This window comes from Antechinus flavipes, chromosome 2, assembly GCF_016432865.1.
Source record: "Antechinus flavipes isolate AdamAnt ecotype Samford, QLD, Australia chromosome 2, AdamAnt_v2, whole genome shotgun sequence".
Taxonomy (NCBI): domain Eukaryota; kingdom Metazoa; phylum Chordata; class Mammalia; order Dasyuromorphia; family Dasyuridae; genus Antechinus; species Antechinus flavipes.
The window spans coordinates 231,742,746-231,886,924 of NC_067399.1; the positions used below are offsets into that span (position 1 = coordinate 231,742,746).

The 144,179-nt window shown below is 38.1% G+C and overlaps 3 protein-coding genes across 5 annotated transcripts; 1 reads left to right on the forward strand and 2 right to left on the reverse strand.

Annotated features, from left to right (window-relative positions):
- Positions 1-1,471: 1,471 nt before the first annotated feature.
- On the forward strand, positions 1,472-18,641 carry TOMM34 (translocase of outer mitochondrial membrane 34). The gene is made up of 7 exons (XM_051976493.1): positions 1,472-1,675; positions 9,286-9,385; positions 10,823-10,975; positions 13,593-13,762; positions 15,909-16,056; positions 17,857-17,983; positions 18,224-18,641. Exons 1-7 carry the CDS (start codon positions 1,549-1,551, stop codon positions 18,326-18,328), a joined length of 930 nt encoding a protein of 309 aa, XP_051832453.1. The 5' UTR covers positions 1,472-1,548; the 3' UTR covers positions 18,329-18,641.
- Positions 18,642-18,736: 95 nt separating this feature from the next.
- On the reverse strand, positions 18,737-55,724 carry PABPC1L (poly(A) binding protein cytoplasmic 1 like). 3 transcript variants are annotated; one of them, XM_051976492.1, is made up of 14 exons: positions 49,331-55,724; positions 46,741-46,934; positions 41,111-41,226; positions 38,642-38,781; positions 38,462-38,556; positions 36,628-36,765; positions 32,774-32,869; positions 30,190-30,465; positions 28,902-28,992; positions 28,597-28,686; positions 27,869-27,969; positions 26,943-27,036; positions 21,716-21,846; positions 18,737-21,224 (listed from the first exon to the last, which is right to left on the reverse strand). In XM_051976492.1, the coding sequence occupies exons 1-14, from the start codon at positions 49,521-49,523 to the stop codon at positions 21,156-21,158; spliced, it is 1,824 nt and encodes a 607-aa protein (XP_051832452.1). In that variant the 5' UTR covers positions 49,524-55,724; the 3' UTR covers positions 18,737-21,155. The 3 variants fall into 3 exon arrangements, with proteins under 3 accessions (XP_051832452.1, XP_051832450.1, XP_051832451.1); XM_051976490.1 differs by lacking the exon at positions 49,331-55,724 and having other exon boundaries at positions 18,737-20,466; positions 21,150-21,224; positions 46,741-47,773; XM_051976491.1 differs by lacking the exons at positions 18,737-21,224; positions 21,716-21,846; positions 49,331-55,724 and adding an exon at positions 23,141-26,291 and having other exon boundaries at positions 46,741-47,768.
- An 87-nt stretch (positions 55,725-55,811) lies between these two features.
- On the reverse strand, positions 55,812-81,222 carry YWHAB (tyrosine 3-monooxygenase/tryptophan 5-monooxygenase activation protein beta). The gene is made up of 6 exons (XM_051976494.1): positions 81,054-81,222; positions 66,164-66,466; positions 62,777-62,900; positions 59,660-59,823; positions 58,622-58,717; positions 55,812-57,753 (listed from the first exon to the last, which is right to left on the reverse strand). Exons 2-6 carry the CDS (start codon positions 66,461-66,463, stop codon positions 57,697-57,699), a joined length of 741 nt encoding a protein of 246 aa, XP_051832454.1. The 5' UTR covers positions 66,464-66,466; positions 81,054-81,222; the 3' UTR covers positions 55,812-57,696.
- Positions 81,223-144,179: the final 62,957 nt, after the last annotated feature.

The window sequence follows — 144,179 nt, forward strand, 5'->3', positions numbered from 1 at the left end:
ATCCCATTAAGCTAGTAAATGCCAGAGATGTAATTTGAGCCCTTGTATCTCCTAACTCCTGGTCCAAGACTGGGTGAATGAATAAATCATAGGATATAGTTTTAAGAATTTGAAAAACTTAGATCGAGTTGGAATTCGCCTAACCCAATTCTCTTGTTCGATAGATGAAGGCACAAGATCTAGAGAGGTACTCATACTCACACAGGCAATAATATAAGATTTGAATACATGTCCTCAAACTCCAAATGCAGCTCTCTCTTCCCTATAGTACTGCTTCTCACTAATAAATTCCATCTGTTCCATGAAGCTTTTCCCTGTATTCACTCTGAGCTTTAGACTCCTACAGCATTTTACTTATGTCACCCAAGTGATTTATCACTTATCTTTTTTTCTAAGTTTACAAGTTCTTTTTAATCCCTCCCCCCAAGTTGGGTGAGTTCAGTGACCTCTCTAAAGAAATTTTTTCTTTGGTTTCTCCTAGCACAGGGTACTGCACATAAATATAGGAAACATTTCCTGAATAATTGCCCAATTTGTATTTTTATCTAGTGTCATAAGAGGTACTTTTCCCCCCAAGAATTTTATGCCTGTACTTGTGGGACAGTATGGACCACAAAAAGAGACTCTTAGAGTAAGACAAAGCAAAAAGAGATTTATAACCATCTGGTGAGAAAGACATCTCCCCTTTGACAAGATGTTAGTAAAAGAAGTGCAAAGTAAAAACTATAAAACATAAAATTAAATAGCATGAACGAAGAAGCCGGGCTTTTCTCCCATTGTTTGGGGGAGTCCAGGCTTACATTCTAATTGCGGGAATCTATCTCAGAAATAATTTTAAAAATACATTTCCTTTAAAAGAGGTACCTAAATGCTAATTAAGATATAGTTTAAGGCTATATTCCCATGAGAGTGTCTTCACTCAGTTTGTCCCACATATGTATCATTTCACAGAAAAGCAGACTGAGGCTCAGAGAGATGATGGGATTTCCAATAGATCTCACGGATAGCTACAAAGTATGGGAGGCAAGAATTAGTTCCTTGCCTTTCAAATTGAAGTTTTGGGGAGGGAGAGAAGGAGGGAAGGGAGGAACTAATGATCATAAATAAGTACAAGAGAAAGGATTTTAGACCTCAAAAAGCATATATTTATTATGTGAACCTTATCATCCCTAGCCCTGATTAAAGCTCGAGGCCGACCATCAGACCCTGAGGCAACGGAACTCTCGAAAGGCAGCCCTAGCAAGGACCCCCGGACTCTGTGGCTCCCGGGCTGCTGGGGTGCCCGGACGCTGTTATGCGAGGACCTCATTGTAAGGTGGCGCGCCCCCCCACCCTCCTGCAACCCCTTGTGCGCGCTCCTGCCCGCTCGCACCGCATGCGCGCCCCCGTCCCTCTCGCGCGCCCCCCGCCAGCGCCCACCGGAGGTTCGAGGCGTCGGCGTCGCTTCCGGTCCGGAGGTGGGGGGAAGGGGCGGAGTCGGAGCCGGCGCCACAGCAACCGCGGAACGCGGACCCCGGCCTCCAGCCTCTGGTCGGCTCCGGTCCCGGGATGGCGCCCAAGCCCCCCGGCTCCGTCCTCGAGCTCCGCGCCGCCGGCAACGAAAGCTTCCGCAGCGGCCAGTACGCGGAGGCCGCCGAACTCTACGGCCGGGCCCTCGACGCGCTGCAGGAGACAGGTACGAGCAGCCCCGAGGACTCCGAGACACCTCGGTCCCCCAAAGACCCTACCAAGGCCCCAGAAACATTCCCGGGGTCACTTAGGCACTCCCAGAGACCCATTCCCAGGGACCCCAGTCTCACCAGGGCCGCATAGATACCCCTGCGGACCCCAAAGCCTCCTTTAAGTCACATAGATACCCCCGGGGACCCCAGAAACCCGCGCCTTGAAGACCCCAGAAACTCCCTAGGATCACATAGATGCCCTCGGGGACCTCAGAGACTCCCCAGGGTCACATTGACACCCCCCCAGACCTATCAGGGGTCCTGAGACAACTGAGGAGCTCATATTCCCCTCCAGGATCACATGGACATGCGAGCCCAGAGACCCTCGAGGACTCCACCGATCCTCCGAGGATCCAGGAGACACCTCCCCCACTGCAGAACCCAGAGTCCCCTGCAGTATTCCAAAGATCCCTCGAAGGACCTCATAGATCCCACTCCCCCTTGGGACCACAGACACCCCTCACACAGAGAGCCCATAGCCATAGATGCCCCAGGACCCAGCAGACACCCCAAATTCCCTGTTGAGTCTATAAACCACCCCCAGGATCTCAGAGACCTCCCATTCCTCATCTGGAACATAAGGGTTTTGGAAAGATTCACTGAAATGAGGAGAGGGAACAAGCATTTATATAGTGCCTGCTATATGTGCCAGACATGGTGCTAAGCACTTATTCCCATTTTACAGTTGAGAAAACTGAGGCAGACAGGTTAAGTGACTTACTCAGGGTTCCCCCAGCTCGTAAGCATCATAGACCAGATCTGAACACTGTTCTTTGTGACTCCAGGCTCAGCACTCTATCCACTGCACTACTAGTTGAAAGGTACCTTCCAGTTCAAGAGGTATGGTTAATGATTTCAGAGAGCTCCTAAAGCCCCAGATCCCATATTTCCATCTCTTCCACTCTCTCCTCAGTCTCATTAAGGGCCGTTGGGGCTACAGCAGCTCATCAGACATCCCACAGCCCCTGATTTCCTTCTGACCCACAGACTTTACCCCTGAATCCCACCAACTCCACAAACTTCATTCTACCACTCCCCAGGACTCAGCTCCTTAGATTGGTGTCACAGCCTGACCAATCATTATCCTACAGTCGGGACTCCCAAAAGCTCTTAGCTCATGATCCCAACAGCTCTTATGTCCACATAATTTATCCTGCCTATGTTCTAACTCTGTAAATTTGAGTTACATACACCTCAAGCAGCCTCAGAAACCACAACTTACAGGACTCCAAAGACTACATTCACACATTTCTTTTTCCAGTTCCATCAAGTTACATCCTTATAGGCCCAAAGCCACATGGATTATAATTAGCTATGATCCCTAAAAACTACCCTAATTCCAGATTGCCACAGTCCTCACCCAACTCTGACCCCCACAGAACATCTTTACCAGACTAATCTCACAGCCTATCTTTATTATTGCATAATGTCTCTGGCCAAAAGACTCCCAGCCTATCTAAATTACTCCTTTTCCCAAAAATGTCTTCCCTGACCTCAGAGATTGTACCTGTCCCACTAATGACCTCCATCAGTTCTTACAAACCTTGTTCTTTGGGTCTCCACTAATGTCAGAGCTAGAAGCAGTGTTCAAGGTTATCTAGTCCCTTACTATAGCCTTTTCTCATTTCTCTTCTAGTCTATATTTATTTTGGTCTTTGCTTTAACAAGTCTATGGTTTGATTGTACATAGGTACTTTCAAAGCTGATTCCTCAATGAATAATGAGTCATTTCCTGTCTGTTAAAATATAATATAATCATTTTTGTCCATCCTGCCTCCTGAATCCTTTTAGATGAGGAATTTTTCACTTGAATGGACTCAGTAAATCTGCCCTTATCTCTTACCCTTTTGGGGAAAGCCTGCCCTTGTTTATTCTTCTTAAAAATATATCATTAGTTCCATTTGTTATTAACAAATAATTTCCTTCCCCTCCACTTGTTTGAACCTTCCCTTCTGACCACCCCATCCAAATATGCAAAAACACTCACTTAACTAAATTGTCTTACAGCATCTGTGATATTCTATCCTTGTAGTGCACAACCCTGTCTGTAAAAGAGAAAGTATATTTTTTCATGATTTCTGGGACCTTTCTTGATTTTTTTCCCCTCCATTACTCACTTCAACTTCCTTTTAGTGATGTGTTCATTTACATATTTGTACTCATCATGTTTATTATTCTTTTGGTTCAACTTATTTGCTCCCTATCTTTTGATAAAAATCTTCCCACATTTGCCTCAATTTCTCTTCTATAATGTGTAATATTTTCATTGCACAAAATTCCATTACGTACGTCTAAGCATATAACAAAAAAGTAGAAGATAGTTAAAGAGGGCAGACACTAGCAGTTTAGGGGGATCAGTAAGTATGCACATGGTGATCATGCTTGAGGTGTCCATCCTGAAGAAAGAGAAATTCTGTAATGAGGAAGTGCATTCTGGGCATGGAGAATTAGGATAAAAGACTCAATGCTAATTATAAGGAACACAGAGAGGATCACTTTGGCTAGATAATAGAGTGAGTAAAAGGGAGTGATAGAATAAGGAAGCATAGGTTGGGTCCACACACTCAGACAAGGCCCCAACCTATCATTTTATCCACACATTCTCTGACCTTTCTCCACTAACCCTGTCTATTGAGCCTTGGTTTTTGACTTTATTAAACTACACTAGACTTCTTCATCTGTCCTTTTGGCAACCTGGGCTTTTTCAGTTCCCTTCAGTCTTCCCAGCTTCTAGTTTTCTTTCAACTACACGTGTGACTTCACTATGTCTACTGTGAACCTAAGAACCTTCCACTAACTTAAGCGATACCTGAATATCAGGAAGAAGCTGGGACACTGACCTTGTACACAACCAGCCAAAGACAGAGAGAAATTGTGAGCATTAAGTGGTGACACCAGGAAGGGAGCAGGCACACTAATCCTAAAGGATTGCAAGCTGGCCTGGAAATCAAATGCATCCCTTGGGGGTTTATACTAGCTGGAGGCCTTGTACCTTGACAAAGGGAAGGCTAATGGTCTCAGATTCCTACCTGTACCTTCCCTAATGTTAAATAAGAGACCTGTGTTTCATTAACATCTCAGAAGAAACAAACGTAAGCAAGCTATGAGGGGAAACTCCTGAAGATATTTGAGCAGTTTATGAACTACCAAATGGATTAAAGTGTGATAGAGAAAAGGAAGGAAGGGAAGAAGGGAAGGAAGAAAGGAGAGTGGGAAGAAAAGAAGAAGGGAAGAGGGAACAAAAAGGAAGGAGGGAAGAAAGGAAGGAAAGGGGGAAAGGAAGGAAAAGAAGAAAAAAGAAAGGAGAACGGTAGGAAAGTAAGAAGGGAGGGAGGGAAAAAAGGAAGGAAAGAAGAAATGGCCTGGTATCCTGGGGAATTTATCTTGTCAGCTTTGTGGAAATTAGTCTGACCCAGTGCCCAAATATTAAGCCAAGATTTGACAGTTGGACCACACAGTGGGCCCCTGAGCCTTAGAGTTAAGAAGATCTGAGTTCAGATCTAACCTTTCTAGGTATTTGACCCTGGATAAATCATTAATTTCTGTCTATCTCAGTTTCCTCAACTATAAAAATGGCAATAATAACAGCACTTACTTTCCAGAGCTATGGTAAAGATCAAATGAGATAATAAATGTCAAGCACTTAGCACAGTAGCTGGCATATAGTTGACATTTAAATAGATGCTTCCTTCCTTCCCTTACTGTTCATTAGTTGGGGAAGCATTCTATTGACCTTAGTTTTTTCCAGTATAAAATTAGGAGTTTGGACTTTATGCACTTTGGCAATCTGTTGTAAAGACCTTTCCAGTTTGATCTCTAATTTTAAGTTATGGTTATTTTTTCCATTCTTTTCTCATTTGTTATTTTAGTTGTTCAGTCTTTGTTAGTCATGTCTGACACTTTATAACCCTATTTAGGTTTTCTTGGCAGAGATAGTAGAGTGATTTGCCATTCCTTTTTCCAGCTCATTTTACAGATGAGGAAACTGAGGTAAACAGGGTTAAGTGACTTGTGCAGGGTCACAAAGTCAGTAAGTGTCTGAGGCCAGATTTGAACTCAGGAAGAAGTCTTCCAGACTCCAGAGCTGGGCTTTATCACTGGGCCACCCAGCTGCTTCCTCATGTTATTATGCTGATCTTCCTGGCTCCTGTCAGAATAAAGTTCCAGGTACAAGCTGTCCAGCTAATCAAAAGCTTATTAATGTTGTCTTTAGAGCTGGGCTGCCAGGTGGTCCTATGAGCATTCTTGAAGTGGTGAGTGCTCTCAGGAAAAAGCCAAATATTTATCAAGCAGAACATCTCCTTAGCCACTTCTGCCTACTATAGGTCTCCCTGGTACTGTTTTTGACAAAGGACTGGACATATAGTTGAAAAAATTACATTTGAATTCTGGCTCTGCTGTATAACTTTGAGCAAATTGCCACTTTCATGGCCTGCTGTTTCCTCTGACATAATCACCCTGGCCCTGCCTCCTTCACAGAGCGATTCTGGCAGTCAAAAGAGATTATGAACATTATTGTTTTTCATTCTCAAAGAGGACCATGACATCAGGGAGGTGATACAAGTGAATTGGATTTAAATGAGGCAAAAGTCTCCAGCCTCATTTTCTCCTCTAGAGCCATCTAGGTTCAGTGGCAAGATACAGATCTAGGCAAGTGGTGATGGAGATAATGTACATAAAGCACTTTGAAAGCTTTTATGGAATATAATCAACAAACATTAAGCACCTCCTATATTGTAAGAACTATGCTAGGTGCTGGAGATTCAAAAACTTTTATCCCTGTCCTCAAGAGTGTGTACTGTCAATTTCTTAAATTTTCAACTAAGATCCCAGAGCTAGAATCTAAGAGATCTGGGTCCTTGCCCTAGCTCTGACATTGAATAGTTGTATAACCTGACATAACTTACTTCATTTCCAAGGATCTCATTTTCCATCTTTCAAATGGAGGTGATAATTCTTTTTCTTTTTAAATTTTTTTTGTTTTATTTAAAAAAAATTAATAACAGATTTTTATTTTCAAAATACATGGAAAAATAGTTTTCAACATTTCTTTGCAAAAGCTTGTGTTCCAAATTTTTCTCTCCCTTCCCCTTCCCTTCTTCCCCGAGATAGAAAGAATCCAATATAGGTTAATATGTGCAATTCTTCTAAACAGTTATCCACATCTATCATAGAGCACAAGAAAAATCCGATCAAAAAGAGAAAAATGAGGCGGGGAAAAGCAAGCGAGCAAACAAAAAAGTTGAAAATCTATATTGTAACTCACCCCCAGTCTCCATAGTCTCCTCTCTGGGTGCAGGTGGCTCTTTTCTTCACAAGAAATGGCCTGAATCACCTCATTGTTGAAAAAAGCCACATCCATCAGAATTGATCCTCACATAATCTTGTTGTTGTTATGTACAATGTTTTCTCAGTTCTACTCGCTTCACTCAGTATTAATTCATGTATATCTCTCCAGGCCTTTAAGAAATCATCTTGCTGTTCGTTTCTTATAGAACAATAATATTTCATTACATTCATATACCATAACCTATTAAGCCATCCCCCAACTGATGGCGCATTTACTCAGTTTTTAGTTCCTTGCCACTACTTAAAAAGAGCTGTTACAAACATTTTTGTATATGTGGGTTCTTTCCCCTTTTTTATGAGCTCTTTGGGATACAGACCCAGTAGAGACATTGTGGGATCAAAGAGTATGCACAGTTTTATAACCCTTTGGGCATAGTTCCAAATGCTCTCTCGATTGGTTGGATCAGGTCACAACTCCACCAACAATATATTAGTGTCCTAGTTTTCCCGCATTCCCTCCAATATTTATCATTATTTTTTCCTGTCATCTTAGTCAATGTGAGAGGTGTGTAGTGATACCTCAGAAGTATCTTAATTTGAATTTCTCTAATCAATAGTGATTTAGAACCATTTTTTTCATATGACTAGAAATGGCTTTAATTTCTTTGTCTGAAAATTGTTCATATTCTTTGACTGTCAATTGGAAAATGGCTTGTATTCTTATACATTTGATTAATTTTCTATATATTTTGAAAATGAAGTCTTTATCAGAGCCTTTGGATGTAAATTTCTCCCCTCTCCTCCTCCCCACCCCCTCGTTTTCTGCTTCCCTTTTAATCTTGGTTGCAGTGGTTTTGTTTGTGCAAAACTTTTAATTTAATCTAATCAAAATTATCCATTTTGCATTTCATAATGTGGAGAGATGCTAATTCTTACGCTATAGCCTCACAGAATTGAGGATAAAATCAAATCATGGGCATGAAAGTTAAAAGATAAAGTACTCTACAATAGAATGGGGCATCATTGTTATGAATAGAACTTCCTGACTAAAGAGTTGTTATGAAGTTACTTTCTTTGTGTCTGATTCAATGTATGTATCTCCTGAATATGTTAAAAAAAAAATTGGATCCATAGTAAATATGGGCTTCTGAGATTGTAGCTCTTAGAAAGAAGGCCATCCCCAAGATGTACTTTTTCAGCAGTATTTGTTGCCTTTTTCCTAGCTCAATAGCCAGTGAGAAAATGTGCAGTAATAATAAGCTGTAATGATAATTATTTTTCCACTAACTTTCCTTCAGTGTCTTATGGAAAGGACTTTAGATTCTTATCAGTGAAGCGCAAACTCTTAACAGATCCTATCAGCTTGGAAAATTGTAGGCTTAGGGATGAGCTACAAGTGTCTTTATAAAATTCAACAAATACTGATTTTATACCTCCTTTTTGCAAAATACTTTCCCCTGGAGATGCAGAGTCAAAAAGAGGACAAGATTCTTGCCCTCAAGAAACTTATATTCTGCTGTGGCATACTAATATATACACAGATTAGCAGAAGGAAAAAAAAAAAGATGATTTGTGGAGGGAAAAAGTTAACTAACAAGCATCACTAACAGGTGATGGCACCTTAGCTATGTTCTTAAAGAAGCTAAGGATTACAAGAGGAAGAAGAAGTCCATTCTGGGGACAAGATTGTGCTATGTATGGCTGTTTTCTGACTACTAGTATCCCAGAAAGTCAGAGTAAGTTATCAGCTTGAAAAATGAACTTTTTGACCATACCATTCAGGACTTTACTAGCTCAAGAAGGGGTCTTGGTTTGCATTAGACCAAGTTACAGATTTTTGCCATCATTACATTGTTGTAGTGCCGGCAGGATTACAAAATGCTTTCCTCATAATAATCCTGTATGCTAGATAGTACAAGTACCATTTTTCTTTTATGGAAGAATAAACAGCTTAGTAGTTGTGTGATTCATCCAAAATCATATGATTAGTGAGTGGTAGAGATGGGGCCCAAAAGGAGGGCTTTGGATTCTAAGTCCAGTGTTTTTTTATTATACTACCTATACTCTGAAGGGTGTGGAATCGAGTTCATGGATGGCAGAAGATGTGTACATGTATGCAACATGAGAGATTGACTAGCCTGTGGAGCCAACTCACATTCATATTTCTTTTGCCCTGGGCCATGTTCTGAAAAGTCCTGGATGTAGAAGGTTTTGTGTGGGTAGTCTCAGGCTTTTGTTGCTCAGCTTTTTGTATTTCATTTCCCTTTCTTAACAGGTCCGGCCAACCCTGAAGAAGAGAGTGTCCTCTATTCCAACCGAGCAGCTTGCCACTTGAAGGATGGAAACTGTACTCATTGCATTAAAGACTGCTCTGTGTAAGCAGTATCCCTTAAAGTTAAATGCAGTTTTGAATATCTTTTAAGAGGGCCCCCAGGGTGATTCAGACCTGTGGGTGGTGGCCAGAAGTCATTTCCTGTCCTGGGCTAACCCTGCTGAGTATATTGTGACTAATCTCAAGAAACCTTTTCTGCCTAAGTCTGGAATAGGAAAGAGACCTAGAGGTCCTTTTCCTCTTTGTCCTTAGTGGCCAGGTGCTCTACTTTCTGTAACCAACTTGTAAAAAAGCAGGGGTTGAGAGGTTTGAGCTGGATGGGGGATCTTTGGGAAGAGCTGTAGAGGAAAGGAGGAAACTCTAGCCAGAATTGCTAGAACAGCCCCTGTCTTTCTGATTGGGGGATTACTGTGACCTCTAGTTGGAAGCCCCTTGTCCTCAGAAGTTTGGATTGTTCCGAAAAGCCATTTAGGGTAGTGTGGTGAAGAACATGCTGGGCCCAGAGTCTGTTGGCTTGCATTCCTGTTTTTGTTCCACCCCTTAATAGCTGTGTTATCTTCAGCTGATCATTTAGTTACTCTGTACCTAATTTCTTCATTCTTAAAGTTGTGAGACCATAGATAAAAATTGGAGGAAGCTATTCAACCCACTCCCATTTTACAAATGAGTCAACTGACTTATAAAATCAGACAGTAGTAGATTTTAATCTGACTCCTCTGATTGCATTGCCAACATCCTTGCTCCTCTACCAAGCTAATGTCCTGAAATGCTCAATATATCTTCTGTCTCATAGTAATGTTTTGGGGCAGGTGCTTATAAAGCTAAAGTATGATAGAAATGAGATAGTAGACATCTTTATTCATTGCCATATGACATCCTCTGGTGTTTTCCTTAATTTCTTCTTTCTCTTGACCTCCCATCTAGTTAAACCCTATTTTGTCTTTTATTTTAATTAACAGTATGTTGTATTGGATAGAGAGCTGGTCTTGAAACTAGGAAGACTTGGGTAAAGTCATGCCTCTAACAGATTGATCCTGGCAAGGCTATGTCTTTCATTGCAGAGGTTATCTATCTACACTAAGCCAGTGAATTCAGAGATTCTGATCCAGGCCCTTTAAGATTTAAGAAGCACTTGCCTCACCATAGCTCTGTGAGTTAGGTACTATAAACATCATTATCTCCCTTTTACAAAGGAGGAAATTAAAGTTAGGTGAAATGATTTGTACAGCCCTAAAAAGTAAGTGTCAAATCTATTTTGTGATACTACATTAGAAAATTCTGTTTTTGACACCAAACAAGAGAAAGGTAATATGAAGCAGAGGAGTTTTGTTTTTTTTTTTTTCCCAGAATATTCTCCTAATGTTCCATTTTGACTATGTTTTGTCACAGTGGTCCCTGGGTTGAAACAGCCAAAGAGTGATGGGTAGGATGGTGTTCCATTGACTTGGGAGGTCACACACCTTTTTCTTCTCTCTCTTAGTGCATTGTCTTTGGTTCCTTTTGGCATAAAACCCTTGTTAAGGCGGGCAGCGGCTTATGAAGCATTGGAAAAATACCAGCTAGCCTATGTGGATTACAAGACAGTGTTGCAGATAGACTGTACTCTGCCAGCTGCACATGATGGAGTCAACAGGTAAGTCTGCTTTGCTACCTGTTCTATCCATGGAAACCAGGCGTCCAATCAAGTTGGCTAGTATTGAACACTTTCCTTGCTTATCTTCTGGCACAAAACTGCCAGTTTAAGACTAGTTTAGGAAAGGGACAAGGCAGCATTATTTGTAGCTTTTGCTTCTTAAAAATGAACTCAAAAAGTAAAGCAAGGATAGCATCTTTTTCCCAGGTTCACAGACATTTGCATGGTATCTCCATCACAAGGAAACTTCTGTTTGGAGGAAAAGTCTACAATCACATCATCCTTAATGGAGATTAGTGTGACATTATATAGTTCTTTCCAGGTCTATACCCTGAATGTCTTAAGTTGTGCTGAGGCACAAACTAGTCTTCCTAATACATTAGTGCATGAGTTTAACTAAGTTACAACTGCCTGTCCTCACTGCCAGACTTCTCACCACTCTGTTCAACATCTGGTCCCAGCCTACATTTTAGATTTTTCTCTCACTGCTTTTCTTAGAATTCTTTAAACTTTGGCCAAACTGGACCACTTGCTGTCCCTTGTTCACACCCAAGAGCTTCCTGGCCTCTTTCCCTTCTTTCACATGATCCTTGTTCCTAGAATTCCCCACTCTTTTAAAATCCTTTCTGTTATTTGGGGCCCAACTGAATTAACACCCCTTTTGTGAAAATTTCCCAACTAAAAGTAATGCCTACCTATATCATAGAGGGTATATAGTAAGATAGTGACTACCTACCTTCCCACTATGTCCCAGTCTTCTATTCTCCAGGGTAATCATTTCCATTTCCTTTAATTAAGTCTCATGACAAACTTGAGGCACTTCATCATCCTGGTTACTCTCTGCAGAACACACTTCAGCTTACAGTGTCATTCCTAAAATGTGGCAGTCAGAATTCTGTGCTGCACTTCAGATGTGGGCTGACCACATATTGATCCTTTAGTATTTCGTTTTAGAATTTTTCAGTTTTATACAGGATATACATCTAACGCTATAGTTCTATGTTATTTTATAAGCTATAGTTTATAGAATACATTTTTCTTGACTTTTTGGGAAATTGATAAATTTGTCCTTTTACAATTCTGTAGTAGCTCACCTGTACAGACCTTTTCAGAGATCAGTGATGGTAAATAACTCAGTCATCACATCTGCCAGTATTTTGTTTTATTGTTTTTTAAGTACAAGAGAATGTCATTCATCTGAATCAGGTGACTTGAATTCATCAAGAGAAGTTGGGTATTCTCTTTCAATTGCTTCACTTATCTTGGGTTTCAGTTTCCTGTTACTTTCATTTTTGTTCTGTCCTTTTTAGTCCAAAGATCATTTTGCTTGGCAGAGAAAAGATAAGCACCATGAGTTGAGCAGCTTTGCTTTTTCTTCCCTTGATTATTATTGTCTCATCTGTCTTCAGGCATGATCTAATCTCATCTTTGATTTTTCTTCCTCTCTCTCCCAAGACAATATAGTTAAAAAAATCTTTTTGTTATCCTTAGCCTAACTTTGACAGACTTAGATGTTTTTGAGTCGTAGTAGTGTTCATGCCATTCCTTAGGGACCATATTTTGCTTTTATAGACAACCTCTATTCCCTGTCTTCTCTTCCATTTTTTGTACCTGTCTTTAAAAAACTTAGGTTGATTGATAAGACCCCTGTGTATTTGCATCAGCTCTTTAGTGATTCTCCTTTTTATCTTGTCAAAATTGTTTTTCTTTGTGCCTTTAGAATTTCATTCTCTACCTCTCCTGGGAATGCTTACAGAATTTCAGGCAATAGGATCCTTCCTATCTTTTCCCTGAACACTTAGAAATTGAGGATGCATATCAATCGTTCCAGCTTGCCTCTCCTTTTTACTCTCAGATTCAAAGATGGAATTGTTACTTTGCTATGAAGATTCACATTATTTCCACTATAGTAATCAGCCTCTCATTGTTGGGGAGAATCAGATCAGAAGAGAATTCTCTGTTGTTGATCCCTTCACTTTTTAAATGCTGAAATTATCACTAAAACAAATCAAGAAATTACCAGTCTCTCCAATTTTGCAAGAGAGAAAGCATCTGCAGATGTCTGAATAATATGAAGTCTCTCATTACTTACTATGTTATGGCTCATCAGCAATGTGATCTGTTTCTTGAATTCTTCATCAATTTTTTTTTCTAGATGCTCTAACATATTCTGCTGACTATTATCACTTTTCTTTCTGCTCCTTTTGATCATCTGAATATTCTTTACCATGCTTCCCCCGTCTGGTTCATATGTCTTGCAAGTATAGATTTTTTAAAACAAAATATTATATTTATAATGCCTTTTCCCCTCACTCCTTCCCCTTTCAGAGCCATATTTCAGGTGTGGATATTTTCCTACTAGAGTTCAGTGATACCCATTAGGTCAAATTTGTCTCTTTACTCTGTAGTGTACCTTGCAGGTTATCCAGATGCTCCACATTTGTATATAGACATCTAAAATCAAGAATTTTTATTATTGGCTCCTCCTCGCATTTTAGTCTTTGGTGAGCACTGACAGAGATGTTAACTGTGCCTTATGCCCTGCATACTGGATGATGAAAATGTTTGAGTAGCTCAGCTAGAAAACCTCTTTCTACTACCTTGTCCTTTGTTGTAGGATGACCAAAGCTCTCATGGACACAGATGGGCTTGAGTGGCGTCTTAAGCTGCCTCCCATCCCCTCAGTGCCAGTTGCAGCTCAAAAGAGGTGGGAAGCAGCTCCAGGGGGTGACCATGAGAAGGCAGCCAAAAGCAAACTCAAAGAAGCCGACACCTTAAAGAACAAAGGTGAGCCTCATCCCATCTTTTCCCTATGGATAGTGGTTTAAAATAAGTCATACATGAATCATAGTGCATTTAATTATCATAAACCAAGGAAAATACATCTTTCTTTTTCTCTCTTTTAAAATTTGTTTTTATTAAAACTTTTTATTTTCAAAACACATGCATGGATAATTTTTTAACATTGACCCTTGCATAGCCTTGTGTTCCAAATTTTCCCCTCATTCTCCTTACTCCCTCCTTTAAATGGCAAACAATCCAATATATGTTATACATGTTAAAATATATGTTAAATCAAATATATGCAAACATATTTATACAATTATCTTGCACAAAAAAAAATCAGATCAAAAAGGAAAGAAAATGAATAAGAAAACAAAGCAAGCAAACAACAACAGAAAGAGTGAGAATGTTGTATTGTGATCCACACTCAGTTCCCACAGTCCTCTCTCTGGATATAGATGGTTCTCTTCATCACAAGATGAAAATACATCTTTCTTACTAGCTTTCAGCACCCCAGATACTATAAATACAAGTCTAGAAGAGATTAGGGCCAGAGTCCTCCTGGACTGGTACAGCCAAAGACAAGAAAGAAAATGCCACTTTTAACCCCCTTGTATGTTTTCCACCTTGAGGACTTATGTTTCTATGTGTTTTTATATGTATTATCTCATTTTATTTTCATAAAAACACTATAAACTTGGCAGGTTAGGAAATATAAATTCCCAATATAATGGTGAAGAAACCCACCAAGAAAGGTCCACTGACTTGCTCAAGAATCCCTCAACAGGACAGTGGCAGAGCTTACAGGTTAATCTGGTCCTACTACCGGAGTGGGGATGAAACAGAAACAGCTTCACATAATATCAGTTCTTCCTTCTTGGTACAGATGAGCAAGGATCTTGAGTTTCAGAGACAGTGGGAGATTGCTCAGTGCCCTGGGTTTCTGTCTGTTGTCTCCCTCTTCTTTTTTTCCTAAAAGCAGAGATGAAAGGCTTTTCTGTATTGGGCATCTGTCATCCTTTTTAATAACAATGCTTCCTGACTGATAGAAAAGGATGTAACAAACATCAAATAAAATGGGCATTTTCATTGACGTCGAACAGAAAAAGAGAGTTGTTACATGGAACTGCAGGGCTCTGGTGGGAACACTTAACCTCCTTAGGGGTATAAGTTCAGACTGTCTTTGAGAGTTACTTTGCTTGTCTATCTTTTCTGGCCTTCTCTACATTTTAAAAAAGGTGCTGTAATGACCCTCTTTTTTCCCACTTATCTCCACCCTAACCCTCCCATTGGGAGGGTTAGGGTGGAGCCTTTGTAACATATGCCTGGTCTAGCAAAAAAAATCCCCCTGTGGACTGTGTCTGTCTTGTGCATCTGGAAATCATCTTCTTGGGAGGGTTAGGGTGGAGCCTTTGTAACATATGCCTGGTCTAGCAAAAAAAATCCCCCTGTGGACTGTGTCTGTCTTGTGCATCTGGAAATCATCTTCTCTGTGCCAAGAGGTGAGTAGCTTGATTCATCCTCAGTTGTCTAGTCTCATAGTTGAGCATTGCTTTAGTAAACATTTTCAAGTCATTCGAAGTATTTTGTTTTTATAATGATGTTATATGAATTTTTCTTTTTCTGCTTACTTTGCTCTGCATCAATTCATACCAATCTCTCCATGTTTCACAAAAACTATCCTATTTCAATCTATCTTATGATGTAAAAATATTCCATTACAGCCATACATCATAATTTACTTAGCTATTCCCCAATAGTGGGGTGTCCTCTTAATTCCCAGTTCTTGATAGTATAATTTTCAAAACATTTTCATGACCATTATTTCATTTCAGCTTTACAACACTGCGGTGAGATAGGTGAGGCAATGGTCATAACTCTAGTTTGAAAGATAAGGAACTAAGGCTCAAGATGAACAACGGTTTGTATAAGATCACATGATTGTTAGGCACAGAACCAGGACTAGAGCTCCAGATAAAACCTATCAGTCTGAATAGAAGCCAAATTTTTTCTTGCCAAATCCACGTCTACATGACTTGTTAAGAAGTGGCATTTTTCTGTCTATATCTTTAAACCTCTTTTTTCCTTTCTAAGAGATGTCATTTTAGGGGTTCAACTTATATTAGGTATGCTGATGCTCTTTTTCTAGTGCCTACTGTTGGAGACAAAGAACGAGCCCGGGCCCTAAAGGAAGAAGGCAATGAGCTGGTGAAAAAAGGGAAACATAAGGAGGCTGCAGAGAAGTACAGTGAGAGTCTTATGTTCAATAGCATGGAATCTGCAACCTATACTAACAGGTACCTGGAATGGGTAGGGTCAGGACTAACTTTATTCAACACTGGAGGCTTCTTAAGTGCTTTGAAGTGGTGAGGGCTCACTATGTCTCCTTCCTATTAGAATACTTGATTCATTCTTTCTCTGCCCTCAGAACAGTGTAAATTGGGTCTTCTGTTAGGAAAGGCAGAGACCCAGTAGGAATATCTACCAAGGGAATACTTTAAATCCTTGATTGAATTTAAGAGAAGGGCACTCATACACATACATACATCCATTTTGAGAATAATAATCTGATTTGTTATGCCATTGTTACAAAGGGCTTGACATTTTCTCATGTGATCCCCACAAAAAACCTCTGAGATAGATCCCAAATTCAAACTTGGGACTCCCAATCCCATGTTCTTTCCATGAGTAGAACAAATATTCAGGTTTCCATGAAAATAATAGCTGTTTCTACTTTTGTAGTACTTTAATGTTTACAATGGATTTCCTTGATAATGTCTCTTCCTTTGTAAGTGAGGAAACTGAGACCCATAGAGGATGGACTGCTAATGTTATGTAGCTAGTCATACATTTGGCAGAGCTGAGATTGAGCTGATAGGATCATTGAATCTGAAGTCAGAAGAACTGGGTTCTCATACTAGCTCTGCTATTGAGTCGCTGTATTATGTTGGTCAGGTCCAGTCCCTTCTCTCTATTTTCAACTCTGTCGATAAAGGGGATTAGGCTACGTGACTTCTGAAGTCACTGAGCCTATCAGTCAAACTCCAGCACTCTATTTTACCTTATTTGCTTCTCAGCCTGCAATTTTCTTAACAAACCCTAATCCTTACATCCCCTTGTGCTCTCTGTACCAGATGCTAGTATTGTTGAAAGGATGAAAATTATTGAAAACCTGGGGGGGGGATGGGGCGGGAAGAAGGAGGTTCATTTTCATTGGCCACATAGGAAGCTCATGGTCTTAGCTTCAATTCCAAAAATTTTTTATCAAGTACCTCCCCTGTAGTATGCTTAGAAGTGAGTTCTGTGAAGATTGATAAATTGTGTTTGCCCTAAGAGATCTCACAGTCTAGTGGAGAGAATGAAACAGTGAGAATACATGCATAGGATAGACCCAGAGAGAAAATCCCTTCTGCTGTGGGATGTTATGTGTGCTCTCCCTGTATGCACTCATGTGTGGAGTGAGGAAGAGAAGGTCAAGGGGACTTTTCTAGCTTAGAAGATAAGGCCATTAGCCATTTCTTTCCCTAAAGTCTCTCTAGGTCTGAGGGCTTAGAAGGGATTGTGACAGGAGAATTCTTTCTGTGAGCAGGAACCTAGAGTTGTATTTCTTCTTCACCCTTGTAACAGTACAGTACAGTAGTGAGAAAGCAAGCTTAAGGCAGGAAAGCTTGATTGCTATCTATATAGTCTAGGTAACTTTCTTCTCTGAGTCTGTTTCCTCACTTGTAAAATAAGCTCTTAATTAGCAAGTATTTATTAAACTTCTACTATGTACCAGTCACTGAGCTAACCACTGGGAATGTAATTCCAACTCTGGCAAAAGTCCCCAAGGTCCTACTAGCTCTATTTCAGGAAATCCTGACTTGCAAAGCCAAGTCTTGAACAACTATAGTGAATCCAGAGAGAAAGGGAAGTCCAGATTCTTCTTGATCATATCACTAGCAACTTCTGGTTCCATAGTAGCTTCTGAACTCTTTGAATGGGACTCATCCCCTAAGTCCATTTTCTGGGACATCATGCTGCTTTCCAGGGGTATGCCCCCTGGGCCTGGGGCTCAGCTTCCTTCTCTTTTCTCATACTCATTTGTCTGCCTTCAGAGCCCTCTGCTATTTGTCACTGAAGAAATACAAAGAGGCTGTAAAGGACTGCACCGAGGCTCTCAAATTAGACTCAAAGAACGTCAAGGCATTTTACAGGCGTGCCCAGGCATTCAAAGAACTCAAGGTAAGTGGGAGCCCCTTCCACACCCTGACCAGGGCTCTATCAAGCCCAGGGGTTGCCCCTGCTACTGACCCAATTCCCAAGGCTGGCCCACCTGGCCCAGCTGGCCCAGCTGGGAGGTGCCTGCATCTTCTTGCCCCTTCTCAGCCCCTGTAGCAGGTGTGCCAGGTAAGTACTGACTGCAGGCCCTAGCCTCCTGCTTTCCATTTTCCCTTATCCTCGCCCCCCACCCCCATCCCCCAGGACTATCAATCCAGCCTTGAAGACGTCAACAGCCTCCTGAGTATTGAGCCAGAGAACAGCGCCGCCGCCAAGCTGAGGCAGGAAGTCAACCGGAGCTTAAAATAAATAAAGTCCAGGAAGGGGCAGCAAACCTGCCTGATTTCACTCGGAGAAGCTAAGGGCCTCTTTGTCTGCTCCAGGGCTGAGAGAAAGAGAGAGCGAGTGAGCCCTTTGACTCAGGCCAAATAAGGCCCCAGGCCCAGCACCCCAGCTTCTCTCCTTGCACCCATCTACACTCGGCTTTCTCCTCCTTCAGAATCTTTGCTCACGCCAGATCAGCCCAGCTTAGGGAGCCTGGCCTCCCCTTTTTGGCTTGCAAGGATTCCATCCTCTGTGCTACTCTTTCCTAATGGTAAACTCAGTCTTCTTTACCCACTAAGCACGTCCCAACTCTAGTTCCTGGCGCCAGACAGCTCAATCCATGTTAAATGGGTTCAGGTATCAGTACACAAACCAGGCCCCCAGCCCTGCCTACCTAGTGTTGCTTGTGGCACAGTACAGAGCATTCCTCCAGATCTTTTGGGGCCCAGGTTATGTGGCAGCCTCATTGTGGATGGAACCTTAGGCAGTCTTTGGTCACAATTTGTGTCCCTGTGCAGCCAGCGCTTGCATCGGACTGTTATTTTAGGTACTGGTTTGACTACGTGACCCCTCCTAAACCTTTGTATCTTGTTTCAAATTGCTTAAGTGTCTGCATGGCAGCAGCCACATTCCCTGCTTCCTAGGACTGGAGCCACCAACCCTAGTTTGGAAGTTGGCTTGTTGCATGTTTTGAGTGGGGGAAGCCATCTCAGCTCTAGTTTAAGAAGTGGCAGCTTTAGGGCACCTTTCAAAGAGTCCTCCTTCCTCTGTCCCTTTTGGAGTGATTCTGAATGGCGGCCTGGTTTCGGTCCCCCCATATTTAAGCCACTGCATAAAAAGTACGTCTTCTATTGGACTTCAGTCGTACCTTCATTTAAAAAGGGACCATGAGACCTTGTTTAGACACTACCTCTTGTAGTGCAGGCCAGGGTCTTTTATAATACCTTTGCCACATAATGGGGCTGTTCCTTCTTCCCCTCCCCAACAAGGAAAAGGATTTCACTTTGGAGGTAGAAGGTAATTTTGCCTGGTCATGGTAGTATAAGCCAGGCTTGGGTGTGTCTCCTTCCACATTAGCACCGATTCTGTTTGGGGACATAAATGATGACTTATTCTAGCAGCTGCTGTCAAGTGTGCATAGGCTCAATGCAACTTCTTCCATTACTGGAAGATTAACAAAACACTTAAGTGGCTACTATGTGTCAGACACTAGGGTTAATGAAATTCCTTAAGACAGGCACATGTAAGTGTATACAAAACAAATTCTAAGCTTGTTTGGGAAAGAGGGGCACTAGCAATTGTGAAATCAGAAAAGGTTTCTCACATATGGAAATCACTGAGCTCATTCCTGAAATGAAGGATGAAGGCCCACAGAGCGTAGCTGGAGTACTGATTGGTCAAATAAGAAAACATCGATTTTTATTCACTTAAGTGATCAGACTAGGTTTAGGGTATTTGAGGAACAGTGAGCCTGTAAATTACCCTGATGGCCTCAGCTCTGTCTCAATCCTGTAGCTCACAAAGGCCAAGCTAATTTTTTTTTGGAGAGGGAAATGCCACAGCTCTACATGACTTGACGACAAGGACACAGAACCCTTCCTGATATCAATAATGCCCAACCTCTCTAAATGTTTGTTTATGAATGGGACCATGGTCAAGACAGATTATTATAAGAGAAAAGCCACAAAATTAAATAGTAGGGGAGGAGAGCATGAGCACAGGTAATCTTACAGCAGCATAGGTTCTGAATTCCAGAAACAAATTCTCTATATTCTCCCTCATGTATCCTATATCCGTGTTGGTAATTTTTATCATCTTGGGTTCTGAGAACGAAGGTACCCTTCTGCTTCCCAGGATTCCCTTTTATCCCTAGGCTTTACTTAGGTGTGCTCATATTCATGCTCAGCTTGTACACAAATAGCCCCAAGATGATTCAAGAGTCTGTGAAACTCTTTAATGCACACAAAAAAGCAAAGGATGCTTGATCAGCTTGTTGACTGGCTTGCTCTGTCCACTTATCATATTGTGCAGGTACACAGACAAGTAAATAAGTTATAGTTCAGAGTGTCTCAGAGAACTGTAAAGGCTGGGGTCTCTTCAGAACCATGAGATTTCAGAGTTTACTGGGAAGAAAAAGAGTGTACAGTGATGATAAATATAAAATACTCTGGGATCCAGTAAAGTTCCAGTTATTAGAAATCATTTCTTGAGCAAAAAGTACAAAGTGTCTCTCCCAAGAACAGTATAAACTTTCAAAGGACCGTGGGGCTGTGCTTATTTGAGGGACGTAAGGTATGAAGTAGCCAAGACTCAAAAGCCCAAAACTTCTGGGCAGGAAAAAGACCCACAACCTATATGAAAATAATATGATCCAAGTCAGATAATTCACTTTCCTCCAAAGGTGGGTTCTACAGAAACAAGACCAGATAGGCTTTCACTAAATACCTAGGTGATAGAGCCAGTCCTTGCAGTACATATACAGGTTTTTTGGCCCTCAGAGGCTAGTTCAGCAAAATGGGGTCTGGTATATTATTCCAAGCTGGAAAGTACTCGGGACAGGCTCAGAGACAAGACTGTCTTTGAAGGACCAACCTGGTTACAAACAGTCCCTTTACCAGAGGATACGTATGTGAAATCTAACGGCCATGGTAGTCATTTGGAGTCTCTTCCTAAGTTTGAGAGTAAGGTCATAAAACTTGCAGTGCTAACAATTGAAGCTACAGGGATGGACAAACTGTACACGCCACCCAGACCCACACATTTTGGGTTCCATCTCTGGCCACTGTATGTTTTGGCCTAGACTCACAGGGCCTCAGTGTACATATGTCTTGGGCAGCTCCATAACTTCTTGTGCTTGGAGTGCAGCTACTGCTTCTTCAATCTAAAGGGAAATTTAAGGGAGAGGAAATTTAAGATTACTCAGGTTTGGCCTACCTCAATCCTTTATTAGGAAAGATGCTGCTACCCTCCCCCTGCCTTTGGCTAACCCCTTAGGACAGGTTTCCATGGCATGTTTTAATCATATACTTTAGGCATCTGGTGGTGCATTGGGCCTGGAGTCAGACCTGGATCTAAATACAGACTCGGATACTAGCTATGGAGTCCCAGGGGAATTAGTTTACTCAACTGCAAACTGAGATAACCACCCAACCCACAGAATTGTTTTTGTGAGGATTTGTAAATCTAGCACATAGTAGATGCTATATGTTTATTTCCCTCCCTATTACAAAGAGGCCTGAGTGCTAACCTGAGGGCCCCTAAAATCCTTGAACAAGACTCCTTCCCAATAGCACCAGGCATCACTTCGAGCACAACATACTGGTTCACACACAAGATGGTCATGGGCACCCACTCAGAAACCCAAATACCAACCTTGGAATGGAGCGATTCTGGAGATTCCAGCATCAGCAGCAGCTCTGAATTGTCAATTTCCAGCAGCATGCCAGTGATCTTGCCAGCCAGCTGAGCATGTACCCCATAAATGAGTGGATAGAGTCTGTCACCTGCTCAAAACAGCAGGGGGAATAATACATAGACCTGGACTGGCTGATATCCCAATGCAAGTTACACAACCATCAGCCCCGTCTCCCTTTGTTCATGTGTAAAATGGGAACAGTAGTACCATCTCAAAAAATACTATGTAAAACTTAGTGCATAAGAATCAGCTATTATTCCCATTCCCTTCCCCAATCCCATAGTCTTTTTTTTTTTTTAATGGAGCCAGGTTAGAACTGAAGCTTGTGATCTTCAGCTGAGAAGGATTGGGGGAAGGAGGGAGGTACACTTTGGAACTTTCACCACAACAGTCTCTAAAGTAGTTACTGAGGACTTCCAGCATCAGTCTGTGTGCATCCAAGAAGGCAGTCTAAGATGGAAGAAATTAACTTGACCTAAACAGGGTACTGACTGAAAAAATTGCAAACATAACTAAGGCATCAACTCTCAATAATCACTTTTAGACATTTAAACTCAATTTAAAACAGCCACTGCAATAAGGAAGCTAAGTGTTCAGAAACTTTAGTTTGAAGACACTTGATTTCCAAACACAGCTACAGGACATGGGATTAGACTGCAAACTTTTTTGAAAAACATTAGAAGAGGAAGCTAGCAGATGAATAGAAGCAGAAAATTTGCAAAAGTGAAAAAATATGTTTACAGAAAGCTTGGCTTGTCCTAGTCCAGGCTAAAAAAACTGAATAAAACAAGTGGATGTGAAATATCTGCCAATATTAGTAAAATCATAATTGACAAAAATGAAAGCACAACCACCTTAGGACCTGAAAGAGCAACTAAAAGCTGGAAGGAATGTAGAATTTCACTTGAGAGATGAAAATTGTATACACCAATTGGTTTGAGTCAGCTTCAGAGGAAACGATTTCCTACAGTGTAGATCATAGAATTCTGTCACCAGAAAGCAAATCAGTATCCATACCAGGATATAAGCTTGTTAACTCATTCATTCTCCCAGGATAATAGTTGATAAAAAGGAGGTGGGAACAAGCAAGCTTTTGCAGAAGTCTATTCAACAGAAGTCAAGCAGTTAATTGTGAAGTGTAAAGATTACGTAATATGGCTGTGTCTTATTTGGCAGAACAAAGCACAGTTCTCCTTAAGCATTGTAACCTCTTTGACAAGCTCATACAAGAATCATTGAGTCTTGAGTACATAAAGGAACTTCAGAGGCCATCTAACATGAAAATGTCAACTTTTAAATATAGATAGCTATTTTCCCAAATACATGTAAAGATAATTTTCAACATTCACTTTTGCTAAAATTTGTGTTTCAGATTTTTCTCCCTTCCCATCTCCCATCTCCCCTAGACAGCAATCAAATGTAGGTTAAACATGTGCAATTCTTCTAAACATTTACATATTTGTCATGCTATACAAGCAAAAATACATCAGAAGGTGGGGGAGAAGGTAAAAATACTGTACTTTGATCCACATTCAGTCTCCATGGTTTTCTCTGGATATGGATGGCTCTTTCCATTAGAAGTCAATTGGAATTGATACCTCATTGTTAACAAGAGCCAAGTCTAAGGTGCCAACTTTTTTGACTCTAGCTACTTAATAAGTCTTGAGTCCACTATCATCTACCTCCCTTATATTCAATAAAAATAGCAGTGGCTCAGTAATATCTGCCATTTTTTTCAGGCTATCCCTCTTCTTCCCAGTATATATAGTTTATGTGTGGTAGCTAGGTAATTCAAGCAGGTCTTGGAATCAATAAGAAAGACCCAAGTTCAAATCCTGCCTCAAATATACCTGGTTGAATAATGCTATTGCTCAGTCTCTGTTTCCCCATTTTACAAATGGGGATAAGTTGCTATTTTACATAACTCATTTGGTCCAATAACTAACACATGAAAAAGACTTTGCAAACCAAATTTGAAGTGCCATATAAATGTCAGGTGCTGTTATTCATCTAATACTTGTTATTTGAACTAATCCAGGGCAGCTAGACATTCTCTTACTATCTGCTTATTTGGGGTTTCAAGTTCCTTTAGCTTTGTTTTGAGGCCAAAGATCTCTGTACTTAGAAAACAAAAGGAAAAAAGAAAGGGATTGACCCTATTTTCTATGTTGTCAGTTATCCCAAGTGTATATTTTCTCCAATATAAGCTTTAAAAAATCTTTTATCCTTAGTTTTCTTCAACAGCCTCAGCTCATTCCAAGCTAAGCATTCTTGACACTGGTGGAGCCACACCATGGTATCTTCTACTATACGTTGTTGCTTCCATTATCTTTGGTGCATGCTTTTAAATATTTTGATTTGGTTGATGTGTATCTTTCCCTGTCTGTCCACTTTTAATAGTTCTTTCCCTTCTAATGTTCATTCCTGATAGCACTCCATTGCTTTCTAAGCTGTCTTTCCCTTTGGAATTTTGGGCCTGGGAGTTAACCAACCAGGATTTATGTCAAGACTATCTGGCTTTCTACTTCTGCTAAAAGGAATTTTCCCTGAAGCCTTCCATTGCTGTGGCTACAGTATACAATTCTACACTCAACTCATATTTTAGAGTCTATGACCTACAAGTGAAAATAACTAAAGCTGTGAATAGCAAATGAGAGAACCAGGAGATACATGCTTGTGAAAAGTGTGCACTATTATTCGGATGTGCTATGTCAAGTCCAAAGGAAAAAAGTATTTTTCTATAGATGGCAAGGTTCTTCAGATACTCATTTTTGGATAGCATTGAGCTAGTTACACTGGACTCAAGAATACCAGTGATTTTGTAGCGAAATTCACAGTTATGCAAGAGAATGGTCTAACTATGCATTGGAAAAAGCAAATAGATTTTTAAATACAATCCCACTGCCCAGATTATGACATGCATTTAGATGGGTGGCCAATGAGCTAATCATAGATCTTAGGTCCCCTTTATGGATAGTGATCTGGGCTTAAAGTTCAATAAATGGGAGAAATTGGGCCAGATCACATTAGCATTTTCCATGATTCCAAGCTACTCACTGCTGCAGAAGCTCATCTTTATAATAGTAATAAGTTGTCTCCTAGTAATGCCATAAAACAATCATGGAATGCCACGATCTCAAAAGCATCAAAATTACAAGTGACCTGAAATGTAATAGAAAAGCACATGGTGGTGACAGAGGGATAGCATATTACCAACGGTGACAAGTTTGAATAGTAGTGGAAAGGACCAAGGAAGATAAAGTGAGCCAGTTGTGTAGTAACAATGAGATTGGAACAGCCGTACTATTGTTATCCCTGAACTATTGGGACCAGAGAGGGTAAGGTCCGGATTCTTCAGGAAGCTCCAGGGGAAAAGCAAGATGGGGAAGAAGGTGTAGTCAGGTTACAGCCTGCTCCAGTGGAGGGAATACCTGTTCATGAGGTCATGGATTCATTGAACTGATAATTAACATTTCTAGAACTTTTTTTTTAAGGTGGATAAAGGCATCTTCCTCGACAACCTTGTAGAGTTTTTTTTTTTTTTTTTTTGGTCTGATCCTGTGATTTCATCACTAATGCAGGGAAGGAGCTTCCCTAACTACCGATGACCAATTGCTATGCATCTTAGACTTACGTGTCCAGAGGTCCCAACAGGTCAGAGTAACTCGGCCCAAGTAACCCAGACAATGTATGAGTTTGGGGGATATGAGCCCAAGGCAGCTCTCCAGCCATTGTGCCATACTTGCTCCTCTGTATTGAGTTAATCCCACTTTATACATGTGAGAACAGATGAAAATACATGCCTAGTTACTTTGGCTAATAAGTGTCTAAAACAGGACTCCTGGTTGGATGTTCTGAGGACCAGATCAGCACTTTTCCCACTGTATGATATGACCTATGATCCTAGAGGAGACAGGGTTGTCCTCACAAACCCAAAGGGAGTCTCTAGGGGAAAGCTAAGGAAGTTCCCATCCACTCCCGAATCCATCGGGATAGAGGCAAAACACTTTAAAGAGAAGGGAAGGACAAAAATGAAGGCCTTTAGTGATCAACAAGAAAAAGTTCCCATTTCCATAGTACTTTCCTCACATCAGTCCTAAGAGGAAAGCAGTATCCAGTCATTCAGTCAATAAACATTTATTAAGCATGTACTGTGTGCCAGACACCACACTAAGTGCTGAGAATACAAGAAAAAGCCAGACAATCCCTGCCCTCGGGGAGCTCACAATCTGCTAAGGGAATGGGGATAACAAGCAAATATGTACAAAGGATATATAAGATAAGCAGGAGATAACAGAGGGAAGGTACTAGAATGAAGGAAGCCTGGGAGAGACTCCTTATAGAAGGTGAAATCTTAGTTGTGGCTGAAGGGAAGCCAGGAGGTGGAGACGAGGAGGGAGAACATTCCAGGCATGGGGGACAGCCAGAGAAAACGCCCAGAGCCAACAGTTGGAGTGTTTCGTTGGTGGAACAGCAAGGAGGTCAGCATCACAGGATTCAAGATTACCAGTCGGGGAGCAAGGTGTAAGAAGACTGAAGGAGAGAAGGGAGTAGGACGGGAAGGAGAAAGGTTATAAAGGACTTTGCCAAAGAAAGGAGTTTTCTTTTTGATCCTAGAGTCTCTGAAGGATTGGGAGGTGAGATGACATGGTCAGACCTGAGTTTTAGGAAAATCACTTTGCCAGCTGAATGGAGGAGAAACTGGATTAGGGAGAGAATTGGAACAGCCAGACCAAACAGCTTAAATGATATCCCCCCATTACAAATGAAAAAACAGATGATCCACCTAGGATCACAATGCCCAGTGTTCTTTCCATCACACCAAATTGCCTCTAAAGCAGCTAAGATTGTGACAGGGTGCAAGGAAAACCATTTACTGCTGGTCAAAATGCAAGCAGAATATGGGAGGTATGGGACATTGAGCTAGAAGGGCCTCTAGAAATAATATTCGACTGCCTTGTTTTATAGTGGAGGCATCAGGGTGTGGAGAAAAAACCTACCCAAAGTTACCCAACCCAGGTAATAAGTAGCAAAGTTGGGATCCAAATCCAAGCATTTGGTTCCCAAGTCCCCTGGTACTAACTGGAATCCAGGAGCTAAAGGTTTTTACACCAATATCAAGGCAAGTTTCCCACTCAGGCCCAAACTGCCCCCAATACTACCAGGCAAGAGCTGTACACATACCAAGCATTTGCTTCTGTTCCTGAGGTGGGGCTGAGGCCAACATAGAAGCGGTTAAAGGCTCCTGCCCTTGGATGTGCACAGCTCTCTCCATTACCTGGGGAGAATGAGGGGAGGAGAGAGAGAAAAAAAGCTCAGACAGACACATCAATAACTGCAGACAACAACAGAACTACCTGCCTACAAAGCCTTGTCTACTATCAGGAATAAGGAATAAAGCTCAGTGTGTGTAATATGAAATGACTCATGAAAGCTTTAGAAAGTATTTCATATTGTGACCTCATTTTAAGAAAAAAGAAAAGGGCTTATTAAAGTAGAAAATATACTATATAACTATAAAGGCTGCATGGGGTTGAGAAAAGAGGTTCTACACCTAGACCTCTAACATTATTTGACTTTGAGTAAATCTATTGAATTTTACAGCTTCAATTTCTTCATAAGAAAAGTGAGATGAGACTTACAAATTCACTCAACCCAAGAACCATGATCTCCCCCCACCCCCGGAGGCAAGTGGGGTGAAGTGACTTGCCCAGGGTCACATAGCTAAGAAGTGTTAAGTGTCTAAGCTCATATTTTAACTAGGGTCCTCCTGACTTCAGGGCTGGTGCTCTTTCCACTGTGCCACCTAGCTGTCCCCCTGAAATTTTTTTTTAAGAGTTAAGAACCTCTGTTGTAAAGGGTCCTCCTCAGATCTAACATTTATAATTACTGGGGACATAAAGCAACAATCAATTAGCTTAGTTTCAACAGGAAAGAATACCTAGAAGAGGTGAATTTTGAATAAAAGGAGAAATAGGCTTTGAGAGAGAAAAAAACATACAAAAATATAATAGCAAAATTAGAGGTGAAAACTGAATTACTAAGCAAGTAAACAACCCAGCATGTCCTCGGGCTCAGATCAGTCTGAGGAGCCTGGACAAACCCTTTACCTGATGTGCATTAGGCATAGCTGAGGAGTACTTGTATTGTGGGATGGCTTGACCTGGGGAGCCTGGACACCCAGTTCCCATGGTCTGAGTCCCAATATTGACTGCAATACATAAAGAGAAATATTAAAAATCAAAGTATCTCAGAGTTGGAAAGAACCTTGAAGCCAGCTAGTCTAGTACCTGAACAGAAATCCTTTTACAAGTTAGATCAACAAGCATTTATTAAAAGCAACACTGGAAGCCCTGGTGATACAGGGATCAAATGAGGCAGCTCCTATCTTCTTGCCTCAAGTACCTTACATTGTATAGCTTCCTGAGAAGTGGTCAGTGAACCTGATCTGAAGCCATCCAAAGTGACAGGAAGTGTTCTACTTCCCAAGACAGCCTATTCCACTTTTAGCTCCAGTTAAGGTTTTCCTTACATGAACCTGGCATCTTGTGGTAGATATGGAGAAGAAGGAATAGATTGAAGGAAAGGAGCATTAAGTGAGAAAACTAACTCAAGAACCACTCCATCTACTGGGAATGCCAAGGAAAACCAAGCTCCTTCCATCCTTATGGAGGAAGAACAGGTACATTCTTGTTCCCAGACAAATATGAAGCATAGATGATGCGGCCCTCCAAAGAGCACTACATTCACCTTTGGGGGAAAGTGAACCCTCTTGTTGGCCTCCCTACCCTCCAGAGCAGTCTATACAAGAAGGGAAGAAGTAACAGTCCCAACTTACCCACTCTCTGCATGTGCGGCCCTGCCCGGGGCACCTGAGTAGAGGCCTGCCGGACAGTACTGATGTTGGAGGCGGAGCGCCGGGGGGTGGCTGGCAAGAAGACAACAAATGATATAATCAAGACTGGTACTTTGTACCTGACCAGAAGCTCCTCATAGAAGTCGATGATGGCAAAGGGGAGAAGTGAAATAACAGAACCACCAGCCCATGGCTATACAAGGGATACAAGTAAAAGAGAATAAAAAAAGACAAAAGGTGGGAGGGAAAAGGTCCAGATGGAAGAAAGGAGAGAAGGAAACACTTACGCAGAGACCTAGGAGAATAGCTGGTCCACCTTGGGGCAGGCCGAATGGGGGCCATGGTGCTGGGACTATAGAAGGATGCTCTAGTAGGTGACTGTGGAGACAGTGAGCACACAGGACTTAGAACTGTTACACTTTGGTTAATTTACCTCCACCTTCCACTTCTGCATTTATTCTGTAGGAGAGGAAACAGACTGAGGGAGTTAAATAATTTGACCAAGATCACATAAGTAGTAAGTGGCAGACCTGGAATTTGAACCCCAGGTCGTCGTCATCTTTTTTCCCTAAACTTTTTTTTTTATAATAGTTTTTTTTTTTTACTTTTTAAAATATATGCAAATATAGTTTTCAATATTCATTCTTGCAAAACCTTGTGTTCCAGAAGTTTTTTCCCTCCCTCCCCACCTTTCCCCTCTTTTAGAGAGCAAGCAATCCAATATAGGTTAAACGTGCAATTCTTCTAAACATTTCCACATTTATCATATTACACAAGAAAAATGAGATCAAAAAGGAAAAGAAAGAGACAAAAATCAAGCAAGCAAACAACTGCAGAGGTGAAGATATTATGTCATGATCCACATTCAGTCCCCACAGTCCTCTTTCTTGGATGCAGATGGATCTCTCCATCATAAGTCTACTGAAATTGGCCTGAATCACCACATTTGATTCTAGATTCTGATTCCAAACCAAGTGCTCTTTCTACGGTATTCTTTTGCCTCTTATAGTCCAGGGGCCACAGAGTAGAATGGGAGATAGGGTGAAGTACAAATTATATGAACATCCATCTCTCTTCACTTTTCATAACTATTTCCTAAACAATTTGGTTAAATACATAGGTGACTCAGTTTATTTATGCCATCTATCACAGGGAGAAGCCTGTGCCCATTTGCTTCCTATTTCAGAGGCTGTTAGAATGAGACAGATGGCTTAGCTGCCCATTTATCCCATGTGTCGTTCTAAAGCCAGAGACAATAAAAAACAAATGGACCACAGGGCATTATAATTTTAACAGTGGGCCAGAAAAGAAATAACACCAGACCAAAAAGAAACTTGGCTTTTCATCCTGACCTGGCTCTGCCAAGAAACTGCATGACCCTAACATTTTTTTTTTAAATTCTGGACCTTAGTTGCCTTGTTTGTTTAACTCACAAGATTATTTTAAGGTCTTTTCCAGTCCCAGTGTTTTATGTTTTAGGGTTCCTTGAATTTCTAGAAGTAGACAGCAACATGTCCCCAGATCCCAGGGACAAAAAGAATATATTACCACTGTTCCTGAGGAAAGGATAAATACCTGGAAGATCGCAGTGACTTGGGGGATAGCAGGCAGGAAATAATTGGTGGGTTGGGGAAAGATGGGGCCATTTATGTTCCTTAGGACAGAAATGCGTTGCATGTACTGGTTAGTGAGAATGGCCTTCCGCTCCTCCTTGCGTTGGGCCAGGGCCACATAGAGGGGCTTGGTACTAACAATCCGGCCATTCATCTCTGTCACGGCCTTTGTAGCCTCTTCTGGGGAGGAAAAACACACAAAGCCAAACCCCTTGCTGTGGCCACCCTCTGTCATCACCTAGAAGCAAGACAAGACAAGGTCCACTGGGGGGGAGCCGAAGGAATACCAGGTCCCCAGGTCACACTTCCCTCCTCCCTCAGTATCAGCCTTTGAGGTTTTCCTAAAAAGCTACAATGAGCAAGGCCTTGGGCTGGGCACAGGGAGGCAGGCAGGGAGAGACCCAAGGAGCTCCTGATCTAGCCAAGGAGACAGGTGCAAAATGAGCTCACCATCCCAGGCTGACTGCTCAGTGTGCCCCAATTGGCCCGAGAATCGGGCCTGGAGGAGCTTAGGCTAAAGAGAAAAGATGAGGCTGGGGTAATGCTCAGGGAATGTGGTTCTCCCTCCTGTGACTCAGCCCACCCCTGGCTTGAATAACCCCCATAGTTCCTCAGGGACTCAGGCCTTCTCTTCACAAGTGTGGAATCAGATAAGCTAATATTTACCTACATCTTAGCACTCCTTGGTCTGTAGGTCTTGCCCCAGACTCAAGAGTTGGCAATGGTCTTAAAATGTGACCATTGAGGTCAACACTCTCATTTTACAGGGGGAAAGTGAGGCATTGAGAATCTAAGTGATTTGCACATTTAAATAGCAGACCTCAGGTTTCCTAATTCCCACTCTAGGGACTCAGAATAAAGTGTTTATTTTAAAAATAGCATCAGCCTTCCTTATCAAAAATACTGGAAATCACTATTCTAGAATTATGTGAATAAACATTTAATTTGGTTTCTGCTTCTAACGTTTATGTCAATACCACAGTGTCAAAATCAGATAAAAAAGGAGACCATTAATCTGCACAGAAGGATTTCTGTGGGTCTCAAACCAACCCTGTTTTAAAATATAATGTTTTCTATGTTTTATTGCATTTTTATTTATTTTTTAAAATATCTCCCAAATCCAATTCCAAAGACTTTGTGATGGGAGCCATCTATACCCAGAGAGAGGACTGTGGGAACTGAGGATGGATCACAATATAACATTTTCTCCCTTTTTGTTGTGGTTTGCTTGAATTTTATTTTTGCATTTTTTTTCCATTTTGATCTGATTTTTCTTGTGCAGCAAGATAATTTTATAAATATATATGCTTATATTGGATTTAACATATTTTTTATCATGTTTAACATATATTGGATTACTTGCTATCTGGGGGTGGGGGAAGAGGGGAATTGGAACACAAGGTTTTGCAAGGGTCAATGTTGGAAAATTATCCTTGCAGCATGTTTTGGAAAAAAAAAACTTCCATTAAAAAGTGATTCAAATTCCATAACTTTTGATTCAAAGGTTCTACTTTTAATTATATGTCCCAAAGAAGTCAATGATGAAAAAAAAAACCTCCCTCATATACCAAAATATTAACAGGAACATTTTTATAGTAATAAAGAAATAAATGTAAAATAGATAAATGCACATCAATTGGGAAATGGTTGTCTCCCAATTACATCTTAATCTGATTCAGAGTATTGAAAACTGTGCTTTTACACTATTATCTCATCCGATCTTCACAACAGTCCTGAGAGGTTGGTAGGGATCATTCACCATCTGAACAAGCGAGTTCTTACCTGCCTTAGGTGACAAAACTAGTGAAAACCAGGAATAGAACCCCAGACAGATCTCAATTGGATAGCCTTTCCAGTTACATCATACTGCTTAAGTGAATTCGTATCATTTTGGTTTGAAAATTTATGCTAATTTTATTTTGGTGACAGCTACAATGAAAGGCAGTATGGAATACACAAGAAACCCAGGACTGGGAGTTAAAAGATCTGGGTTCTAGTCTTGGCATTCTCACTGACTAACAAGCCATTTACCTGATCTGGCCCTCAATTTCCTCAATGATCATTAGATCACCAAACTCAGGGACATTTTGGCTCTAACAGTCTGTGAATTCACTGAGCTCTTTGAAGGCAAAGTCCTTGTCCTTTCCTTCTCTTAGATTCCCTACAATGGCTAACTCAGGGCTTACCACAGAGGAGGCACTGGTTACTTGGCTGGTCACAGGTTTGAGGGGCCAGGACTTTGGGGCCTGAAGCCACATGAGATAAGACCCACCTTAGATTAGCCAAATAAATAATTATTGATTGACTAGGAATCAAACTACATTGTGATGTAGCTTATTATCTCTTTCTAGTAAGTTTCCCTTCTACTATATCTAGGATATGGTTCATGAAGAGATGTGATCTTTGTGGGGTATAAACCACATCCCAGAACCAGGCCATTTCTGCCTGAAATCCCCATGCTGTCCCCACCCTCAATCTGGAAGTAGAGGAAATGGTGACCTCATTTTCCCCTGTACCTCTATCCCAAGGCCTAAGGTGGTCCTTACTTTAGCACTGGTGATCACTCCATATGGAGAGAACTCCTTCCGTAGCTTCTCATCATCAATGACATCATCCAAATTCTTCACATAAAGGTTCACACCCTGGAAAAATGAAGACAGGGATTTTAAGGAAAAGAGCCCAACAGTCTCCAGCTCTCTTTCCTCTACCTCTATCCCTCAGCTTTCTAAAGAAAGTAACATTTAGCTACATATTTTTTTACCCTTCCAATTCTATATTTTCTTCCTTGTAGAAGCCTAGGCATGAACCCATTAATTCCTCCCTCCTTGGCTTGTCTAACAATGAATATGTTCAAGTTCAGAATTAAGGCATTATGTCTAGAAGGCACCTGCTAAAAATCTTGTTGGGGACTCGTCAGCCAAGAAGCTTTGACTTTTCCCTAGTTGAGTTGGATAGAAAGAAGAGTGGATTTGCTGCTAGAAAACCAGGATTCAAATTCTGCTTCTACAACTTCTGAGTGGGAGGATAATAATCACATCATCATCTAACTCACATCATTATAAAGGAAAATCCTTTATAAACTGTTAAAATTCCCAGAACTTTTCCGCTACAATGAGGCAGATGAGGGCCCAGGACATATGGGAGGAGGAGCAGCAGCTGCAAAGACATTGTCAAGATTCCACAATTTTGCTTCCTGTTGCACCCCAAATCCACTCCCCAATGCCCAACATTGCTGAGAGAAAAGGACAGATCTCAGCTCATCCTTTTTCAGCTGGACCAATTCATTCTATATCCCAATCTGAAGAGATAAGTTAAAGTGGGTGTAGAGTAGGCAGGTTTTGGGAGCTGAAGAATAAAGTGGTTGGGATTTCTGAGCATTTGGATATGAAAGAAAATACAATCCTGTTAGGTATATTTCTATCTATCAGAATCAGATCTGCCATAGAAAGATGCCCTGCTTGGGCCTTTGGATCCCTGTATCCCCAGGAAAAAGATGGATGTCTCTCTCAGAATCAGCTGGAAGTAATCTTGGAAATCATCCAATCCAAATTCCCTCATTTTGCAGAGCAGAACACTGACACCCAGAGATAATGGTTTGTCCAGATCCAGAGCCTGACTCCTTATCTAGAGTTCTCCTGCCCACTCCCCCTACAGACCACATGCTGGGTGGTTTGGAGAATTGGCAAAAGGCAGGTATAACTCAATTGATCTGTGGCCTCCTCAGAACAGCAAGAGTGTTCTCCCCAATGGTACAAACTGTGACCTATCCATCTCATGCCATATGGTCTCACAAAGGAAACAGCTGACATGCTGGATGATGGCTTTCTCTGAGTATTTATTTTAAAATGACATTTGCACAGTTTAGCTCCTGAGCAGGCCAGCAGGTAATTTCAGTTTCACTATGTGACTGCTTCTCTCAGATTTCTTAGAGGAAATATCTAATGCCACTTCTCATGTCCAAGTTATTGCTAAAAACATGTCATAGGCTATTTGTATCCACTATGCATTTCTCTGTGCACTCAGGATTATCCAAAATTTTGATTTTGGGGAGAGCAAGACTGGTGGTCCATGATTTACAGCCATACAGCATCCATCACTGAGAATATTTGTGTTTTAAAAAAATTTTATTTGCGGTAACTTGAGATTTTTAGAAGCATTATACAATTCCCAAAATAAAATACTCCATTTTTACTATTACTCTCTTAATCCAACTCGCCATCCAACTAAGGGCCCATATCTATAATGTAAAATGACAGGACCAATTCAATATTTTTCCTTCAATTAGTAGGCTTTCTACATCCATTTGGTTTTTCCTACGTAGATGAGGGGCTCACAGAACTTATTAAGGAGGCCCTGTGATATTCTCTAAGGTTTGAGGCAATGAGATCAATGTCACCTGCAAACAGGAGTATCTGAGGGTCTCGCCATTTCCATGGAAGCCTCTTTCCATTTGGCCAGTGCCCTGGACAGTCTCCATGATCATGGTTCACGTTTGTTTTATGCTTTGCTGGCTAATGGACACAAGCCTTCTCCCTCGTTCTCTCAGAGATTATGGAATCTTATCCTCTCTTCTTCTACACATCAGGGCTGAGGAGTTGGAATGTATTGGTTCCATTGTTACTGACCAAAACAGTCATATGTTGGCAGAGCTGTATCTGGTTTCATATATTTGTCATCTTCCTTTCAGTTTTCACAGGAATGCTTTAGGGATAGCTTGACTCAGCTTTAGATATGCACCTCCTTTCTCCATTGCTCTTGGCTAATTTGTGAGGAAATTATCTTTCACCAAACTACTCTTACCAAATTTTGTGGATGAGTTCCTAAATTTTTTTTGTTCTCAGTTAATCCTTTTTTTCTGTGGGCAAATAGATTTTGTTGTTGTTGACCAAGATCTGACTTTCTGGGTGCTTCTTAGTAACACTGGGGGCACTGTTGATACTCTATAACATGTCGGTTTTATAAGAAACTGTGATCATTAGAGTCCAAGTTTTTTCTTCCATCCAATTCCTATTTCAAAAAAAAAAATCAATAGGCCAGACTAAAGTTGTTATAATTTTATGATGCCATTTTTTCCTATTAGGTATTGATTTTACATTTATTGCTAATGACATGATTGCATTAAAGTAACACTGTAAAATGATTCCCATATAAGCTAACCAGTTACTTCCTTTTTAGATAGTTTTTTTTTTTAATTAATACTATCTGGTGCTCATCAATTCATTTTCTTAAATAAATTATATGAGATATATAAGTACAAGATTTTAGATTAAAACTCATCCATCTTTTTTTGTTTATTTGTTTTTTTGTTATTCATAGTGCTACCACTTTAGTTCAGGCTCCAATTATTTAGACCTTTACAATAATCTCCTAAATAGCCTCCCTGCACTCATTCAGTCCCTCACCTCTCCAATCCTCAGAGCTGATATTTCTAAAGCACAGGTCTGAACATGTCATTCACCTCAAAAGGCTATAGTAGTTCCCCACTGCCATTATACATGTAACATACATAGCAAACACAAATTGCTGTTTGGCTATTAAACCTCTTCATAATATGGCCTCAGTATATCTTTCTAGGCTAATTGCACATTATTCACCCTCACACACTCGACACTCCTACCAGACTGGCTTTGCTATTCCTTGACTCATGACACTGCTCCTATCTTTATGGTCTCCCTACTTAATGCCCCTTTTTGAAACTCTGGACTCCCTTCAAGGCTCAGCCCATTCTCCCTTCTCCAAGGATGCCTTTCCTCATTCCTCTCCCCCCTTTCTGTACAATTATTTATTTTATATTTATTTTCTTATCTGTGAATGTGTTCCTTCCAAGTAGAACTGTAAGCCCCTTGAGGGCAAGAATTGTTTTTGTGTCTGTATTTCCAGTGCATATAAATGGTGTCTAATAAACTGTTTGTGAATGGGTTATAAGCTTCTGGCTCCTCTCATTTTTTAATCCCAGACCACATTTTCCAACATGTCTTTGTGGGCAGTCTTTTTACTTATTCTCATCAAGAGGTGCAGCGGATAAAGGGCTGAAAGTGGGTGTCAAAAAGACCTGAATTCAAATCTGAACTCAGATACTTATTAGCTGCACAATGCTGGGCAATTCCTTTAACTTCTGTCTCAACTCTGTCACCTGTGAAGCGGGAATGATAGTTGTGCCTACCTCGGAAAGTTGTTGTGAAGCGAGATGTTCTTTGTGAAACTTTTCACAGATCTTAAAATGCCACCTTATAAAATATGCGTTATCACCATCATGAGTAGTGGAAGGTGCCTGGAAGTCCCAGCACGCCAACTGACCTCAGTCTTCCAACTGTCTTAGCTGGAAAGACGCTGGCTTTCCTGGTCGGGCTCCCGGGCCCCCCCATTCCTGGCCACAGCCTCTCCTTGGGGCAGCCCTTACCTGGTAGCGGTTCACTCTCTCCTGCTTCATCTGCTCGAATCTACGCTTCAGCTCCCCCTGCCTCTCTGTCCTTTTCTGGGCCCGTCCAACGTACAGGACTCGACCCCCGAGCGCCTTCCCATTCATGCCGCTCACAGCCTGGGAGAGAGAGTGGTCAGAGCTAGGAACGGCAGGGCCGCAGCGACACCTCTCCACGTCCTGCGTGAGTCCCTCCTAGAAAGCAGGCCATTGACCCCTGCCTCGGTCTCCCTACCACTGGGGAAGGAGACAGGAAGGCAGCAAACCGAGTCCTAGCCCGTCGAGTCACCAACTCAGTCATGTTTTAATTTCCAAGTGATCCTTCCCTCTTTTTAAAAATCTTTCTGGCAGAGGAGAAGGGGAGTGAGTGAACCTTACTCTCATCAGAATTGGCTCAAATAAAAAATAATATATATATTCAATAGGGATACAGAAATCTATCTTAGCCTGTATAAAAATAGGAGGGGAATGGGATATGGGAGATAAAAGAGAGGACATACTGGGGGAGGGATTGGTCAGTAGCAAAACACTTTTGAGGGAAAAAGTGAAAGGAGAGAGAGAATAAATAGGGGGAATACAATTAGCAATAGTAATTGTAAAAAAAATTTGAAGCAAGTTTCTCTGATGGAATATTATTATTTTCTGGGAAATAATGAGCAGGATGCTTTGAGGAAAAAAAAAACCTGGAAAGTCTTTCATGAACAAAGTGAAATATACATATAAAAATAATAGTAATGTTCTGGGATGAGCAGCAGTAAATGACTGTTATTCTTAGTAGTACAATCTACTCTGCTCTGAAGGACTTATGATGAAAAATCCTGTCCATACCCAAAGAAGGAACTGATTGAGTCTGAGTACAGATTGAAGCATTCTTTATTTCTTTCTCTCTCTCTAACTTCAATTTTTCTTGAAGATTTTAATTTTCATTAGGGTAGGAGATCCACATTTTCTTAAATAACTTGACTTTTATGGAAATATTATGTATAATTTTATATGTGGTTTCTTAATTGTGGATGGGGATAAGGGAGAGAACTTAAAACTCAAAAATCTTAAATATAAAAAATTTATTTTCAATGTAACTAGGGGAAAACATTAAATAAATAAATTTATGTATGCAAGAATAAAAATAAAAATAAAAATAAAAATCCCTTTGAGAATCAACACAACACTGAAGATAGGAGAAGCAGGTCTATAATTCAGGAAAACCTGGGTAGTCAAGTTACTTGATTTCAAGGCCCTCAGACAACTTTCTAGGACCCCAGATTGCAGATAAATTTGTAAACTCAGAGTGACAGATAAAGGAACACTTCAGACGCCTTCCTTCTAGTTTAACCCCTTCATTTTATAGAAGGGGAAACTGAAGTATACAGAAGTACAAGAGTGCCACTTAAGCTCACACTACTGAGTAAACATCAGAAGTAGGATCTGAACTCAGATCTTGGGACTTCAGTGTTCTTTCCATTTTACTATACTTAGAAGACATTTTCACCTTGAGAGTTCCCTACAGTGAGAATGGCAGCACTAGAATACCTCTAAAAACAAAATAGTATATTTCAAGCTCTGTCATTCAAGACTTTACCATCTGATATTCCAGGAGTCAATGGAAACCAAGAGGTTATGGAATATGGGAAGAGGCAAACCTTTATTCTGTATCATCAGTAGTCATCGAGGAACAAATGCCAAATCTAACATTTCCTAAAGGAAATGCAGGGTCAGCATCTAATACTTGGATATTCCAGACCTCATCAGCAAGAGGCCTGGGAACTCTCTTGTCTCCTCCTCCCCAACCCAAGACAAGGAAGGGAAAACTCCTCACCTTCTGAGCTTCCTCATGCTTCTCAAAGTTAACAAAACCGAAACCTCGGGAATGGCCATTTTCATCTACCATCACTTTCACACTCAGAGTCTTTCCTGAGAATAGGTAACAGGGAGTCAGGCTTCATGGACAGCGAGGGCCCATGACCTCCCATCTGTCCAGCCAGTCCCAGATTCTTACCAAACTGGGAGAATAGTTCCTCCAAGCACTGATCATCCACGTCTTCCTCAAAGTTCTTGACATAGATGTTGGTGAATTCTAGCGCTCGTGCCCCCAGCTCTGCCTCCCGTTCCTGCCGAGACTTGAAGTGGCCCACAAAACTGCCAAGAGGGAGCCCTCAAAGTCAGCATCACCTCCCCCGAAGACCGGACCCACGTAATTCTTCCACATCTTTCGAGGCTCCTTCCTACTTCAGAACACCTTCTCTGATTCTCCCTCCCCGTGCTTCACACTCCCATAGCTTTTAAAGTTGCAGGAGGCTAGCCTTGCTTTCCGTAACATTTCTTACTGCTCTTCTGACAATCTCCTGCTCAAAGGTCCTCTGACCTACTAGACAAAAGCATACATACAGGCCTCCTCTGCATAGAATCCACAGGGGTTAGAGGCAAATACACGAACTCTTAAAGTACCTAGTATGACCTTCCCCATTCCCCCCACTACTCAACTCCCATTATTCCCTATCTTTTAAGGCTCAGCTAAAATATCTTTTCTTCTATAAAGCCTTGTCTAATATGTCTTAGCCAGAAGGGTCCAGGGTGGGCTGGAGTCCACTTAACCCAATTCTCAAGTACTATTAAAATTTTCAGTTTACATCTTAGAAATCAGCAAACACCACAAATCATGGCTTAGTTTATTGTTCATTGTCTAGACTTAAGAAAGCAAAGGAAAAATTGGCAAATGCAGAGTCAGGTTAAAAGTGTATTAGGTATACATTTTTCTTCCTTTTTTCTTTTCTGGAGAGTTGGATGTTGAACTTTTACCAGAATACTCCCTATCCACTACCTTCCTCCTTCTTCCCTCCCATCCCCCACATTTTACTATCACTAACCTTTCACATCATTTATTTTTTATATCGTTTCCCTCCCCATTAGGTTAGGCTGCTTAGGCCTAGACAATGAGAGGCAATGTGATACAATTAAAAAGAGCCTTGGTTCTAGAGTCAGGATACATGGGTTCAAAACTAGCTCTGATACTTTCTAACATTTAGTTTTCTCATATGTAATATGGGACCAACATAGCTATTCTCACAGTCTAGTTTTGGAAAAACTCTATAAACTAAATCTTAAAATCTTTTTTAAGGGCTTTTAAAGGGCTTGCTATGTACCAGGCAGCATAATGGGACAGCAGCTAGAGGGCCAGATCTAGAGTCTGGCTGCAGCTACTTAGTGGCTATGTGACCCTGGACAAGTCACTTAATCCTGTCTGCCTTGGTTTCTCCATCTGTAAAATGAGCTGGAAAAAGAAATGGCAAACCATTCCAGTATCTTTGCCAAGAAAACCCCAAATGGGATAAACAACAAAAAAGATTCTTCTAAACACTGTGGATTAAAAAAAACAAACAATCCCAACCCTCAGAAAGTTTATAGTCTAAGGAGGAAAATAGCATGCAAATGTTGTACTAACAAGATTGAGGGTAAACTGAATATGATCATAGAGGGAAAGCATTAAGATTAAGGTTGTTGGAGAAAGGTTTCTTTCTCTTTCCATCTTTACTCCTCTACCCTATCCAGTTCAATAGCAAGAAGTCACTCCTGAATCAGAAGTCCAACTCATATTCTCATCCTGATTTTACCAATGCCTTGTAGAATTCTGATTAAAGTCTACTTCTTCATCAAACTGAATAACAAGAGGGTCGCAGGAATCAAGGAAACTAAGAAAGTCAGGAGGTGGAAATGAGGAGGGAGAACATTCCAGAAATGGGGGAGAGCCTGTGAAAATGCCTCAAGTTGGAAAATCGACTTTTGTCTGAAAAACCGGACCAGGCTATAAAGGGCTTTTAAAAAGCAGAGGATTTAATAACTGAGTCTGGAGGTAAGAGGGAGTCCCTGAAAAAATCTGAAAAGGAGATGAGGCCTGCAGTGTAGAGATCACTTTGACAGCCGAGTAGAAGACAGACTGCAGGAAGAAAAGATCTGAGGCAGGGACACTAACCAGGAGTTTGTTGCAATAGTCCAGGTGTGGAGCTTCTAAGGGCCTGGACCAGCATTGTGTCAGTGTCCAAGAAGAGAGGGAACATAAAAGGAAAGATGGTGTGAAGTAGAAACTTCAGAACCGACTGGATAAGGGCAGGGAAGCAGGAATCCGACAAGTTTAGGGCAATGGCTAGATTCGCTGAGGTAATTGGGAGGAGGCTGTACCCTTGATACTAACAGGGAATTTGGGAAGGAGAAGGTCTGAGCAGAAATAATACTCTGGAATTATGAGCTCTGAATCCCTCAGATGGCCTCGTCCAAAAGCCAGAGGAAGACCCCATGCTAGGCTCACTCTTAATCCCTCGTGAGGCTCCGTGTTTCACAGGCAGTGGTGCAGAGGACCCTCTGTAACTGGAGACTCCATGCCATGGCTACCGGGTGCCCAGCTCCCTGAGCATCCAAGTTTGGCTTCCCAACCAGAAATCCAGAGATGCATCTGCCACCAAAGGCTACTCACACTTTGCGGTCATTAAGTAGCATCCCATTCATAGTGTTGATTGCTTGGTTTGCAGCCTCTTGTGTCTCAAAGTGGACAAAGCCAAATCCCCGGGAGCCATTTTCATCACATACCACCTGTCACAGGGAGGGGGCCGAGTAAAGGGGGAAAACACAGAGAATTAAACTCACTCCAGAACATTACTACCACCCATGGGCCACCCACAGTATAACCTCACTCAGCCATCCCTTTCTCTTTCCATCTTTACTCCCCTATCTTAAACCAGTTTGATAGGAAGAAGCCAGTCCTGAATCAGGAGTCCAAACCATATTCTCATTCTGTTTTTTTAAAAATATTTTTCTATATCTTTATTTTGCTGTTCAATCATTTTGAGAGTTTCCAACTCTTCATTTAAGTTTTCTTTTTCTTTTTTTTTAAAGTTTTTTATTTTCAAAATATATACGAGTATCATTGTCAACATTCACCCTTACAAAACCTTGTGTTCTAAGTTTTTTTCTTTTCCTTCCCTCCCTTCACCCCCTCCTTAATCTAATATATGTTAAACATGTGCAATTCTTCTATACATTTCCACAATTATCATGCTGCACAAGAAAAATCAGACCAAAAAGGAAAAAAAATTAGAAGAAAACAAAAAGCAAGCAAACAACAACAAAAAGAATGAAAGTACTATGTTGTAACCTATATTCAGTCCCCCCAGTCTTCTCCTTGGGTGCAGAAGGCTCTCTCCATCACAAGACTATTGGAACTGGCCTGAATCACCTCACTGTTGAGCCAGTCTCAGAAATGATAATTGTATAATCTTGCTGTTGCTGTGTATACCTCATCATCCTGGTTTTACTACAGAATTCTGATTAAAGGTGAGTTTCTTCATCTAACTGTGTAATGAGAGTGTTGCAGAAATCAAGTGAAATGATGGATACGAGAGTATTTGTAAAGAGTAAGAGTAATTTATAAAAGTAAAAGCTTTGGAATGCTAAAAAAAATCCTTTCTACAATAGTCATCCATACAATTCCCTCATCCCCTAGCCAGTAAAACATTATTAAACCCTCACTAAGTCCCAGGCACTGTACAAAATACAAAAAAAAAAAGCAAAAATGGTCCCTTTTCAACAGGGAATTTTTTGGGGGGAGGGAAGGAGAAAGGGAAGAGACAGAATTATTTTTATCTTCTAGCAATGGGAATACCACAGATTTTAGAGCAGTATAAGCAAGATATTAAAGCCATACTTCAGGAAAATCAAGTGCCTCCTTATGGGCTTGACCCCACTGCTGATCCATAGAGAAATTTTGACCCCTTCTTTTCTGACCTCGGCCAATTTGTCCTTCCTCAGTCTGCTTGGACTTCCTTAGCCAAATAAAGACACCTGGAAGATGCTGATCCCATTGCAAATTAGAATTCCCACACTCAAGTGATACACTAATCTCAGCGTCTCCTTAGAGATTACAGGTGTGAGGCACCACACCTGAAATCATTTATACTAATGAGGGAGACCCTATGTAAATAGGTGAGTAGAAGATAAGACCCAGCTAAGATAAAAAGTGATCTCATAGGGAATGCACTAGGAGATAAAGGGGCCTGGGAAAGATTTTCTGCAGAAGGTAGGATGCAGATATCATGCAAATTAATTTTCAAGGCACCACTTTTATTCCATGACTACCCTGTTCTGAAATCTGCAGTGACTTCCCTTAGCCTAAAAGATGAAGACCAAAATTCTTCAACATTCCTGCTCACATGGCCCTTAATACAATTCATATTACTCCTTAAATTTTAACCTGTGTAATCTCTTTCTCCATATTGAGCATGAGCTTCCAGGGACAAGGAAAGTGCTTTACTCGGTGCACAACACAGAGAGCTGAACACAGCTGAAAGACTTTTTCGATGAGTCTTTGATTTCTTCAAAGAGCAAGGATTACTCCTTTAATGGATCCCTTATTTCTGTGACGTCTGAATCCTTCCACCTGAGCAAGCTCAAATTCATCTAAGCTTTTTTTTTTAATCCCATTTAGTTCTGACTGCAAATCCTTCAAAGATCCACCCAGAACGTAGAAGGCTTTCTTTGAGGTGTTTTACCATTACATGGATCCTAATGTGATACTTGGGCCATCATCCCATCCATTAACCCTCACTTTCAGAAAATGACGATCCACATTCTTTTCTGATTACATATTTCCTAAATCTTTCTGTCCCTCAGGAATCTAATATTCTACCAACTAAGCTATCCAGGTACTCGGGGGAAACTGAATATAAGGAGACAGTAGAGATGCTGACGAAGATGGGAGGAATGGGCTCACTTGTGTATGTAGAGGGGTCACTCAGTATCTAATGCAGGAATAGAACTTCCCGACTCCAAGCCTAGCACTTTATATTGTACCACTTATATGCTAAGTAGAGAAATTATATGAAGCACCTAATGAGCTCCAGGTTTTCTTTTTTCTTTTTTATTTTAGGGAGAACAGTGATAATTGCTGTAAAACATGGTTTGGGATTAAGAAATAAGATCTGCCTAACATCTTACTTTAGAAGCTTTTTCATTTACCTATAGCTTAATTCAGAGTTTATCTTACCTAGATAAGAAGTTTTCACTTATTTATCACAGAATTTTTCCCAGAAGAATTAGAAGGGATTGAACAGGGCATATACCAAACATTACATGGAATCGATCAGTATCTTGACAGGGTGACCCACGTGAAGGCCTTTTCTACATTAATTTTTTGAAAGAGAAACCAGAATCTATGACAAAAATAAATGAAAGGAAAATACATTTAGCTAATTGCAGTAGTTCCAACCTGACCTATTTAGCTACTGATATTAAAATATGGAAAAAGAAATAGTCCACATTGATCTCCAGAAGACTGACCAAAATATAGTAAAGAAGGCCAAGACAGGGCAGAAATGACTTCAGTCAATACCTGATCTCCTTATTAAGCAGAGGGAGATGACAACCAAGAATAGCACTGGCTTGGAAATAAACTCATTTACAAAATTTTATGGAGGAAAACTGATGTTGCAATCTTGTATTTGCTGTTTTAAAAACAAATAGCAGGGCAAAGAAAAATAAGTCTATGGAAATCTGGGACCTTACAATTAGGTTATATCACCCCTAAGAGAATTTAACAATAAAAATGGAAAGACACCAACCAGAAGAAAACAAAAAATAAATAAATGGACCAAATGTATCGTTTGCTATTCCTATTTTTAAAATCAATATCACTTCTAGCATCCTCCATTTCTTTCCATCAACAGCCACAGGTTGTCATCACCTCTCCCTGCAATAGCTCCCAATGTCTGCCTGTCTCCAGTTCCTCCCTTCTTCTCTCCACACATCTGCCAAACTGATTATTCTTCGAGGACAAATCTAATAAAGTCACTATCCTCAAGAAGCTTTAACTCCCTCTACCTTCCAGTGTAACATTTCTTCACACTATTTCCATTCTAAGACTCCAGTCCATGTCGATGATAGTGGAAAAGTTGGGAGGATCTGACTTCAAAAAAATCTTGGCTTGCTACTTACCACCTCATCAACTAACCTCTTAGAGATAAAAAGGGAAGGAGAAGGGGACAGAGGCTAAACAAGCATTCTCTCATTTGATTCAACACGGACAGGCTGCTACCACTCATTTTACAAATGACTAAACCGAGGCCAATAGAAATTAAATGACTTGCCCAGGGTCACTCAAATACTAGATGCCTGAGGCTGGATTTAATTCAGGTCTCCTTAACTTCAGGCCCAGCCCTCTTAGCCACTATGCCACCTAGCTGGGTTGGGATAGATGGCCCAAGGTTACTTTGAGCTTTGGATTCATGATCTTAAAATCCCAGCCATCCAGGACAACCTGGTAGACATACATGACATTGTGTCCCCTCTCCCTGTGCCTTTAAACAAGCACTCCTCGCGCTCTCTATACAATTCCCCTTAAGGAACTTACATTACAAGAAAATGTACATAGATGAGTAAATACAACTTCTCTCTCTCCACATACATACATGTACATATTCTTATGTATGTGTAAAATATACATTCTATGTGCTTATATATCTATATACATTACATTTGCTCACATATCATACAGTATGTGTGTACACAAATAGACAAATACAAGTTTTACATATTTGCAAAAATATACACAATTTATGTGTAAGAAATATAGTTACTATATGTGTACATTATATACTGTACTCTTCTACTGTTTCTCTCCAATAATAACTAAGTTCCTTATAATCTCCCTATCTGTATATATGTAAAATGTCTTTTACTACACTTTCTTTACTACAAAGTCAGATTTGACATCTAGGAAAAAACCCAACAACTTTTTTTCCTTTTGTATTTTGATAAACACTGAAGAAAGCTGGGGCTGTTAAAATTTATCCTAGGTAAACTCAGAACTGATTTGTTTAGTGTTGTAGAAACTCTTACTACTTTCAATATACAATTAGTAATGGACTTTTTTATATTTACTTTCAGTTTTCATTTGGACAAGTTCTATAATTAAAGCTATTAGAATAAAATTTCTGAACTATTAAAAAAAAAAAAAAGGAAAGTTAAGTTCCTTGAAGGGAGAAACCATTTAAATTTGGTATCTCCAGTGCCTAGCATACAATAGGTGCTTAAATGAATTTTAAAAAGAAATTTTCTTTTTTTGTCTAGCACTTGCATTTTCCAATGTATCTATATCCTTTTCCCTCCCAGAGAGCCACCTTTTATAACCAAGGATAAAAAAAAGAAGGGTGGGGAGGGAAACAGTTCAGCAAAGCTTGATTATTAAAAGTCTGACACTCTATGCAGATAGAGTCCCCCACCTCTGTGAGGATACTGGGTGAGGAGATTCTTTAAGATGACGTAGGCAATAAAAAACAATTAGAAAAGATCAGAAACTTGTGTGGGAGCCCACAATTCTGAAAATGTAGGAAAACATAAATGATACTAAAATTAAAAAAAAAAAAAGCAATTGAAGACATTGGGTCAATGATCATTAACCCATGTGCTATCTTTCCATAACTATAAAGTTTTCAGTAGAATTCCTATCAAAAGGAGAAGAGTTTTACAGGTCTATTTTCTCTAGCAGAAACCTTAAGCATCACACAACTGACAGAAAGATATGGAAAATATAAGAACCCACTATTTGTTGATTTTATTCCACCAAGTCAGTTTTTTAAAATGTACCTTCAAAAGCTCTCCTCCTACAAAATATCTCCAAACCTCAATGAATGATCAATTGACGATTAACTTGTGAGCTACCTGCGTACATTAAAGCTGGAAATATTAACTATATCAAGATCATCTAGAGAATGGAGAAAACAATCTGAGAGAGGGAAAGGTTACAAAGCTAATTAAGGGAAGATCCGAGCCTGACATTTAGCTATAGGGTCAGACAAATTTTCACAAAGTCAGCCGAACAGGCTTGGTTCTCAGACCATCACCACTTTACAGTACTAGCCCCTCCATTCTATCAATCCCACAGGTCAAATGCCAAATGTCCCTCAAGGTTATCCCCTTCCATGATTCCAGTGCCATATGTGTTTGGGGTCTCCAACACTCATACCCACCATTTGTTGTCAGGGTAGCCTACTCTTCCCTGGGCATATGCATTGGCCCAGGCAACAAATAATATCCTCAGAACCTAGAACCCACCTTACAAGAGAGGATGTTCCCAAAGGTAGAGAAGGTGTCATACAAGGCCTTGTTGTCAATGGAGTCATCTAAGTTCTTGATAAAGATGTTGCCAATTCCTGATTTCCGAAGCCCTGGATCCCGCTGGGACCACATGATACGGATGGGTCTGCCTTTGATGACCTCAAAGTTCATGGTGTCCAATGCTCGTTCAGCTAAACAGAAAAGAAAGGGTTTGGGGTTCCAGGTTTCTGCCGGAGGTGAGAGGGTCAAGAAAAAGTCTCCAGGGTAAAGACTAAAGGGACCCAGAAGGAAGCAGTTCTCAAGTCCAACAGGCCTCTTTTTTCTTCTTTTTTTTAAAAGTTAAAGCTTTTTGTTTTTAAAACATATGCATGGATACTTTTCAGCATTCACGCTCGCAAAACCTTGTGTTCCAAATTTTTCCCCTTCCTTTCCCCCACCTCCTCTCCTAGAAGGCAAATAATCCAATACATGTTAAACATGTGCACTTTTTCTATACATTATTTCCACAATTATCATAACAATCACTCATGACAATTGGAATTGTTGGAATTTCATCAAAAGATGAAATGTTCCAACCTTTTGATTTTAGACAGGAGAAAAATGGAAGCCCAGAAAAAGAAAGGAACTATGGTTCTAAGCCCAGTGGGTGTTTTTTCCCCTATACCATCATATCACCATAGATCTTAGTAAGGTTGTGGGGCAAAAGCACTGCACAAAGAGGCAAGGCCTGCACTTAAATTCTGCCTCAGACAATATGTATGTGCCTTTAAGCAAGGCACAACCTCGAGATGGTGTCCTTATCTGTTAAAGGAGAGCAATGTTACTTATAATAGTTACCTTCAGGGTTTTTGAAGAGTTTGTGTAAAAAAAAAAAAAACTGGTTTGTAAAAAATTATAACATACTCTAGAAATCTGAGTTATAGTGTGAGTGAAAGATGAGAGCAGATTTTAAAGGGATAGAAGGGAATTTAAATGGGAATGGGAAACACACATGTAGGTATTGGAGCCTGAGAAGAAAAGTTTTGTTTAAAATAAGTTAAAAAAAAAAAAAGGCTCAGAAGTTATAAATGTATTTCACTATTTTGTTTCAGATCAACCTATTCCCTTCCAAGATGCCATTTCCATCTCACTCCTCACGGAAAATAATAATATCATTTATATATTGCTTCAATGTTCCAGGCAATGTTCTAAGCGCTTTACAACTTTTAGTATCTCATTTGATTTCTAAAACAACCTAGGGAGGTAGCTGTTAAGACATAGCCCTTCCCTATTCAACAAATTTACTGTGTATGCATAGTAGGCATTCAATATATCACAGTAGGTCACCAACTTTAAATGCCCTTTGTTGGTCATTCAAAGACCTGTTCCAGTGCTCACATTCTATTCCTGCTGTTGCTCTAAAATTCTGTTCTACAAGAAATCCTACAAGCCCTGATTTTTATTCAGCTTTCAAGGGGCTGTCTTTCCACAGGGCAGTGAAAGGCTAGGGGCAAAGGTACTACAAGATCCATCTAACTCCAAGGAAGTCAGCAGGAAGCAGGGGTGATGTTCCTGGGAGTCTAGTCAATAGCCAATATCTCATCTTCTTTCCTTATCCGTAGAGATGGGAATAACAAAAGCACCTATTTCACAAGACTGTTCTAGAGATTCTTGTTACCGTAAGCGAGCATACTGCCTATTACAAGCCAGTCTCCTTTGATCCTATAAGGAACGAATGGGATAAGAAAAAGAAAGCATTTCGCAAAGCTGTAAGCGTACATAAATGGCTATAATTAGCCACGGCATCAGTTTGATTTTGGGCAAATCACTTCCTCGTTTTTCCCACCTTAAAAGGAAGAGATCAGACTACTAACATTTTAAAGGCAAGGCTCCTCTCCAGGAGAGTTGATCTAAAGGTACTTTCTCTCGGAGGAAGGCATCTTTTAGGACCAATTTCCGTACCACAGAGTAGCTTACTTTTACTTTACCAGACAATGAGACTGGTTAATAGAATTTTCCCAACCATCCCCCGAGGCCACTGCCCCCCCAATAGTTTCCTCTTGGGATACCACCTAAATTTTTGGATATTCAAAAAAAACAAAAAAGGCAGGGGAAACTGGCTAGTAAAATTTTACTAAGTCGGGGGCCATAGAGAGTAGCAACTTTTACACGGGGAAGATGGTTGCTAGAGTAGGGTTGGATCCGCCACATGTTGGAACAGCTGTCGAAAGGGGATTCCCTTTCACACGTGGCTAGTGCCCGACAGCCTCTGCGTCTGTTCCCCACTAGAAGTTACTACGACTCTGCAAAATGGGGCTCCGGCACGCATTAGTCAATGCAGAAAATGCCCCCACGGAACGACTTAGCACGTCCAGGGCCCCAAGGCGCCCTGCCATTTTGGGGGAAGCCAACACAACTGAAGGTATTACTCCGAGCCGGGCAACTCCGGCGGCTTGGGAGGGGAGAAGGCAGGAGGCGGTGTCCCGCGGCCACGCCGGCTGCGCCCCTCACCCCACTGTGCGGGGGCTTCTCGGAGGCGCTAAGGCTCGAGCCGGCCCGGGGCTATGGGAGAGCTCCCCTCCCGGGCTAGGCGCGATCGGCCGCTCACCGTCTGCGGGCTGCTGGAAGTTGATGTAGGCATAGCCCAGGGAGCGGCGCGTGGCCACATCGCGGCAGACGCGGATGGACATGATGGGGCCCGCGGCCGAGAACTTCTCGTACAGCATGGCCTCGGTCACGTCGGTGTGCAGGTCGCCCACGTAGAGAGACGCGAGGGGGTAGCCGGGGCCACTGGCGTTCATGGTTCACGGAGAGGAGGATCACGAGCTAGGGAGAAGGCGAATAGGAGGCTCTCACCAGCCCGGGCTAAGGCCCTCGGCACGTGGGGGCCCGGGGCAGCCCCCACGACGGCACCAGATGAAGAGAACCCAGGGTCTCGGGGGCTCTGTCCTACAGCTCGCCCCCCAGCTTAGACCGCTTCTTCTACCAGGTTCTGTGCTACAGCTTCACCCCACCCAGGCGGGCCCCAGCGCTCACGCTGCAGCGTCCTGGGAGCAGCACAGCGAGGGGCGTCCAGCCACACGGGAGCAGAGAAGGTAGTGGCTGCCGCCCTCCGGAGACAGCCCCGGCCCCGCCCCTTCCTTTACGCCTCCCGGGGTGGGGTGGGCCAATCCCAGGGGTCGGGCCTGAGGCCGAGGGGGCGTTGCAGACTCTTCCCAGGCCCGACGCCGCTTCCCCATGGGGCCGGGGGATGCTTAGATAGTCTCACCTGCTGCTTGGAATGGGCAGCTCTCAGGTGCGCTCTTCCCGGTTCTCCCTTCCCTGCTGGGGGCAGTTAGGCTGTTAAGTGGGGTTGCTGCAGGTAGCAAGGAGCCCTGGAAGCCCTCAAAGTCAAGGCCTCCTGCTGCTGCTTCCTAGCGGTACGATCTTGGGCAAGTCCCTTGCTCTAGTTGGGGCTGTTTCTTCATCAGCAAAATAACTAGGTTTGTATTTCTCGGTCTGATGTCCTCTGCAGTTCAGTCTCTTCCCTTTCTGATACCTTGTTGACTTTTTACATGTAGACTCAAAGAATGGAAAGGCCGGAGCCAAAGCCTGTTAACCATTTTAGCCTTTGGTCTCCAGAATTTCAAGAGGCGCTATCTTTCCCACTGATTTCTACCCCAGCTCTGCAGACTTTGTAGAAGTGGCATTTTGGTTAGGACCCTTACTAGGTAGCTGTATGTGACCTTGTCCCTTGGAAGGGTCAGAATTTGGACCCTCTTACAGATTCTAAGTCCAGTTTTCTATCCAACACAACAGGCTAGGAAAGGATGGATGAAGCCCCCACTGTGGGCCAGGCACTGCACTAAATCCTTTACATATCTCTTTTGATCCCCACAACCACTGGGGTGTAGGTGCTCTTAATGTATAGTTGCTTGCTTAGGATTACACATCCAGTATCTGGGATTATACCTGAGTCTTCTAGACTCTAGCAGTATTGGTTTTATTCGCAATGAGACGATGAGATCTGGGAATGTTCTAGGAAATTTTGTCCTTTTATGAACTTAAGTCCCCAGGGTTTCCAGGTGTTCCTTCCTAAGAGCAGAAGCAGGCCTACTGCTTCCCATTAAATAATAATTCCTTCAGCTATCCCTCCGAATGGAGAGTGGAAAATCTCCATCTAAGGAAGGCCACCAAGCTAGCCATATCATTTCCCAATAGGCTTGGCTACTTTGTGGGGGGAGGGGACAGCTTCCTTCTCCAGGTCTCAAATACTTTTTCCTCTTCCCTCTTTATAATAAAGACCTTGAGGACGGGCCTATCTTTTTCATACCTGGTTCCCCAAGTGCTTAGCACATAGTGGGTGACATTACAGGACTTTGAACTGAAAGAAACTACCAAATCATCTGGTCCAACGCCCTTTTTTGAAGGGAAAACAGATTCCAAGGCCACAGGACCATAGAATCTTGACTGGGCTAGGGACTGAGTGACTTTGGACAAAGAACTCCCCTTCTCTTCCTAGATATTGGAACTTTGTACAACTAGGAGGTGTGACTCTATTGTTAAATCATTTCAGTCAAGTAAAACTTTTTATGACCCCATTTGGGGTTTTATTATTGGCAAAAATTCCACAGTGCCATACCTCTGGGAGGAAGGAGTCTAGATGATAACCTAAAGTCTTTTCTAGCTTTTAAACCTATCATCCTGCACTTGTTACAGCTATTAAGTAGCAAAGCCTTGGATTGGACTTTCAATTTGAAATACTTTCTCATACAGATGAAGGTGCTTACCAGAGGGGCAGATTACGGCAAGGAAAGTTTTTGCAAGAATATAGCTCATTATACACTGCAACAGCAAGATTAGGCCATGATCAATTCTGTTGGACATGGCTCTCCTCAACAAATGATTGAGGCCAGTTCCAATGATCTTATGAAGAGTCATCTACACTCAGAGAGAGGACTGTGGGAACTGAGTATAGACCACAACACAGTATTTTCACTTTTTGTTGTCGTTTGCTTGCATTTTATTTTTTCTCATTTTTTTTCCTTTTTGATCTGATTTTTCTTGTGCAACATATTTGTGAAAATATAAATTGCACATAACATATATAAGATTACTTGCCATCTAGGAGAGGGGGGAAAAATTTGGAACACAAGTTTTTGCAAGGGTAAATGTTGAAAATTATCCATTCATGTTTTGAAAAGAAAAAGCTTTAATTAAAAAAAAAAAGAATAAAACTCTGACATCTATTTTTAAAAACTATTCTCCATCATCAGAATTTTTTGGCCTACATTTGTAACTGGAGGAAATGCTCAATTTCAGTTAGATAGAAGTTAATGTTTTTTTTTTTTTTTTTTTTTTTCCCCATCCAAGTTCATGGCCTCCTTATAAACTAAAGAATCTCATAAGAGGGAGATTTCGGCTACATTTTTGGCAGGAATCTTGCTTCAGTAAAAAGGCTTAGGAAAAGATGAGCTTCCTTCTGGGCAGTGCCATTAGCTTTAGATGAAGCCATATATAGCTCTCACCTTGGTTTAGTACTTGATTTAGAAGGCACATTCCTCATGACAAACTTTCTTTGTTCAAAGCATTACAACAATGGTCCTTACTTTACAAATGAGAAAACTTTTAAAGATCAGTGACTTGGTTGCAAAGCTAAATGAGCATGGAGGATTCTAAAATCCACTTCTTTTGACTTCATCTGGATTTTATTATTCTAAAGGTGACAGTTTTAGGATGGTACAAGCCTGCCAGAAAGGAGAGGGATTCTTTTAGGATGATCATTGCAGATGTATACACTGTACAGCAGATTAATTCACATGACATGGGGCAAATGCCCTCATATGCTTTGAATCTCATTAAATCATCCTTTGGAAGTGGAGGGAAGGCAGAGAAGTGTTAAAACTAGGTTAGCAAAAGCTCTCTACGATGCAGAATGTCAAGTAACCCGCCAATTATTAATGTTTTCACTCATGATTAGAAGACCAAGAAGAAAATAAAAAGTGAAAAGATTGTGTTTTAATGAAAAGTTCCTTTCTATTTGCAATATGACAAAACATCAGATTATCAGAAGAATTGTTGGATTACCTTGTTCAACCAATATTTAATTGGGAATTCACTGCCCTACTCATAAAGCCACTGAAAGAATTTGTAGGTATCAATTTATAAATCTTTTTTTTTTTTTTCCTGATATAATTGAAGTTGTGACTTACTTGCCCAGGGTCACACAGCTAGGAAGTGTTAAGTGTCTAAGGGCACATTTGAACTCAGGTCCTCCTGTCTTCAGAGCTGGTGCTCTCAATTTATAAATCTTAAGTGATACATTTCACTTTGGAATAGCTGTAATTAGGAAAAAGCCTTCACTTGTACCATGCCAGTCCTTCCTCCTTTCCCTCCATCACTCCCCATGGTTCAGAGCTCCACCCTCTGAAGTCCTTCAGAACAAGCCCAATGCCTCTTTCATATGACTTTTCAAATGAAGTTGCAAGATCTCTTTTTAAAATTTTTCTCTTAACCAATCACCCTGAGCTTCAAGTGATCTTTTTTTTTTTCTTTTTCTTTCTTTATTTATTTTATAATACCTTTTTATTGCCAGAAGCCATGCCAGGGTAATTTTTTACAACAATATCCCTTGCACTCACTTCTGTTCCGATTTTTCCCCTCCCTCCCCACATCTCTTCCCCCAGATGGCAAGCAGTCCTATACATGTTAAATATGTTGCAGTATATCCTAGATACAATATATGTATGCAGAACCAAACAGTTCTCTTATTGCACAGGAAGAATTGGATTCAGAAGGTAAAAATAACCTAGGAAGAAAAACAAAAATGCAAATAGTTTACATTCATTTCCCAGTGTTCTTTCTTTGGGTGTAGCTGCTTCTGTCCATCATTGATCAACTGAAACTGAGTTAGGTCTCTCTCTGTCAAAGAAATCCACTTCCATCAGAATACATCTTCATATAATATCGTTGTTGAAGTGTATAATGCTCTCCTGGTTCTGCTCATTTCACTTAGCATCAATTCATGTAAGTCTCTCCCAGCCTCTCTGTATTCATCCTGCTGGTCATCTCTTACAGAACAATAATAATTCCATAATATTCATATACCACAATTTACCCAACCATTCTCCAATTGATGGGCATCCATTCAATTTCCAGTTTCTAGCCACTACAAACAGGGCTGCCACAAACATTTTGGCACACACAGGTCCCTTTTCTTTCTTTAATATTTCTTTGGAATATAAAACCAGAAGTAACACTGCTGGATCAAAGGATATGCACAGTTTGATAACTTTTTGAGCATAATTCCAGATTGCTCTCCAGAATGGTTGGATCCGTTCACAACTCCACCGACAATGCATCACTGTCCCAGTTTTCCCACATCCCCTCCAACATTCATCATTATTTTTTCCTGTCATCTTAGCCAATCTGACAGGTGTGTAGTGGTATCTCAGAGTTGTCTTAATTTGCATTTCTCTGATCAATAGTGATTTGGAACACTCTTTCATATGAGTGGTAATAGTTTCAATTTCATCCTCTGAAAATTGTCTGTTCATATCCTTTGACCATTTATCAATTGGAGAATGGCTTGATTTCTTATAAATTTGAGTCAGTTCTCTATATGTTTTGGAAATGAGGCCTTTATCAGAACCTTTAACTGTGAAGATGTTTTCCCAGTTTGTTGTTTCCCTTCTAATCTTGTTTGCATTATTTTGTTTGTACAAAGGCTTTTTAATTTAATATAATCAAAATTTTCTATTTTGTGATCAGTAATAGTCTCTAGTTCTTCTTTGGTCACAAATTTCTTTCTCTTCCACAAGTCTGAGAGATAAACTATCCTATGTTCCTCTAATTTATTTATAATCTCGTTCTTTATGCCTAAATTATGGACCCATTTTGATCTTATCTTGGTATACAGTGTTCAGTGTGGGTCCATGCCTAATTTCTGCCATACTAATTTCCAGTTATCCCAGCAGTTTTTATCAAATAATGAATTCTTATCCCAAAAGTTAGGATCTTTGGGTTTGTCAAAGACTAGATTGCTGTAGTTGACTATTCTGTCTTGTGAACCTAACCTATTCCACTGATCAACTAATCTATTTTCAAGTGACCTTCTTAAGAGATGTTAGGCTTCTTCTCCCAGTGCACTCCCATTCCCATTCAGGTACAGATTGGACAAGGTGATGTCCCATACTTCATTCTTACTATTGCAGGTTAAGAAGCCAAGAGAGAACTTTTCATTAGAGGAGAATCTTTACTTTCCTTTCCCATACACTGGTTAGGCTCCTTGAGCATATTCTAATTTGTAAATGTCCTTCCTAAACTGAATACAAGAATCCAGATGGTCTAAGATCAAGGTAGTAAACTGAGTAGAAATATTATCCCTCCCACTCATTCTGTACAATGTGCTTATTGACATATATTCAGTTCAGTATTAGTTCTATGGCTACATCCATACTGCTTAGTTTGCAGTCTGTTAGAATACTTCACATTTCCTTAGCACTTCATGTTTTCCTGATCACACAGTGAGGCTTCCCCATATGAGAGATAAAGAAAACATAATTGAAGAGGGGAAATGGGCTGGACTAGAAAAGTCCTTAAGTGCCTCTGGCAGAGACACATGTTACTCAAATTTTTAATGTTTAATGATTTTCAAAGATTTACAAATATTATCTCACATCTATAAAGCTGATAGTAATATTCCTATTTTACAGAGGTCCACAAAGGCAAAATAGCTGGTCAAAAGTCATACATTTAGTAAGTGCAAGTATTTGGGCCTCCTTTTCTTCATATGCAAAATGAAATCTGACATGATAACTTCTAAGGTGCCTATCAACTCATAATGAATCATTGAACAAACCTCTAGTCCCGCCTATACCTAACTTCACCCTGGATGTAATGAATCCCACGATTAAAGGCTATAAATCATAATGCTCGTGCAAAAGAAAATGCTTATTATGGATAAATGAAAAAGCCACCCCTCAGGGGAAAAGGAAACAGGTTCTATAAAATCAAAGGTTTGGTAGTATTCAAAAAAACCAGTTAGTTGCAGCAGAAATACAGATCTCAACCAGGAAAAGAACGAAACAATTATTCACAGACAGACCTGATTTAACTGATAAAATTTTTTATTTCACTTTTGAATTCTTGTACACTCTTCCTGATTATTCCATGTAAGGTGAAACTAGAACTGTTTAAAAGACAGACACAAATCTAGTACATCAATAACCAGGGATTTTGTTTTTGCTATACTATTTTCACAACCACGTATGTGCTACGCAATATACCCATCACAGAAGCAAACGTTAGGCAGAATACTGGTCAGTAAAAACAAAGCAAAAAGAGCTACCAGATATACAGACAGGCTCGGTTCCACATTCACTACTGCGTTGATCAAGCGCCAAGGACTAACTGCACAATGGTTCAGCAGGGGGAGGAGGGGAGTGTTTTTGTAAATTTTTCTTTTTTTTTTTTTTTTTAATCAGTGCATGAATTTTACTTGTTTTAGCAGACAATGGACAAACAGATGGTATTGACAGCTCAGTGGAATGTTAAGGTGGCGAGACGGTGCTGTGAAACGATAGGCCTGGATGCTTGGAGTCCTTTCCTGTGCATGGTTCATGCAACATTCTGAAATTACAGGGTCTCATTTGGGCACGCCTGATGTCAGGTACTAACAAGTATGTTGGGGCTGCATTCCAGGAGGAAATAATGGGAATGGTTACCTACTGACTTAAGCCAGATACTGGGTATGACTTAAGAGCAGCATATTTCAAAGAACTGGAGGAAGACTGAATGGTGGCACCTGCAGTTCTGGCCTGTCCACAAGTCCTGGAAAATTCCCCTCCCCCCTTACCCTTCCCCCCCCACCCATATATTCACAAAAAGTAAAGCAAAAATATACAAAAGGACAGAATTCACAAAGAAAAGAGATAGGTAAGAAGAGACTGAAAGAAAGAAATCTAGGAAGGAAATAATTACACTAGTAAGTGGAGAGGACAGTGTGGATAGAATGGCTGGAGGCCACATTTTGAGTTCTAAACTGGGAATACCCTAAAGTTTTTTTTTGTTTTAAATTTTCCTAGAGAAAGGCAATCTTGTAAACACACAATTCTTAAAGGTAATATCCAGCAAACAAATAAGGCCATTCATAAAATATGCATCTTTTCTTGCTTCAACTCACTTGTCACAATGAAAGGATGATTCCACTATTTAAGCATAAAGTTGCAAATTGGAAACTCATTGCTGCAGGAAAGAGGTTTTGTCACATCTAACTACTGAGAGGTCCTTCCAACTCAGAAATTTTGTAATTCTATGATTCTAGGTTATATGTGCATTGGACCTTATTTAGCTTCAAAATCCAGGTGACTAACACAATGGAATTTGGAGGTCATGGGTCAATTTTTCCCAGAGGAAAAGGAAACTTAATAGTGACTTTCACCAGTTCTGGATTGTAAACAGCCCAAACTGATGGGTGCAATCACATTTTTAGTTGTCAATGAGCTGGAATACTACCAGATGGTTGTTTTATTCCTTGTCCCAGTGTCACAATATAATCTCTATACTTTCTGTACAACTTTACAACAGAATTGTACTTTGACTATTTGGATATCAGATTAAAACTTTCAAAAAAGTTACACATAATTCAGATCTACTTTTTTTTTCCTACCATAAAGAAAGAGTTCTGCTAAGTTACAAAACCCCATAATCACAGTGTTCAGTTTAAAAAAAAAGAGAGAGAAAGAGAGAAAGAGAGAGAAAGAGAAACACTCAGTAATCCTAACTGTCAATATTAATCAGAATCAAACTCCAGAATGCCATCGTTATTTGTTTTTACCAATCTCAGTTTTTGATACAAACACCAACTGTTCACCCTACGGACTGTTTTTGCTATGCTGAGGTTGTGAAAAGTTGACGTACGATTCTTTGTCGCACAAAGGGATATATGTGTAGGGTACAGAGTGATATTGAACAGACAGTGGAGCATGATAGCCATTAGTTCTCTCCCTCACCAGCATCCCCTTCATCACCCTGGTTTTCTGATGTCCATAACTGTAAGAAGAAAAAAGAAAGTATTTACTTATGCAATTAGCCTGAATTCTGGCTCTCTACAAAGCTAGTTCCAACCTACTTTTCCTAATATTATTTTCTGCTAGTCCCCACCTCCACACACTATACAAATTATAGTTTTTTGAATATGCCCTCATTCTTTCCTATTTCCACACCTTTCTGCTCTTTCTTTCTCTTCCACCTAACATGCCCTTCCCTACCAATCTATTTATTGATGTTAATCATTCTTCAAAACCTAAACACCAATTACTTTATGAAGTTTTTCCTTGATTCTTTTCCTTCCTTACCCAGAAATAATTTTTCTTATCTGATCTTGTTGTATACTTTACTTATGTAACAGCCATATTCTTAATTTGTATTATGTTCTTTTTCCTCTAATAGACAGCAAACTCCTTGAAGCAAGGAGCATGTCTCATTTATTTATTTTTGTTTCTGTATTTGTTTATATGTATTGTACTTATTTATATTTTACATTTTATTTATAATAGTATCTAGCACAGTATATTGAACAGTATTTTATAGCAGTTTGATAAATAAATGAGCCACATAACATACTATTTACTTATAGGTAAATGGAAATATAAAAGTTTTAGTTAGGAAATGTATAGAAATGGAAAATTGTATAAAGGGACCTGAGAAATAAATGAACTTCTACACAATCATTTGTTAGAATGCATTACCCAAAGTGTCAACAAACAACAAAATGCTAGTGTAATGTGAATTTTTTTTTTTTTAAGGATTCCAGCTTCTAGAAAAAATGGTGATAAACTCAAAGGAAGTGGCATCAATTATCTGAGGGTAGTTCCCAAGCAGAGTAGGGATAAGATAATCAAAGAGTCGTGCTACTTACAGTGAGATTGTCCCTGAGTAACTGCATGATCAGAGTACTATCTTTGTAAGATTCTTCATTCAGTGTATCCAGTTCAGCTATAGCTTCATCAAAGGCCTAAAACAAACTACAAGGATTTAGCAGAGTATTCCTTGACACTCATTCTCTTAAATTAATTTTTCTCTTTAGCCAAAACTATAAAGAAAACAGTCTTCCATTTCACTCTTAGATTCTGGTAACACAGCCTATGATCCAGCTTAGCAAATTTCAGCTTATGCACATTTACAATCACCATTCCTCTAAAGATAAAGACAATTCTAAATGACAAAATGCCAAATGAGAACATTAAGAGCTTCTTGTTTGCAGGCCAGTAAGAAGCACTGCCATCATGTGTTTTCTGCTAGGTCTACTAGATTTCTGAATTATACAAAATGTTTTTGATTTAGTTTACAATCTGATGCTCAAAAACATGGATAGAAAGTGCAATAAAGTTAAAATCTTTGAAATGTTGAATGGAGAGTGAACAACAGGTTATAAAACTACTACTCCTAAAACTAATTCACAATTGAGCTACAAAACACTTTTCAAGATTTCATTTTAATTCCAAGTTTCATTTATAAAAGTTCTAAAATAGCAGTGTATTTTTGAAAGCACATAGAAAGGACAGTTAGGTTATTTAAAAAGAGGTATCAAAGTGAGGATATAAAAACTACTTAGATAAGCACAATTTGACTTCAGGTCTAGGTATAATGAAGATCACGCTCCAGGCCCAATAACCAGGAGAGAAAAAAACCCAAGTTGTTCCACTTAAGCTTCCACCCCAACATTCCCAAATAACTCTAGAAGAGAAATGAAGAGAAGGGGATTCAATTATATGTTTACAAGACTCAGTTCTTATATTGTGGGCATTCTCCTCTCCAAAGGACTGGGTCTCACAGAAGACTTTGTCTATGGAATAACTCAAATAAGTTTCAGGTAGAGAAAAAATATACATAAAACAATCCTTTCTGCGGGTCGGTGACCTACTCTAGTGGGAGACACAAAAAAGGGTCCACTCACCGTTTTTGCCAAACTGCAAGCTTTCTCGGGTGAATTTAGTATCTCATAATAAAAGACAGAGAAATTGAGAGCCAAGCCAAGTCGAATTGGGTGTGTGGGCTGCATTTCTTTCTTACTAATTTCAAATGCTTCCTGGTAAGCCTGTTGAGAGTTTGATACTGTGGCTAAGAGAGATTAAAGAAAAAATTTTAAGCTGCATTCATTCATAGATTAAAAGCATTATAACAAGTTCTCACACAGTCTGATAATATTTTGTCAAAACTAATTTAGCCAGGTGGATAACATGTTTTCCCCTCAAGTGTAGCTGGATCAGTGACATCCACCATAGCCTGGTGCTGATAAAACTGATTATACGTAAGTCTAGGGCTTCCCCTGTTATACAGTCCTTTCAAAAATGAGCTAAGTTATACAGTCATGAGATATACTTTAGGTCATTTCTGAAAAGTTAATCCAGAGAGGTCAAGAGAGAAAGGCTCACTGGCTTCCAACAGCACAAAGTATGACAGGATCAACAACCAGATGATCTACCCAGTTTTATTCCCTTCAAAAAACCAAAAGCAACAAAACAAGCAACGCAATTCCCTTTCCCCACCAAAATCAAGTAAAGAGAAATCTTCAGCCAACACAAACCCATCAAATCTGGTATTCCTTGTGTTTTGTTTTTTGTTTTTTGGGGAGGAACTGTCAATTAACCTTTAGCCAAGATTAAAGTTTGATGATAAATTCAGTTAATCTTAAGCTCACTGAAATAAGTTTAGCAAAAATTCAGGTTATTTTGGACTTTGGGGATACTGCAATTTCTGGTTTCCAACGGCCAAAAAATATCCACCAAGACATACCTACTGCATTTCTTCGCTGTGTCCAGTACAGTTGCAAGGTTCTTATACTATGGTTACTATTGCTGCATTGTTAACAATGGTGCTTTTCTATATGGCTAAGTACCTGGACTCATTCTGGACATTAGCATTTCAGTTCCTTAAGGAGCTTTCTCAGCCATTGGGGAGCTATGGGGTGAGGGTCGAACAATCACTTCTATCTTCCTTTCTGAGTATTTCTGGATAGGGGATTCAAGAAAACTTAAATTGTAGCTTTTCCTTTGATGTAATTTTCAAAAGATGGAATCAAGTTTCCTAGGTCAGAGATGACTAATGTTTTTGCTAAATGCTTTTAAACATTTTCTTGTCAAACTAGTTAACAAATATTATATCTGTAAATACATGTCATGTTTTCAGAGCATAATTTGTGTATATATAAAGACAACGATTTAAATCCTGTAGTTTACTACACACACACACACACACAAAAACCTAGAGGCTACAGAAACACTAGTAAAACTTTTACTGGGCAGGTCCAACTTAATATTAATAGCAGTAATATCTAGTATTTATATAGCACTTTAAAGCTTATAGATCAATTTACAGGTTGTCACTTGAGCCTCTTAACAGTACCATGAAGTGTTATCTATCGTTATTCCTATTTTATAAATTAAGAAACTGAGGCGGAGAGAAGTTAAGTGACTTGCCCAGGGTCATATAAACTAATAAATGTCTGAGGCAAGATCCATATTAAGGTTTTCCTAATTCCAAGTCCAACATTATTCATTGTGTCATCTAGCTGCAGTTGGAAAGTCACATCCCTGAATAGGATATCATCATGAATACAACTTCTCTGATGTGGACCTCAATATCATTCTTGATAGGCCCTTGGGCAATTGGGGTTAAGTGACTTGCCCAGGGCCACACAGCTAGAACATATTAAGTATTTAAGGCCAGATTTGAACTTGGGTCCTCCTAACTTCAGGGCCAGCACTCTTATCCACTGCACAATCTAGCTGCCGTAATAATCATTTATATTAAATATCAATCCTGAAAATTTTAACCAACTCTTTGTTTTAAGTTTGGTGGATTGTGTTTAAACAGTTCATGTTTCCTGATTTTGAGATACTAAGTGCTATTGCATAATTGTCATTCCACTGAATGTGTCCAACAGTCTCATGAAACTGACAATATGCATACCACCCTCAAATGGCTTCAGGTGCTAGAATTTAAAGAGAATTTGTTATTACCAAAAAAAAAAAAAAAAAGATTTAATTTTGAAATTTGATGGATCATTGTTCACATCACATACAAGGACAGAAGCAAATGAATTAACTTTAGTTAGCTAACATGGAGTCTGATCTAGTGAATTAAGATCGTAGTATCACCACCAGTTAAAAACAGATTGGGCCACATCTTAGCCATCACTGATGCTTTCAAACTATCAAAAACAAACAAAAAACAACAACAAAAAACACCTTGCCAGATTCAAACTTCATTTCTAAAAAGAGATATACCCAAACTTTCAAGAGAAAGATTTTCTGAAAGTAGTATTACTAAATTAAATTTTAACTGCTGAAATCATGGTATAAATATAATAAAATGCTATTTTATTAACAAATTATTAAATAGATTGTTATGAAATGAAAAGTAAAGTGAGCAGAACCAGGAGAACAATTTATACAAAAATTCACAATAAAGCCAAACAATTGTGAATGATTTAAGAAGATTTTGAAAGATTTAAGAATTAAGAAGAATTTAAGATTTAAGAAGATCAATACAATATCCAACTACAATTCCAATGAGCCAGAGGACTAGTGAATATATTTTTAACCCTGTTTTATAATGAGAAAACTGAACTTAGACATTTTTGACTTGCCTAAGGTCAAATGACAAATAAAGGCAAGGAAGATATCTAAATTCTAGTCTCTCCTGACTCTAAGTCCAATATTTTCCCCACTAAACCAAATTCTATTTAAGTATGTATATATGTTTTTACGAGTATATTGTTTTTACAATGCACAGTTTCCTCTCTCTCCCTTCCCCACTCCATCTCTTATTATGAAGATTTAAAGGGGAAAAAAAAGGAAAAAAAATGAGCAAAATCAGTACATAAAAAAAAAATCTAACTATATTCCTTTTTCTACACCTAAGACCCTTCCCCCCCCCCAATTTCTGTAAACAAACATATACGTTCTCTTAAAACCCAATATAATTCAAACTAAGTCCCAAGATAAAGATATGATAAAGAGATTAAATATTCAAAGTAGCATCAATCTTGGTTATTTAAAACATTACTTACTTTGTTTATTGTCTCCAGATGCTACCTCAGAGAGATATCTGAAGTAATCACCTTTCATCTTTAAGTAGAAGACCTTACTTTCTGGTTGTGTGGCATTGAGAATAAGGTACTTGTCCAAGAGCTCCTAAAAAGAAAATCACATTCAAGATTAAGGATTTAAGGTCTTGTTAAGGTTATTTTAATACAGTTAAGATATTTTTAAGCAACAAATCACTTCTTGTTATAATCATGTTTGGCCATTTATCTTAAAGATACACTTTTTGGGCAAAACACAGGCAAGAGCTCTATTAATTAGGAATACCATAGAACGAATTCATGTACCAAACAAGGAATTTATCAAACTAAAAAGGATCTCTAGAATCCCTTCCAACTTTGAGATTTAATGAATCTTTTATCCCCTTTTATCCCATGTCATATCAAAACACAACAACAGTACACACTTTCCATTAAAGATAATTTACAAATTTCTTTCAGTATTTCCCTTGCTATGTGAGGATTCCTTTAAGCAGTATAGAAAATGATACTCCTTTCTGGAATATAAGTGCTAAAATACTCAAGATCAGAGCTGGGACTATGGGGAGACAAGACAAACAAGTCTTCCTTGTACAAAGAAAGTTCAAAATGTCAAAAAATTCCATTCTTCACAACCTAAAAGCATTTAGTTTGGGATAAGTGGCTTGTGTTATAATAAGGTCACAATACCTTAAATGAACAATCATATACAGAGATATATGATTTCCAAATCCAGTAGCAGGGGAAGCCCTTAACTTTAAAGCCTGGCTTAGACAACATAAATGCCTAATTCAGGTTGTTTAGACATGATTCTCCTAGTTTAAAAAGGAAAAAAAAGGGAGCGAGAAGCTAAATTGCAAAGGTTTAACAGTAATTTTAATGCCCCATATTGAAACACATAGAGAAGAATACCATGGAGGGCAGGGGAAAGGAACACTAGCTCTCTGACAATTAAGTTTCATAGTTTCTCAAAAGGAAGTTGTCAGGAGTAGAGTTTTCCCCAGGTATATAAACTGGGGCAATTCCCTAAGGTCCTATCTGGCTTGTGATTGGATAGTGAGACAGGACTATCAGGAGAAATGATGATTTCTTTTCCCTTTCAGGGCTGTCTGTAATGTTCATTTGAATCCAATTTCACCCTCAATTCACCCTTTACCAAACATCAACTAAGTGCAAGGAACCAAAATACAGACAATCAAAACAATTCCTGACTTCAAGGAACCTGCCTTACACAGGTAAGTAAATAAAAGGTAATGTAAAAAAGAAGAAAAATATATTATGAAAGACTGAATGTAGGAGGTGGCACCTGAGCTCAGCCAGAATTTTAAGAGGCAAAAGTGGGAAAAGTACACATTTCAGGCATGGAGGATTGTGCAAATGATGGCATTAAGATGGGAGATAGAATGCTGTTTAGTCCGCAGCTTTAAGGTGGTTTGGCTGGAACTTAAAGCTTGCAAAAAGGGATAATAATAATTCTGTAAAAGTAGGTAGCAGTCAGACTACATGAATTCAAATGCCAGACTGAAATATTTGTTATCTTACCCTGGAGGACACAGCACATCACTAAAGATTTTTCAAGAATGACATGGGCAGCTGCATAGATTCAGCTGAGAAATAAATAAAAAAATTAAAAGGCTATTACAATATTTCAGTTAGGAGGTAATAAAACCCGGAACTAGGGTAATGGAGAGACTGATAGAGAAAACGTGAAGTACAGTTGGAAATGTGGGTATTTGAAAGGAAAGCAGTGACTTAAACAGAAATGAGAGGTTTAAAGAAGAGTTCAGTAGTAAAAATTATCTGTTTGGGACATTCTGAGTTTGAGAAAGTATGGAATATTCCAGTGGAGGTGTCCAGCAGGCAGGCAATGATATATATATGATTGCAGTTCAGGAAACAGATTGGAGCTATATACATAAGTCTGGTAGCCACTTTCATGGGCATGACTAATGAATCCATGTTAAAATTAGGACCCTTATAAAACTGTTTTCACTGGATATATGGGGAAGTATTTGCTTCAGGTCTTATGCTTCTGCTAAATACAATACTGCCCATAAGTAAAGAATACTTTTAGTTATATAGTAACAAACTATTTGTATATGTGACATATTCTCTTACTGAACTATAAGCACCATGAAGACAGAGAAAATGTCTTATTCAACTCTTGTATTAGAAGAAATAATGAGAAGGCTGATATCAGAAAAGCCTAGATTTACATGAAGAGATGCTGAATGAGTGAGCAGGACCAAGAGAACATTGTACAAGATTATATGATGATCAACTGTGATAGACTTATCTCTTCAAAAGCCAAGATTCACAAAAGTCCAATAGACATGGGATGGAAAATGCCATCCATCCAAAGAAAGAACTACAGAAACTGAAAGTGGATCAAAGCATACTATTTCCACCTTTTTTGTTTGATTTTTCTTTTTCATGGTTTTTCCTTTTTATTCTGATTTTTCTTTTACAGCATGACTAATATGGAAATATATTTAAAATGATTGTACATGCATAACCTATATCAGATTGCTTGATGTCTCAGAGTGGAGAGAGGTAAGAGAGGGAGAGAAAAAAAATTTGGAATTCAAAATCTTAGAAAAAAGAATGTTGAAAAGTATCTTTACATGTAATTGGAAAAAATTTTTAAAAGAATATGTCTTATGCATCTTTCTATCTCTTGGAATGACTAGCACAGTTTTTTTTTGCACAGTAGATACTTAATAAAATATTGGAACAGATGCTCAATTACCTATACTAAAATGGTAGATACAGACAACGCTATAAGTAGACTATTCCTCACATCATTTTCATGTGGCTTTGGAATTTTTTTTTGCATTTCAACTTCTCACTCCATCCTGGAGTGATATAATATTGGTTATTTTTTTCTCCCTCAACTCCTACCTATTTGATTTACTTTATTGAGGAGGAAAAATTGATGATGAAAGACTGCTTTTTCTCATGGGTTAGCTTAAAGTAGGAAGAAAAAAAGGATCCTAAAGTATAAAATCAAATGTTCACTATAAAGTAAACATTACAGAGAAAAAGATAAGGTTACACACTTTGCTGTAAATGCATCCATAGGTTTCTAATATAATCAAAAACTTATATCTAATTAGAAAACAGATCATTACCAGCAGAGACAGAATGATTTAACTGAAATAACAATGGATTTTAGAATCAGAAGATGTGGGTTCAAGTTCTAGCTCTTATTTACTAGCTATATGACTATGACTACTAATCTTTAAAAACTCAGTTTTCTCCTTTGTAAAATGGAGACAATAAACCTTCTACCACCTACCTTAGTTTTGTTGTGAGATAAAAAGCACTTTATAAACTTTTAAAATCTATATAGATGTTAAACAGTATTATTATTACCAGAACATCATTGCAGATATCCTGCAATTCTGCTTCGATTTTCTCACGGTACTCTCTGCCCATCTGCTGCTTCTTTTCACTTCTCTCTGTCTTCTGCTCAATGCTGGAGATTACTCTCCAGGAAGAACGTCGGGCGCCTACTACATTCTTGTAGGCTACTGAGAGGAGGTTCCTCTCTTCATTGGACAGTTCATGCCCTTGTTCAGTGACTGCTTTCATGGCAGCAGCCATGTCATCATAACGTTCGGCCTGCTCAGCAAGTTTCGCTTTCTGCACAAGCTCACTTTTATCCATGGTCATTCCCTAAAGTAAAAAGATAGAAGAATAAATGTTAGTTGGCTAGACACCATAGGGAACAAACGAACACTTCTCAGCTAGCACTAGAACTAGAAGGGGCCTCGTTTTGTAGATCACAGACCATTAGAGTTGGGAACCTCAGATATAAAACTTTAAGATTAGATGGAAATTTAGAATAAAATCTTGGAGCTCAAAGGAACTTCAGATTTAGTTGAACCTGTTATATTTTATAGAGAAAAACAGGAAAGTGACTTGGCCCAGGGTCACAAAGTCAGTGGCAAAACCAGAATTAGAACCAAGATTCTGAATGCTATCTTAATCACCTATTAAGTATTTTTCAGGGTCTTTCTCACAAACTTTCTCAGATAATGACAAAAGCAAGACAATAGAACTATCCAAATGTGCATTTCTTTGGAAATTGACCAAATGACATGAGTTTCACTCCACTTGACCCCTTTAGTAATGCTTATTTCTTTCTGATTAACTTTAGAGAGAAGACAGATTTTGATCAAAGTGTATACAAAGTGAAGAGTATGATGATAAATCTAAGTATATTTATTACACCTAGATATATGGTTTCATCTGACTGTAAACAAAGATATGGTGACAAAAGTTTTCAAATAGCATTATTTTTTTGTAACTTTTTAACCACATTTTAATATTGACAAATATTGTGGCATAGTGAAAACAGTACTAGATTAGGAATCAGAAGATCTTGAATTAAATTATGACTGTACCATTTACCAATCCATGTGACACTATACAAGTTACTAATCCAATCTAGGTATCAGTTCCTCAAGTATAAAATAGACCACTCATAGACTCCCTGAGGTTGAGGAATATTTATTTTTTGTTTTTTTTTTCCTATGTTCGGTGCTTGGAATATAATAGATTCTAATAAGTGTTTGTTGAGTCATTGCACAATACTCGATATATTGTGAAGTTGAAATTTTTGTATATAGTGACTATAGATATAAATGGAATCAGCTTGGGTAAAGGTTGAGACCTATTTTGGACATAGGGCTGAATTGGGACTATAAAGTATAAGATAACATTAAGCCAGTTTAGTAGCAGAGCATTTTATAACAGAGATACTACCTACAGAATTTCTTTTCTAATTAAATTTAAGATTTAAGGTTAAATAGAATATCCATGTGTCTATTTCATTTATTTTTATTGAGTCAATCACTCAAGACCAATCTTTTTTTTTCTTTATTAAAGCTTTTTATTTTTCAAAACATATGCATGGACAATTCTTCAACATTAGTCCTTGCAAAACCTCGTGTTCTAATTATTCCCTCCCTTCCCCCACACCCTCTCCTAGATAGCAAGTAGTTCAATGTATGTTAAACACGGTAGAAATACAAGTTAAATTCAATATGTGCATATATATTTATACAATTATCTTGCCATTCAAATCAAAACAGGAAAAAAAATGAGAAGCAAAATAAAATGCAAGCAGACAACAAAAAAGAGTGAAAATGCTATGTTGTGTTCCATACTCGGTTCCCACAGTCCTCTCTTTGGGTGTAGATGGCTTTCTTCATCACTAACCAATTGGAACTGGTTTGAATCATCTCATTGTTGAAGAGAGTCATGTCCATCAGAATTGATCATTGTATAATCTTTTTGTTGCTGTGTACCATGATCTCCTGCTTCTGCTCATTTCACTTAGCATCAGTTCATGAAAGTCTCTCCAGGCTTCTCTGAAATCATCTTGCTGGTTGTTTCTTGCAGAACAATAATATTCCATATATAATATAATATATACATAATTCCACATATAATAATATTCGTATACCATAAGACCAATCTTTCACAGATAAGCAAAGTGAAGTTCATAGTTTAAATAATTTATTTGATCAAAAAATGAAGAGTAAAATGTAAGAAAGGTTTTCTAACCTTCACATTTTGTGTTCTTCCCACTACACAAAGTTGACTCTTGCCAATTTTACATGAATTATATCTCCATATCAACTATAGAGTATGAGTTCCCTAATGGTAAGGACTATTATTATTCCCTTTTTTGATATCTCTGGCACTTAGCATAATGTTTAGTATGTAGTTAAGTTTAAACATATCAAAATATATAGCATTTAATAAATATCTGCTACCTTGATTTGATACATTTTTTAACCCTATCACTATGGCTTAAAAGACTTGGAGTTAGAAAAGGTCTAAATTTGAATCCTGACTCTAATAACTTATTGAGTTGTGTATGGAAAAATCATAATCTCTTTGAGCCTAATTCCTCATTTGTAAAGTGGGACTAATATCTCACTGAGATAGTTTACTAACTAAATGACAACATATAAAGCACTCTGTAAAACTTAAAACTTCCATATACAAATATCATCTTTGTAAAAATTCTTTCCTATTCTAGCACAAAGCACCCTATACATACTATTCTGTGCTACTACTAACTAAAACAAAGAAGGTTTTCTTCCAGCCTGTAGACTACTCAGTTAAGGATGCTTGTATGCCTAGATCTCAAATCAAACAGGTGGAGATGTTATCAGATTAAAAAAAAAAATTAACGCACTTCTGTCTTCCTCCCTCTCATCATGTCCCTAAGAGGGACATACCAAAAGCTTGAGTCAGAGAAAGAGTTAAAATCCTAGGTGAAATGTCAAATAAGACTGAATCCCGTTTGTCAGAGCAAGAAATGTTTTTGAAATCATCTAATCCAGTCATCTCAAAATGTGGTCCAGGTACCACAGGTACCAGGTCCAAAGTCTCTGATACTCTTTCAGGAGGTCAGCAAGACCAAAGCTATTTTCATCATAATGTTGAGATGTTCTAATTTCTAATATGGCAAAATCTAATATGATAGTTATAACCCATATAAGCAGAAGGTCTTTGGAGATCCTCAATTATTTTTAAGAGGGAGTTTTAGAACTAAAAAGTTTGAGAATTGCCCTCATTTTATTTTTAAAACTTTTATTTTAAAAATTTAACTTAACCACTTAACTGCCAACTTCTGCCCACTGACATTTTCCCTCAAAATAAAAGTCAAACCAATAAATATAAAAGCAGCATCTGACAGTGTATTTCACATTTTATATCCACAGAATTTCCTTTCCCTACAGGGATCCTCAAACTATGGCCCGCAGGCCAGATGCAGCAGCTGAGGACCTTTATCCCCCTCACCCAGAGCTAAGAAGTTTCTTTATTTAAAGGCCCACAAAACACAAGTTTTTGTTTTTACTATGTCCGGCCCTCCAACAGTCTGAGGGACAGTGAACTGGCCCCCTATTTAAAAAGCTTGAGGACCCCTGCCTAGGCTATATACCCATTTTTACTAAGATAGAGGTGAGGCTAGATATTACAATTATTCAGATCACCTGCCTTTTATTATTGTTTTCATTTACATTACATACATTCATACAATGTTGTCATTGTATATTCTATGCTAGTTCTCCTTTCTTTATCCTCCAGTGACTTACATTAACCTTCCCATATTTTTCTGCATTCTTCCCATTCATCATGGGAGTCATAATATTCCCTTACATTCAATGCCCCCTAGTGGATAGACACTTTAAATCCAGGATTCTTTTTTCTACCACTACAAATTTTATCATAAACTTGTCCAAGGTCACAGAACTACAAGGTTTTCCTAATACCCCATCTAATACTAACATTACATATTCTCCTGGAGAATCACCAGGTTACAAAATTGGGCATCACTATAACATTAAGTTTAAATGATTTTTACTTACTCCCAAGTAATATCTAACAATTCAACATCTATTCTCATTGGGATCTTAAAAGATTATGGGAGAATGAAATTATTTACTATATAACAATATATATAATATATAATAATAATTTAAAGAGTAGCTATTATAGTATTTTACATTACTTTCTTTTTTTTCTGAGGAAGAGGAAATTTGTAATTCTATCAATGTCCAGATCTCCTAGTGAGGAAAACCCCTCCTACCAATAGAAATCAGTTATTGATCTGTACCTTATAGTTTTATAAAGTTGTCGGGAACACTAAGAATTTAGCAGTGCCACTACTGGTTTGTATCCCAATGAAATCACAGAAAGAAAAAGACCTACATCTACAAATTATTTGTAGCAGCTCTTTCTGTGGTGGCAAAGAATTAGAAAATGAGTAAATGCCCATCAGTTGGGGAATTCCTTAATAAGTTACGGTATATGAAAATAATGGAATATTATTGTTCTATAAAAATGATGAACAAACTGATTTTAGAAAGGCCTGGAAAGATTTATATGAACTGATGCTGAGTGAAACAAGCAAAAACAGGAAAACACTGTACACAGCAACAGCAGATTGTGAAATGATCAACTATGATGGACTTGGTTCTTCTCAGAGATTTAGTGATCCAAGGCAATCCCAATAAACTTTGGATGGAAAATACCATCTGTATCCAGAGAGAGAACTATGGAACCTGAATGTAGAGCAACATATACTATTTTTATCCTTTTTTTTTTCTCATGGTTTTCCCTTTTCGTTTTGATTTTTCTCTCCCAACATGATTCATATGGAAATATATAAAAAATGAATATACATGTATAACTAAAAATTGTTTTTACACATAATTAGGGAAAATTTAAAACAAACCAAAAAACCCATACAAATAAATAAAATGTCACTATCAATGATTTAAGTCTCTCCTAACCATCCCAAGCTTAATGAGAGGGCAATTACTTCAGAAATCACAGCCTGAATGGCAAAAATTTATAGCATTTTCTGCCTCATGGCATTATACAAATCTTTTTACTTAGTACTGGGATCATAAAGATATTGCCAAGTATCTTGGGTCCAGGAATACTATGGCAGTACAAATAGACACACTTCCTATTTCATGCTTCTTCTACAATACCATACTTTCTCACACTTAAACTCTGGCTGACTTCAAGGTCTTCCATCATCTGAAATCATAGTCATCAAACTCATCTATCATTCTCCAATACATTTTCTTCTAATCAAACAAGCTTCATCACACTCCCAAAAACATGCCTTGTTCATAATTACTTTCAATGCTTTGCTTATAATTTTCTCTCAAGGAATCTCCCATTACTATTTCAATTCAATGAACATTGAAGGAATTATACCTACTCTAAAACCAAGCTTATGTTCCTACATGGCACTTTCCCTGACATTTCTTTCACATTCCCCCATAACTATCCAATCAATGCTGCACTGTGTACACAGTAAACACTTAAGTTCATCAAATAACTTTGTCTCTTTGCACTGAGAAAATGCAGGTTAATTAATGTTCTAGCCTTCTGCACTCTAAGATAACAATAGAAATCAAGTTTATAACATTGGGGAAAAAATAACTTACCATTACCTTAAGCTGACAGAAAACCTTCATTTATGACACCACCACTTTGACATAAGTAATGATAATCTATAACTAAGTCTTATTTATCTGTTAAAAAATGAACTTTCAGGAGATGACAAGATATTGTTCACTGCTGGGGCTTTGACCCAAAGATGTCAATTTAAAAAGCACCAATAGGGAAACCCTAATTTGCTTCCTAGAAAACTTTGAAAGGTTCAAGCCTAATCAGTCACTAGGACTGGTACTAAATATAAAGCATTCCATCAAGATACCAAAGCAGATAAATATACTCCTTAGAGGTAGCAGTGAGTCAAAGCCATTTTCCATATGAGTGGCAATCAGAGATATTTACATATATGTTTGAGAATATTTGTAGTTAATATATATGTAACCGATGGGCATCTGTTCTGAGTCACTAAATTTGTCAAGTTGAGAGGGTTGGGAAATACCTGTTACTACAAAAAGCTATTCAATTGAAATGTTGCTATAGAAAAACAAATAGTCCTGTTTTTAGTGGTATCCTATATGAACACAATAAAATTTCCTTGAAATCCAACCTAGTTCAAAGGATAGAGCAAATGAGCCCATAAATTAAATTTCTCCTTTTCCCAACCCTTCATAAGCATATTATTTTCCTGACGAGATATAGAATTCAGAACAGAAAATCGTCATATTCAATTCATTTTTCAGAGGCCAAAGGAAGAGTCAGCATAGGATGAATGTAAATTGTTTTTACCTACAGCTAATACATAGGTATTCAGAGGAGCATGAAAGTCACCTGAGGTTGACCAGAAAGAGCTTCATCATACAAGAGATAAATTTTGGCAGATCTATGAGATAGGAATGGTATATTAGTTTGGCAGAGTTGAGGAACAGAAAGATCCAAGCAGGGACAGTTTCTCCAAGGAAGGAAAAAGGAATTATATATTCAAATAAATCATCCATTATCTCAAACCAAGTACAGATCCAACAAACATCAGAACTGATGAACTTTTGTTTGACTTTATCTCTATCCAAATAACTGGATTATTGGCTGATACCACTTAACTATGCAAATGTTGTGTTAATTTGTGTTTTTTCTGTGGTGCAGTCAGTTAAATGACTTTAGTATAATAATAAATAAGCATATAGTTGTTTTATAATAAGCATTAGAACAGAATAAAGAGAACATAATCAGAAGATTAAAAAAAAAGTGAGGGTTGTATGAGAAAAATTGATGGAGGGTCTAAAATGTTAGATGATCAAGAAGTCAATCTGGTGAAATGATTAAGTAACATTGTAGCTATATATTGTCCTAGTTATCCACAGTATTCTACAGCAAAGATTAGAGCTGAATTTTAAGACAGTGATGCTATACTACTGCAAGGTACAACAAAGTCACAAGAATCATGTGGTTTGTGGGCATTAACCAGAAAAAGTTGAAGAGTTTCTGGTTCTTTTGTGTGCTGCTGGGAGAAAATCACTCATTGAAAACACCCACTCTAAAAATGTCTGTGTTCCTTTCTACACACAAAATTAAGAATCTGATAATGATAGTTGCTCCATTCAAATTTCTGAAACATTATTAGAAACAGAAGTTAGTCATCTAAAATACAGTTTCTAGTCCTGTGGGTTTCTCTAACTACCACACACAATGAACAAAGACAATCTGGAAGTGACAATCCTCAATAAGAAAGAGGTTGTCTCCTAACACTTGTCCCCATTCCATTGAGTAATAAACAACATTACTAAATATGTGTTCAATTAGAAAAGTTTAACTTAAAAATAAATAAAAGATAGGGGTTAAATGGTATGCCCACGGTCAGAGTCATTGGCATAATTCAAAACCAATGTCTTTTGGCATTAGATGTTCTATCTAATAAAGACTATAGGTTGTTTTTAAAAATACCATCTGTTGATTAACTAGAGAATAATTTCAGAAATATATTTAAATATGTTAGTCCTAAAAATAGGTACAAAGAGTTTAAAGCATACAAAAACATTTGACAGACTATTAGAAGAGACAATTCAAACTCATACATGTATGTCCAAAAACAGCCTAATAGATTAAAAAAAATTCAACAAATACATATTAGTACCTTCTACATGCAACACGTTATGGATACAGATAAAAGCAAAATAGTTCCTGATCTAGAACTAGAAGGAACTAGAATTGTACTGAATATAGGTAGGTACAAGGAAAAATGAGGAGACAGAATACTAACTGGGGAGAACTGAATTAGGGAAAGTTTTATGGAAGTGATACCTGAAGTCCATATTGAAAAAGCTAAGGATTCTAAGGGGTAGAAGTGAGAAAGGAAGGCACTTCAGGAATAGGACACAACCCATGTAAACTATATGGAAATGGGAGATGGAATGCTGAGTTCTGGAAACCGTTGGTAAAGTCAGTTTAGATAGAATGCATAGCAGGCAAAGTTTGGAAATATAGATTGGATTCAGGTTGTGGAATGTGTCAAATGCTAGATTGAAAAAATCTGTATTTAATCTAGGAAATGGGAAGCTAAGAAAGATTTATAAGCAAAAGAATATAGTGGTCACACCTATATCTCAGTAATACTAATTTAGCAGCGGAAGAGTGAAAGGAGTGAAACCAATTATGAGGCACTTTTGTGAAAAATGATGGTGATATTAACAGAGTAACAACTCTGAGGAGAAGGGAATGTATGCGAGATTTTGTGGAGGTTGAAATGAAAAGCCTTAGCATCCAGTTAATATGGAGAATGGGCTGCAAACATAATTGTGACTAGAAGGACAATGGGAGAATTTAAAGGAGAAACAAGTTTGGTTTAGAGAAGATAATGATTTCTGTTTTAGACATAAGTTTGAGGAGTCATATATGTACAGATAATTGAATCCATGAAAAGTGATGAGATCCTTTTAAAAGGAAAAAGGGCCTAACCAGGCCCTAGAGGACAATCATTCTTTTTTTTTTTTAAATTTCATAACTATATTTTAATATAATTGGTTTTCTTGTAATCCTGTATACTTTAAGCATTTTAAAAAAATTATTTTGAAAGAAGATCCATGAGAACAAAAAAGTTAAGAACCTCTGATAACATGGTAGAAAGCCACCAGCTTGCTGGTTGGATTCTTGAGTCAGATTTATATAATTATGATAAAGAGTATCTGTGCAGTTAGTTATCCTCTTATCCTCAAAAAGTTCACTAATATCCACTGAAGTACACTACACGGTAGGAGGAGGGGAAGGATGGAAGAGAAAAGGACTAAAACCTCAAAACTAATTTACCATTCTAATTTAGAAGTGACAGTTTTTCTTCCAAGGTTGATCTATTGTATTTCTTTTATTTGTTACTCAGGACCAAAGATAGGTTCTAGTATATCTAAAATTAGGTTCATAATGTTTAGAGTTTTTTTAATTGGGAGAAGAGAGTGTTTGAATCTCATATTGAAGAAGTCTACCACAGACAGGAAAACAGAGGGACCAGACCACTATAGGAATTGTATGTATGTGGTCTTATTTTATAAGGCTTTCCTCTATCTCCACCTTTCAAAAGAGGACAATCATTCTTAATGAGTAGGAGATGGATAAGAATTCAGCAAAACAAAATAAAAAACAAATCACCACCAACAAAACTAGGGGAAAGCAAAGCCATAGAAGACAACGGAAGAAAGATTACCTAGAGGGGTAATGATCATTGACATTTATATGGCATTGTAAAGATTACTATCGCTTCACCCACATTTTCTCTCATTTATTCCTCCTAACAACTTGGTGAGATAAGTATTACAAGTATGATTACCCCTATTTTACAGATAAAGAAATTGATATACAAAGAGATTAAGAGACTTGCCGATGGTCCCCTTTGAATACGCATGTAATTAATTAAATGTTGACTCCTTTCTATTATACTAAGCTGCTTCTAAAGTTTCTGTTTGTCTTGTCTCTGTCTCTTCACTTCCACATACATGCACATACTTAGTTCCCATGTTTATATGACAATCTAAAAAAGACAGAAATGGCACTTTGTCTTTTTTGAAATCCATTTCCATCTAATTTCTATTCTAAATTTCCTTTAGATTTTTCAAAAAAAATTCATGCACTCTTATACATCTATATGCAATATGTATGAATGTTATTCATACATGGATACTTCTGTTAACTTTTCACAACAAAGATTTAATTCCTAAACCAAAGTAGTATACCCAGACTGGATGACCCATGAAATCCTCTAGAGACTATACCTGTAATCCATCCCAGAGTTTGATCACTATTAGAACTGAAGTATTGTTTGTTATATGGATCAATTATCAATGGTTATCACAGATCTATTCCAATCCAATTAGCATTTATTAAACATCTATGCAAAGCACTATGCTAGTTATTTAGAAATATAAAGAAGAAAAACAGTCTCTGCCCTCAAGAAGCTTAGATTCTACTGATTCAAATAAAATTTTAAAGTATCCTTTGTTCCTGATGGACCAGGAATAGGAAATGTTCCTGATGTCTGTTCTTTCTAGTCCAACCTTCTCATTTTAAAGGCAAACTGAAGTCCAAGAGAGGAGATATGAATTGCCTAAAATCTAAAGAGCAGTAGAGCCAACACAAAGAATTGGGTCTGCTGAACTTTCATGACACAAGGCTGCCCCCTACAAAGAAAAGGCAAAAACAGTTCTTTAGCCTTCACATGAAAATGAGAATTGAGAATATAACAAAGGATCTAGTCAAAACATTTTAAGGCAACCCATCTAGGGGCAAACTCTAATACCTAATAACATTCATACTTGCTTTACAGTGCTTTTGAATACCTTCAGCAGATCAAGACATTTCAGAAATAGCCTTTACTATGGAAACTTTGTAGGAAGTGGGGGAAAAAAAAACACGAAATAAATTAATTAATTAATACAGGTTAAAAAAAAAAACAACTACTTACATTATATATAGAAAACTGGCAAGATAAAAAACTAAGCCATCTTCACTGACCTGCAGTCTGCTTGGAATGACTTGTTCTCTGGATGCTAAATAGGTCATTGATCCTTTTCATCTCTTTCCAAGTATTAGAACTAGATATATGTGTCTACATTAAAAAACATTTTAGGAGAAAAATCTGTGAGATTATTGGTTTTTAACACAAAATTCAGCAAGGGGACAGGCAGAAAAAGTGAGACTAAGGTACTAAGTACTCCCCTTAAAAAGTTAAGTTCACTTCACTTACAAATGAAGGGAACTATCATTTACAATCAAGTTTGCAAAGATTATCTATTTCCTAATAAGTTATTAAATAGATCACATGATAAATAAGACCAAAAAATCATTTTTTAGTTCAAATTATTGAAGGCTGCCAACATGGCTAAATTTTTGTGGTCTCTATTGCATGGGAGGAAATTAGGTAGGAAGAAGGTAGAAAGAACAATGGTCTTGCAAGTCAGAAGATTGGCGCTGAAGTTCTGGTTCAATTTAGTATGTAACCCAGTACAAATCTCTTAACATAGCTATCCCTTACCATCTAATGCAGGTAGAGAAGGTACTGGGTCTAGAGTCACGAAGAACTCAGTTCAAGTATAACCTCAGATGCTTATTAGCTCTGTGACCCTGGCTAAGTCACCTAACTTTTCTCTGCCTCAACTTCCTTAATGGTAAAATAGGAATCCTACTGGCCCTTACTTCAGAAGGTTGTTGTGAGGATCAAAAAAGACATTTCTAAGTAGTTAGCACAGTGCTTGAAACACCATAAATAATTAATAAATACTTGTTCCTACTTCACCATCTCCAGCCCTAAACTGAATAGAATTAAATGATAATGGATGAAAAGAGCTTTAAGGGTTATTCAAATGTCAATTATTCCTCTAAATATAAATATACTGTTCAAGACCTTGTGGAATAGTGAAGAGTGTTAAGACTGGAAGTCAGGAATACCAGTTCTTTTACTAACTACTGTGTGACACTAGGCAAGCCACTTTACCTCATTAAGAGCCTCCTTTTTAAACAGAAGTGACTTGATGATCTTTAAAATGCCCTACAATTCTTCTTGACAATTCTGAAATTTTATGACATATAACAAACATCATTCTTTCTCTGAGGAAGGTAGGGGATAAATTAAATTCTCCCGTAGGTACACACGTCAATCATTTAGCCTAAGTGAGTCTGTTACAACGCTGATACCTCTTAGAACTCGGTATTCTTGGTCCAATGCACTATCCACTAGATGACATTGCTTATTAGGATATCTATTCCAAAAGAAGTATTTGTGGGAATTTAATATGAGAAAAAGTAGTAAGCCAATACAGAAAAACTGAGGTTGAGAGTCCATAACTTCAAATTACAATAGAAAAGAACTTGGGATTTCTGGGGCTGAGAAAATAAATTACTAGACTGATAAGCCAGGAATTGCCTAAAAATAACTGAAAATTTTTTTCTGCTTTATCACATACAGTATAGTGCAAAAAAAGAGAAAATTACAGTACTGAAAAACTCACTGTTAATAAATATTGCCCCACTCCCCCATTCCTACATACCAGAACCCTTCAGGAATTCCTATTTAAGACAAAGCTAGTATGTCCTCCACAGATTTTGTCTTCAGGACCACAACTTTTTGCTTAAGCACAATTCTGAATTTTAACAGAACATACTGAGGACTAAAAAGCATTTGCTGTTTGTTGTGAAGTTATCACATGATGTTTTGAGCTATAGTGTTTATCCAACCTGGTTCATTGTCTCATTTAATGAAAAGTGAGTGACTGGACAAATATCTACTGATCCAAATCTACTGATTTATCATGAAGATGCTATTTCCAGATGCTACTTATGACACTATATGCCAGAAGACAAAGTGATATTCCGAATATTCTGTTCTTTTACTTTTTAAAAAACAATCCAACAAGTAGAAAAATGCATTCTTATATCTAATTGCCTAATTTGACCATATAACTTGTTGCCTAATTTGAAGATACAAAAATGGAGTTTCCCTCTGATCAACTAATATCTACAATAAGATAACTTAGAATTTTAGTTTAGACTTGTAATTTTACAAGTCTAATTTATAAAACTCCTAGAGAGGAAACTCTCAATCAATGCTAATGATCAACAACTATTCAGTAACTTAACAGCCTTAGAGATTCATGTGGGCAATGAGAGTTTAAATAGTTTTCCCAGCGTTACACAACTAATATCAGAAGTTGGACTTGAATCCAGATCTTCCAAACTCAAGAGTCAATCTGTCTCAAGAGATAAGGTATTATAGGCAAAAGAAGTATTTTTATATGAAATTCCTGGTTATGTCACAGTGAATGCAACATGTTTACAACTGGGTTGGATCACAGCTGTAAGCAAAGAAGGTATCTGATATGTCACTTCCATTTTTTAGGTCAAGTGACCTGAGTATTGGAACTCTACTAGCCTGATTATTTAGGAATTTTAACCAGTCTGCTTTGTGGAACTTGTTCCATCTGATATGCCATGTTCTAGTTCTAAAATGGTATCAATAGCCATTACAATTATAAATAGGCCAATTTCAACCATAACCTAGGGAATGACACTTGTTGATATTTATACTTAATTATGATGGTTGAGGACCATTAAGGCTTGATGTCTAAGTCGATAAATCACATGTATGAATACTCATTCTATAAAAATCTGTTTAAAAAAATTCTGTAAAATGGCTCAATGGTGTCTAATCTCACAAGGTGAGCTAAGAATTATAATTCAATGTGAACTGGCTTTTCATATTTGGAAGTCAGACTTCATGTCTCAATTTAAGTCCCCCCAAAACTCACATGGTTTTATCCTCAGCTTTTCCTCTAATACTCTCAGAAGAAATTCAGGAAAAAAGACAAGACCAGAAGGAAATTTTCCAGCTACCGGTGAGGTACATATACTGAAAGGAATCTATAATATATAGCACAAAATTGAAATTCATATAGATTGACAAGGAAAATCTAACTTTCAAATCTCCAGATTGCCATGTATTCATAACGTCTATGTAAAGGGATTTTTCATGAAGTTTCATAGATTTGCATGTATATTTGACCTCTCTGCTTACGCTTAGCAACTTTCTCTTTGGCTTTCCAGATTCACAAAATCTGGCCAAATTCCATCCACCCACACAGGGCAAGTAAAATCAGAGTCTGATGCTATCTATTCTTAACAAAGAGAATGAAATTAGGGCCAGGAAGAGGAGTGTAGATTTTTACAGGTGGGCTGATAACCTAATAATTCTGCCACCACAAATCATTACATATTTCCATTTTCCAAAACCAATGGCTTTCTGGGGATAAAGAGGAGGTGGCAGAAGAGAAGCTACCCAGTTTACACACTCCCCACCACTGATTATACAGATCCCAAGTCCAAAATGTGACTGAGCCCTGAATAGATAGATGACTGACAGACAAAAACTATATATGTATGTGTGTGAGGAAAGAAAGAAAGAGAGAGACAGAGACAGAGACAGAGAGAGAGAGAGAGAGAGAGAGAGAGAGAGAAGAGAGAGAGAGAGAGAGAAAGAGAGAGAAGGGGAGGGAAGGAAGGGGAGGAGTTATTAAATTAATATTCCCCAGAGAATGTTACATTTTCTTTCCTCAATTTTTTTTTTTTTTTTACTGCTGAAAGAGCTGCATTTTCTTAATTCCTATAGTATTTTTTTGTTTTGCACGACATCAAAGTGCACTGACAGAACCCAATAAGCACCGAATGATAAAATGGCTTTACTGCAAAGCAGAGGGTGGGAGCTCATTTCCGTCTGCGCTTCCCAAGGTTAAACCCCTTACTCACCAACAGTGGGCCTAGCTAAAAACTGGGAATGAAGAAAACACCCACATTTCATCAATTAGATTTGTTTGTATGCACAAAACGTGGGGGGTAGGCAACAAACTGCAAGCAGCCTAATCTCGGGGCCCAGCTGGTCCCTGGGTACCACGCCAGGTTGGAAAGGGGATGGTCGGAGCGGGAGGTCCGGGCGGGGGTGGCTGCAGGCTGGATGCTGGGGTACTCTGGAGAAAGGAGGAATAGATGGATGGAAGAATGGAAGGATGGATGGATGGATGGCTAAACAGGAGTCAGGGGCCAGACGCGGGCCCCCAAGGGGAAAGGAAGGGAAGCGGAGGGCGGCCCTAGCGAGAGGCGCGGGCCCAGGCCGGAAACAGGGAGGGGCCGGCACGGGCCAGGGCATGGCCGGGACTAAAGAGTCGGATTCCGCAGAGTACAGGACGGGCCGCGCGCCCCTTGATGACCCCGCCCGTCCACTCACCGGGGGTGGGGGGTGGGGGGGTAACTCGGCCTTCCTGAGGGGAGTTACAGGCTGGGCCTCCAGGGGCCCCGCACTCACCGTGCAGCGGGCAGCACGACAACAACACACTTCCCGGCAAGACTTTGAGACCTGCAACCGCTTCCCTTCCCAAATCTCTCCGCAGGCAGCTACAGCAGCACCGGCTGTTCCCCTGGGGTGCGGCAACGGCTACGGCGGCAGCGGCTGCTCCACTTCCGCTCCGGTCGCCGCTTCCGCTCCGATGGAAATTTTGTCCCGCCTCCTTCCCCCCCTTCTCCTTTCCTCCCCCTCCTTTCCCCCGCTACCTCCTCATTGGGCCCTAGAGAACGAGAGCGTAGCGCGGGGGCGCCGGGCCCTGAGTGCAGGGGCGCTCTGGCAAGGCAGAGAGTAGGAGGAGGAAGAGGAGGAGGAGGAGGAGGCGTGTGGGGATGTTGGGCTTGAGGGAGGGAAGACGCACGGAAATGGGGTGAAGGGACCTAGAATTGGGAAATAAGCCCAAAGGTGAGAAAAGCGTGGGAGATGGAGGGGAGGGGCGTCGCTCTGGCTACTTTATTTGTTAGGGAGGTAGAAAAAAGACCGGTTACTTCATTTTGACCTAATGTTTGCGCTGCTCCTAGATGGGTTTTAGAAGAAAAGAGAACGTCAGAGCTGAAAGGACATAGAACAGAGAATGTTCTGGAAGCTGGAAATGCTTTAGAATTAGAAAATATCGGGATTGAGAGAGTCCTTACAATAGTGAATATCAGAGCTGAGAGAATAGAGTATCAGAATTGAAAGAGGCTCCTTACAATAGAGAACGTCAGAGCTGAAAAGACATAGAATAGAGAATATCAGTGCTGGGAAGGTTTTAGAATAGAGAACTTCGGGACTGAGAGGGTCCTTACAATAGAAAACATCAGAGCTGAAAGGACATAAAACAGAGAATATTAGAACTGAGAGGACATAAAACAGTGTCGGTGCTGAGAAAGCTTTATAACAGAGAATATTGAAACTGAGAGGGTCCTTACAACAGAGAAGGTCAGACCTGAAAGGACACAGAACAGAGAATGTCAGTGCTAGGAATGCTTTAGAGCAGAGATTATTGGAACTGAGAGGGTCTTTACAACAGAGAACTTCAGATCTGAAAAGACATAGAACAGAGAATTTCAGTGCTGGAAAGGCTTTAGAATAGAGAACTTGGGACTGAGAGGGTCCTTACAATAGAAAATATCAGAATTGAAAGGACATAGAACAGAGAATTTCAGTGCTGGAAAGGATTTAGAATAGAGAACTTGGGACTGAGAGGGTCCTTACAATAGAAAACATCAGAATTGAAAGGACATAGAACAGAGAATGTCAGTGCTGGGAATGCTTTAGAACAGAGATTATTGGAATTGAGAGGGTCCTTACAACATTGAATTCAGACCTGAAAAGACATAAAACAAGGAATATAAGAACTGAGAGGATCCTTACAATAGAGGACCTCTGAGCTGAAAAGACATAGAACAGAGAATGTCAATGCTGAAAAGACATAGAACAGAGAATGAATGTCAGTACCGAGAAGGCTTTGTTCCCTCATAAGAACAAATTCTCTTCCAGCTAAGAGTAAGGAAGCATAGTGAAATTTTCTGAGACGATATAAGTAAAGTCAATAAGCATTTATTAAGCTCCTCCTACCAGACAGGCACTGTCCTAGGTGCTGAGCATATAAAGAAAAGGGAAAAACAACATACAATCCACTACATACAAAGTAGCTATATACAGCATAAACTGGGAATTATTATAGAGGAAAGGCATTAGCATTAAGTCTGATATTTGTAGGCAATGGGATTTGTACTAAGATTTGAAGGAAGCTAGGAGATGGAGAAGTGGAGGGAAGGAATAACACATATGGGAGAAAGTGACATCATAAGATGGAATGTCTTGTTTGAGGAAAAGTAATGTGGCCAGTGTTAGTGAATATTAAAGATGAATGGGAATAAAGTATAAGAAGACTGTCAAGATAGGAAGAAAATAAGTTATGAAGCTTAAAAAACAAAAAAGATATATGTGTGTACATACACAGATGTATATATGTGCATATATATTAATTCTGAAGATAATATGTAATCATTAGAACTTATTGAATAGTACATCATCATACCTTTGCTTTAGGAAGATCACTTAGATAGCTGACTAGAGGACAGGTGGGCTGTGGGGAAAGAGGCAGGGAGACTAATCAAAAGACTACTGCAGTAATCCAGGCATGAGGTGATGAGAGTCTATTCGTGTCAACTGAGAGAAGCAGATGTATAGAAAATATGTTATCAAAGTAGAATCAAAAGATTGCTTATGGGAATAGAGTGAAGAATTGAAGATGACACCTATTTTGACAGCTTGAGTGACTGAGAGAATACCTATATTCTAGACAATAATATCAAAGTTTAGAAGAAGTTTTGGATAAAAGATAATGTGTTCACATTAGGTATAAATATGTTTAGTTCAAGATATCTCTGATACAACTAGATCTAAGTCTAGTGATAAGGGAAAGGTTAGGGCTAAATGTATGGATCTGAGTATCATCTGCATAAAGATAATTGAATCTGTGGAGGCTGATGAAATCAAGTCAAAATGCATGGAGGGATAAGAGAGCATTGAGGGACAGCCACAGTTAGTAAGAGGGACTTGGTTGAAATCCTTCAAAAAGTAATGAGGGGTAGTCAGATAGTTAGAAGGAGATAGAAGTTAGAAAAAATAGAATATTGAGGGGGAAAAGCATGATTGACAATGTCAAAAGCTACAGAGAAATCAAAAACATCTTTTTTTAAAACATTTGATTTAATTTTTTTGCTTGCATTTGCTTTTGTCTTCCTCTCCCTCTTCCCCTCCCACATTTGAGAAAGCCACCATTTGATGCAGATTTATAAACATATATAAAATCCTACTATGCATACTTCTGTTTCTCTGGAAGCATATAGCATCTTCCTTCACAGATCCTTTATAGTTTTTCTTAATTTATTTATTGACCTAAATACAGAACAGAAAAAAAACCACAAAACAAAACAAAACATTGTCATGTGCCAGCAGAATATCAGAAAGGATTCAAAATATATAACAATAAATTTTCATTTCAAGAAAGCATATATAATGGTAAAAGAAATTATATTCATGAGTGTCCATGTTTCCTTTGCTTCCTTGTAAGTTATTCTTTTGTTCTCTGCTGTGCGCTTTTACTTTATTATTTTTTCCTCTTTTCATCATCCCCCATATATACATATATGTATGTATATATACATATATTTAACACACATATACATACACATTAACACCCACAGACATATATATACACCTACATAGATCTATATGTATATATACATATACACATATATGTACACACATATATGTATATACATATGGATTTCTCCATATGTAAACATGCATCTGAAACAATACTAACATGACTGACTTATAAAATAGATTTTTCTCTTGATTGAAGCCCTGCTTTTTTTTCTAATAAATTCTACTCCTGGTTCTTTTACTATTTCTATTTATCTCTTATTTCCTATCCCTGCTAACTCTTCTACTTTAAATCTGTTCCTTAACTTGCCTTGTTATTACTTAACCTTTCCCCACCCATAGACCCCTTCCTTATCTTCTTCCCCCCAACCCTTTCCTTCCTTCTTTACCCCAATCCTATTAATCTATGTACCTTATCCCACTGCCATTACTCTACAAATCCTTCTGTATCCCACCTTATCTTTTATCCCTGGCCCAATAATCTATATATCTTGGTCCACTGCCATAAATTCACATGTCCATCTATACACTATCTTATCCTATTCTCTCCCTCTTTTCCTACCCCCTTATTTCTTTATAGATTGTGGAGGGTGAAATACCCTTCATAGTATATATGTAATGTTGTCTATTTAACCCATTCTTGATGTAGATTTTATTCTTCCTCTGCATCTCATTTGTATAATGTGATTATTATTTTTACCTTAATTCTTCCCCAGTCTTTCTTTTGAGCTATCCTATTGTTAACAATCTTAAACATAATAATATATATTTCCATATTAAAAAATAAAAACTTTATTCATGTTAAGTTTCTTGAAATTAATCTTTAATATTGGCTCTTATATGTTAAATTTTCTATTAAAATTGTGTTTAGTTGAGACGAAATCCTGAAAATCTGCAAGTTTGTTGAATGTCTATTTTAAATTCAATATTATAGATAATTTTGCTGGATGTGATATTTTTGGCCTCAGGCCTAGTTCTTTTGATTACTGATATATATGATTCCAGGACCTACAGTCTTTTATTGTGCTGATTAGTCCAATACAATTTTAATTGTAGCTCCAGCATGTATGAGTTGTTTTTTTCTTGTTTCTTGAAAAATTTTCTCTTTGATCTGGGGGGTTTTGAAATTTGACAATAATATTCCTATGTGTTTTCCACAAAGGATTTCTTTGAGTTGGTGACTAGTGAATTTTTTTCTATTTCTACTTTCCCTTCCTGTTCTATCACTTCAGGACAATTTTCTAATATTATTTCTTGCATTATTGTGTCAAGGGTCTTTTTTCTCCCAGCTTTTTCTTATCCATAAGTCTGATAGGTAATGTATTACATGTTCTTGTGGTTTTCTTATATCTCCCTTTATATCTAAGTTATGTGTCTATTCTGACCTTACCTTGGTAAATGGTATAAAATATTGATCTATACCCAATTTCTGCCAGATTACTTTCTAGTTTTTCCAACTTTTTAAAAACCAAATAATATATTCTTATCCCCAAAGTTTAAAATTTTGCATTTTTCAAATACAAGGTTACTATAATTATTTACTACTGTGTTTTGGATGCCTACTATGTTCCACTCATCTACCTTTCTATTTCTTAGCCAGTCTCAGCTACACTGCTTTTTTGTAGTCAAAAAACTATGATTATTCTGAAATCTTATATTCTCTACATCTTTCAGTCAATTGTATCATGATAAAGGAATGCTATGCTGTGGTTTGTTGTTTGTAAAAACTAATTCATTCTCTTTTAACACTCTCATTACAGATACCCTAACATGTGGGATGCATTGATTATTCTTATGAAAAAATTTATATAGATAGGATATTAAGTATATATTTATAGGTTAATAATTATTGATGGCCTTTTTATTATTATAATAAGGTCCCAAAGTCTTTCTATTCCTTTGATAATTTCCCCTTCCTCTAATATTTTAAAAGTCTTCATAGTGTTGTCACTTTCAGATTTCTGAGTATACACCATCTAATTCAGCTGGTTTTTTTTCCATCTTTGTTTTTTCCTATGCCTCTGCTTTCTATAAGGAAATCCAGATCTGTTATGTTAGAATACCAAATATACTAGTTCTGTTGTCTTTTATGGTAAAGAGTTTTTTTAAATAAAAATCTTTGCAGAATTTCCCTCCCATCTTTCATAACTTTTTAAGCATCCTTTTAGTTTCACTCTTAAGTGATTTGTAATTGGATGAACAACCTAAAGAGTTCATTATTAGCATATTTTTTCATGACCTCAGCTTCTTTCTGAAACTGAAAATACAAAAGTTATTGCCTAAATATTTTTCTATATCTTGCCATAAATGTTTGGAAAAATATTTGAAATTTATACTTAATTTGCAAAATAATTATTTAGTTACAATTTCATTTCATTGGAAATTTTGGAAGCATTTGTTTTCTTTAAATTCATTTACTTATTTAGTATTTCCCCCCAATTACATTCAAAACATTTTTTAACACTTATTTTTAAGATTTTTTTGAGTTCTAGGTTCTCTCCCTTATCCCCACCCACAATTAAGAAACCACATGTGAAGTTATGCAAAACATTTCCATAAAAGTCAAGTTGTGAAAGAAAACATAGTTCTCCCAGCCTAATGAAAATTAAAATCCTCAAGAAAAATTAAGTTAAAAAGAGATAGAGAGGGAAATAGAGAATGGGAAGCAATATTTTAAAAACTAAGGATGTTCCTGATATCTAATTCAAGCAGATGTGACAGTCTTGGTAATTTGCATACCTCCATTTCCTATTGAACTAGATTTTTTGCATGTCTGTCATCATGGACACAAAATAGTGAAAATCACTCTCTTTACTCAAAGTCACAGTTATTGGCATGCAAGACTTTTCAAATTTACCTCATTGTGTCACTGAGATCCATAGAACTGGTGGTTTTCACGCTCCAGGTAAACTTCATGGAACAGAACTTTGTTCTCTTGTTTTCATCCATATGCTCAGCTGGCACATTGCAACTTGAGCCCTCATATCTCCCATTCCTCTCATATTCAGTTGGGAGCCTTGTGAGTTTTGTTGTTAATTTGCTAAAAAGATTAGAGGAGCCCCTACTTCGGGTTTGGGAAAATAGATTTACCTCTTGTGACATGGATGATTCCAAAGAGGCTTCTCATTTCTAATACTAATATTCTTTTGGCATTCCTCTATGGCCATAAAGAAAAAAAAAACACTACAATCTAATCTATGAAGAATTGTAAATAAGTATCACCAAGAGTACAATGGAAAGACACAAAGTATATGAGTGTAGGCCACAAACACATTATAAGTTGGGACTTGAGAACAGTAAAGATTGATTTTTCAATTAATCAACCTTTATTAAGCACCTACTATGATCCAGGCACTGTGTTAAGCACAAGGAATACAAAGACAAAAATGAAATAGTCCCTGCCCTCAAGGAGTTTTTATTCCACTGGAGGAGACAACATATACATAACTATTTATAGTGTGTAACATATGTGGAGGACCATTTTGGGGTCTTGTGAAGTGGGTTTGGGCCTGATCTCTAGTCCCTTTCTAAAGCAAAGATATTATCAATTGTCTCCTAATTGGTCCTCATATGTTACAGTGACTGGGGGCTATGTCAAATATGATTCACTACTGAGCCAAAAGAAACTGGCTCTTCAGTAGGATATAAAAGCAAAGAAGAAGCTCCTCTTCTTTCCCACCTTTTTTTGTTGGCCAGCACTCTTTTTGAGACATGCAGATCAGTTATTCTGTGGACTTCCAACAAGAAGCAAGGAGAGAATTTTCTGTTTTGCTCCTAGTGGCAATGGTAGATACAATAAGTATATCACATGTCATTCACTTGATATGTAATTGTCAAGGTGAGAGCAGAGAATATTCAAGTCCTTGACTGCCTTTGCTTCTTAGTATTTTGTTTTTCCTGTGTACATTCCCCTCCACCCCCCCCCCCAATACTCCTGACCTCCTAACAGCCACTCTGAGAAAAAGATGTTTTCATTCTTGGCAGCTTGCTCATGAGTTCAAAAGATCTAAAGTTCCTGAGTTAGGATTGGTCACTTGTTAGAAAATGCTGCTTACAACAACTTTTTGAGACCATTGCTAGGAGATTGCTAAAGTTTAAAAGAACTAAGAAAGCCAGAAGATCAAAAAGTTATGAGTTGCTTCAATATAAATCCAGAGTGAACATGAAGTGCCTGTGCAGCAGCCCACAATTCTCCCAATACTCTCTTTCCTGGGAGAGTAAAATAGAGGTGATTGATAAGTTATTGTTTCATGTTTTAAATATTTGTTAATGTGAACGTGTGAATCTATTGTGTTTTAAGTCCTTCATTTTTGGAGGGGGTTATATATAGCTATCCTATACACAATTTGCATTACTTTATGTAGTACATACTTTTTTCTAGAAAGAACTCTGTTAATCCCTTTTGTGATATTTCTGAACGGGGTCGGTAGGGGGATAGGATGGGGAAGGCTGAAGTTTGAAGTGGTATGAAGGGGAGAGGAAGGGTGGAACAGTGGGGAAACGGATGGTGATACAGAACTAAGTTGGCAGGGTAAAAAAAAACTTTACGACGATACCTCAAATTGAATTTTAAGACAGAATCATCAAAAGGTCAGGGTGAAACCATTTCCTAGCCTAAACCTTACAAAAGATCTCAGCTGAGCCTTGCTTTGGAGGCAGATGCATCAGGGTCAGGAGCAGCTTTAGGAGTTCTCGAACACAGATGGTGAGAGATTTAGACAATTGGCCAGAAGGAGATTACAGAGGACCCTTTTCTGACACTGGGTATAGGATTCTATCTATGGCCCATTCACAGATGTGGGTCATAATCCTAAAATGAAGAGGTGTGCTAGCACACTTTATGGGGACAAGGGAGTAGGAACCTTGATTGGAATTTCATGATGAAGTAGAGTATTTGTAGTCATTCCTGGGGTGCAGGAACTTTATATATATATAAAATATAAATATAAATATATATATATAATATAAATATAAATATATATATATATAATTATAGTTTTTATTTACAAGATATACGCATAGGTAATTTTTCAGCATTGACAATTGCAAGACCTTTTGTTCCAACTTTTCCCCTCCTTCTCCCTATTCCTTCCCCTAGATGGCAGGTTGACCAATATATGTTAAATATGTTGGAGTGTAAGTTAAATACAATATATGTATACATGTCTAAACAGTCATTTTGTTGTACAAAAAGAATCAGACTTTGAAATAGTGCACAATTAGCCTATGAAGGAATTAAAAAAAAAAACAGAAATAGAGGGATTGGGAATTCTATGTAGTGGTTCATAGTCATCTCCCAGAGTTCTTTTGCTGGGTGCAGCTGGTTCAGTTCATTACTGCTCTATTGGAACTGATTTGGTTCGTCTCATTGTTGAAGAGGGCCACGTCCATCAGAATTGATCATCATATAGTGTTGTTGAAGTATAAAATGATCTTCTGGTCCTGCTCATTTCACTCAGCGTCAGTTCATGTAAGTTTCTCCAGGCCTTTCTGAAATCATCCTGCTGGTCATTTCTTACAGAATAATAATATTCCATAATATTCATATACCACAATTTATTCAGCCATTCTCCAATTGAAGGGCATCCATTCAGTTTCCAGGTTCTGGCCACTACAAAGAGGGCTGCCACAAACATTCTGTGCAGGAGCTTTAGTCTTAGGTCTAAGGCAGAAAGGACTACTAATGCTTGTGATCCCAAGAGATCAGGAGCCCAAGTCACAATTACAGGGTCATAATGAGTGAAAGCCACTGTGGTCACAGGGGAGCAGGGATCATTGTCACAGTTTTAAGGCAAAGAATACTTGTATTTGCCCACAGGCCAGAAGAGCAGTGACCACATTCCTCTTTAGATCATACCATTTTGAAAGAACTAAAAATTTATAGAACCCCAGAACATAGTCTGAAAATAGTTGCACAAATTTTGTGGGAAGATTATCTGTGAATGACTTTGCTATTCTCAGTAATATGGTGATCCAAGACTATTCTGTAGGACTTAAAATGAAAAATATTATCCGTATCCTGAAAAAAAACTGATAGTGTCTGAATACAGATTGAAGTATAATTTAAAAAAAAAAAACTTTTTTTTTCTTGAGGGGTTTTTTTTGGGTGGGGGTGGGGGGCAGGAGAGGAAATCCAAGTTTTGTTTTGCCACATGACTTTTATGGAAATGTTTTACATAACTTCACATGTACCTTCTCAATGGGGGTTGGGAGAGGAGGAGGGAAGAGACACAATCTGAAACTCAAAGTTTTAAAACAAATGTAAAAAAAATTTTTTACATGTAACTGGGGAAAATAAAAGTATTAAAACATAGTAAAATTAAAGTGTGTGGGGGGGAAGAAAACAGTTGCAAAACACCACCCAAAAAACCTGAAGCTTGAAACAGCTCCACCCCAGGAGCAGAGCCCAACTTTGACATAAAATTAGAAATCAAGAAACAGACTAGAAAAAATGAGTAAAAAATAAAAAAGAGTTGACCACATAAACAGGGAAGATCAAAACAAATGCAGAAGAAGAAAACAAAGTCAAAACTGCTACATTCAAAGTGTTAAAGAAAAATATAAGTTGGTATCAGCACTCACCCTCAAATTTCATGGAAAAAGTTCTTCCATGAAAAACAGGAAATGGAATTTTAAAATTAAGTAAGAGAACTGGAGGGGAAATCTTGAAAATAAAAGGAGAGAGTGATGAAATTGAAAGTAAGAAAACCATTTGTTTGTTTTTGATACTGGTAATTTGATTTAAGAAAAGAAAGAAGAAAACCAAGTTACCAGTATCAAAAATGAACAAAATGAAAGGGAAATTAAAGTAATTATTAGGAACTATTTTCTTCAATCATATGCCTACAAATCTAACAATCTAAAGGAAATAGATAAATATTTACAAAAACATAAATTGTCCACATTAACAGAAGATGAAATAAAATATTATAAATCACCCTATTTTAGAAAAAGAAACTAAACAAACCAGCCATGAATTCCTCAAGAAAAAAAATCTACAAGAACAAATGGATTCAGGTGAATGCCACCAAACATTTAAACTAATTCCAATTTTTATAAACTATTTTTAAAAACAGTCAAAGGAGTCCTATTGAATTCCTTTTATGACACAAATATGGTGTTAATACCTAATTTAGGAAGTGAAAAAAAGATAAAACCATAGACCAATTTCCCTATAAATATTGATGCAAAAATTTTAAATAAAATAGTGGCAAGGAGATTACATCAATATTTCACAAAGGTCATACATTATAATCAGGTGGGATGTATACCAGGAATGCAGGGCTAGTTCAATATTAGAAAACTATTACCATATTTGACCATTTTAATAACAAAACCAACAAAAATCACATGATAGTCTCAATAAATACAGAGATGCTTTTGACAAAATGCAGCACACATTCCTAAAAAGAATAAGACTTTTCTTAAATTGGACTTTTCTTAAACTGGTAAGTAGTATCTATCTCAAATTATCAACTAGCATTACTTGTAATGTGGATATGCCAGAAGACTTCTCAATAAGATCACTTTTTAAATTTAATATTGTTCTAAAAATGCTATGGCAATAAGAAAAGAAAAAGAAATTGAAGGAATTAAAATAGTTAATTAGAAAACAAAACTATCACTTTTTTTATTAAAGCTTTTTAATTACAAAACATATATATGGGTAATTTTTCAACATTGATCCTTGCAAAACCTTCTATTCCAAATTTTCTCCTCCTTTCTTTTACCCCTCCCCTAAATGGCAGGTAGTCCAATACATTAAATATATTAAAATATATGTTAAATCCAAATATATGTATATCTTGCTGCACAAGAAAAATCAGATAAAGAAGGAAGAAAATAATTGTGAAAAAAAAAACAAAATGAAAGCAAACAACAGAGAGAGTGAGAATGCTATGTTGTGGTCCATACTCAGTTCCCATTGTCCTCTCTCTGGGTGTAGATGGCTCTCTTCATCACTGAGCAAGTAGAACTGGTTTGAATCATCTCACTGTTGAAGAGAGCCACACCCATCAGAATTGATCATTGTATAGTCTTCTTGTTGCTATGTATAATGATCTCCTGGTTCTGCTCATTTCACTTAGCATCAGTTTACATAAGTCTCTCCAGGATTCACTGAAATCTTTAGTATTAGATTATTTAGTTTCTAATTAATTTTTGGTCTATTTTTCTTGACCCTTTATTATGTATAATTTTATTGCATCATGATCTGAAAAGGATAGATTTATTATTTACCTTTCTGCATTTGATTTTAAGATTATTATGCCATAATATATGGTCAATTTTTGTGAAGGTGTAGACAAACTGCATAGGTGTGAGTTGAATATGAAAGGATAATATCTACAAAAATTAAACTATAGGATGAGAGGTAATGGAAGAAAGGGAAAAGAGGAGGTGGAATAGTGTAAATTATTTGCCATTAAAATGATAGGAAAAAAGCTTTTACAGTGGAGGGAAAGAGGAAGAGGAAAAAGGGAATGAGTAAATCTTATTCTCATCAAAATTGGCTCAAAGAGGGAATAACATATACACTCAATATGGGTGTAGAAATCTATATATTCTATAGCAAACAGGAAGTCACTGGAATTTATTGAGTTAGGAAATGACATGGTCCTAAATCTGTGCTTTTGAAACATTATCTTGGCAATTATGTGAAGGATGTATTGAGAAGAAGAGAAACTTGAAGCAGAATGATTAATTGCAAGATTATTACAATAGTTCAAAGGAGAAATGATGAAGGCCTGGATTGGAATGATGGCTATGTGAGAAGAGAGAAGGGGAAAGACCCAAGAAATATGGAGGTAGAATTGACAAGAGTTGGAAGCTGATTAGATATATAAAGTGGGAAAAAGTGAGGAGACAGTGATGACACTAATGTTGAAAATCTGGGCATCTAGAAGAATAGATATGCACTGAATAGAAAGAGGAAGTTCAGAAGATGGGTGAGTTTTTGTGTAAAGATAAGAATTTCAGTTTTGAACAAGTTGAGTTTGAGATGTCTCCTAGACATATATATATATATATATATATATATATATATATATATATATATATATATATATATATATATATAGGCAACTGGAGAAGCACAATTTGAGTTTAGGAGACATAATAGAATTTAGCATGTTGATTTGGGAGTCATCTGCATCAAGAGAATTAAATCCATAGAAACTCACCAGGTAGAGAGCATATAACAGAAGAATAGAAAAGAGTTCTTAGTAGTGCCTTAGAAGATACACCCAGTTTTGTGATATAATAATGATGAATCAAGGAGTATGATATAGAAGATGAATATTATGAAAATAATAGAGTGGACAGACAGGTAGGAGGAAAAAACTATGTCAGGAAAACCATGAAAAGAGAGAATATACAGAAATAGAAGTTGATCAACAATGTTAAATACTTCAGAGAGGCCAGAAAGGACAAGTATTGAGGAGATGACATAAGAATCTACAATTGAGGTTACTAGTAATTTTGGAGAGAACAGTTTTAGTTGCATGATAAGGTTTGAAATTTAGATTGCAAAAGGTTGAAAAGTGAGTGAAAAGAAGCAAGTGGAGGCAGTAGATAAAAACAGCTTTTTCTAGGAGTTTGGCTGGGTTTTGTTTTCTAGAATTGGGGAGCATGTTTGAAAGAAGCAGGGGAAGAGAAATTCTAGAGAGGAAAAGATAGGAGATGATTTTGGGGCAATCTGCTGGAGAAAACAATCTGCTGGATTAAGAGTGCATGTAGAAGGATTGGCTTTGGCAGAGATGGGTCATCTCTTCATTAGAGACTGGGGTAAAGGATGAGAGAATGAAAAATGTCTAGGGTGTTGAGACATGGTGGTAGGGGCAGAAAGCCAAGATGGTGGAGCGAAAGGAAGCAATGTGGTGGGTCCCATCCACAAAGTCCTCTAAACACATCTAGAAAATATACCAGACTGAATCCTGCTGAGTATATCTAGAGAAATGATCACAGTGAATCCTTTGTATAGGAAGGTAGGGAAGTCTACAGACATTGGCTGGAATTGGTCCAGAAGTATATGGAATAGTGCTGAGAGAGAGCTGGTGCACAACAAGTCTCAGATCCATATGTGGGCTTACCAAACCCATATCAAAGCTCTTTTATACTGGGGTACTGATATGGGGATAAATAGGAATTTTGGACAGGCAGTAGGATTTTTTCCTACTACTCACTCATGGGACACAGATCCAGAGTGGAGTGAGAAAGTGAGTAGCACAGGTGAATAGCATTCTCTTGTAGGGAGTTGCTGGGGTAGTCTGAGAAAGGAGGAAGTTCAGAAGTCAACAGCCGTGGTGATATAGTTCAGATCTTTTAGATCAAAGCAGTGTCCCACTTTCAGCCATAACTACAGAGCAATAACCAAGGGGAACCTACAATTCTGCCACTAACTAACAGAGCTTTCTAGTTAGCTAATAGGAGTGAAATTCGACAAGTAGTCTACTCTTGCATAGACCCAAACTTAGGTCAGGCACTTACAGGGCTCAGACAAAGGGGAAAGAAATCAGATCTTTTGACCTCTTTGAAAACAATGGAACCTTGTAGATTGTCAGCCTGTCTCTGAGGTCTAGGTCTAAAACAACACTCAGTACCCCAAGAAAGCAGCAACAGGACCAATAGATCTAACATCAAGTTCAAAGTCAGGAAGAATACTGGAGAAAGGACAAGCAAAAAAAAAAGAAAGAAGGAAAGAAAAGAAAAAAACTTTCATATCATAATGAGCTATTATGGTGAGAGTAACATTCAAGATACAAACACAGAAGAAGAGATTAACTCTAAAGCCTCTACAGATAATGCTTCAGATTAAAACAAAACTTGGTCACAAATTCAACTAGAATTCCTATAAAAGAATAAGGAAGAAAGAGAAATGTTTTTTAATAGATTGGATAAGAGCACTTGAAGAAAAGATGGAAAACAAATGAGACTAATAGAAGAAAACATTGGAAATAGAATTAATATCTTGGTTCAAGAAATATAAAACCTTGCCCAAGCAACAAGAAAGAACAGGAAGGTTAGAAAAATTTATCTCACATAATTAGGATGTACAAGAAAACATCTATACAAACAAGGAAGATGGGAAGATTTATTGACTTGAATTTCACTCTTGTCAAAAGGAAGAAGAATGCACACACACACACACACACACACACAAATGCATAGAGTTAGGTACTAAAATATATTTCACTCAAACAGGAAATAGGAGGGAAAGAGAAGAAGGGAGAGGAGCAATTATAAGAAGGGTAGCTTAAAATAGAGATTAACCCTAAGCAAACAAACTCTAAGAATGGACAAAAATATCTATAACTCTTTTTGAGTGGCAAAGAATGGGAATTAGAGAACAAGTTACGGATAAACAAATTATGACATATAATGGGATACTATTGTGCCGAATTGTTATAAGCATAATGACAACCATGACTATGAGGGATTAATGAGGAAACATGCTACCCATCTCTTGAAGGAGAGTTGAGGGACTCAGAATGTAGAATGAGACAAGTGGTTTTTTTTTTTGGTTTTTTTTTTTTTTTTTTTGGTTTTTTCATAGAACCAACTCTTAGTTGACAAGTGTTTTTATGGATATGGCCAATGTGAAAATTTGTTTTTATTGACTATATAAATTTGTAATGGGTTTTTAAATATATGTTCTCAGTTGGGAGATAGGTGGAAGAGAGGCAAAGAGATAAAGTGAATCTTGGCTGTTTAAAACAAAATATTTAAAATTTTAAAAGGCCTCTCTTCCCCTAAAAAAGAGAGAGTTCATGGCAAATGCTTTCAGTTTTCATAGTAAAGTCAGCAAAGTCTTCAGTTGAAGGGTTGAAGAAGAGAATAGAGTGGAAGACATGAGAAACAAAGAAAAATTTTGGAAAAGCTTCGGGGGAAGTAGTGGCTAGGTGGCACAGTGGATAGAGAACTAGGTCTTCAGTCAGGAAAAACTCTATTCAAACCCAGCCCCAAATATTTCCTAGCTGAACCTGAGCAAGTGATCTGAAGTGACTCGGGGCACCCTGTTTGTTTTAGTTCTTTATCTGTAAGATGAGCTGGAGAAGGAAATGGCAACCATACCAATATCTTTGCCAAGAAAACTCCAAATGTGGTCACAAAGAATAGTTGATCATGACTGAAACAATTAAACAACCATAGTCAACTTGATTATGTGATGTCCTCTAGATTTATTCACTAATGTGAGTAGAAAGGAAGGAGGCAGATGGCTGGGATTTGTACAGGTGTGAGCTTTGACAGAAAAGCAAGAAATTCAGAAGTAGAGTACAGAATAGATTTCAGCTGACTACCAATAGAGATTAAAATTGGGTCCAATCAACAATAAATTAATTGATAAAATTATATTTAACAAATTAAATTAATGTAATTAATAATTTAAAACAATTAATAAATGCTAGTTTTATTAACAAATGTAAATAAAATGAATTCTTTCAATAAGTTATATTAATAATAATTTTAAATTATTATGTATTAATTATTAATGAAATTATTAAGAATAAAATGCAATTAAATTTGAGGCTATGACCTAATGACAACAAAGAGATGTTTTAGAGAAAAAGATGAGCTATACATGTAGCTAGAGCCAAAGATATCTTATTGACAAACCATGGGCAATATAGGTGTGCAAAGGATGTCACAAAAGTAGAGACTCTAAAAATATTGGGTGGTCCTCTTAGGATGAACTTCTGGGAGGGCATATATAAGAATTACAGAGTATACTTAGGCATAGGTGGGTCACAATCAGCACTGTTGAAGGGAGTATCCACACCATTAAGATCTCAAATCCATTTTAGTATTTATATCTCAGCAGTAAAGTCAAAGATTTAGAGGTAGAGGAAATCTTAAAAGTTACTGAGTCCAATCATTTCTTCTTCCAAATGAAGAAAGAGAAATATGTAGTTGAGCATTGCATTGATCAGAGTTCCTAAATCTTAAGAAAGCCAATTGAACAAATCATCAATGAACTTTCTGAGAAAAAACTCCCAGGGTCAAAAAGGACTCAGAAGTAAATGCTACCAAACATGTAAAAATCAACTAATTCTAATACTATGCAAATTATTTGGAAGAATGAGAAAAAGAGATGTAATATCAGATTCCCTTTTTGACACAAATATAGTGCTAATACATAAACTATGAAGAGCAAAAATAAGAAAGAAAATAATAGACCAATTTCCCTAATAAATATTGGTGTAAAAACTTTAAGTAAAATACTAGCAAAGAAAGTGCAGCAAATATATCACAAGGATCACATATTATGCTGAGGTGGGATTTATCCCAAGAATGCATGGATAATTCAATATATATCCATAACAAAATCAAGAGAAATGGTATGATCGTCTCAATAGATGCAGGATTTTTTTTTAATAAAAGACAACACCCATTCTTATTAAAAACACTAAAAAATATAAGAATAAATGGAGCTTACCTTTAAATGATAAGTAATATTCATCTAAAACCATCAGTAAGCATTATCTATAAGGATATGTTAGAAGCCTTCCTAGTACAATCAGTAGTGAAGCAAGGATGCCCATTATCATCTCTATAATTCAATATTGTACTGGAAATTCTAACATAGTAATAAGAAAAGAAAAAGAAATTGAAGGAATAGACAATGAGGAAACTACTACTCTTTGCAAATGATATGATAGTATATTTAGAGAATCATAGAGAATCAACCAAAAAAACTAGTGGGAACAATCAACAACTTTAGCAAAGTTGCAGGATACAAAATAAATCCACATAAATCATCAGCATTTCTAAATATTACCAACAAATTCCAGCAGCAAAAAATAGAAAGAGAAATTCCATTTAAAATAGTTACAGATAACATAAAATATTTCGAAGTCTTCCTGTCAAGACAAAGCCAGAAACTATATGAACACAATTACTTTTCGCACAAAATCAGATCTAAACAATTGGAAAAATATTAATTACTTACAGATAGGTTGAGCTAATAATAAAAATAATTCTACCTAAATTTATCTATTTGTTTGGGAGTATACTGATCAAATTACCAAAAATATTTTGTAGCACTAGAAAAATAATAAAATTCATTCAGAATAACAAATGGTCAAGGATATCAAGGCTTAATCAATGAAAAAATATGTGAAGGAAGGTTTCAAATGATATTGTAAAGTGATAATTATCAAAACAATTTGATACTGGCTAAAAAATGAATTGGTGGATCCATGGAATAGATTAGATACAAATTACATTTTAGTAAATGATCATAGTAATCTAATAAAGATTTAAGTCCAAAGAGTCAAGCTCTTAGAACAAAAACTCAATATTTGACAAAAGCTGCTGAGAAAATTGAAAAAACCTAAAGCAGAAACTAGGTATAGACTAACATTTCATACCACATACCAAGATAAATTCCAAATTAGTAGATAATTTACATATAAAGAGTAATACCATAAGTAAATTAGGAAAACGTGGAATAGTTTGTCTGTCAGATATTTGAATAAGGGAAAAATTTAGGACCAAACAAGAGATAGAAAACATTGCAATATGTAAAATAGGTAATTTTTATTATATAAAATTTAAAAGGTTTTGCACAAACAAAACCAATGCCAACCAAAATTAAAAGGGGGAACTTTCTTGCAACAAGTATCTATGATAAAGTCCTCATTTTTCAAATATGTAGAAAACTAAGTCAAATTTATAAAAATTGATAAATAGTCAAAGGATATGAATTGGCAGCTTTAAGACAAAGAAATCAAAGCTATTGTCATTTTAAAAAATCTCTAAATCATTATTGATTGGAAATATGCAAATTAAAACCATCTCATACCTACCAGATTGGTTAATGTGACAAAAAAGGAAAATTATAAATGTTGGAGGGGGTGTGTAGAGTCCCGACTAGCTCCTTGGAGGCCTTGGGATCAGCCAGAGTCAGGATGAATTAAAGTCCTTGCTTTTTAGGTGGAGAAGTGAAAGAGGCAGGCAAGCAGAATCCTGGATTCAGGAGTGCAGAGTCACCAACTTCTTTCCTCCTCATCCTGCTGCCAAATGACTCTGCCTATCTCCCTCCTCCACCAATCCTTGCCTCTGATTATCTTAACACCAAACATTCAGCAAGCACCAACAGTGAGAAGAGCCATTTATCCAAGGATATGCTAAGAGTCATTGTCTCACATCAAATAGGTAATTAGCCTTAAGTGCTCAGTTGTTTGATTCAAGCATGCATTTTTGGAGTTTCTGCCCTCTACAGATATGTAGGAAAACTGGGACAGTAATATAATATTGGTAGACTTGTGAACTGATTCAACCATCCTGGAGAGCAATCTGGAATTAGGTCCAAAGGGTTGTAAAACCATGCATACCCTTTTATCCAGAAATACTACTACTAGATTTGTATTCCAAAGACATTAAAAAAGGTCGGGGAAGGGGAGAGAATGACTATTTGTACAAAATTATTAATAACAGGTCCAGTGAGGTGGTTAATAATTGGAAATTGAGGAAATGTTCATTAATTGGTGAATGACCGAACAAGTTGTGGTATATGATTATGATGGACTATTATTGTGCTATAAGAAATAAAAGGCAGGATGACTTCAAAAAAACTCGGAAAGATTTACATGAACTAATGAAAAATGAAGTGAATAGGACCAAGAGAATATTGTACACAATAACAGTAATATTGTACGATGAAGAACTGTGAATGATATAACTATACTCAGCAATATGATGATCCAAAAAATTCCAAAGGACTAATGAAGTATACACTTTCTCCAGAGAAAGAACTGACATTGTCTGAATATGAACTGAAGCATGCTATTTTTCACTTCCTCCCTCCTCCCTCCCTCCTTCCCTTCCTTTCTTCCTCTCTCCTTCCCTTCCTCCCTCCTTTCCTCCCTCACTCCTTCCCTTTTTTTCCTTTCTTTCTTTCTTTCTTTTTCTTTCTCTCTCTCTCTTTCTTTCTTTCTTTTTTTCTTTCTTCCTTCCTTCCCACTTTCCCTTCTTCCCTCCCTCCCTTCCTTCTCTTTCTTTTTTCTTTCTTTTGTTTGTCTTCTTGTAGTTTACATGATTACATATATATAGATTGATATATTGATTGTTCATCATCTCAGGGAGGGGGGAGAGGAGAGAGGGAGGGATAGAATTTGGAACTCAAAAATATTTTTAAATGTAAAAACTTATTTTAATATGTAATAAGGATAATACATTTTGAAAAGAATTTGTTCCTTGCATCAAACTAAAATCTACCTCCCACTGTTCCTAATTCTTCCCTCTAAGGCCAAGCAAAACAAGAATAATATCTCTTTATATGACAGGTACTTAAAGATGTCTAATCCAGATTTTAGAAAACCCTGGAAAGACTTACATGAACTGATACTAAGTGAAGTAAGCAGAACCAGAACACTGTACATAGTAATAGCAACATTGTGTGATGGTCAACTTTGATAGCTCTCCTCAGCAATAAAATTATAAAAAACAAATCCAAAAGAACTATGATGGAAAGTGCTATCCACATCCAGAGAAAGAATTATGGAGTCTGAATGCAGATTGAAGCACACTATTTTCACTTTTTTTTTTGTTTTTTCCTTTTTGTTCTGATTTCTTCATTCACAACATGACTAATATGGGGAAACATTTAATATTATTGTACATGTGTAACATATCAAATTGCTTGCTGTCTTGGAAGGGAGGAGAGAGGGAAATATGGAATTCAGTATCTTATAAAAGTGAAAGTTGAAAGCTATCTTTACATATAATTGGGGAAAAAGTACTATTAGGAATAAAGAAAAGAAAGATGCTAATTATATTCCTGATAAACTTTTACCATTCCAGTACTAAACCTCCCCACTTCCTTCAATTGATGCTCTCAGTATAGTCATCATTCTGGTTGTCATCCTTTGAAAGTATTCTAAGTCATCAGTGTCCTCCTTGAAAATGAATTTGAAATTAAAAACAAAGAAGAGGACAATATAACCATCCCATTATTTTAGATGATGTTTATGTTGTTCAATCGTGTTTGATTTTTCATGACCTTGAAGACCATAACAATCCAGGACTTTCTATCCTCTACTATCTCTTGAAGTCTATCTGTGGATTCTTTATTTCCATGATACTATATATCCTTCTCATACTTTGCTTCTTTTCTTTTTGTCTTCAATGTCTCCCAACATCAGGGTCTTTTCAAGAGTCCCATTGTGTGACTAAAGTATTTAAATTTCATCTGCATTATTTGACCTTCCAGAGAACAGCCTGAATTAATTAAGTATTGACTGATTTGATTTCCTTACTGTCCAAGGCTGTCAAAAGTCTTCAGCATCACAATTCTAAATCATCTGTGGCACTCAGTTTTCCTTATAGCCCAACTCTCACAGATACCCATTGCTATTGGAAAAATCATAGCTTTGACTATATGGAGCTTTGTCAGCAAAACGATTCTCTACTTTTTAATATGCTGCCCACATTTTCCATAATTTTCCTTCCCAGAAGCAAGTATCTTTTAATTTCATGGATGCTATTGTTGTTTACAGTGATCTTTGAGCCCAAGAATACAAAATTTAACCCTACTTCCATCTCTTTTCTCTGTATTTTCCAGGAAGTGGTGGGACCAATTGTCAAGATCTTAGTTTTTACTTTTTATGTTAAGCTTCAAGCCAGCTTTTATATTCTCTTCTTAATTATTCTTCACTTTCTGCCATCAGAATGTGTTTGCATATCCAAGGTTGTTGATATTTCTCCCAGCAACCTTAATTTTCTCTTCTGATTTATTCAGCCCAACAGATCACATGGTGTGTTTTGCATAGAAGTTAAATAAATAAGCTGATAACATACAGCCTTGTTGTATTCCTTTTCTGATCTGAAACCAGTCAGTTGCTCTATATTTTGTTCTGACTTTTCCGTCTTGGTCTGCAAACAGGAGACAAGTAAGATCATCTGGTGCTTGCATCTCTTTTAGGGCTTGCCTTTATGCCTCTATTAAAATACCACCTAAGATTGTGTTAGCTTCTTTACCTTAAAGCATTGTAAAAAAATAAGATAACAATAGCTAGCATTTATATGTCATTTTAAGATTTGCAAAGCACTTTGCATATGTTAATTCATTTGATCCTCCCAGCAAAATTTGGAGGTAGATGTTATTATTATCTCATTTTTAAGGATGAGGAAATTGAGGCATAAATAAATTAAATGGCTTGCGCAGGGTCACACAGCTAGAGAGGGAGTGAAAAAGGGTTTTACTTCAGGACTTTCTGACCCTAAGTGAAGCCCATTGAACCACTTAGCTGCCTTACAATGCTAATGTTTGCCACTTGTGTGTGTGTGTGTTTCTTTTCTCCCCAAAGCTACCCAGTGTTCCAACATCAGGCCTGGAGCTAAGTCTGCAGAAGAGGGAGGTGAAATGGGGAAGGGGAAGTAGGTCTGCTATTTGTAGTTCTTTCCACAAGGTGGCACCAGTGGATAAAATTCCAGTCCACTGGGCCCATCTTTATCAGAATTGTCTGTTCAATTGATCACCTGTGAGTTAATTCCTTGAGCATCATGTGAAGTGCTGAGCAAAATAACAGCAGTTACTCGCATTTCAGGCTCATTGCACGTGACCTTCCTGCACTCATCCCACATTCCAGTTCATTTGGCCTGCTTGCTGATCTCTCTCTGTACAACCTGCTTCTCTTATTCCAGGAATGTACTTCTTCCTCACCTCAGCTTCACAGATCCCTTCAAGAGTCAGCTCAAGTGCTACCTCCTCCAGAGAGCCTGTCTTGCCTTCCCTGCCCAGCTACTCTCGATCTCCTCCAGAAATTACTAATGCCTTTTCTTCACTTACCTGCTATATATTCTGCATAGGTCTTGCACATATGTAGTTATTTATATGTCATCTCCTTTAGAATGGGGTCTACTTGAAGGCAGGACATTTTTTTGTTTTTCTTTCTATTCCCATTGCTTATTATAGTGTGCTTATAGAATAAGTGCTTAATAACTTCTTGTTATTTTAATGCAAATTATATAATTGTCTTTGTGTATGTGTATGCTATTATATATGTGTGTGTTGTGTCCCCCAACAGAATGGACGCTCCTTGAGGGCAGAAGTTGTTTCATTTCTATCTTTGTACATCTAAGAACCACCACAATGCCTGGCCCATAACAGACTTTTAGTGGGGTTTTTTTGTTTGTTTTTTGCTGAGACAATTGGGGTTAAGTGACTTGTCCAGGATCACACAGCTAGGAAGTGTTAAGTGTCTGAGGTCAAATTTGAACTCAGGTCCTCCTGACTTCAGGGCTCCACTGCACCACCTACCTGCCTCTCCCAGTAGACTTTTAATAAATGCTTTTCTTCAATTGGATTTGTATAGTACATGCTTGACTGTACCACCCTACCCAATAAACTCCAATAACCTTATTATTCCCAAGCTGGGCCTTCAACAGTCTTTTTGACCTTTGTCCTGCCACTGGACTTCAATGACTGAAGGAAAGAGTCAGGCTGAAGAGTTTGCACAGTTCTGCTTCCCTTATATCCAATTCTCTTGCAAGCCAAGACATCACCTTCATCATGTCTTTGGTCCTCTCTGAGACAGAAGGATGAACAACAATTATCTCCAAGATCAGATGTGAATTTTGTTTAACATCTAAAGCTTTTAACACCCTGGTTTCTTCCTACCTTTCTTTCTATACAATACTCTCCAGGGAACTCTATGATACTATACCAGCCTATTTTGCTGGTTTGCATATACATGGTGTTCAATCTCCAGTCTCAGTCAATAAACTTATATTAAGTACTTAGCATGTGACAAGCACTGTGCTAAGTGCTGAAGATACAAAAAGAGGCAAACCCAGTACTTGAGGAGCTCACAAGCTAATTCGGGAGATGACAAGAAAACTATGTACAAATAAGATAAAAAATAATGGAGAGAAGGTACTAAAATTAAGAGGAGTTGGGAATGGCTTCTTAAAGGAATCCAGGGAAGCTAGTGAATGAAGGATGGATTGGAGTGGGGATAGATTTAAGGCAGGCAGGCTCCCCCAGCAGGCTACACTGGCCCTGGAGTCAGGAGACATGGGTTTGAACAGTGTGGTACAATGGAAAGAACTCTGGATCTGGAGTACAAATACCGACTCTGCCTCTTACCATTTGGGGCCATTTTACTTCATTCTTTGGGCCTTAGTTGTCCTATCTATAAATTGAAGAGCGGGGAGAGTCTTGATGATATCGAAATTCCACCTCTAAATATGGGATCTTTTGAGTTATCTTTTCTACTTAGTGGCTGTGTGACTAGAGCCTCAGTTTTCTTCTTTGTAAAATGGTGATAATAATACTTATAATAGTTAATTCAAAGGGTTGTTATATGGATGAAATGACATAATGGATAGAAAGTATTTTGTAGATTTTAAAGTTTTTATAGAAAGGTAGTTAGTACCTCATTTTATTTTTATGTTAGTTCTATGAGATGATATTATAAATATCTCCATTTAACAGATGATAAGGTAATTGAGATGAAGTGACTTGTCCAAGGTAAGGCATTAATTACTTGCCTATGGTAACATAAAACATGGACCCTGAATCTGAAAGTCTTATAATTCAATTGGGGAGAGAGGTGAAAGACAATAATAAGAGGACAATACAAAACCATAAATCTAGTTCTTCAGGAAGAGAGATAAGGATATGGAAGATTAATTTACTTAATCTTCCCATTTTACAGTTTATGATAAATTTGACATGATGCTAGTGAGGGAAGGTAGAAGATCTGGGAACCATAAAATATCAGAATTGAAGTGACCTTAAAAAATGTATTATAAGATATCGGAGATAGAAGGAATGAATTTTAAAATATAAAATGTTGCTCAACTAGTCCAACCTTCTTATTTTCTACATAATGGGAATACAGACTGCACAGAGATTTTCCCAACTGCTTCCAGCAGACCATACGTGGTTCTATGCTTTGGTGTGATTCAGCAAACCTGAGGTGATCCTACATCTCCTCTGAACCATGAAAGTGTCATAGCAACAAAATACTACATTAGTTTAAAAAGAGAGATAGCTTTGGGGTCCTCTTCCTTCCTTCCAGTCCCATGAAGAGGTGGGAAAGAGGTGGAATGCTTTTCCCTACTTTGGAAGCATAGCATTTGTTCCTTTATGGCAACTAAAGTAGACACTCGACTAGATAAGCTGAACCTGGATCTGGTTGAAGCTTTCTAGTAGCTGGTGGGAGTTTATGCATCAGAAAAGAAACTTCAACAAAAGGAAGAATGAACTTCTGGTCTGGCTTATTAGAAACTTGGACTTGGGTGGAATTGTTTGAACAGTGCAATACTGAAGGGAAATGCCTCTGCAGTAGTTTCACAAATTGCTCATTTTTTCATTTTTAAGTCTCAAACTCCTGGCAGAATATAACATACTTGTGAGAGTGTTTTATGTTTTGTTTGTAGGAAATAAATACCTGTCTCATACCTGATTGATATTGTATATTGAGTACTTTTCTACTACCTTCTTTGGAGAAACTCTAGATGCAAGCCAAAACTAAATGTCAAATAATCTTCCCCTGCCAGAATTGGATTATAGCAAACTAAAGAAACAAGACAAAAGAGTCTTATCCTTTTTTAGATGGCCAGGTTTCCTCCAGGGTTAAATTTAGCTACCATATGATTGGGTACTAGGTAGAATTCCTTAGGAGTGAGTAAATGCGCTGAGGCCAAGGAATCATTGCTAATTTTTACTCTTGAGGGTTCATCTGTCTGTCATGGGGAGGGGAGAGGATCAAGGGATCACCTGAAATTTGTCACGCTAATCCAACGACTCATTTCAGTGATAAGCAACAGTGGTCAGCTGGAAGCTCTATCTTTGTTACATATAGATTAGGAAAATGGGACTCACAAAGATTTCCCTCAAGGTCACAGAGCAAGTTATTGTCAAAACTGGGTCTGGAACTCAAGGTTCATGACTCTCAGTCTAGAGCCAAGTTTCAATTCACCAGGTCTAAGGAATATAGGAATTTCTTCCTTTTGATTTTTCTGAGTAGCATCTTCTTGGGTAAATACACAGCAGCAAATACTGCTTATTAAAGAAATGTGGATAATTTAGCCCTGAGGTTAGTTCAAATAGCCATTAAATTAGGTTAAAATTGCTACTTAATAAAAAATCAAGAAAAAATGAATAGAGCAGTCTAAAAGTTAGCAGCAATTTAGAAAACACTGAGCTTCTCCTGGTCTAAACAGTGATGCCCCAAGATAAAGGAGGAATTACAAATTCCACAATATAGCCAGTTCAGGTCTTAGTGCCTAACTCTTTTCAGCAAAATGTAATAGAAAGTCCAGAGCCTGGACTTTTGAGGCAAGCAAAAAATCTAAGTCTCCAAGGTAAAGCTCTAGACATCCTAATTTGTGTTTTACCACTAGCCCCAGATGGCTTCCTCCAAGAGAGTGAGGCTGGTGACTGCACAGTCTTGCCTTATTTAAATCAATTCACTTTCAAATCAAAACATCACACTCCTGATGTCATTGATCCTCTTTCAGAACAAAGGATGAACCATACGATTGTGTTGTGGAATAATATTTTTGAGAAAAAATAAGTAAAACTAATGTCAAAAGAAAGCCTGAAAATATATGCAATGTATCACTTCTTTGGATTTCCTACTTTTGCAGTGGGGAGGATATTCCACCTCATAATGGGTGTGTTCTCATTTCTCTTCATTGGGAGTATGTTTGCTCTTTGTTAATTTTGCAACTTTTATTTTTGTTTGCTTTGGGGTTATTCTTTTCATTTACAATGTTGCAGTCCTTGATGCTGTTTACTTCATTCTTAATCAGATTTTAATCAGATACAAATATTTCTATGCATCTTTGTATTTATCACATTCATTATTTCTTACAGTGTATTACAGTACCATTACATTCATATGCCACAGTTTACTTTGTCATTTCCCAATAGATGGGCATCTACTTTGATTCTGTTCTGTAATAGGCTAGAATTTGATCATACCTCAAAGATTTCATGGTCATCTACTATGTCCTTGGCCATTACCTGTTGTCCTGACTTTGGCTACTGAACCTTGATAACTCAGGAGAGGGAAGCTGACTTTGTACAATTCTGCCTCACTTACATATAATTCATATGCAAGTCAAGACATTCACGTTGGGATGTCATTAGTCCTCTTTGAAAGTAAAGGATGAAAAATAAAAGCAATTATTAATTACTGTATATATTTTCTTGAGTCTGGGTCAGTTCATGTAAATCTTTTCATGTTTCTCTGCATTCATCACACATTAATTTCTTATAGAATAGTAATATTACATTGTATTCACATACCACAATTGTTTAGCCATTCCTCATAGATTGACATCTATTTTGTTTCTAATTCATAGCTATCACAAAAAGAACCATCATAAACATTTTGCAATACATGGGGACTTTTACACAATTCCATAATTATTCCACAATTCTAATATTCCACAATTATTTGCATAATTCCAAATTGCTTTCCAAAATATGCATACCATTTCACAACTCTGCCTACAACATATCAATGTGTCTAGCATTCTACAGTCTCTCCAATATTAACTATTGTCATTTTTATCAATTTGTAGAATATGAGATAAAATTTCAGGGTTGTTTTGATTTATATTTCTCTTATTAGAAATTTGGAGCATTCTTTTATGTGGTTGTGAATACTTTTCAGTTTTTCTCATGAAAATTGTTTATATCCTTTGACCACTTATTTGTTGGTCAATTATATATATTTACACAAATACATATATATGTGTATATGATCATATAGATTGTTTATATGTAAGCATAGATATATTTAAATTATTTGTGGATTTTGAATATGAAAACCTTATCAGAGAAATTTGTTCCCTATTCTAGTACTTTTTTTCTTATCCTAGATGCATTCATGTTGTTTGTGCAGAAACTTTTCAGTTTCATCTAATCAAAATTATTTATTTTGTCTTTTATAATTGCCTTTATTCTTGTTTGATTAAGAATATATCTCCTGCCATTATCTGTGAGAAGTATATGATCTCCTCTTTTCATTTTTTCCATAGTATGATTTTTAATATTAAGATTGTATATCCATTTAGAAGGTGTCATGGAATGTGGTTGGCCAAATAGATGCTGTAGTAGGTAGAGTGCTAGATCTGCAGTCAGGAAGACTTATTTTCCTGAGTTCAGATCTGGTCTCAGATACTTCTATGTGAACCTGAGCAAATCATTTATCCCTGTTTGACTCAGTTTCCTCATCTGTAAACTGAACTGGAAAAGGCAATGGAAAAGCACTCCAGTATCTTTGTCAAGAAAATTCCAAATGGGTTTAAAGTTTGATGATACATCAAAGATCCCATGGTCATCTATTTCATCCTTGGCCATTACCAGTTGTCCTGACTTTGGCCACTGAAACTTGATAACTCTGGAAGAAAGAATAAAGCTTACTTTGTGCAATTCTGTCTCACTTAAATCCATAGCTCAGTGGATAGAGTACTGGCCCTAGAGTCAGGAGAACCTGAGTTCCAATCTGACCTCAGACACTTAACATTCACTAGCTGTGTGACCCTGGGCAAGTCACTTAACCCCAATTGCCCACTAAAAATAAGAAAAAAAAAGAAATCCCCAAATGGGTTCAAAAAGACACAGACACAACTGAAACAACTAAAGAACAACAATGAAATGGAGTGTGATATAAAGTGACGATTTAAGCCTAATTTCTGCTTGACTTCTTTCTAGTTTTCCCAGCAGTTTTTTATAAGTCAAGGAATTTGTTTCCAAAATCATTGATACTTTCTAGTTTATCAAATACTGGATTATTGAGTTCCATTGTTTCTGATTCCCTCCTTCTAGTCTGTTCTATTGATATCTCTCTGGTTTTTAACCAATACCAGAAGGTTTTGATGGCTGCTGTTTTATAATATAAAGTCTAAAAGAGCTATTCTACCCTTATTCCTATTTTTTCATTTCCCTTTATGTTCTAGAACTTTATTTTCACAAATGAATTTTGTTATTACTTTGTCAAATTCTATAATATATTCCTTTGGTAAATTGATAATTATAGCATTAAAAGTATAAATTAACTTTAATAATATTGGCATTTTCATTATGTTGACTTGACAAATACTCGTGACCATTGGACATTCCTTTAGGTATTCTTTATTTCTTTAAAGAGAATTTTGTAACTGAAACTATACAAGTCTTGTATATGCTTTGGTACATTGATCCCCAGATATTTGTATGCATTTTGTAGTGATTTGGAATGGGATTTTTTTCTATTTTTGTTTCTTGGGTTTTGTTATTATTATGTGAAAATACTATGGGGTTTTGAGGGCTTATTTTGAGCCTGAAACTTTGCTAAAGAGATTGCCTTAATTAACATCTTTGCTAATTCCCCAGTACTTTTCAAGTATACTATCATCTTATCAACAAATAAGGATAGTTTTATTTCCTCTTTACCTATGTTATATCTTTAATTTCTTTCTTTTGTTTTAGCATTTCCAGATCATATAGTTGTGTGGAGGGGAGTGGATATTCTTGCTTCACTCATATTTACTGGAGAAGCTGCAAATGTATCACCATTATATATCATACTTACTTTTGATTTTAGATATCTCTTTTATGCTTACACTTTATAAGGTTTTTAGCAATATAAAATCTTTTTCTACACCTATTGATATGATTATGTGATTTTGGATATTTGGGTTTTTAATGTGATTAATTATATTGTTTCCCTAATGTTAAACCATCTTAGCATCTCAGATAAATCCTGTGTGATCATAATTAAAGAATTCTTTGATAAATCATTATAAATTATTTAACAGAATTGTGTTTAAATTCTTTGAGTTAATCTTAATTAGTGATATTGGCCTACAATTTTACTTCTACATTTTTTTCTTTCCCTGTCTTAGATATAAGGAGTATATTTATCTCAAAAATTGAGATTCCCTCAATTTTGTTTTGCATATGTATGTTTTTTTTAAAAAATGTGTTTCTGGTTAAAACAGATTATAGGGTTTGCAGTGTGGTGCATTCTCTTTTGTTTGGAGGAATTTGTGAACAGAAAGTCATCACACTATTTCCAACTATTCCAAATTTCCAGAAGCATTTCTGAACTCAATGCTCTCCTGACTACAGATTCAAGAAGGACTTTTCACCACATTAACTTATAAATCAATTTAAGTCATCAAGTCCAAGGCATTTATTAAGTGCTTATTATGTGTCAAACATTGTGCTAAACATTGAGAATGCAAATAAAAGTAAGAAGAAAGATTATCTCTGCCCTCATAGAAAGTGTCAATATAGATGAAAGAGAGAGGGAAAAACGTCCTTGTGTTGAGTCACAATCACAGAGTCCACAGGGTCAAAAATGTAGAAACAAGAGGAAGGAAAGATGGTTGGTCTGGATCCTTCCTCAAAGTAGATGGTTGAGATGTCCTCAAAGAGAAAATTCACCAATGGGCAAAGAGGACAACGGGAGCAGAGGAAATTTCCAACGTGAAAAGGGGATGGAACTTGGTGGCAAAGCCCAGAAAGTTAGATAGTATTTTTAAGTCTGTTTCAGTTCTAAAAATTGTATTCTAAATTTCCTTAACTTCATTGTGACTTTTGTCTCTGAAGCAAATAAGATCTCTTCAGGTTGCCGCTTAGTCCAGGTTTGAAATGACTCTGATCCTCCAGCAGCTGCCTGCATTGTTATCAAATGTTGTACTTTAGCAAAGAACCAGAAAGCAGAAACATGAGACTAGAGAAGGCCTGAGAAGAGGCAGGTTGTCCTGCAATTGGTGTTCAGAAGTTCCAGTTTCAGACCCAATGCATCGTGGGATTCCTGCCTTCTAGAAAAATTTCTCCTGTCAACCTTTCTGTACATCAGTCCACCACTAGATGTCTCTGGTTCGTTTTCTAGCTATTATCATAACTTTGATGGAAAAAGGCTGATGACTTCTTTTATATGCTGTTTTCCATTTGGGGGACAAGAGACAGGAGGGAATCAGACGGGAGACAGGGTCCCTGGCAAGAAATGCTGTGCTCATCAGGATGTTGGCTCTGGCCCTGCGAGTCATCCAAAGGATGCATTTGTAGCTTTCCTGGGGAAACCTTTGGCTCTTTCACTGAGTTTCTCAGCTTTTACTTTTTACCTGAACAAAAAGAATTTGAGGAATGAGGCTCGTAAAATGCTATGAAGGGCTTCAAAACAAAGAACACAGATTATCAGGACTAGAAGAGACCTTGAACTATAAAATGGCAGAGCTGGTCAGGGTAGGAAGGACCTTAGAGAATATCTACTCTAACCCTCTCATTTTACATGGTGAGAAACTCAGTCCCAGAGAGAGCAAGTAATCTACCTAAGATAACATAGTTCATAAAAACTAGAGTTGGCTCTAAGAACCAGTTTACTCTGAACCTGCAGTTGAGGAAACCTCCATTTGAGTGTAGCCACTCTGACTATAAACCTGGCTGAACTCATGATGTTCCATGCTCTTTCTGATTCCTGTTTGCAAGTTGGTATCTTACCCCTACATCCATTTTTAACTCCTTTTTCTGTGTAGTCTTCCTTCATCAAAATGCAAGCTCCTTAAATATCTTAACAGTCCTTTTTTGGCTTATTTCTGGAACTTAGCAAGGAGTCTAGAACACATTAAGTATGCTCTATTATTCTGTCTACTTCTTTATCTATCTTTTCACCTATTTCCCTATTTCTGTTCATCTAACATCTCTTCCCTCTCTATCTCTCTTTCTCTCTGTGTATATCTCTCTCTGTGTCTCTCTGATTCTATCTTTCTATCTCTGTCTCTCTGTCTCTGTCCGACTATCTCTTTGTGTGTCTCTGTTTCTGTCTTTCTGTATCTGTCTCTCTGATTCTCTCTGTATCTGTGTGTCTGTCTCTTATCCCATTTCCTCTCCAAGACTCCACTGCATTCGGTTGCCATTGAATGAGATAAAAATTTCTGGTAAAAATTAGTGTTAGTGCATCTTCAAAGGAATAAACAGGGCAGTAAATTATTTGACCAAGGCTTTGATGAACTCAGATGTAGTCTCATTCTTTATTCTGTCTGCTATCTGATGGCTTAGTCTTTAAGACTCACTCAAGTTATCTTCCAGAGAGCATGATGCTACTGTAATCAAGGAGCTATTCTATATCCTGACTTTAGGGGTGGAAACAGTGGGGCAGGCTTGTGTCTCAATATTCAGAGCCTTGTAGGAACTCAACTGAGTCTAACGAGGCCAGGATACAGAGGGGATTCCAAGCCATACTGGATGGAGACTTAAAGACAACATAACAGTTCTCACTAAGTATTTCAAGGGATTATATATGAAAAGGGATAAGGTATATTCTACTTGTTCTCAGAAAGAAGAACTAGAAATAATAAAGGAAATTAGAGGAAACTAAATTTCTGCTCAGAATAAAGATATTGTATTTTAACCAGTTAGAGCTATTTGACACTACAATGGACTATATTCAATGGTAGTGAGTTCTCTATTACTGGAAACTGGATGACAATTTATCAAGAATTTTGTAGAAGAGGTTCCTATCTCAGATAGAGATTGGATTTTATTTTCTCTATAGTCTCTTTTATTTGTGAGATTCTGTGATTCTAGGTGTCCAAGGTTCTGACTCTATTTGTTGCATACTCTATATTTCTCTGATGTTCCATAAACATGAATGGAACAGCTGGATACTCTATTTTGCTGATAAATTCTCTAATATTTGCCATGGGTAGCATCTACATAGATTACTCTTCTGCTTTTCCTTTTCCTGTTTGAAAATTGTTTTATGATAAATTTTTCTGCCAACAAAATCAGCATTGTGATTTTAAAAAAAGACAAATCTTACATAATGCCATAAATTCCAATAGATAGTAATGACAATTTTTTGATTTTGTAAACAATGTTATTTGGTTTTGTCCCTAATTTCATCTTTTTTTGTGAATTTTTATTTCAATTTTACCATTATTCAAATTATCATCATTCAAATATTAGACTGAATAGCTTCTGTTCCTTCTGATTTTAAGATTCTATAAAAAAAATCCTTTTTTCATCTTTATAGACTTCAGTATCCATCCCTCACTTAAATCCAATTCACTTGCATGTCATAACATCACCTCCCTGATGTTATGGTCTTCTTCAAGAATGAAGAACAAACAACAATGACAACAATTCAAAATGATGAACTTTCTGGGTCATCCTAGAACCCGTACTTCTCAGTTCATCAATTCCAGTAGACTTGAGCTTCTTGCAAGCAGGGAATGTTTTTTTTTTTTTTCCTTTCCTTATTGCCTCATTCTTTAGCACAATGCCTGGTACACAGGCAATTAATAAAGAGTTAATGATTTGACTTAGCTTGGCTCCTGAGCGCTCATAAACTCAGTCTTCACTCTATCTCAAACATCTATCAAGTATTTAGAGCATCACTTCAAACTCTTCTTCCTCCAGATAACAAACTCTGAAATTCCGTTCTCTGATCACATTCTTCTCCTTTACCTCTCCTATTACCTCACTCATTCTAAACCTATTATTCTATCCTCATTATTCATATATATCTCTCAGCATTCTGGCTTCATTTTCTGCCTTCTGTCTTCAAAATCTTGTGGACTACTTGGCCAGCTCAAATAAAACATTATATTCTGTCATTGATTCCCTTATCCCCTTGTCCTTTCGTTGTTGATTCTCTGAAAAGCTTCAACCTTGAGATTTCCTCACCAACTCACCTGACTTCTTTCCTTCTCCTGGCAAGACTGAACTTTTCAGCTCAAGTTTTGCTTCCCTTTAATCTTTTATTGTCTAGCCCCCATTTCCACTTCTACCCTACTTCCTCTTAGAGTATAAACCTACATCCTACTTTGCTGAGAAAATTATGTCATCCCTCTTGAATTCCCTAGTATCTTTTATTCCATGATTTACTTCATTTTTTTTCTTTCCTTGATTCTTTCTCAGGAGATGGAGTGACCCTTTCTTCCAAGCCCAACATCTACACTTGTGCCCTTGGATCCCATTACTTCCCTTCTCCAAAAGTTCATCCCACCAATGAGTTTTCATTATTTCATATTTAATCTTTATCACTTAATTCCTTCAATTCCTTCACCATTGGCTACCTACCTACTTAGGTCTCTCTCTGATTCTTCTAAAATCTTCCCTTTACATTCCCATTTCTTCAAATTTTCAGCCTATATTTGTCTTTCCTTTCATCACTAAACTCTTAGAAAGATTGAGCTTCACTATTTCCCTTTCCTAAACAACCCACTCACTCATCAATTCTTTGAAATTTGGCTTCCTATCCCTCTACTTAACTGACTTTTCTGTTTGCCAATGATCTTTTACTTGCTAAATTTAACACTCTTTTTTTTCATACTCATCCTCTCTGACTTTTTCTTGCAGCTTTTAACAAAATTTGTTGACTATTCTTTTCTTCTGGATATTTTCTCCTGAGATATTTTTATTATATGATATCCTCCTTGTTTCATTAAGCTTGTTTCTTAAAGATTCCTCAACCTTCTCCTGCCCACCTGAATGTGTGTGCTTTCAGACAGTGTCCTGGATACCATTTTCTCTTTTCCAAATATTGTCTTCCTTAGCATTCTCAACTTTTCCCATTAGTTCAATGGTCAATTCTTCAAAGACAACTCCCAAACCTCTATATGTAGATCTACTATTTCTCCTAAAATCAAGTCCTGAATCTACCACAACCTGCTGCACATAATTATATAGATCATAATAATGATCTAATAGCTAATGTTTATGTTGTTCCTCAAGATTTGCAAAGTGCTTTACAAATGTCATCTTATTTTAACCTCACAATGATCATGGGAAGTAAGTCCTATTCCTATTTTACAGATAAAGTAACCAAGGCAAATAGTTTTATGACCTTCTCAGAGTCACACAATTAGGAAGTATCTGAGGCTGAATTTGAACTCAGATCTTTCTGACTCTATGTCATTCGATGAATTCTTGGTATCTCAAACTCAAGATGTCCATAACTGAGTTCAGCATCTCACCTCCTAAAGTTGCCTCTCCTTTACACTTCGCTATTGCTGTGGAAAATGCCCTCATCCTCTTTCACATATGTTCAAAGCTTTTGTCGTCTTTTATTCTTTCATTTTTTTTTCACAACCATTTTTCAAATCTGGCAGATTCTTCTTGCTTGTGTCTGTTCACTTACCCAACCACCACTCTAGCACATATCTGCTGACCTCTCACCTGGAAGATAATAAGAGCCTTCCAATTGACCTTCTTGCCTCTCACAGCTGCCAGGGTAACCTTCTGAAGGTGTCACTTCTTTGCATAAAATCCTTTACTGTCTCTTATTCCCTCTATGATCAAATATAAAATCCTTTATGAAGCACTTAGAGCTTTTACAATCTGGCTTCAATGTACTTTTATAGACTCATTTCACATTAATTCCCCTTCATGTACTCTATTATGGCCAAGGTTGGCTGCTAAATAGACAGTATTCCAAATTCAGGCTGCTCTCTCTAGCTTTGTTGGCATTAGTGCAAGCTATCCTTCATGCCTTAAATGCATTTGTTTCTTATCTCCTTCTTTAGAATTCTTATCTTCCTTCTAGGCTTTCTTAGCTATTACTTCTTCCAAGGTAGCCTTCCTTGAAAAATGTTTCTAAAAGCTCCCAGAATACTTTATGTGGATGTCTCTTTTACATCCATCAGTCTCTCCTTTTGATTATGTTTGTGCACATACTACATCTCCATCCTCTTCTACCTCCTCTTCCACCCAGGCTGAACATAAGCTCCATGAAGTAAGGACTATATGAATTTTATCTTGATGTCTTCTATACCTAGTTCAGTGTCTTGAACAGAGTAGGTAGTATGAATGGGCATTGAACTTGAAGTCCGAAAACTTTGCTGTGAATCCTAATTTGATATAAACTTGGCCTGTCTGTTTGGATAAATCATTTCTCTGGCACTCAGTTTTTCCATCTGTAAAATGGAGGTTAGTATATGGCTTTATTGTGATGTATGTGAGATCTTTGTTGTGAGGCAGTTTGGTAGAATATAAACTATCTGGATTTGAAGTCAGAGGATCTGGGTTGACATTCCAACTCTGCTCTGTCTAAAGGTAGTTAAGGAATATAATGAATGGAATTCTGGGTCTGAAGTCAGGAAGATCTGACTTCAACCTCGAACACTTACAAACTGTATGACCCTGTATGATAACTTCCTCATCTGTAAAATGAGGATAATAATAGCATTTTATTAATAGTAATAGACCATAATAGTATATTATAGAATGTAAAATAATAATAACATCTACTTCCCGGGATTTTTGTGAGCATCAAATGAGATATTTGAAAAGTGTTTAACACAGTGCCTGGAACACAGTAAGTGCTTAGTAACTGCTTATTTCCTTCCTAACTAAGTAACCTTGAACAGCACATTATACTTTCCAGAGACTCATTTTTCTGGTTTATCCAATAAAAAGTTGGACTAGATGCTATGGGAGGTTTTTTTCAGCTCTGTCTATGATCTGATAACTGTTTTCCGAAGTTACATGTCTCCCCATTTTGTTATATAAGTAGGTTCACATCCATAGAAAGTTCTTATCACCTGATCTTCACATTTCCTGGCCAGTTCTATGCCATAGTTTGACAATTATGCCCACAATTTTCTAAATGTTATCTCTATACCTACTTCTTGACATGACATTAATATTTAATGAATGATTGGTGATAACAACAACAGTGACATTGCTTTTGCAGTATTTCCAAAGATCAACAATTTTCTGAGTTTGGGGACTATTGCCAGTGGATCAATTGTCAAGCATTTTTTAAGGTACTATGCTAATTATTGAGAATGCAAATATAAGCAAAAAGAAGCTTTCATTCTAATGAATGAAGATAGCACATAGAAGGAAGCTGAAAAATCAAGGTGTAGGAGTAGGAGGTAGAGAAGGAGAGAGGGAGGAAAGGTCCTTTGCCCCAGGAGGCATGATGAAAAGTTGAACCTAATGGGAAAGGAAGAGATGGCTGACTTGGGAGCTCTCCTTCGATGGAGGTTCTAGGAGTCCTCAGAATCGGAGGAAGGGGCTCAAGGATAGAGGTTATTTCCAAGGTGTGAATGCCAATATTGAAGATATCTTCTAGGATGAAGTAGTTGCAGGGGGCAAGGTGGAGAAATCTAAAGGAGTGAAGTCTAGTGGGAAATCAAGAGAATACCAATACAATCCTTTTCATATCTTAGTTGGTGATATGTTTGATTTTCTAAAGCTGAAAAAAACACTTAGCAGTCAGCCTTTCAGAGTTGAGCTTCAGACAGCTAACCTTGGATGATAGAAATTTATACTTATAGACTATCCAGCTTGGTAAGATCTGGCAGTTTATGTTTAAATTGGCATTACTTTTGAGCAGTTGGAATCACCTTCAGGCCATGCTAATGCATTAGAGGAAGCTTTGGTGGAATGATAAACATCACTGGTCCTTCTGTAGCATTTTACAGGTTATAAAACAGTTTACTTCATTTGATATGATAAGTCCATGATTGAGAAAGCATAGGAGTTATAATCCTTACATCTTCCAGGTGAGGAAAATGAAGACTCAGAGAACAGTGACTTTCTCAAGATCACAAAATGAGTTAGTGGAGAATTGAGATTTGAACCTTAAATGTCTTTTGGTTCTAATTGCAGGATTCTTTCTGTTGCTCTACAGTTAAAGATGTAGGTAGCCGTGCTTTTTTTACTTTCTGCATAATTTATTCTTTCATGAGAATAGAGAAATAGTTGGAATCCTTGCTATAAATACTTAGTCTAAACTTATTGCCACCCTACAGAAGGGCTGAAATAATCCCTTTACTTTCTGCTCTCTGACTTGCTGATGCTTCCCCTTTTCCATATTCTACCTCCAACCCTTGAACCATCTCTCATATCCCAAAGAGAAATCTGGCCTCTATCTTTAGAGGTTTCAATTGTATTTTTTAAAATTATATTCCCCAGAAGAGTGTTTCCCCATCACCTGTGGCCCCCAGCTTCTAAAAGTTAATTAGAACCAGCCAAAGTATAAATAGACTTGGGGGCCAGATGGAAACTCAGTTGTGATTTAGAATTAGCTGAGCCATCACATGCTTCATTTTTGCTCTGAACAAAGGCGCTGTTAATTATTGCTCTCCTCGGGTGCAGGGCACGGGAGGCTGTAACAACACTATCTGGGAGTCTCGCTTTAAATAGAGCTTGGGAAGGGGGGGGGAGGCAGGTTTTGCTGAATCTGCTACAATTGTAGCCAAAGCCCCATTGCTGAATGGTAGAAACTATTTCTAGGATCTTGGTACTGAAAAGAAGGGCAAGAATCCTGAAACACAAGGGAGATCAGAAGTCACCTATTTGCCAAGCTTTCTAGGTTCAGGAGAATTTTCTCTTAGTCTGTTTCTCAGGTACTCATGCTTCTTCATCTCTAACCATGGTTTTGTTCATGTCAGTCTCTATGCCTAGAATTCTATCTCCTCACACATGTCCCTGGGTCTGAAGTCAGGAAGATCTGAATTCAACCTCAAACATGTATGTTTGTCTTTTTCAGCACCCAAATCAAATGTGTGTTTCTCTGAGAAACCTTCCTATGTTAGAAACCTTCTTATCTTATCAGACGTCCATCAAACCATGATATTTAGGAGCTGGAAACCATCTTAGAGGTGATATTTTCTCCCTAATTTTCCATATGAGGAAACTTTGGTCAGTCAGCATAGGTTCAGTGCCCTGGCTTTGGAGTCAGAAAACCTATGTTCAAATCCCAGTTCTTCTACCTACTTGTGTAATCTTGAAAAGTCACATAATCTTTCTGGGTCTCACTTTCTTTGTTTGTTAGGAAAAAAAGAAATTGGACAAGGTGATCTCTAAATCATATGGCTTTATGAAGTTGTTTGCCTTGAATCATTAGTAAAAGCAGCATTCGAAGCCAGATCCTCAGATTAATCCAGTGCTCTCTTTATTATGACATTGTTTGTTATCCTCACTGACCACTGAACTGACTAGAATGGGAAAAGGTTAAAAATGTGCTATATTATTCATCTCATTATATAGAATCATTCCTGAATAACTTTTGGTGTCTTCTTTGTCCAGAACATGAGAAAACTTATAGCACAACTCAAGACATTCCCCAATCCTACAACTACTACCCAGTATTGAATGTAATACAGATCAGGAAATGAAGAAAATGGTGCTGGAGAATGGGAATTAAGTTTGTGAATCATATTTCAAAGTATTGGAATAAGGGATTCCTTGTCAGTGACTGTCTATCTTCTAAATCATGGTAAAACTATATTTGATTTAAGGTCATAAATCAGGTGGCAAAGTAGATTACTAGACCTGGAGGCAAGAAAACCTGAGTTTATATTTGGCTTCATACACTTACTAGCTGTGTGACATTGAGCTAGTCACTATTTGCCTCAGTTCGCTCCAATTCCAATGAATTGGAAAAGAAAAGGGAAAACCATTCCAGTATCTCTGCTAAGAAAATACCAAATGGAGTCACAAAGAGTTGGACTCAACTGAAATGATTGAACAACAAAAATCTAATCAAAGGACTTGAAGGGAAAAAAAGAAAGAAAAAGAAAGGAAGGAAGGAAGGGAGAGAGAAAGGCAAGAAAAAAGGAAGAAAGAAAGGAAGAAAGAAAGAAAGAAAGGAAGGAAGGAAGGAAGAAAAGAAGAGAAGGAAGAAAGAAAAGAAAGAGAAGGAAGAAAAAAGGAAGGAGGGAGGGAGGGAGGAAAGGAAGAAGGAAAGAGAAGAAGAAAGGAAGGAAGGAAAGAAGGAAGGAAGTAGGGAAGGAAGAAAGAAAGGAAAGAAAGAAAGAAAAATAGAGGGAGAAAACTGCATGGTACAGGAGGGGAAAAAATGCGTATTCAAAGTCATAGAACCTGAGTCCAAATCCACTTACCAGCTCTGCCACTTACTAGCATGGGGATTTGGGCAAATTGCAGAGGAACTATATGGCCTCTCATGCTTCTCCAGCTGTAGAACTATGATCCAATACTCTTGGCTTATATGCCACCAAGCTATATACCATTAAGAGGAACCACATTTTAGAAAGAATATTGATAGAAGTGCCCAGAAGTTCACACAAGACAAAAATAAAAAAGAGCCTCAAATGTTTATACACCAATTCACAAAATATAAACAATATTCAAAATGAAACTAGAAAACCTAATGCCAAGAGACAAATTAATCTTAGAATCTATGATAAAGAAGGAGAAGAAAGCTGGTTATTATCTGAACTGCAGCCTGAATTTTGATAAAGTAAATTTCAAATGTTTCAGAGGAAAGGTAGTTATGACATTAAAATCTACAGGAGGATTTAATGCAGGAAGAATGACAAATTCTCAAGAACAAACACAAAGAGAAACAATTCTGATGAGGAAAAAATATGGCAATTGACTAAAAAACCAGTCTTGCTGCATAGGGAGCTCTTAGATCAACTTAAATTTTTAAAAAACAGAGATAGAAAATGGAAGCAAAGAATACAAAGTATGACAAGAGTATGAATGGCAAAACTCAGAATGAGTTGAGGAATGAGCTCATTTCATGAAAAAAGATAAGGATAAAACAAAAATGTTAGAAAGTTTTTTTGAGATGAGAAGAAGGAAAGGATTAGCTATATTGGGAATGGGGAGAGGAAGATCAAAATTAAGACTAAACTTTAGTTAAGCCTTATTTTGACACATTTTTACTGCCAAGGAGAATGATCTTTGCATAGAAAGGAGAGAAGAAAAATGCCTAATAAGTTTGAAACCTAAGACAAATAGGGAAAATCATAAGAGAACAATTTGCTGAGCTTGATAAGTTCAAGTCAACAGGCCCAAATGAATGGCACAACAAGACACAGACATAGCAAAAGTTGTTAGTGGTCTTTGAAAGATCTTGGAGAATGAAAATGGTATCACATTACTTCAGAAAAGCAAATATTGTCCTGATTCAAGAGAGAAACAGGCAGACAGAGATAGAGGGGGGAGAATAAAGAGGGGGCAACTAGGTGGCACAATGGATAGCGCATCAGCCCTGAAGTCAGGAGGACTGGAGTTCAAATCTGCCCTCAGACGCTTAACACTTCCTAGCTGCGTGACCCTGGGCAAGTCACCTAACCCCAATTGCCTCAGCCACCCCCCCAAAAAAAAAAGAGAGAGAGAGAAGCCCACAGATTACAGCCCTCTGAGCTTCATTTTAATTCCTGACAAAATATATTATTAAAAAGATGGTTTTCAGTGGCCAATATTTGGAACAGGAAGTGGTGATCACAAAGAATCAGCAAGAATAAGTCATTTCCTATTTTGATAGGTTCATTATGAGTCACCTATCTAATATGGCAGCCCAAAGAGTTAATGCCATCTCAGTCTATATTAATGGAGGAACAGCGTCCAAAGCTCAAGAGGTGAGGGCCTGCTGTCCTCCCTCCTAGCCAGATTCTACAGAGATCTGCACTTATTTTGGTGTGCCACAGTTTAGGAAGGACATTAGATGGATAGAATAAGAGGATATAGATCCTTATTTGTATAGATGATAGCTTTTCTGGATCTTGGCAAAGTTTTTGACAAAAGCTTTCATCTTTTTTTTTTTTTGTAGAAAATATGAAAATAATAGTAGAGATAGAAGCTTCAGTGGCACAATCCATTAGTGCATGATATGTAAAATAGTAGAGATAGACTGATTCAAAAGTGATTAAATATACAGACTCAAAAAGTAGTAAGTGCTACTTCCCAACCCTGATTTCCATTTTCCAATTCTAGAACCACAATAAAATCAATACTGTCCCTATCTCTGGAAAGAGTTTGTCATTCTATTCTCCTGTGGCTCCATTCATCAAATCTGTAACTTTCCAGATCCAAACTTTCTCTGGCCACCATTCTCCTGTTAGAATGTAAACTCCTCAATGGTAGATATTGTATATCCAGAGTTTTGAACAGGGACTGGAACTCAGTAGCAAGTACTAAATCAATGCTTTCTCATTCATTTTCAAATCTTTAGGTGACAAAGTCAGAAGGAATGAATAGTTAATACATTAAATGACGAAGTCAGAATCCAAAAATATTTCAGAAGGCAAGAACATTGGGCCCAAACTAGTAAGAGTAAATGTGATAGAGATAAATGTAAAGTCCTATACTTGGGTTTAAAAAAAATCAGCTTCCTAAAATGAGAAAGGCATGACCTAATTGCAGTTTGTCTGGAAGAGATCTGTAAGCTTCAGTGAAATGCAAGTTCATTATGAGTCACCTATCTAATATAGCAGCCCAAAGAGTTAATGCCATCTCAGTCTATATTAATGGAGGAACAGCGTCCAAAGCTCAAGAGGTGAGGGCCTGCTGTCCTCCCTCCTAGCCAGATTCTACAGAGATCTGCACTCATTTTGGTGTGCCACAGTTTAGGAAGGACATCGGTAAGTGTCCAGAGAGAGATGACCAAAATGATAAAGGATCTTGATATTGTACCACTTGAAGACTGTTCAAAAATTAGACTGTTAATGTCTGTAGATGAAAATAATACCAATAAAATAGCTAACATTTATATAGCACTTACTATATACCAGGCACTGTGCTAAACACAATTATTTTCTCATTTCATCCTCACAGTAAATCTGGGAGAAAGGTGCTATTATCATCCCTGTTTCACTGATAAAGAAACTGAGGCAAACAGGATTAGGTGACTTGACCAGGGCCATACAGCTGATCAGTGTTTGTGGCTGGAGTTGAATTCGATCTTCTTCAGTCCTGGTTTTGCATACCATTCCCTGTGCCATCTAGCTGCCTCACATTACCTGTGTGATCACGGGCAAGTTAGTCAATGTCTCTGTATTTTCTTTTCCCCATCTTTAAAATGAGGTTATATTAGATTGCCTCTACAATCTAAAGTCTGTGCTCCTATGACTTAGAGAGAAACTAAAGCTTCAAGTTTCTAAAGGTCTTCCTTTGCAAGGAGGATTAAACTTATTCAAGCTTCAAAGGGCAGTAACTAGACATGAAGATTTAGATTTGATGCAAGGGAAATCATAACAATCAGTGCTGACCCAGAGAGAAATTGGCTACCTTGGACAGAGGTTTCCTCTTCTAGACTAGAGATCTTAAACAAAGGCTGGATAAGTATCAGTTAGGGATATTATTGAGGACTTTTTCAGGCATTGCTTAAACTAGGCAGCTCCTGAGACTCTTCTAATCCAGTGACTATGATTTTGTGAACCCAAACATAGACACACAGGACACCCATCCCGGTAAGCATGCTCCTATGCAGCAGCAGTGCCATTGCTTTCTTTTCTCTCAATTAGCTCTGCACTTATGGGATAAGTACCTTGGACTTGAGTGAGTTGCCCACAAGCCATCTCAAAGAAAGGATAGTTCCCCTTGGTAGGTTTATTGGGAATACCTGGTACCTTCCTTCTTGAGCTGGGACTGAGAGTCAGCTGAACTCAGCTGAACTCTAAAGTCCTTCCAGCTCTAATATATTGTAAGCCTATGAATCCATTTGTACCTGGCACTTCTCAGTGTTCACAGTTTTCCCCCTTTCCCCTACTTCTAGCACTTCTCTCTTCTATTTCTTCTCAACTCTTGTCCTTAGGATAAATTGTAAGGAAAATTCGTATATAACCATTTGTTGCCCTTCTGGGATGCGAATGTGTCTCTCTTATATTCATTTCAAAGGAATCCTTGAGATAAGAGTTAAACCAATAGAATGAATCACTCATAGTGATATTTCAAGCAACAGTCATAGAACCCTGGATAAAATGCTTTGGTGACAAAAAGTTACCACAATCAAAAAGGTAACATAAGGAGGGCAGTGAATGTTGTCAACTACCCTGAAGAAAGGACAGTGTCTCTTTTTCTTTGAAGTTGCCTACATAAATCCTGTAACATCAGAACTAGTTCAGGTTTCTATCTTAAACTGGGCCTAATAAAGCAGAGTTGGTTGTTTGTACTTTCAGTGGGAAAAACAAGAGTCAGATGAGACTTTGGTTGTGGCAGAGAGATGCAGCTCTTGGAAGTCTTAGGATTGGGTGGCTTTCCTCGTGTGCCTGTTAGTACTTTCTTGTGCTGCATGCATCTACAGTGGAATATATTCCAAGACATAGGAGGAAACCACTAGAGGATCTACCCCTTTTTCTTTCCCCCTTCAACTGTTCCATCTCCCTATGGCCATCCCAGTACCCATATGGGACTCACTCTCTCCCAGAACAAGCTCCCTCTTTGCCTTTTTCCCTTTACCTGGACAGCTTGACAACTCAAAAGATTTGGAAGAAATGGGAATCAACAACTCTGTTTCCTCCAAGAAGATAGAGTGCCACCAGCTTTAACCATAAGAGGTCCTTAGAGCAACCTCTATACTTTACAATAGCTCTGTCTTCACTCCCCCAGCACTGTCACCTGACTTCATACATAGCTAAGGACTTCCAGAAATTGTCATTTGCCCCACTGTTGTAACTTTCTTTAGGGCCATTTCATCTGCCCTAAAGTTGAATTTTCTTTTATTTGTTATCTCATCCAATTAAAATGTGAACTCCTCAAGGGCATGGACTGTCTCAGTTTTTCTCTTTGTATCCCCAAAGCTTAATGTAATACTTGGCACATACTAAGCACTTACTAAATGTTTTGTTCATTCAGGCACATTTTATACTATAGGGTTTGGGCATTGATGATAGTGTGTCCCAAGGTTACTACTGACTTTGTCTTTTGTTATCCCTGCTGAATACCATCCTATACTCTTATTTCAGATATTATGAGACCACTAGGATCAGAGGCCAAAGGATCCTGACGTAAAACACTTCCCAGTGCTTTAAGTCCTGGTTTGTCTGGATTAGGCCACTTCTACCTATTTCTTGTTGCACTGTTTTGCAGCTGCACTAGGAAGAAATGTGGCTTTCTGGGGAATGCAACTGAAGATCCCTCAAGTAAGAAAAAAAAAAACCAAAGAGAAATAGGACTGTGCCAAGCTGTTCTGTCCCTAGCCAGTAACAGGGGAATAGAGGTAGGGATTGGAATCTTGGTTGCCCAGTCTTTCTGCCAGACCTGAATTCAAAAGCAAAGCCAGAGCAATCTATTAACTAGGATGTGCTTAGCTAAGGAGTGATGGGATTCACAAGCCAAATGCCTTATCCATATGGCTCCTTCTTGAAATTTCATTTGAAAGGAAAGAAAAAGAGTATCAGGGAAATTGAGCTCTTGGAAACTCAACTTTATTCTTGAAAATCTATTGCCTTTCTCTCCTCTTCCAGAACCAGATTTCCCTTTTTCCTGTTTCAATCCATTGAATGCCAAAGGCTGAAGCCCAAAATAAGATGGGGAATTTGACCCTCACTGCACTATTACTCTCTGTCCTGACACTCTGAAAATCCCAGAAGTCATGCTGAGCACTAAAGAGAAATGGTATTCTAAGGTGGCTTAGAGAAGAGCCCTATGGTAAGAAAAATGCCTTTCCTGGACCTACATGTACAAAAATGCGGCAGCCCTTTTTGTAGTGGCAAGAAACTGGAAACTGAGTGGATGCCCATCAGTTAGAGAATGGCTGAATAAGTTATGGGATATGAATGTTATAGAATATTACTGTTCTGTAAGAAACGACCAGCAGGATGATTTCAGAGAGTCCTGGAGAGACTTACATGAACTGATGCTGAGTGAAATGAGCAGAACCAGGTCATTATACATGGCAACAACAAGACTATATGCTGTTGGACATGGCTCTCCCTCTTCCTCTCTTTTTTTGGCTGAGGCAATTGGGGATAAGTGATTGCCCAGAGTCACACAGCTAGAAAGTGTTAAGTGTCTGAGGTCAGATTTGAACTCAGGTCTTCCTGACTTCAGGACTGGTGCTCCATCCACTGCACGACCTAGCTGCCCACCATGTGACTCTTTTCAACAATGAGATGATTCAAACCAGTTCCAATTGTTCAGTGATAAAGAGAACCCTCTACATCCAGAGAATTGTGGGAACTTAGTGTGGTTCACAACATAGTATTTTCACTCTCTTTAAAAAATGCCTTTCCCTTTATCTTTGATGGAAATTACTGGCCTTATAGTCAGGAAAATCTACATGTGAGCCCTGCATCTGTTAACAATACTTGCTATGTAATCTTGGTTTAAGCCACTAAACTTTAAGTTACAGAGTCTCTGAGAAATCTCTAAAACTGGAAGCTATAAATGCCTTGCTGATGTACATAAGTGGAAGGAATTTCCACACTAGAAGTTGTCTTCTACACACAGTGTGCTCATAGATTTAGATGTATCCTCATTCTGCCCCCCAAAATGTACACAAATCTTTAAAGATTCCATTGGCTATTAGCAAAGACTGATATGTCATAAGAGGGAGGGACTTCAGAACATAGAGAATAGTGTTTGAGTTGGAAGGGGTTTTAGAAGAGACTCTAGAAATTATTATAGTCGAATTCTCTCACTAAATAGCATTCTAAAATCAAAACAAGAGAAGCAAGTGGCTTGAGGGAGTGAGGACTGTGGGAATCAAAGCTCAGCCAAAGTCAGGGCTCTTTCCACCACACTGAGCTGTCCTTAAGCTTGATGCTGCAGTGCACCTTCTCGTTTTCACCACTGACTCAGAGATTTTTGACCCTTTAGATCTATGAAGGGAAAACTAAGAGTATCTGTAACCACTGGCCCTGGTCCTCCTTCCACTGAACAGCAGTTAATCAGCAGAACCTGTCAGTTTAAAAAGAAAAGACGCAAGGGGGAAGGGTGAGCTGAATCCTTTACTACTGCCTGAAACAGCTTCTGATTGACAAAAGTGTTTGTTCATCCTGGATGTGATGTCATCTCATGCATAATTTGGTGTTTGACTGATGGCTGAACAATGGCACTGTATCCAATACAAGGCCAAACCTTGACAAAAAAGTGGGAGGAGGCGATTTTCTGGATGTTGTTCTTAGCATCTCCCTTCTTCAAGTCACCCAATGCCCAGAACTTCTCACCCAGACAAACCCTTTCAAGGACTTTGCACTGTGTGTGATACCTAGAATGTCAGAGCTGGGAGGGACCTTTGATCATAAGTCATAGAATATCAGACTTGATAGGACCTTGGAACATAGAATGTTAGGACTGAATGACACCTTAGAACAGAAGACAAACTAGACTGTTAGAGCTAGGGAAGGGAGGAGACTGCAGTACACAATGTCAAAAATGGAGGGAGAGTTAGAGACCCATCAAAGAAGCTTGGGATGGTTGATCCCAGAAGGTTCTAGTTCAACATGCTCATCTTACAGACTAGAAACCTGTGGCCCAGAGAAAGTAACTTGCACAAAGTCACACAGATAGATCCAATTTTTAATCCTATTATTTCATAGATAGGAAAACTGAGTCCTAAGGAAGGGAAATGATCTTGATGAAGGTCACAGAACTAGACCTTGTACCCAGGTCTCAGTTTCTGAATGCCATGCTTTCTCTATGTTTCCCCTTAATTCATCCTTTTGTCTGGGTTATTCATAAGGTTAAGGCTGCAAGGGGTGCTGGGGATGGGGTGCTGTCTGGGAAAAGGCCTAAGAATCCTGGGCAATGAATTGTACTTCCTACCCCACCCCTCTTTCTCCAGTACCTCCCTTGGCTCTGGAACTCAGGTGGTAGCTCTAAGGATGGCAGGAGGTTATTTTTGGTAACATGGCCTACTTCCCAGATCCCAGGAGGGCCCTGCCAGGTGGGTTCTGGCCACTTCATCCTAATATATTGGTTTCTTGCTGCAATCAAGTGTAACCCTGGTCCAGAGGCCCTTTCTGACTTTTCTGGCAAGTACAGGGTTTTTATGAAATAGCCCTCTGTGCCCGAACTGTGCCATAAAAATAATAAAAGATCACATTTCTTTGGTGCTTTATAATTTACAAAACACTTTCCTACATACCTACACAGGAGTTACTCCTATTTTATAGAATAGGAAATAGGCTCAAAAGGACAATTACCTGCCCAATCATATAACTAGTTAGCAGACCTCAGTCTTCATATTATCTTCCAGGTATCATCATTCACTTTAATATACCCTTACAACAACATCCTTCCTGCTATGTGCTAGGTAAGGTAGGTGCTTTTATAATCATTTTTCAGGGAGGAGGGGGAACTGAAGCAGAGTGAAAGTGGCAGGGAGAAGGAGAGGGAAAGATGCAGAAAAAGAGGAGGGAACTGGAGAGAGAAAGAAAGAGAGCAGAAGAGGAAAGGAAAAGAAGGGAAGAGAGGAAAGGGGGAAAGAGAGAAGTGGAAGGGAGTAAGAAAAAAGAGAGAGAAGGAGGAGGGAGGAAAAGAGTAAAAACAGGGGAAGAGAGAGAGAAAGGAGATGGAGGAAGGGAGGGAGGGAGATGGAGGAAGGGAGGAAGAGGTAGGAAGGAAAAAAGAAATAAGGAAGGGAAGAGAGACAGAGAAAGAGAGAAAGAAAGACAGAGGAAAGAGAGATGGGGAGAGAGAGGGACAGAGAGGGAGGAAGGGAGATAAGGAGGAGGGAGAAGAAGAAAGGGAAAGAGAAAGAGAGAGGGAGGGAGGGGAAGGGACAAGGAGAGGGAGGGGAAGGTGAGAGGGAAAGGGAGGGGGAGGAGGAGAAGGAGAGGGAGAGAGAGGCGGGGAGAGGGAAAGGGAGAGAGAGAGGAAGAAAGGGAGAAGGAGAAGGAGCAAGGGAAAGGGAAAGAGGAAGAGAGGGAGAGAGTGGGGAGGAGAAGAAGGAGAGGGAGGGGGAGAAGATTGTTTAAGGGCATACTAGAAGCTAAAAGCTCAGAACTAGAATCCAGGTCTTTTGACACCGGTGCACAGCCCTACACTGCACAGTCCCTTCCCAAACTCTTCCCTCCTCTCTGAGGAGGCAGTTGCTCCCTCTTATCAACTGGTCTTAATGGGAATGGAGAGTTCAAAAAAGCTCAAAGTCAGATTCTTGCAACATGACAGTCACGCACCCGGACTGTCATGGGCCTGAGTGTAACAAATGAGTGGGGTGTGTGTGTAGGTATAAGCTGTCTAGTGGCTCCTACTCCAGCTTCTATCCCTAATAACAGTAAAGGCAAATGTTCGCTCTGTCTCTCATCTTCTCTTTTTTCTGGTCTTTTCCCTTCCCTTCTCTTTTTTTCTCTGACATTTCCTTCTTTGTGTCTCCCTTCTTTTCCATCTCACTTGCTCTTCTCTCCCTCTCTCTGCCTCCCATTGTTCTTGGTCTCCGCCTACTATTTCCTCTTTCTTTTTGTTTCTCCTTCTTGCCCCGGCCTTCTCCTCCCCTCTCTGTCTTTTAGGGAAATGGTGGGAGGACAGGACAGAACAAAACAAACAAGCCAATAGCAGCCCCTTCCCCCAGTCCCCTCCCTCCTTCCTCTTCCCACCCCCCGCAATTCTTATTTACAAACAAGAGGCAGCTATTCCCGGAGCAAGGGGGAAAAGGCAGTTCTGACATTATGTAATTTCCAGGCCTATTCACAGAATGCTCATTCACTAACACTGCGGTGCACAAGAAGGAAAGGGAGGCAGACTGTGGTAGTGGAGTAGGCAACGTGCTGAGATTCACGCAAGCCGAGTTCTGATCCCAGTTCTACAATGACTGGACCCCTGGCCTCTCTAGGTTCTTTCCACTCTGCACTATGCCATCATTGCTGGGATCTTTGCTATTCTATATTCTATATTCTATATTAAAATTCTATATTTTAAGAAATCCTCCAGTGCTGACATAATAAAACCTTGTTTGAATGAACAGAGCTGGGAGACTGAGTCAACAGTATAAGTTTCCTCCTCCTCCTCCTCTTCCTCCTCCTCCTCCTCCTCCTCCTCCTCTTCTTCCTTCTTCTCCTCTTCCTCTTCCTCCTCCTCCTCCTCCTTCTCCTCCTCCTCCTCTTCCTCCTCTTCCTCCTTCTTCTTTTTTTCTCTCCTCCTCCTTCTCCTTCTTCTCCTCCTTCTTCTTCTCCTTTTCTTCCTTCTTCTCCTTCTTTTCTTCTTCCTTCTTTTTCTTTTTCTTACTTCTTCTTTTCTTCTTATTCTCCTTTTCTTCTTCTTCCTCCACCTCTCTCTCCACTCTTTCTCTTCCCCATTTCTCTCTCTCTCTCTCTCTCTCTCTCTCTCTCTCTCTCTCTCTCTCTCTCTCTCTCTCTCTTTCTCTCTCTCTCCCTCTCCCCCCCAACCTCGTGTCTGTTTCTCTGTTTCTATATGTGTCTCTCTGTATTTTTCTTCTCTGTATATCTCTGTCTCGCTCTTTGTCTCTCTGTCTCTTTCTGTATCTCTCTCATTTTGTTTCTGTCTCTGTCTATCTCTCATACACACACACACACACACACACACACACACACACACACACACACACATATCAGAATAGCAAACCAGGGATTGTCGGTATTCTTTAGCAGCTATTTTCCATCCTAGTTTCATCTTCCTATATGGGAGGAGCCTCGTGTTGACAGCTGCCTTTTTCTGGTTTTGTTCCATTTCATCAGCCTTTACACACAGATACTGTCAGACATTAGCATCACCCTTGGATGTCTCACTCTCAAATACTGAGGCTTTGCTAAAGACTTAGTAGCACAGGGCTTTCTTGCATATAATAAGGGCTTAAGACATATTAGTTGGTTGAATTTGATCCTTGAAACATTTTTTTTATTTTTGACTCCTCCAAGGGTAAAAATAAAAGTGTCATTTGAAAGCACTGGACCATTTGGAGACCTCACTTAAATTTGTATGTGCCCCACAACTATGGAGGATGATATGGGAAGAGACCCATAATCACAAAACTCTTGAATAGTTCTCTGATTCAGTTCTCTCCTTGATGTAATCAATTAACATAGACTCATAGATTGTTAGAATTAAAGGGGACTTTTGAACAAAAAACAGAATTGTTCAGGCAAAAGCGATTTTAAAACAATGTCTCCTAATCTGGGATATTTATACCCCAGGGAGTAAGAGAGGGCCAAGAAGGCATAGGGAGTATTTAGCACATAATAATAATGTGCTATCTCTATTCTAATTCCTAATAATATTAGTGGAGGGGGAATGAAGATTGGGTAAATTGACAAATATTAAGTAACTATGATAACAAAATATAAGAAGATTTTCTTTATGAAAAAATAACTTACTTTACTTCTTAAGTACCTAGGTATGGAAAATTATAGAATCTACATTTTCATTTTGAAGGGGAGCTTCTAGCTTTCCTAGATAAGAGTACCAAAAAATGTTGGGAACTTCTGCTTTAGAGGAGAGAATATGGAATTACAGAGTTGGGACATATTATTTATTTTTATTTTTATTTATTTACTTTTTAAGGTTATAAATAGGCAGTTTTCAGATGAAGAAATCAAAACAATTTAAGGTCAAATAAAATGTTTTAAATCATTATTGCCTTAGGAAAATATAGGTTATTTTAATTTATTTTGGGACATCATTTTACACCTATTAGATTGGCTAAAATGATTTAAAGAAAAAGCAAGAAATGTCAGAGGGCATAGGGAAAAATTGGGACACTTTTGTTAGTAGAATTATAAAATGATCCAAACATTTTGGAAAGCAATCTGGAATTATGCCCAAAGAGTTATTAAACTGACTGTATCCTTTGATTAGAAATACCACCACTTGGTCTATTTTCATAGATGATTAGGGGGGAAAGGAAAGAACCTACATGTTCTAAAATGTTTATAACAACTTTCTTTATGGTAGCAAAGAACTGGAAGTTGTGGAGATGCCTGTCAATTGGGAAATGGATAAACAAATTGTGGTATATGGTTTTGACAGAATACTACTAATGAGCTTAATGATCTTTTAAAAAACATGGAAAGACTTGCACAAAATAAAAAAGAGCAAAATGAGCAGAACTGAAAGAATAGTTAGGACAGATTCTCTTCCCAGAAAGCCAGAACTGCAAAGATTTTAGAGAACAGCCTAATTTCCTTATTTTTACAATTCAGAAATTGAGTCCCAGAAGGGATATGTTTTTTCCAAGATCACACAACCATTTAGTAACAAAGCTAAGATTTATAATCTGAGTTTTCTGGCTCCCAGTCAAATGTGTTTGGGAACTTTGGTGTAATGGATTGAGTGCTGGGTCCGACCAGGAAGAACTCAGGTTCAAATCCACTTTCAGGCATTTATTAACTGTGTGATCCTGGGCAAGCCACTTAACTTCTGTCTGCATCACCTGTAAAATGGAGTTAAGAACAGCACCTACCTTGTAGGGTTGTGGTGAGAATCAAATGAGATAATACTTTTTAAAAGTGCTTAACACAGTGTCTGGCATATAGTTGGTGCTTAATAAATGTTCATTTCTTTTCTCTTTCCCACTACATCAAGTCTTGCCATCAGATAAATATTTCTCACATCACTCTTTCTTACCTTCTCTAAGCTATTTTCTGGTTTTCCTTCCCTTGAATTTAATCATTTCCAATGTCCCTTCTAGCTATAACATTCCATGATTCTCAATCAGTTCAATCCATCATTTTTCCAGTGCCCAGTCTTTTCTAGCTCATCCAGTGTATACTGCCCAGAGCTTTCTCAAGTTTCAATTTTATCATAGTGTTTCCCTTCTAAAGAAACTTCTGCAAATTCTTTATTACTAATTGCATCTAATAATGATAGGTAATTTTTTATAGTGTTTTATATTATAGGGCACTTTGTAGCAATTTGGGGATTTTCAGTAGTTGATCTCCTTCAAAATAAAATAAGTAAGTGTTATTATCCTTTCCCTACAAGGGAAGAAATGAATGGTCAGAGGCAAAATTGAATAGGCCATGGTCATATAGCTCATAAGTGACATGGATTCATAAATTTGTTCTGATTCCAATCCTAAATAGTGTTTTCAAGGACATTAGGATCCTGGAGATGGATTCTTGTTGATTCCAGGCAGAATTGATTTCCCTTCTGAATCTCCCTGGGAATTTGACCTGTCCCTGGAATTAACTGATGTGAAAGGACTGACTGACAAGGGATTTGGGACAAGGGAAGACACAGCATTGAGAAAGAACATTCTGGAGAGGGGTAGAAAGAAGTTGTTAAAGTAGGGAAGAAAGAAGATCCATGGAGCTATCAGAAGGAAATCACACAAAGCAACTGATATAGAAGTGAAAAAAGTGCTTCTGGGATGAGATCACTAGATCATGTCTGGGCTGATTCTGCCTTGCTGAAATCCATGGTTTTTTTTTTTCCTTGAAACTATAACTAAAAGACAAAGAATCCCTCTGCACCTCATTCATTCAAGCATAGAGCATCCAGTTATCACTCTCCCAGGTAATGCAAATGTACCAAGCTGAAAGCCCAGGTTATGTTTAAAAGCTTTTTTCATCTTTCTTTATCTCAAACTAACAATTTTGATAAAGGAGGCTAGCCATTTCTGGATTAATTTAATGTGATCGATCAAGTCAATCAACAATCATTTATGAAGCATGCACTATTTGTTAGGTATTATGCTAATCCCTTGGGCTATAAAAAAAGACAAATTTGATCACTGCACATATGTAGGAGAGAGGGGCAACTGGGAAAAAAACTTGGGAGGAGAGAAAGAGATTTAGAACTCTATTATTGTAGTTCTTTTTGGGCTGGTGACTCATGGTTAGGGCCTTGGAAAATGGAAATATTGATTTATTTTTATGACTTCTCAGTACAAAGAAAGAAAACTGATACAGGATCCCTTTAGTTGATGAGTGAAAAATAGTGCCTTAAGACTAGACTGGTATTGAAGGGAAGGTTTTTTTTTTTTTTTTTTTTTTTTTACCATTTTCCTTTCCCTTTTCCTTCTTCCTTAGTTCTGGAGGAAAACCATTCTTCCAAATATGGGAGAACCTGAGGAATTGGCCAGAAAGGTCACCCTTAATGAGATATAATTTTTGTCTACACAAAATTGGAGACAAGCTAGAGGACAAAGGAGGTTAATCATTCGGCCCACCAGCACAGCTAAGTAATATACTACCCACTTTACTGGTATTCAGTCAAGGTACTCCCTGCAGGGCTAAAACTAGAAAAACTGTAAGGAGATCCAACTTTGTCTTTCCTTTTCCTCTTTCTCTCTCTGGATCTCTGTGTCCTGATGTTTTCTTTGCCTTGGTTCCAAGTTCCCAGTCAAATGGGTTTGCAAGACATTCCAACTCTTGGCTTGGAGCATTCTTTTTCATCCCTAGAAGGCTTTTCCCTTGTCCTGTGGGATGACTGACCTTCATGTATTCTTTTAAATATCAACTAAGATTCTATTTCCTTCAGGAATTCTTCCCCAACCCTTTAATTCCAACTTTTTCCCTTTGTTAATTACTTCCAATTTATACTATTTTTAGCTTGCTTTGTATATTTGTTTTCATGTTATCTCCCCTATTATATTGTAAGCTCCTTGAGGGTAGTTTTTTGGCTCTTTTTGTATCCTCAGTGCTTAGCACAGTGCCTGGCACATAGTAGGTATTTAATAAATGGTTTTTAATTGAATATTGAATTGAATTTGTCTTTCATTCACACTTAGGCGTCAGTAGTTAAGAACCACCTTAAATTTTCATGAGGTTTTATGTTAAAACAAGGGCCAAAACCTTAAATAAAAAGAACAAGTAAACTATAATACAATTTTAGATTGTAGCCAGCAGATGGAGAGGGGAAAAGGTTGGAGAAAGAATTAAAGCCTTCTTGGGACCTCAGAAATCATACCATACAATCAGGAGCTTAATTGTCCTATAGAAAGTTGACTCTTTCTCTATCAGATTCTTTTCTTTCTGATTTTCTTGCATGAGTGTTTGTAGGTTTTCACCCCAGAGGCTTATTTGGCCATATGACCTTTCACAAGTTCATTTCCTTCCCTGATGTTTAATCCCCTCCTTGCTATAGAAAGCACTTTCTCAGAATCAGGAAATTCAGATTCCAGACCCTTCTGTTGGAAGCTCAAAGACAAGATCTCTCTTCTCTTTAGCTCTCCCTAACTGTCCCTCACCCAGATGTGGAGCATTGAGTTATCAACCTCCACCAATGAATAAGAAGAGTCCCATACACATGGACTTTGAGGTTCAGGCTACATTTAATACTTTAAGGTTTGCAAAATGCTTTTATAAAGCACTTATATGTGATCTCATTTGATTTGCCCAACAACTCCATGGAATAGGTGTTATGATTATCTCTCTATTTTACTTGTCCAGAATTACACAGATGAAAAAATAGGCCTAAAGGAGTTAATTGACTTGACTAAGTGGGTTAGGTCAGATGGTATCTTTGACTTCTAAATTCTATATTTCTGTCATCATAAAAGATAAAGAAGGTAGGGATAGTTGGGTTAGGAGAATACTGAGTGAATTGTTGTTGTGTGGTTATAGTTGGACCTTTTTTTTTTTTTTTGAAGAGGATCAATGATATCATGGAGTGATGTTTTGACTTGCACATGTATTGGATTTAAGTGAGACAGAGTTGTGCAAAGCTGTCAGACTTACTTTCTTTTCCAGTCATTGAAATCCAGCAGCAAAGCAAAAGTCAAGATCATGCAGGATACAATGGATGATCTTGACATCTTAATATGTGTCTAAACTCTAAGAACACCATTGTAAAGGTGATAAAGTCTCAGCCTTGGATGGGGGCATTCAGAGCTCAATGACTGACCTATCCTAACTTCCCATTCATTGATTTATTCAATATATTTTACTAAATACCTATAGTGTGTCACTCTCCCTGACAGTTTGACCAGAGAATGAAGAGAAATGAGCAATATTTTAACAAAGAGGGAACCTACTTCTTCTCTATCTTGTTCTTTGGGGAATCATAAGCACCTCCAGTTCATACATAGAGTCCTAAAGGCAGAGAAAGAGAGCTCTACTCTCCTAGAATCCAGGTTAGTTCCAGTTTAACAGGAATCAGTCTTATCTAAATAAGCAAAGCCAGATAAAAACCATAAAACTACACACACACACACACACACACACACACACACACACACACACACACACACACACACACACACACACACACACACACACACTCTGTCATCCCCTAGTGACTCAATTCCTCATGTTTCATATAATGTATTAGGGAATGAAGAGAGAATGTCTTGAGTCCAAGAATCTCAACAATTATGTATAAATTGAAAAGGTATCACACTCTATCAATATTTGGGTAAGAAGCATTTAGTTAGTTTTTTAAATGGTGTTTCTTGAGGGACTTTGGACCAGTACACTCCAAAAACAGCTATGGATCTGAACCACTTTTCCATAGTGAAGCTGGCTACATCTTCCTTTCAGACATCTCATGAGGGATCAGAAAACTCTAATTCCATTAGTTCAAGTTCTCCTTCTAGTATGTACCATACACCTTTAATTTCCAATTATTAACAACTCCCGATTCCATGTAATTAATATCACTTAGCTTTTACCAAGAGATTTTTTTACTCTAAAGATATAGCAAAGTATAAATATTTTTCCTCACCACTTTGGGGAAACACTTTCCCCTATATCACCTTAGTCCCTGGGGAAAATAAACTAACTACATTTAATATTTTCTATGTAGCCTTAATTTTACCAAGTTGACACTCAAATATGATATTCATGCGTCCTCATCTCAATTAGAGATCTGGGTTGGATTCTGAAAGTAGTTCCTCAAGGCTTTGGTTCCTGGTTGGTTGACTGAAAAATCCACTCCCAGACCTCCTTGTGCTTTGTTCCTCTTCCACCATGATCTTACTTCAATGGAACGCCTCAGGGAAAAGACTGATCTGGGGAATGGACTGGTGCTAACTGACTGACATCTTTTGAATGTGCCCTAGTTCTAGCTCCATAGTCAATCAAAAAGATTTCTCTTTTACCACATGCTAAGTTAACCAGAACAAATTACAGAATCTCTGCACATGCTCCATATCTTCCTAATATACTCCCATTAAACACCATCATGCTTTAATGAAAACAGACTCTTCAGTCTCTTCAACATAGGAGATTGCACCACTATCCTCATTACAATGCAAAACTGTAGAGAAAGAAACCCCCCATTCCACTCTGTCTTGCTGCCAGTGTTATTGGATGATATTGATGTCAATCAGCAATGAGAGTTTAATCAAATGACACCGTATCTAGCCAGTCAGAAGGAACAAACACGTGTCAAATGATTTAATACAAGAAAAGGTCCAGGGTGGGAGTCTGTGGGTAGCACTGCTTCAAAAAACATTGGACACTAGATAATCTTTGTGTTTCATGTTTCACAGAATTTTGATCTAGAAAAGATCTTTAAAATCCTCTAGTCTTACTCCCTCATTTTATAACTGAGAAGGCTGAGGCCCTGAAAGTAAGAAGCAGGATTCAAATCAAGGTCATGTGACTCAAAATTCAATATTCTTTTCATTTTATTCTATTTCCTTCCTTGATACTTTAAAATTAAGTGGGGGGAGGATGTCCCCCAATGGGACAATATCCTTGAAATGGTTAAGAATCCTTGGTTTTGCTTAGGGCAGGGACCTTGGGAAAGGGTTACCCAAACTGGGGATGTGAACAGAGATTTTTGCCAGAGGTAAAAGGAGGTCAAAGGCAGAGACTACTTTGGGGGAACAGAAGGGGATGGGGACATAAAGATTCTGAAAAGAAAAAGCAGGTGGGAGTTGAGAAATTGATGGAGCTTAGAAATTTCATATCCGTGTTCAAGGACATGTAGATTTTTTGCATATGCCTTAGAGTATTTGAAAAGAGAATAAAGGAATACCTAGCTTTGTAGATCCTTTTCCTAATGGTTTAGAAGTAGGGAAATCAGTCATGTTATACTGGTCTCAAAGGGCAACTACTCTCCTGACTTGACTGAAGTTAAGGAAGGTAGGATTCATACCAGTCAGAGAAGCTGCCTCTCAGGGAATCCCAGACTGGATGAGCCCTGGGAGAATCTGTCCCACCTCCCAAGATGCTGGGTGGGAATCCTACTCTATTCCCTTCCTGTTCCCAAGGAGTTTCAGGCTGAAGCCTTTAGGACTAGTTCATTTCCTGAGACAATTCAGTTCTTTCCTTTTTTAGTTTCCCTAACTCTAGAGGCTTCCCCTGCCTCTCTGGCCTTATTTCTCTGGCCCCCTAACCTCCTTTTCCATCTGCCCTACCTTCTCTATGGCCAGGATCTCCTCATCTTAGTGCTTAGTTTACTCAGGGCCTCTCCTACTCTTGAGACCACAGTGACATTTTCAATTTTCTAAGCACTATGGGTCACTTTGGCATAAGTATGACATTTCATTCATATGTGAGATAGGATCTGGAGGGGCAAATCCCTGGTTAACCTGTCCGTTGGGAAAAAATAATATTTCAGTAGGCTAGCTAAGTTCTCATACCTGCTTCTGAATGGGGAGGTTGACCATATAGGGGGAAAGAAGGGCCCTTTTTAAAGAGGAAAGAAGGAAAGAAAGACAACCTATAAGGGCTATTTCCAAGAATACCAACTCAGTATTACCTGTGGAACTAGGGGCAAGCCACAACCCCTTTCCTCAGAAACAGATACATTGCTCAGGGATAGAGCACACAGCCACTTACTATCTGTGTAACCTGGGCAATCCACCTCACTTTGTCTGCCTTAGTTTCCTCAATAAGAAAAAAAAACTGGAACAATAATAATAATAATAATAATAATAATATCTGCCCCAGAAGATTGTTAGAGGTAGAAAGATAACATCTGTAGAGTATTAGCACAGTGTCAACACATAGTAGTCACTTAATAAATGCTTATTGCTTCTTCTCTTCTTAGTTTCCTTTTCTGTCAAATGAGAACTAGTCTAAGTGATAGCTAAGATTCCTCTCAATTCTAAAAAATATGATTCTATTACTTGAAAGACAAAGAGAAAAGCCTGGCAAGTAAGGGAAGAGAGAAAGCAGCCCCTGTAGGAAGAAGAACAGAGTCATCCTGACCCAGAGCGGGGAAGAATCACTCTTCTGGGAGATGAATAAGGCCTCTCAGCTAAAAATCATGGTCAAAGGTGTAGAGAGGCAGACAAAAGACATTGATATAGTGAGATTGGATGAGACAGACAGAAACAAAATGACAGAGGAAAAAAAAACTGAAGTGAGTCTTTCTTTGGCTGCAGTCAGTTAGGGCAGAGTCTGCATGAGCCTGGGGGCTGACTTCAGGGGTACTTCTGACTCATTAGTTGGCAGCTCAGGTACCACCTTCTGCAAAAAGCCTTTCCTGGTCCTCCTCCTCCACCAAGTGCTAGTGCTCTCCCTACCCATAGCCTGGTATTCATTCTGTGTATGTGTGTGTGTGTGTGTGTGTGTGTGTGTGTGTGTGTGTATTGTAAGCTCCTTGGGAAGAGGGATTATTTCCCTTTTTGTGTTTGCAAACCCAGCACTTAGCATAGTTCCTTAAGTTATTATATAGTAAAAAAACCAATTGCTTATTGAATGACTTACTGGTTGATTATTGACTGAACCCCTCTGGACCTTATTATCCTATCTGTAAAGGAAGAGGGTGATTATATTAGATCAAGGCTTCTTAAACTTTTTCCACTCTTGACCCCTATTCACCTGAGAAATTGTTGCATGACCCTAGGCATATAGTATATGAAATAGGCATACAAATGAAATATTTACTGATAATAAATCATAATTTCACAACTCCCCACATTCAGTTAGAAGGCCCTATATGGGGTTGTGAACCACAGTTTAAGAAGCTGAGTACTAAATGATTTCTGAGGCTCCTTCCATCACTAATGCTTGGGCAGGCTCCCAGTTTCCACTCTGGTGCCCCAATTCAACCCTAAGTCCAGATGAGTTAAGAGCAAGGAAAACCCAAGTCTTTGATTCCTGATTTGGGAAATCTCTCAGGGACTCTTCCACTTCTCAGGCAGAGTTCAGAGATATTTGCTATAGATGGCAGGAAAAGGAAAAGACTCATGAGAAAGTGTGATATTGGGGTAGAGGGGAAAGAATTGCTTGACTACCTAGTAACTTTAAGTCTTATCCCTTTATGGAGGTCCTTCACATTCATATTAAAACTATATGGGGGGAGGGAAAGATCCATTAGAGAGGGAAGAAGCGTTATGCTGATTCCTTATGGATTTGAGTCCTTTGCTTTTTTTTGGTCAAGTGGATAATAAAGCCTGTTTTAAATATTTCCTAACATAAATCCTTGTCTGATGGGTGAAAATCTTTTGCCTTTTCGTTAGATGCCAAGATGCTAGCCAAATTCTGATGCCCATGAAAATCCATAAAGTCACAGGTTACAATAAAAATGAAAAGTGCCCTCATTTCCAGAGCATTTTTGTAGTCACAGAATTCTTTATTGGGTTGGTAAGCAGAGGACCCAAGTTGGAAACCTGATTCTGCTATTAATTATCCAAGTAATCTTGAGCAAGCAACTTTCTTTCCCTAGATCTCAGTTTCTTTCTCTAGAGAATGAGGAGATGGGACCAGACAGCTTCCAGGATCTCCTGCCAGTTTGAAATACATGATCCAAAATTCATCCATATATATATTCGATTTCATAATCCCTTAGTGCAAAAACCATGATTCCCATTTTGTAGAAAAGAAAAGTAAAGCTCAGGCATCTGGGAAAGTTCTGGGGATGAGGCCAAGATGGCAGAGTGAAGCTAGGAAGCTGCTCAAACTCTCCCAGTTTCCCTCAAAAACCACATGAAACCAAGACTCTGAACAGAGTCTGATGGAATGAAACCACTCTTCAGCTCAAGACAGACTGGAAAAACTTCAAAAAAGGTCAGTCTTACTGGGATGAAAAGGGTTTTCAGCCCCATCTCAGACTCTAGGAAAGCCGGTGAGGGGGTCTTAATCACAGCAAATCAGCAACTGAGATCCTCAGTCCTGGCTCAATGGAGGAGCAGATCAGTGGGGCAGCTTCCAGTCCCATCTCAGAAGGCAAACTCTGGGAAACCAGGATGTTTCCTGGAAAGAGCTGCTATCTCCTACAGACACAAGGTGCCCCCGTGCTTAAAGCCAAGGCTCAGAGCTGCATAGGAAGTTTGGGGTAGTGCTTCCTTTACCCAGGAGCAGAGCTCAACCATAACAGTAAAAAAAAAAAAAAAATACCAAAAGAAAAGGGAAAAAATGAGTAAGAAACTGAAAAGAATCTTGATCACAGAAAGCTACTATGGTGACAGGGAAAACCAAAGCACCAACCTAGACACGGATAAAATGGAAATGGAAGGCAATTCCTTAAGAAATATATAATTTATTAAATGCAAAAAAAAATCCACTGAAGAAAATACTACCTTCAAAAGTAGATATAATGAAATGGAAAAAGAGATACAAAAGCTAACTGAAGAAAAACATACATTAAAAACTGGAACAGGGCAAATGGAAGCTAATGACTCTATGAGACATGAAGAAAACTAAGGATCAGTCATATATCTAGTAAGTGAAAAGGCTAGAATTTGAACCCAGATTTCACATGATGTTGAAAAACCAGAACTTTCCATTATATCATTATATCCATATAGCCATTTATAGCCAACTGTCCATTTTTTTCTCTTGGTCAAATCATACACAGATTGTTGTGAGAAATGTGTTCTTTAGTGCTAAACCTAATGGAAGTGAGAGCTTTTATAAATATCATTATTATCACAGAGACTGGGCAGCTAGGTGGGATGATAATGCACAGAGTGCTGGTCCTAGAGTCAGGAAGATTCATCTTACTTACTAGCTATGTGACCCTGGACCAATCACTTAACCGTGTTTGCTTCAGTTTCCTCAATTATAAAAGGGTGTGGAGAAGGAAATGACAAACTATTCCAGTATTTTTGCCAAGAAAACACCAAAATGGGTCACAAAGAGTTGGACACAACTGAAATAACTAACAGCAACATTATAGAGAACCAGGCTTGGAGCCAGAAAACCTTGGTCCAAATCCATTGTGCTGCACTAGACATTGGATGGGTCACTTTTATTTTTCAGTGCCTCAGCATAGAGATTATCTAAATTCATCTAAGATTATCTATTTGCAGTGAAGGTGTTGACTTCCTTGATAGAAAGGATTTCCATATTGAAGAATTATTTTTAAAAATTTTTTATTTTTCCAAATCTATGCAAAGATAGTTTTCAACATTCACTTTTGCAAAACCTTGTGTTCCAAATTTTTCTCCCTCTCCTTTAACATGCCCAAGACAAAAACAATACAATATAGGTTAAACATGTGTAATTTTTCTAAACATATTTCCATTTTCATCATGCAATGCAAAAAAAAAAAAAAATCAGATCAAATCAAAATGGGAAATAATCCAAGAAGGGAAAAACGCAAGCAAACCAACAAACAACAACAACAACAACAACAACAAAAAAAAGATACAAATACTATGTTTTGATCCACATTCAGTCTCCATAGTTCTCTCTCTGGATGTGGATTAAACTTTCTATCATAAGTTTATTGGAATTGCCTTAAATCACCTCCTTTCTGAGAAAAGCTAAATCTATCATAATTGATTATTACGCTGTTACTGTGTATAATGTTCTCCTGGTTCTGTTCCCTTCACTCGGCATCAGTTAATGTAGATCTTTCCAAGTTTTTTTGAAATCAACTTGCTGATCATTTCTTATAGAACAATAATATTCCATCACATATACCATAACTTATTCAGCCATTCCCCAACAAATGGGCATCCACTCAATTTCTAGTTCCTTGCCATTACAAAATGAAGAGTTCTTTATATCAGTGAAATCTCAGGTCTGAATAAAAACAAAGATAATCAGTAGTAATGAATGGCCAAACTAGAATTTGAACCCCAGTTTCATGATTCCAAATCAATACCTGTGATAGAATCAATATCTACCCAGTTTTTCTTTTCCCATCTCTCCCCCAATAAGAATTAGCTTTCCCTAAAAGGAGACAAAGCTGTCCCCTCCCTTCTGATTGGCTTCTGCTTCTTTTGACATCTTCCTGGTCATTCATGGGCATAAAAAGTCCCATCCAGAGTGAGGGCTCATCTGATTGGTGGATGGATGCCTTAGATGACATATCCTTGAGAGTGAAATAATAGTGGGAAAAAGTACTGATGGCAGCTAGATGGTGTCATAGTGCACAGAGCACTGGGTCTATAGTCAAGGAAGTGTGAGTTAAAATATGGCTTCAGATACTTACTAGTTGTGTGATGTTTGGCAAGTCACTTAACCTCTGTTTGCCACTATTTCCCTGTCTGTAAAATGGGGACAATAGTAGCATCTATCCCCCCTGGGTTGTCATAAAGATCAAATGAGATAATATTTATGAAGTGTTTTACATGTAGGAGCCCCATAAATACTATCTATCCTCATCTTCAGAAGGCTTGAGTTTAAATCCAATTTGCCATCTGTATTATCATGGGCAAGTCATTTCCTATTTCTTAGTGCTGGATTTAGAAGAAATAGGTTGGATTCTCAGATATGACATTAATGAACTATAGGATCCCTCAGAAAAATAGGGGAAGAAAAAAAATAGAGCCTGCGAACTAAAGCCCAGTGAACTCACCTTTGATTCCTTGAAAAAATTCCAGAATGTTTGGTCACTATATGGTTAGTGAATATGTCAAAAAGAATATGTCAATGGTCATAAAGAACCAGCATGGCTTCAAACAGCATCTTTGTCAGGCTAACTTTTTTTTGGATAGGATTACTAGCAAACTATTTAAGAAATATTCTTTAAAAAACAGAAAGATATGTGAGCCATATATAAGTACAGTTAAGTGAATTCAAAATTTAATGTCTAGACTAGAAAGACATTTTGGAAAAAATGTCTCTAGTGAAGAGCATTTAACTTTCTATCAATGATTTGGATTAAAGTATATAGAAATTTACAGGGAATACAAATATGGAAGGGATAGCTAATAATAAGTCAACTTTTTCAAACTCTTTTTTCTTTATTTTCAGTTTCTCTCCAGCTATTCCCTGCCCCCACACTGAGAATACACATATAAAGTCATGCAACATTAATCATGTTTTTAAAAAAATCAAGAGAGATAAAGAAAGAAAAAAATATGCTTCAACCTGCACTGAGTCCATGAGTTCCCCATCTGGAGATATTGTTTGTTCTTCAGTCATTTCAGTCCTACTCTCTTACTCCCTACATATCCCAATTCTGTGACCCATTTCGAGATTTCTTGGCAAGGATGCTGCAGTTGTTTGCTAGTTTCTTCTCCAGCTCATTTTACAGATGAGGAAATTGAGGCAAACAGGATTATGTGACTTTTCCAAAGTCACACAATC

What these genes read in the sequence shown, in the direction of transcription:
- TOMM34 (XM_051976493.1), top strand. Translation starts at nt 1,549, where the DNA reads ATGGCGCCCAAGCCCCCCGGCTCCGTCCTCGAGCTCCGCGCCGCCGGC. An exon ending in CGACGCGCTGCAGGAGACAG is followed by an intron (nt 1,676 to 9,285) that starts GTACGAGCAGCC and finishes CTTTCTTAACAG; the next exon opens with GTCCGGCCAACCCTGAAGAA. An exon ending in AGGCATTCAAAGAACTCAAG is followed by an intron (nt 17,984 to 18,223) that starts GTAAGTGGGAGC and finishes CCCATCCCCCAG; the next exon opens with GACTATCAATCCAGCCTTGA.
- PABPC1L (XM_051976492.1), bottom strand. Translation starts at nt 49,523, where the DNA reads ATGAACGCCAGTGGCCCCGGCTACCCCCTCGCGTCTCTCTACGTGGGC. An exon ending in GCCGCACATGCAGAGAGTGG is followed by an intron (nt 27,970 to 28,596) that starts GTAAGTTGGGAC and finishes TATGTATTGCAG; the next exon opens with TCAATATTGGGACTCAGACC. An exon ending in CAGAATCGCTCCATTCCAAG is followed by an intron (nt 21,225 to 21,715) that starts GTTGGTATTTGG and finishes ATTTCCCTTTAG; the next exon opens with ATTGAAGAAGCAGTAGCTGC.
- YWHAB (XM_051976494.1), bottom strand. Translation starts at nt 66,463, where the DNA reads ATGACCATGGATAAAAGTGAGCTTGTGCAGAAAGCGAAACTTGCTGAG. An exon ending in ATATCTGCAATGATGTTCTG is followed by an intron (nt 62,901 to 66,163) that starts GTAATAATAATA and finishes TTTTCTTTTTAG; the next exon opens with GAGCTCTTGGACAAGTACCT. An exon ending in ATCTGGAGACAATAAACAAA is followed by an intron (nt 59,824 to 62,776) that starts GTAAGTAATGTT and finishes AATCTCTCTTAG; the next exon opens with CCACAGTATCAAACTCTCAA.